Raw genomic sequence first — 144,179 nt, 5'->3', positions numbered from 1 at the left:
AACTAATTGAAGTCGATGCGTTAGCTGTCATCCATCCGACAACAGCTTCAATTTGGTCCTCCCGCAGCAGTGGGGTACAGCTAGCTCCTACAAAGCTGCGCATAAAGGACTGTTCCCTGGTAAAACTGGGGAATGCTGAGTCACTGGTGCCCGCAGCAGGCACAGAATCCCCACGTCCTCTCCCTGCAGGCACAGAATCCTCACGTCCTCTCCCTGCAGAAACTCCACGCCCACGACCACGACCACATGCCTTTCTCACTGCCTTCTTCATCTTGGTAGACTGATAAAGATAGGCAGAAAAGTACTAAGGGCTTAGTGTGCTTATTCCTGAACAGCTGCTAACAGGTATAAGAAACACTAATTTTATAAAGTGTGGACTAGACTTTAATATGAGCTAATATGGCCTACACAACTGTAAAGTGGAGTGTTTGGTGAACTTTATTTAGGTTTTTTCTGTCACAAAAAGACACTGGATGTGCCCAAAGATGTAATACCGATAGTATCACAATCTTTTTGTTGCTATTACAATGCAGGAAGGTAACCTACAATGCAATAGATGAGGCTACAAAGAATAGGCTAATACTAATCTGGCTGGGGCTGCAGGGCACAATGCTGCAGAAAGGCTCCTCTATCTACTCCTATATAGTGTGTTTGGAACCAATCTAGCTGGATACGGATGGAACCACCACACTAGTAGGATAAATCAGGAAAAAATAGCAATTAATTAGCAAAAAAAGGACAATGTATGAGGCAGTGACGCACGCTGAGCGGACTACAACCAGATGTGGCTGCAGCACACACTACATCGTGAGCTGCACTCACACACAGAGACCTTGCAGACAGCCGTGAACAGTGCAGACACAGAGCACTGTGCACTAACGCTGCAAGGCAAAATAAAACTTCTCTATCTACTCCTGTATAGTGTGTTTGGAGCCAATCTAGCTGGATACGGATGGAACCACCACACTAATAGGAGAAATCAGGAAAAATGATCAATTAGCAAAAAAGGACAATGTATGAGGCAGTGACGCACGCTGAGCGCATTACAACCAGACGTGGCTGAAGCACACACTACAGCATGAGCTGCACTCACACACAGAGACCTCACAGACAGCCGTGAACAGTACAGATGCAGAGCACTGAGAACTAGTGCTGCAAGGCAGAGCGGTTTATAAAGTAGCTTGGGTAAAGCAGAATAGAGCAAATAGGTAGCTAAAACTGTCCCTCAGAACAGCAGCGTCCTATCCTTAACTGAATTCACAGCAGAGTGAGCTCAAAATGGCGGCGGCGGCTTTTTTAGTGCATCATGACATCATTTCAGCAGCCAATCAAAGCCATGCCATTAGTTAACATGCCTACATGCCTAACAGGATGTGCCCACACTTCTTAGGATCCTCATTGGCTGAATAAAATGAAACTGGCTCATTGCATTATGGCAACTTCCGATTCCAGTATCCGATAATCTAAAAGTATCGGAACTAAGTATAGGAATTCCGATACCGCGAATATCGGCCGATACCCGATATTACAGTATCGAAATGCTCGAAACTATTTGTGACTGAACAGACAGGGAGACACTATTACTGTTTTTTTTTACGTAAAACAGGCCAAAAGCTGGATAATACAGAGATTTGAACCGTGGAACTGCAAATCCACAGTTCTAATTTAATGGCATATACCAGACTTTTTAAAATAGATATATTTTTGGGCTGAACAGTCAGCGACACACTCAAACTGTTTTTTTTATGTAAAAAAGACCCAAAAGTGGATAATACAGGTATTTGACCCGTGGAACTGCAAAACCACAGTTATAGTTATGTGGCGAACACCAGAATCTTTCAAACAGATATATTTGTGTCTGAACAGTCAAGGAGACACTATTACAGTTTTTTTTACGGCAAAAAATGCCAAAAGCAGGATAATACAGAAATTTGACCGGTGGAACTGCAAAACCACAGTTCTAGTTATCTGGCCTAAACCAGACTCTTTTAACCAGATATATTGATGTCTGACCAGTCCGGGAGGCACTATTACATTTTTTTTTTACGGCAAAAAATGCCAAAAACAGGATAATACAGAGATTGACCCGTGGAACTGCAAAACCACAGTTATAGTTATGTGGCATACACCAGAATCTTTTAAACAGATATAATGGTGTCTGACCAGTCAGGGAGACACTATTACAGTTTTTTTTTACGGCAAAAAATGACAAAAACAGGATAATGCAGAGATTTGACCCGTGGAACTGCAAAACCACAGTTATAGTTATGTGGCGTACACCAGACTCTTTTAAACAGATATATTGGTGTCTGACCAGTCAAGGAGACACTATTACTGTTTTTTTTACGGCAAAAAAAGCCAAAAGCAGGATAATACAGAGATTTGACCCGTGGTACTGCAAAACCACAGTTCTATTTTTCTGGCCTACACCAGACTCTTTTAAACAGATATATTGGTGTCTGAACAGTCAGGGAGACACTATTACTGTTTTTTTTACGGCAAACAATGCCAAAAGCAGGATAATACAGAGATTTGTCCCGTGGAACTGAAAAACCACACTTATAGTTATGTGGTGTACACCAGTCTCTTTTAAACAGATATATTGGTGTCTGAACAGTCAGGGAGACACTATTACAATTTTTTTTATGGCAAAAATTGCCAAAAGCAGGATAATACAGAGATTTGACCCGTGGAACTGCAAAACCACAGTTATAGGTATGTGGCATACACCAGAATCTTTTAAACAGATATATTGGTGTCTCATCTGTCAGGGAGACACTATTACAGTTTTTTTTACGGCAAAAAATGCCAAAAACAGGATAATACAGAGATTTGACCCGTGGAACTGCAAAACCACAGTTATAGGTATGTGGCGTACACCAGAATCTTTTAAACAGATATATTGGTGTCTGATCAGTCAGGGAACCACTATTACAGTTTTTTTATGGCAAAAAATGCCAAAAGCAGGATAATACAGAGATTTGACCCGTGGTACTGCAAAACCACAGTTCTATTTTTCTGGCCTACATCAGACTCTTTTAAACAGATATATTGGTGTCTGACCAGTCAGGGAGACACAATTGCAGTTTTTTTTTAAGGCAAAAAATGCCAAAAACAGGATAATACAGAGATTTGTCCAGTGGAACTGCAAAATCACAGTTCTATTTTTCTGGCCTACACCAGACTCTTTTAAACAGATATATTTGTGTCTGAACAGTCAGGGAGACACTATTACTGTTTTTTTTTACGGCAAAAAATGCAAAAAGCAGGATAATACAGAGATTTGACCCGTGGAACTGCAAAACCACAGTTATAGCTATGTGGCGTACACCAGAATCTTTTAAACAGATATATTGGTGTCTGACCAGTCAGGGAGACACTATTACAGTTTTTTTTTTATGGCAAAAAATGCCAAAAACAGGTTAATACAGAGATTTGACCCGTGGAACTTCAAAACCACAGTTCTATTTTTCTGGCCTACACCAGACTCTTTTAAACAGATATATTGGTGTCTGACCAGTCACAGACACACTCAATTTTTTTTGAAGGGGGGGGGAATACCAAAAGGTTTATAAGACGCGTATTTGGACAGTCTGACTGAGGGAAAAAAAAATACAGGATTTAGATTAAAAAAAAAAAAAATTCCTGGCCCCTGAGACCGGGGTGATAAGTCTAGCAATTTGACCAACAGGAGCACACAGGACTGTAATGCAGCGTTTGCTGGTATAACAACTGCGTCTCCTATACAGCCTGCCTGCCGGCCTGATATCTGGGATGGATATTAGTCCTGAGAAGGACTGTTTGTTTGATTTGGCAGGCTTTAGGGACCCTACACTACCTATTTCACACTATATATCTCTCCCTAACTCAGCAGCACTGACCTTACACTGGCTGAACCAGAGTGACTGTGTCCAAGATGGTGGCGCCCGGTTTTAAATACTCGAGGTGACGCTGTGCGGCCAGCCAATCACTGTAATGCCCACAAACAACATGGCTGCGGCATTACAGTGACTGGCTGGCAATCCCTGCATGTTCATTGGCTGTGTAAAGAGCGCCAAATGTGCAGGGCGGAGACCCGAGCTCCAGCCCGAGTAACCCGGAAATGCTCGGTGCTCGCCGAACATCCCGAGTAGCTAATAGTCATCAACATTAACAGAAATAAACACTTGAAATAGATCACTCTGTTTGTAATGACTCTATATAATAGATGAGTTTCACTTTTCGTACTGAAGAACTGAAATAAATTAACTTTTTGATGATATTCTAATTTAGTGAGATGCACCTGTAAGTTGGGGACATGGATTGTGGCACTTAGTAATTTATTAATCTTACCGGTTCTCCTCCTCCTTTTTACACAGCTCTCCTGCTCACTAAATTGCTGTTGGTGGAAGAGCATATGACCGGACCTGTCCATCAGTCTCTACCAATTGAAAAACTCTCCACAGTTTTTCCTTTTCAAAGTTGATTTGGAAGAAACTGATGGGACCACACCTAAACCAAACAGTTGCTCAGTTCTCGTCATCAATGAAGATGTCAGCTGCCTGATCCCTATTGATCAGAAATTGGTGGACAATATCTTGGGGCATTTGTGTGACCATATTGCAACCCAAAGTCTTGCTGTTTATAGACAGTAGCATAGACTCCTATGATGTTACTCGTCTGTGTAATTAGATCATTCCTCGGATTGAGACTTGTGGCCATAATACAAGAGCATAAATGCAAACACATGTGTAACTGGCCTAAAGCATCAGAGTGGACTATATTCCGTCAAGAGCAAACCATGTAGAGCACATGTTGAGATGAAGGCAATAAAAACACCTGGTGGAAAGCCTGCTGCCGTGTGCAAGAGAACTTTAGTACGATATCACAACAGTAACCCTAAATATAAAGCTAAAAGTGCAAAGCAATGCACAATAGAGGCACATCATTCTGTGTACACGCTTATCTACAACCGTCTTTTCTGCAATAGGGTACACAGTGAAATTATTGCAAAAAAAAAAAAAATTATAATAATAATGTAAATCCTAGAGGAAAACTATCCGCTGTCTGCAAGAGAATTGCAACTTAACACAATAATAATACCAAATATAAAGCCAAAAGTGCACAATAAAGCATAGAAGCAGAGAATTTCTTAAAACCAGCCAGGATAGTGGTCTAGGATGATCAACTCCAAACCTCAACTGAGAATTTGAGCTTGTATGGGAAGTTTTCTGCGCATTCACAGCACATTTTGGATTTGACAAATCTTAAAAAGTTTTCAAAGAAAAACAGTGGAAGCAGCAATGTGCACAAAAAACTGTAATTCATACGAAATAATTCAAAAGGGGTGGATACTGAATATTTTCTTCCATTGTAGGTGCAATTGAGCCCTATCCAAGTTTTTAGTAAATTAATTCACTACAAGCTTTAACTACCTTCTTACCTGAACACTGTAGGTAAAGCAGGAGAAAAAGGGTAATTTTCCATATAGTGCAACTGTAATTGATGACATTGAAAGCCTGAGTGAAAAATCCATGACAGAATCCCATGATGGAGACGGCAGCGTATATATCCTTCTTGCTGTGTGATGCAGAACCTTCAATAGAGCCATTTATGAAAGTCCATATCTGTGTATCTCCAGTGCTGCATATATTGGCGGTGTGTCACGTTACGTTGTCCCATATAATGTATGGAATGAGGAGATACCCCGAGGCCGGCATACAAGTATCTATAAGTTCATTGGGACAAGTTGAAACATAAGAAACTGTTAAATGTCAGTTAAACACTGAAACTTTCTACTTAATTTCTACTTAATAACGGGAGATGATAAAACCTGAGATATACTTTCATTATAATTGCCGTATATGACGGCTTCTTGTTATCTAAACTATCTGGTAGACTAGAACAGCAGGGCAGGTAGAGAAAAAGCTCATAGCCAAAAGGAAGGGAAGAATGGCATCAGCATGTGTGTCACCCAGGGGGAATATAGGGGACTTGGTACCCGGGCCTTTTACCTTGTTTAGGAGGTCACGGCAGTCGGCTCCCGGGCCCGTACTCTGGGTCTCTCTTTAAAAAGGGGTTTCAGTGTACAGTTTGCCTCGTGACGCCACCTGTGGTTTCCGGTAATGGTTACCAGCGCTGCTGCAAATCTCCAGGGGGTGATGGGATGGTAGCTGGGATGTTTCTGCTCCCCACAGGCGGAGCGGGCCCCCCGGGGCAGTGTAGGTGCAAATGGTGGTGATGCTGGGGCTTGCAGTGCAGGAGAGATGGCGCAGCAGGAGTAACTGACAGAGACAGAGGATTCACTTCAGTACCTTTACTGGTGCAGATGTCAGGTACGGTCCAGGGTACTCGATAGGAAGGGTGCACTTCAGGACTTCTCCCCAGTGAGCGGGTATAAGGCCTCCTGGTCCTTGTCTCCCTCTCTCTAAGCTCCTGGCCAGCATGCAACTGGGCCTAGCTTCTGTGTCGTGCTGTTCCTTCACCTGTCGCTTGGTAGTAGGACCTTTTTCTGGCAACCACTATCCCTGGACGCCAGGGCCTTGTTGGTTCCTAGTCCTGTCAAGGGTTTAGCTTCAGGTCGACCAGGGACTTGTAGTCCTCCTGGTATGCCGGTGATCCCTACTGGGTATAAAGGACCCTGTAGGCGCGGACCCAGTGTCCGGCTTGTGTCTTGGGGTGAGCCTATGATGCTCCTCTGCCCCCTCAACTCCTCTCTCCTCTCCTTACTGCCTCCGGCCACACTCGGGGCCCTCAATTCAGCAGCAGACGTGCTGCATCTTCACTGCTCTCAGTGGCAGCACACTCTCTGACTAAACAACTCCCTGAACAGCCTGGCTCCACCCTCCATATATATATCCCTTTCCGGGCTCCCTCTGGTGGTATGAGGTGGAAGGGTGGAGGTGTTTGTTTGCAGTGAGGGCCTCTTGTGGAGAAATCCATCCTTGCACCCTTTTGGGTCCTGTGGTACCTGTGAACAGCAGGGTGCCACACATGGATATCTATTAGATGTGTTGGTCATTAGCACAACTCATGTTGTGTTTTTGGAATTTTCCAGAAGACTGGAGGTCAATCTACTGAATGATTTAAACTCAATGGATTGATATGATTGTACACAAACCAGTTAAAGGGTTTCTTTTGACTTCAGCTTAATGACTTCTTATAAAAGACCATGAATTTTTGATTGATTGAGGTCTGATCACAGGAGCTCCCAACATTCTACATAGTGAAGGGTCCATGATACTTATTCAAGTGCTATGACCCTTACATGGGCTTATGGGAAAAGCTTAACTGCTGTGATAACCACTCATAAGATAGATGTCTTTGTGAAAAATGATCGAGGTATGGTGCATTTGCACAAGCACGCAGAGCACTTTACTACAATGAGACATTACCCCAAAGGTCAGACCTACACTGATTAAATGTTGGTCAATTGTCAGAGATGTAACTAGAAGATCCAGAGTTCCCTTGCTCATCATCAGAGGGACATCCTGCAGTTATACCCACTCCAACACCTTGTGAACTCACAGAACTTGCAGTAATGCAGGAGGGCTCCTGGTGATGGACATGGGAAGTATCAGGGCTGGCACCACCTGAGGAGGGCCCACTGGTGATGGAAAGGGGAAGTGTAAGGGCTGGCAACACCAGCGGAGGGCCCACTGGTGATGGAAAGGGGAAGTGTAAGGGCTGGCAACACCGGAGGAGGGCACACTGGTGATGGAAAGGGGAAGTGTAAGGGCTGGCAACACCGGAGGAGGGCCCATTGGTGATGGAAAAGGGAAGTGTAAGGGCTGGCAACACCAGAGCAGGGCCTACTGATGATGGAAAGGGGAAGTGTTAGAATGGGAGGCACTGCAGGAGGAACCACTGATGATGGACAGTGGGAGTGTTAGAGTGGGCGCACTGCAGGAGGGCCTGCTGGTGATAGACAAGAGGAGGGTTAGAGTGAGAGGCACTGCAGGAGGGCCCACTGATGATGAACAGTGGGAGTGTTAGAGTGGGAGGCACTGCAGGAGGGCCTACTGATGATGGACAGTGGGAGTGTTAGAGTTGGAGCACTGCAGGAGGGCCTGCTGGTGATAGACAAGAGGAGGGTTAGAGTGAGAGGCACTGCAGGAGGGCCCACTAATGATGAACAGTGGGAGTGTTAGAGTGGGGGGCACTGCAGGAGGGCCCACTGGTGATAGACAAGAGGAGGGTTAGAGTGGGGGGCACTGCAGGAAGGCTTACTGGTGATGGACAATGGAGTGTTAGAGTGGGAGGCATTACAGGATGGCCCGCTGGTGATTGACAATGCAATAATAGAGTGAGAGGCACTGCAGTGCAGGAGATCCACATTGTGATGGACTAGGTAGTGTTAGAATGGGAGCCTAGTTGTGAAGTGTGTACATTTTTTCTTCTCATCCCAAACCCCTGTGATCGTGGGTCCACAGCTATTTTAGTTACCCCTCTGTTAGCCAAAATGGCACAAAAGCATGGGCCTCCCTGATAAAAACTTTCTAAATGAGGAAATGTCACAAAAATCTGTCCATCAGTGCGGAGAGAGACTGATGTGAAGGGCAAGGCAGAGCGCAATTTGTTTTGTGTCATCATGGCTAATAGTCTTGTAGTTGTAATAATCACTGTTCTAAAATAACTTTTTCATGTTGTAGGACGTGTGTCTGTTTTGTCAGTGACAGGAAGGAAGGAGTTAATGATCACAAGAACGTTCCCAGGGGGCAGCATTCGTGTTCTGCCTGATACTGTTCTACATATTGGAGTTACTGTTATTGTTTCCAAAAGGTTTCATGTAGATTACATAGCATACGCAGCTGCCATCCTCATCCTGAAGCTCAACGGCCATTTAAAAACGACTTGTTTTTGTAATCTTAGAGCTGCTGAAGAAACACAACTTGCAGACTCATAGTTTACAAGACTTTTATGATACAGTAGGGTATTCCCCATGCAATAACAGCATATAATGAGTTAACTTTACTTCTGTTACAGAACTAAATCTTACCTGTTATTTCATGTATCTTTTCAGAATAAGGCGCCCTGTGTCTTCATGAGGACTAACACCACTTCAGCCCATTATACACAGGCTCTTAAACGCAGCTTTACAAGTTCCATTTCTAATTTTAAGTTGTCTCTAAGAAAATGGATGAAGGCTAGCTCCCATACCTAACACACACAGACATGAGGAAATTCCACCCTCCTGTGTGTAATTAGTACATTTTCAGTAGCAGGATCAGTACGGAGGACATTATTCAGCAATACTGAGCAATGTAGCCGTGAATCCAGCAAAAGTGAGATAAAATCACTTGCTAGAAGTTGCTGCATGATCTGTGTCAGTGCCTCACACTTGCTCCTCCATCTTTCTCCCCCTCACTACACCATAAATATTAATAGGAGCTGTAACCTGATACTTCAGTGAGCAATGCATCTGTTTTGATATTACCAAGACATATTTGAGCTGTTTTTCAGACTGAACAATGAAGATGATCAGGAGGCAGGAGGAAAGGAAAAAGTTGTTCTAAGTGGAACAATAAGATAATTTCTCTAATAAAGTATTAGAAAGTTTCCTATATTCACATGTAGTATTGGCTTGTGAAAAGATTGTTGAAAATACTACAACTCACTTCAGTTTGTCATCAACTTAAAACACATGATGTTAAAGTCTGAAAACAACTTTTAGTTGAAGAAGTTTTCCAATATATTGATGTCAGACTACTGTTTAAAAGACTGGAAGAGACCATGAGAATTTCCATAGCAGAGACTATAAGAGACCACAAAAACTTCAGTACTGGAGCTTATGTAAATTTATAGGAGTATTCCAGTCTTGTACATTGACATCATATCCACAGTATATTCCATAAATGTATAGTTTAATCTCACCAATGGGACCCACATCTATCTCAAGAACTGGGTCATGTTGTGTACTGCTTTCAGTGTAGTGTTGGTTGGAATTTCTTATCAAATAGTTGGAAATTTTGACCAACTCTCCACCAACAGCACCTCACACTAGAGCTTTATTGTAAGGGTATATTCACACTAGGCGTTTCTTCAGCATTTTTTTCTGCAGCAAAACTTAATCTCTTAATCAGGAAAGAAGTTGTGGCAAAAATGCAGGCTTTGGTGCGTTTTGGGTGCGATTTTAAGGATCTCAAAGTTCAGTTTTGCATCAACCACAGAAGCATGAACACAGGTCACCAATGGCAGTGCATTGAGTTTGTAGGACACTGTTTAACTTTCACAATTTGGTCTGCCATTGAGTTTTACAGGCATTGTTCACAGGCCCTAATCTCTACACCAAGTAATGAACTCTTCATCTCTCCCTCCATCCTCCCCATTCATCTCACCTCCTCCTCAGAGCTATTCCTCAATATTCACTCCTGTGTCTCCAAACACAGACAGCCACTTCATGCCCTCTCCTGCTCCCACCTACTAACACTTTCTCTGCTACTTCTGACTGCAGGCAATATCTCTCCAAATCCTGGTCCTCCTCGCCACATCCACAAAGTCACTTCTACCTCCTATCCGCAATCTGCCCAAAACTCTCGCAACCTTTCTAACCTTATACCCATCCGCCCAGCCCCTGCTTCTCCAGCCCCACTAACAGGAGCTCTATGGAACGCTCGCTCCGTCTGCAACAAACTTTCCTAAATGCACGATCTTTTCATTTCTAACAAACTCCCCTTCCTCTGCATCACCGAATCCTGGCTCACCCCCTCTGACACGGCCTCCCCAGCTGCACTTTCGTACGGTGGATTCCATCTTTCTTACACCCCTCGCTCCAATGGCAAGCATGGTAAAGGAGTAGGTTTTCTCCTGTCAGGCAGCTGCTCCTTCTCCCATATCCCATTGCCACCCTCCACTACTCTCCCCTCTTTTGAAGTGCACTGTGTGCGCATCTACTCCCCATCCAACCTCCAACTGGCCATTGTTTACCACCCCCCAGGACCAGCCACCACCTTCTTTGACCACTTCACCACCTGGATGCTTCATTTCCTTTCCCCTGACATCCCCACTATCATCATGGGTGACTTCAACATCCCCATTGACAATTCCCTCTCATCTGTCTCCAAGCTTCTATCCCTCACTTCCTCCTTCAGCCTTGCTCAGTGGTCTTCTGCCCACACTCACAAAGATGGCTGGTGCACCCCCTGGGACCGTGGGGCACTCGATAGTCGGGCCGTGGTCATGGGCGGTCAATTAAATTAAAGAAAAGGGGAATAAAGTTTTTGGGGATAATGTTCGTGACACCACCCATGGTATGCGGCTATATGGGGCCGCCGCTGCTATTCAGATCCACTGGGGCTGATGGTGACGCAGCAGAGTTGGTTCAGCTCTCCACGGGCAGGGCTAAGCTCCAGGGCAGTATAGATGAGTTTATGAGGTAGATGTTGTCGGTGCAGTGTAGTGCAAGGCTGGTGACACAGTAATGAGTCAAGGACACAGTGGGGTGCAGTCTTCAGGCTTTACTCACAGTTCTTGGGCAGTTCCAGGTTACCGCTGCAGCCAGTTATAACCGCCCACGTCATTTTGTGTCCTCCGTGGAAGTGATCCAGCAAACTCTCAGGTATCTCAGGAGCACTTGAACGGGATCCCGTTCTGTGTACCTCTCCAGGTCATCTCACTGTGCTGGCTCTCGCCCTCCTGCCCTGCGCCTCACACCCAATTTTCCAAGCCAGTGGCCGCGGGCCTTATGGGGCGACGTCCTCTCTGTGCCCTTGGTCCTATGTGGCTGCCTTTTCGGCGATTGAGTGTGGAGTGTGGCTACAGCACATGAAATGCTGCAACCTCCGGTTTGCTAGCTGAGACCTAAAGTACTCCACTAGGCTGGGGCTTGTCCCCTACTGCGGCCTGATCCATCCACTTCAGCGTGAATTCAGGCGCATGGGTGGCATCCCGCACTCGCCATGCCCCTGGGATCCCTTCTGTCTCTCCGGAGCCTTTTCAACTCCTTCTGTCTTCTCTCCTCACTTTCTCCTGGGCCTCTTTGAGTGGGCCCGACTCCTCTCACAACTCCTTCCTTGCTCCCCCAGAGCAGAACTCCTCTTGAGCTCCCAACTCCCAACTAACTCCTTCTAGAACTTTCTACCCTTCTTTTTATACTCCTACTCTCTGTGCTCCACTGAACTGATTCCTTCACCTACATCCACTACATGGTTCCCTCTCTTTTGGTCCCCCCCCCTGCCAGCTAGGGACAGGGCTCAACAGTGACCAAGTGCATCTTGCCCCGCCTGCTGGTCTGAAGTGGTGTAGTGTTGGATGTAGGTGTGTGGGTCCCGGGTAGTACTCCCTCCTTACCTGAGAGTGGGGTACCACATCTCTGGGTGAGATTCAGTACCTCTGTGGCAACTGGATCCGCAGGGGCGCCACAATGGCTACACACTGGACCTCATTTTCACCTGCCTCTGTTCCCTATCTAACCTGTCTAGGTCAACTTTCCCTCTTTCTGACCACAACCTACTCACATTCTCTTCCCTCTCCTCTCCAGGTGCTCAAGCCCCATTCCACAAACTTGTACACCCTTGCAGAAATCTCAAACACCTTGACCTACAATCACTCTCTGAATCCCTTCTCCCTCTCACAGGCATAAGCTTATTACATGATGCAAATGCTGTTGCCACTATATATAACACCACAACAGCTGCAGCTCTCAATTCGGTCGCCCGCCTCACACATTCCACAGCTCGCACACTCAACAGGCAATCCTGGCACACCAACCTGACTAAAGAACTGTGAAGGGCCTCCAGAATTGCTGAGCGGAAATGGAAAAGGTCCCACTCCAACGAGCACTTCTTCGCATTCAAACAGTCCCTCACTACCTTCAAGTCCACACTTATAGCAGCAAAACAAACATACTGCTCATTTCTCATATCTTCCCTGTCACACAACCCTAACCCTTCCTCTCCTCTCATCTCAGCCGAAGACTTTGCCTCATTCCTTAAGCAGAAGATTGACACCATCAGACAAAGCTTTTGCCTAAAGTCCCCACAAGGCCTCCTCTTAACTACTCAACTGTCCTCCTCCAAAAGCAGCTTCTCCACCATTATGGATGGCCAACTCTTTTCTTTACTCTCCAAATCACACCTCACCATCTGCGAACTTGACCGAATCCCATCCCACCTCATGTCTAACCTCACCACAGTCTTCATCCCAACCATAACCCACCTTTTCAACCTGTCACTAATAACTGGTGTCTTCCCCTCATGCTTCAAACATGCCTCAATCACACCAATTATCAAAAAGCCCTCCCTTGACCCATCCTCTCTGTCTAGCTATCGCCCCATAGCACTTCTCCCTTATGCCTCAAAACTACTGGAACAACACGTCCATTCTGAACTGTCCTCCCACCTCTCCCCCTGCTTCCTCTTTGCCTGCCTCCAATATGGCTTCCGACCGCACCACTCTACTGAAACTGCCCTGACTAAAGTCACCAATGACCTACTAACTGCCAAATCCAAGCGACACTACTCTTTCCTCCTCCTCCTAGACCTGTCATCTGCCTTTGACACAGTGAACCATTCCCTCTTGCTACAGACTCTTTCATCTCTTGACATCAAAGTTTTGGCCCTATCTTGGATCTCCTCATATTTAACAGACAGGACATTCAGTGTCTCCCACTCACACACCACCTCCTCATCTCATCCCCTATCTGTCAGTGTCCCCCAAGGTTCAGTCCTAGGACCCCTGCTCTTCTCCATCTACACCTTCTGCATGGAACAGCTCATAGAGTCTCACGGCTTTCAGTATCACCTCTATGCTGATGACACACAGATCTACCTCTCTGGACCCGATATCTCCTCCCTACTAACCAAAATCCCACAATGTCTGCCCGCTATCTCATCCTTCTTCTCTGACAGATTTCTAAAACTTAACATGGATATAACTGAATTCATCATCTTTCCACCGTCTCACTCAACCCCCCCAACTGATCTATTCATCAAAGTCAATGGCTGCCCACTCTCCCCATTCCCGCAAGCCCACTGCCTCGGGGTAACCCTGGACTCTAATCTCTCTTTCAAACAACATATCCAAACACTTTCCACTTCCTGCTGACTCCAACTCAATAATATTTCCCGGATCCGCACATTCCTCAACCAGGAATTTGCAAAAACACTAGTGCACGCCCTCATCATCTCCCTCCTCGACTACTGCAACCTCCTACTCTCTCGCCTCCCTTCTACCACACTCACACCCCTTCAATCTATCCTAAACTCCGCTCCCTGACTAATCCACCTGCCCCCTCGCTATTCCCCGGCCTCTCCTCTCTGTCAATCCCTTCACTGGCTCCCCATTGGCCCAGAGACTCCAGTTCAAAACCCTAGCCACGGCATGCAAAGCCATCCACAACCTGTCTCCCCCCGATACATCTGTGACCTAGTCTCCCGGTGCTTACCTGCACGCAACCTCCGATCCTCACAAGATCTCCTTCTCTACTCCCCTCTTATCTCCTTTTCCCACAATTGTATACAAGATTTCTCCCGTTCATCCCCCCTACTCTGGAAATCTCTATCCCAACACATCAGACTCTCACTTACCGTGGAAACCTTCAAATGGAACCTGAACACCCACCTCTTCCGACAAGCCTACAACCTGCAGTAACCATCGCTCCACCATACCGCTGTATGACCAGCTCTACCTTCACCTACTGTATTCGCACCCATCCCCTGTAGAATGTGAGCCCTCGCGGGCTGGGTTCTCGCTCCTCCTGTACAAGTCGCCAACTTGTATTGTTCAAAATGTATTGTAATTGTTTTTGCTATGCATATTCTTTTCAAATGTAAAGCACCATGGAATAAATGGCGCTATAATAATAAATAATAATAATTGTTAAATTTCACACCTTTGTCAGCCACAGGTTGGATTAGTGTGGTTTAATTAAATTTTTGGTGCATACAAAGTAAACACTGCCTGACCAAAGTGTGAGATTGAACAATACATGGTCAGCCAATGTTTACTTTTTTATGAATCACTAATAGTGTTGAGCGATACCTTCCGATATCGGGAAATATCGGATCGGATTGGATCGGACCGATACCAAAAAAGTATTGGACATCGCCGATTCCGATACCGGAAACCAATGCAAGTCAATAGGACAGAAATATCAGAATGAAAATAAACCCTTTCTTTCCTTGTAGGTTAATTCTACATGAAGGAAAACAACTAAGAATAATGTAGAATGTATTGGGGGAGGTGGGGGAGACAATAAAGGCATAGAGGTTTAGCCCAATCAAATGGAATAGCAGGAATTAATATTTTTTTTAAGATGTTCTGAGTTACGGAAATATTGACTATGTTAAGTATTTTTATATTTTGTCAGATATTTATGTTTCACTAATTCCATGCTCTTCACCTTCTTTTTTACTTCTCCCACACTTTCTAATTCATCATCCTCAGCATCAGCATCTTTTTCATCAACTTCTTCTTCACCTTCTTCATCTTCTTCTTCTTCACCGTCTTCGTATTAGTCTTTTTTTTTACATTCTTCATATTCTTCTTATTCAACTATTATTCTTCTTCATATTCTACTTCTTCGTCTTCTTCATATTCTTCTTCTTCATCATATTCTTATTTGTGACAGGCATTCCTGTAGTTGTTATCTATAAAAGTTTGAACATTACACCTTTCATTCTGCCCGTCACAAAAGATTTACAACAGGATTTGTCCGCGTTCAGTTTGGCCTGCAGCAGCAGGTCTTTTCCAGGGGCACCACGAGGAGGAACGGACTCACCCCCATACACTGCTTAGTCATGTTCTGCTTATAATTTAGATATTATCTTTTGCTCTGATTTTTAGTCTTATGCTTAATGTTCTTCCGCTTTTTGTTCTGCAGCTTCTTGTACTTCTGCTTCTTGGTTTTCTGTCTCTTGTTCTTCTGTATCTTGGTGGTTGTCTTCTCTTTTTTGTCCTCTTGGTCAACTTCTTCAGGGTCATCTTCTTGGTCTTCTTCGGGGTGGTCTTCAGGGTCGTCGTCTTCGGGGTCCTCGTCTTCAGGGTCGTCATCTTTGGGGTCCTCGTCTTCTTCGGGGTGGTCTTCAGGGTCCTCGTGTTCAGGGTCGTCGTCTTCAGGGTCCTCGTCTTCTTCGGGGTGGTCTTCAGGGTCCTCGTCTTCAGGGTCGTCATCTTCGGGGTCCTCATCTTCTTCGGGTTGGTCTTCAGGGTCCTCGTCTTCAGGGTCCTCGTCTTCGGGGTCCTCGTCTTCCTCGGGTTGGTCTTCAGGGTCCTCGTCTTCAGGGTCCTCATCTTCGGGGTCCTCGTCTTCTTCGGGTTGGTCTTCAGGGTCCTCGGCTTCAGGGTCCTCGTCTTCGGGGTCCTTGTCTTCTTCGGGGTGGTCTTCAGGGTCCTCGTCTTCACGGTCCTCGTCAGGGAGATCCAGAGTGATTACCAAGAACCATTTCAAAAAGCTTGAACTTGGAAATGTAGCAGAAGGTACAAGAAGGCTGAGGAACTACCGAGGACCAGCTGACGGTACTGGAACCCGGATGGGTAGCAGAAGGGACAAGAGCCAATGGAACTACCGAGGACCAGCAGACGGTACAGGAACTCGGTTACTAAGCAGGAGGTACCTGTGCCAGAAAGCACTACCAAGGACCAGCAGACGTTGGTGGAACTTGGATACAGAGAAGGAGGCACCTAAGCCAAAGGCACTGCCGAGAACCAGCTGACGGTACTGGAACCCGGATGGGTAGCAGAAGGTACCCATGTAAAAAAAAGTTTCAAGGCCGCGAGCCGGCCGCAGTTACCAAAACCCACAGTCCTACAGGGGGTGCTTGTCCAATTGGCACTATGTAACCAGCCTTCATTGCCAGATCCCAAAGCCCACATAGGAGTCAGCTAAACTGCAGGCACCATAGAGTCGGCTAACCCGACCACAACACGACAGGACAACGCATTGGAGGCAAAGTGACGTTGACACTACCCGAAAACAGCTGGCGTGCTGGAACCAGGCTGGGCAGGAGGGAGTACCCGTGCCAAAGACACTGCCGAGAACCAGCTGACGGTACTGGAACCCGGATGGGTTGCAGAAGGTACAAGAGCCAATGGAACTACCGAAGACCAGCTGACGGTACTGGAACTTGGTTACTAAGCAGGAGGCACCTGTGCCAGAAAGCACTACCAAGGACCAGCAGACGTTGGTGGAACTTGGATACCGAGAAGGAGGCACCTAAGCCAAAGGCACTGCCGAGAACCAGCTGACGGTACTGGAACCCGGATGGGTAGCAGAAGGTACCCATGTAAAAAAAAGTTTCAAGGCCGCGAGCCGGCCGCAGTTACCAAAACCCACAGTCCTACAGGGGGTGCTTGTCCTATTGGCACTATGGAGCCAGCCTTCATTGCCAGATCCCGCAGCCCACATAGGAGTCAACTATACTGCAGGCACCATAGAGTCGGCTAACCCGACCGCAACACGACAGGACAACGCATTGGAGACAAAGTGACGTTGACACTACCCGGAAACAGCTGGCATGCTGGAACCAGGCAGGGCAGGAGGGAGTACCCGTGCCAAAGACACTGCTGGGAAACAGCTGGCGGTGCTTGAACCCAGGGTAAATACTAAAAACAGAGTGGAGCCAGAGGCGTAATTGGAGCAACTTTAAAATCTGTATTAGTGTGATTGTGGACAGAGCAGGAGAAATTGCCGGACACACAGCTGGGGATCAGCTGATGTTACTGAACCCCAATAACACTGGAGCAAGAGTTGACTGTGCAGACGGCACTTCTGAGCAGCAACTAGCGGTATTGGAGCCCAGGGTAAATACTAAAAACAGAGGAACCAGAGGTGTAATTGGAGCAAGTTTTAAATCAGTAGTATAGTGGATGTGGACAAAGCAGGAGAATTTGCCGGACACACAGCTGGGGATCAGCTGACGTTACAGAACCCCAATAACACTGGAGCAAGCGTTGACTGTGCAGACGGCACTTCTGAGCAGCTACTAACGGTATTGGAGCTCAGGGTAAATACTAAAAACAGAGGAGCCAGAGGTGTAATTGGAGCAAGTTTTAAATCAGTAGTACAGTGGATGTGGACAAAGCAGGAGAATTTGCCGGACACACAGCTGGGGATCAGCTGACGTTACTGAACCCCAATAACACGGCATCAAGTGTTGACTGTGCAGAAGGCACTTCCGAGCGCCAACTGGCGATGTTGGAGCTCAGGGATAATACTGAAAACAGAGGAGCCAGAGGTGTAATTGGAGCAACTTTAAAATCTGTAGTAGTGAGAATGTGGACAGAGCAGGAGAAATTGCCGTCCGCACAGCAGGGGAACAGCTGACGTTACTGAACCCCAATAACACGGCAGCAAGTGTTGACTGTGCAGACGGCTCTTCTGAGCGCCAACTGGCGGTGTTGGAGCTCAGGGATAATACTGAAAACAGAGGAGCCAGAGGTGTAATTGGAGCAACTTTAAAATCTGTAGTAGTGTGAAGGGGACAGAGCAGGAGAAATTGCCGTCCGCACAGCAGGGGAACAGCTGACGTTACTGAACCCCAATAACACGGCAGCAAGTGTTAACTGTGCAGACGGCACTTCTGAGCGCCAACTGGCGGTGTTGGAGCTCAGGGATAATACTGAAAACAGAGGAGCCAGAGATGTAATTGGAGCAACATTAAAATCTGTAGTAGTGTGAATGAGGACAGAGCAGGAGAAATTGCCGTCCGCACAGCAGGGGAACAGCTGACGTTACTGAACCCCAATAACACGGCAGCAAGTGTTGACTGTGCAGACGGCACTTCCGAGCACCAACTGGCGGTGTTGGAGCTCAAGGATAATACTGAAAACAGAGGAGCCAGAGGTGTAATTTGAGCAACTTTAAAATCTGTAGTAGTGTGAATGAGGACAGAGCAGGAGAAATTGCCGTCCGCAAAGCAGGGGAACAGCTGACGTTACTGAACCCCAATAACACGGCAGCAAGCGTTGACTGTGCAGACGGCACTTCCGAGCACCAACTGGTGGTGTTGGAGCTCAGGGATAATACTGAAAACAGAGGAGCCTGAGGTGTAATTGGAGCAACATTAAAATCTGTAGTAGTGTGAATGAGGACAGAGCAGGAGAAATTGCTGTCCGCACAGCAAGGGAACAGCTGACGTTACTGAACCCCAATAACATGGCAGCAAGTGTTGACTGTGCAGACGGCACTTCTGAAAGCCAACTGGCGGTGTTGGAGCTGAGGGATAATAGTGAAAACAGAGGAGCCAGAGGTGTAATTGGAGCAACTTTAAAATCTGTACTAGTGTGAATGAGGACAGAGCAGGAGAAATTGCCGTCCGCACAGCAGGGGAACAGCTGACGTTACTGAACCCCAATAACACGGCAGCAAGTGTTGACTGTGCATACAGCACTTCTGAGCACCAAATGGCGGTGTTGGAGCTCAGGGATTACAGTTCATGTGGTAGAAACATGAACACAACAGGAGACCTGGATACTGTTGCCAACCAATTATTTATTCTGGAAGAGGACTGGCAAATTCATGAGAGATCCAGGCCTTGTTCATTTTGAGAAAAGTAAGCCGGTCAACGTTATCGGAGGATAGTCGCATGCGACGGTCTGTTAGTACACCACCTGCGGCACTAAAGACGCGTACCGATAATACACTAGCAGCAGGGCAAGCTAGCACCTCCAAAGCATAGTGACTAAGCTCTGGCCATGTATCTAGCTTACAGACCCAAAACTTGAAGGGAGAAGAGCCGTCTGGGAGTACACTAAGAGGGCAAGACATGTAGTCTGTCACCATCTGACGGAAACGTTGCCTCCTGCTGACTGGAGCCGTCTGTGATGGTGTAGACATTTGTGGCGGCGGGGACACAAAACTTTGCCACATTTCAGCCATACTGGTCTTGCCTTGTGCTGAGGTGCTGCTTCTGCTCCCTCTTTGTGCAGAGCTTCCTCCACTGCCTCGACACACTGAGCTGCTTTGTAAAGCACTAGCAGCACTGCTCTCGGTTGGAATGGAGAACATGATGGAATGCACCAGTGCGTCTTGGTACTCCCGCATTTTACACTCCCGGTTCAATGGTGTTATGAGGCTTTGTAAGTTGTCCCGGTAGCGAGGATCTAGGAGCGTGGACACCCAATAATCAGCCGTGTTGAGAATGTGGGCGATGCGGCGGTCGTTTCTCAGGCACTGCAGCATGAAATCAACCATGTGCTGCAGACTGCCAACTGGCCAAGAAACGCTGTCCCCTGCTTGAGGCGTGATCTCTGCCTGCTCTGCATCACCCCACCCTCGCTCTAGATACTGACTACTAGAGCATTGTGTACCTCCCTCCTCTGGACAGATGTCTTCCTCATCCATTGACTCCTCCTCATCCTCCTCACAAAGTGTCCCCTGCCTAGGCCTTTGTGAGGAACCACGTTGCGCAGACTGTACAGAAGCAGATGGCATTTGTGACTCCTCATCCTCCACTTCTTCCGAAACCTCGTCCCTTAGTGCTTGCAGTGTTTTTTCAAGCAGGCAGATAAGGGAGATAGTCATGCTGACTAGTGCATCATCTGCACTCGCCATCCGCGTGGAATAATAGAAGGCACGCAAAACGTGGCAAATGTCCTTCATAGAGGCCCACTCAGTGTTGGTGAAGTGTGAACGGCGCACACTGCGACTTGTTTGCGCCTGCTGCAGCAGGTACTCCATTACTGCTGCCTGCTGCTCACACATCCTCTCCAACATATGTAACGTTGAATTTCACCTGGTGGGTAGGTCACATATGATGCGATGTTCCAGAAGACGTAATCGGCGCTGCAGAGCTGCAATGCGTGATCTTGCGTTGCTGGAACACCGCAAGTGAGCGCACTCTATGCGGACCATGTGAAGCAGTGCATCAAGATCCAGATAGTCCCTCAAAAAACTCTGCACGACCAAGTTGAGCACATGTGCCAGACATGGGATGTGAGTGAGGTTGCCTAGGCCCAGAGCTGCCACCAGATTTCGGCCATTGTCACACACTACCATGCCTGACTGGAGATTCGCTGGCACAAACCACACGTCGCTCTGCTGCTTGATGGCATTCCAGAGCTCCTGCGCTGTGTGGCTTCGATTCCCCAAAGATATTTATTTTAATACGGCCTGTTGACGTTTGGCCACGGCTGTGCTCATATTGGTCATCATAACAGGCAACCGTTCACGGGTCGATGTGGAGGTAGACCGTGACGGCTTCTGCTGCGCTGATTCAGAGGAACTGGAGTATGAGGAGGAGTCAATGTGTACAGACTGGATTCCTGCAATCCTTGGAGTTGGCAGAACACGTACAGCACCACTCTCAAGATCTATACCCGGCTCCACAACATTTACCCAATGGGCAGTGAGGGAAAGGTATCATCCCTGTCCATGCTTACTGGTCCACGCATCGGTGGTCAGGTGGACCTTGCTACTGACGGCGTTTTGTAGCGCATGTTTAATTTTTCCATCCACATGATGTTGCAGGGCAGGGACGGCTTGCCTGCTGGGCACGTTGTATTGTGGGACTGCCAATGCCATAAAGTTACGGAAGGTGTCAGTCTCCACCAGCCTGAATGATAGCATTTCAATGGCCAGTAGTTTAGCAATGCCAGCATTCAGAGCCTGTGCTCGGGGATGGTTTGCTGAGTATGGGCACCTTTTCTCCCATACCTTTGCTATTGATGGCTGTAGACTGGCCTGGGAGTGTGAGGATGACTGGGAAAGAGGTGCTGTGGGTGGAATTACACTGTGTCTCTGTACAACAGTGCCAGAGATTCTTCCATGGTGATCCTGTGAGGAAGCCGAACCAGCTGTGTGTGTGCTGGAGGAAGAGGCTACAACACGAGCTGAAGAGGTGGTAGGTGGCGCTGTAGGTTGGCCTAGGTCTTCAGTGTGTTTTTGTAACTCCACCACGTGCTTGGTCCGCACATGTTTCCACATATTTGTGGTATTGAGGTTGCTGACACTTTTCCCTCTTTTCACCTTCTGATTACACAGCTTGCATTTGACAAAGCAAATGTCATCTGCAACTCTGTCATAAAAGGACCAGGCACTGAAAGTCTTGGGAGCGCCCGCTTTGGATTTTGGAAGAGCCATGCTCCTAACGGGTGCTGAAGTGGAGGCTACAGGCAACCAAGTCTGCCCCCTCCCCCTCTCTCCTTTTTGGGCTGTTCAGGGAATCTCTTCCTCAGAGCTGCTCCCACCACCTTGCTGTCCCTCACGCCATGATGGGTCAAGGACCTCATCATCTACTCCACCCTCTTCAAACAACTGCTTCTCCTGGGTAGTCTCGACAGCACAGTACGCACCAGAAAGTGGCACCTGAGTCTCATCATCAGATACGTACTGAGGTGTGCTGCTGACCATAGGCACTGGCCCACCCGCCTCTTCAGATTCAGAGAGACAAAACGGTTGCGCATCACTGCATATTACCTCTTCTTCAAATTCTCGCATTCTGCTTGGCTGGCCCCCTCTTTCCAAGCCTAGAGATTCAGAGAACAGAAGTAGAGATGGCTCCTATCCCGGGCTCTCTGACTGCCTGGGCAATTTGGCAGGTGGTGAATAGACAGATGGGTGCTCTTCAGTGCTCAGGACCTGAGAGCATCTGGAACTAATTGAAGTCGATGCGTTAGCTGCCATCCATCCGACAACGGCTTCAATTTGGTCCTCCCGCAGCAGTGGGGTACGGCTAGCTCCTAAAAAGCTGCGCATAAAGGACTGTTCCCTGGTAAAACTGGGGGATGCTGAGTCACTGGTGCCCGCAGCAGGCACAGAATCTCCACGTCCTCTCCCTGCAGGCACAGAATCCTCACATCCTCTCCCTGCAGAAACTCCACGCCCACGCCCACGACCACGACCACATGCCTTACTCCCTGCCTTCTTCATATTGGTAGACTGATAAAGATAGGCAGAAAAGTACTAAGGGCTTAGTGTGCTTATTCCTGAACAGCTGCTAACAGGTATAAGAAACACTAATTTTATAAAGTGTGGACTAGACTTTAATATGAGCTAATGAGGCCTACACAACTGTAAAGTGGAGTGTTTGGTGAACTTTATTTAGTTTTTTATTGTCACAAAAAGACACTGGATGTGCCCAAAGATGTAATACCGATAGTATCACAAACTTTTTGTTGGCTATTACAATGTAGGAAGGTAACCTACAATGCAATAGATGAGGCTACAAAAAATAGGCTAATACTAATCTGGCTGGGGCTGCAGGGCACAATGCTGCAGAAAGGCTCCTCTAACTACTCCTATATAGTGTGTTTGGAACCAATTTATCTGAATACGGATGGAACCACCACACTAATAGGAGATATCAGGAAAAATTATGAATTGGCAAAAAGGACAATGTATGAGGCAGTGACACACACTGAGTGCACTACAACCAGACGTGGCTGAAGCACACACTACAGGGTGAGCTGCACTCACAGACACAGACCTTGCAGACAGCGGTGAACAGTGCAGATGCAGAGCACTCTGCACTAGCGCTGCAAGACAAAAAAAAAATCTCTATCTACTCCTATATAGTGTGTTTGGAACCAATTTAGCTGAATCCGGATGGAACCACCACACTAATAGGAGATATCAGGAAAAATTATGAATTGGCAAAAAAGGACAATGTATGAGGCAGTGACACACACTGAGTGCACTACAACCAGACGTGGCTGAAGCACGCACTACAGGGTGAGCTGCACTCACACACACAGACTTTGCAGACAGCGGTGAACTGCACAGAGAACTGTGCACTAGCGCTGCAAGGCACAGCGATTTATAAAGTAGCTTGGGTAAAGCAGAATAGACCAAATAGGTAGCTAAAACTGTCCCTCAGAACAACAGCGTGCTATCCCTAACTGAATTCACAGCAGAGTGAGCTCAAAATGGCGGCACCGGCTTTTATAGTGCATCATGACATAATTTCAGCAGCCAATCACAGCCATGCCATTAGTTAAGATGCCTACATGCCTAACAGGATGTGCTCACATTTCTTAGAATCCTCATTGGCTGAATAAAATGAAACTGGCTCATTGCATTATGGGAACTTCCAATTCCGGTATACGATATTGCAAAAGTATCGGAATTAAGTATCGGAATTCCGATACCGCGAATATCGGCCGATACCCGATATTTCAGTATCGGAATGCTCAACACTAGTCACTAATTTAATTAAACTGTACTAATCCGAACCGCCATCTCTTGTGATCAAGTCAAGGTGGTAAACATGGGAAAATCGCAAAAGTAAATGAGTTTCACATACTTCTGTATTTGCTTTTCTTCACTAAAAATGCAGCAAAACCTTATAGCTATGTTCACACTAGGCATTTTTTCAGTGTTTTTTCACCACCCATTACTTTCATTGGGTGAAAAATGCTGAAAAAACGCTGAAAGAAGTGACATGCTCTATTGTGCAAAAAATCATGCAAAGCAAAAAATAATGATGACACAAAAACCAATGTGTGTGCATGAGATTTCTGAAATCTCATAGACTTTGCTAATACTGTAAATCGCAGCTGAAATTTTTCATAAGAAAACGCTGAAAAAACGCCTAGTGTGAACATACCCTAAAGGTAAAGATAAATGCAGGTCCTATTGGTGGGATCCACATCAACTATATATTTATAGCATATTCTGTGAGTTATTATTTATTTTTAAAACAACATTGGTTCCATGATCCTGTACATGTGAAAATGGTTTACATATGAAATACATATATACAATACAGTGAACAAGCAGTGACAAACTGGAACAGAGCAGGAGTAGGTCCTGACCTCATGGGCTTACAATCATGGGCTTTGGAGGAGACAGTAGGTTGGCAGGTTGCTGCAGGTCTGGTAGTGGTGAGATGTACGCAAGATTGTTGCAGGCTGTAGATTTTCTTGAAGGAGAAAGTTTTCAGGTTACATCTAAAAGTTCTGAATGTGTTGGAAAATCGGATATGTTGGGGCACAGAATTCCAGAGGATAGGGGAGAAGTCTTGAAGGCAATACGAGAGTGGAAGAGAGGAGCAGGTCTTGGGAAGACAGATTATGGACAGCTTTATAAGTTAGTGTAAGCAGTTTGAACTGGATTCATTGAGATACTGGAAGCTAATGAAGAGATTTGCAGAGGATCAAGGTAGAAGAGTAGCGATGAGAGAGGTGGGCAGCAGATTTAAGGATGGACAGGTGCGAGTATGTTAGCTGGAAAGCCCCAGATAAGGATATTGCAGTAGTCAAGGCAGGAGATGATGAGGGTCTGTAATAACATTTTAGTAGATTCAGGGTTGAAGAGCGGAAGAAATTTGGAAATGTTTTTGAGATGGAGGCAGCAAGAGATGGTGAGGGCTTGTATGTCTGGTTTGAATGACAGGGCAGAGCCAAGGGTTACATTGAGGCAGAGGACTTGTGAAACAGCGGAAAGTGGATATGCCACAAATATAGAGAAAGTGGTATAGTCATCCCCAACAGTTGGTTATATTTTTTTCTTTTTTTTTATGAGTTAACGCTCACAATTTTTTAAGACTTAGATGTGCCTTTAAGGTTTTCCTAAAAGAAAACTAAAAAAAAAAAGTACTAACAATAAAAATATTTCTTTTTTACTTTTACACTAATTTTACAATTTGTAAACTTTTTCTTCTGCAAATGTAACAACATAAAAAAAAAATAGAATTTACAAATATTTCTAATAATTAAAAAAAAACTATTTTATACATTTTACAATAAAGTTCTCTGTTGTTGGATAATTTGATAAATAATTTTAGAAGTATATTGAATTTCTTAAAAATGTACAAAATTTACACAATTGATGGAAATATTCAGATTTCAAATATTTGTAGGACATTGGCATATTTCATCAGTTTCTAAATACATAACTAATTTTTGTAAATCATTGACTAACGTGAATATTTCCAAAGCTGTATATTTTACCCAGATGTTTTTGGAAATTATGGAGACCTGAGAACATGTAATATGCATTCAGCCAAGATGATTTTGTTAACATTATTTTGATTGACTACTTTATTATGTTTATTTTTGTATACCAGTAGGAATTTGTAAGTTGGGAGAGATGATCCTCATCACCATTTCTCTTTCTCTGTTGGACCTGTCCTGTCCTTTATGTTACAGAAAACACATTGCTTTGAACGGGTACTGTGTATTTCTTCATTTCTCCTTTGGTGTAATTGTATGGAAATTGAACACCAGGTTTCCTGTCAGATCACACCCAATCACTTTGGTTCTCAGCAGATGGACAACATATGTTCATCTTATTTTCAACAATGTCTTTTAACCAGTTGGAGTTAGCCAAAACAGGGAATTTTTTTAAGATAAAAGTAAGTAATAAAAAAGGAATATCACACATAGACAGCAGCTAATTGACTTCCTATCAGTGATGTCGTTTTTCATAGTCAGTAAGTTTATGTTATCAACTTTTTGGGTTTTCTTTATAAGTACCAAGACATTTTGAGATATTGTCCTCTAGACAGTTGTGGTAATCACATAGTTGAAGGATAATGATGGCAGACTGCTTTATTCAAACATGTTCTCCACAGTTACAAGTCTCCTAAATAATGTCCCCAGAGGCGGAGATAAGGCAAAATTCCCAACTAATTCTCCTAGTTCAAAAAGCCAAGAAAAAACAACTTCTGATCATCAAAAGATTATTGAGATTCACCCTCACAACTGCCTTCCGTGAGAGCACCAGGCATATGATACAGCCATTATTTTTTGTAATGGATTTTCCATGCATCTTCCTTCTCTTGGATGGAAAGATGGTGGTGAGTCTAGAGAAACCTCTTGATGTAAATCCTATAAATTAGTCGGTTTTCATAGCAGTCACATGATCTGTTCATTCATCTCCTCTAGACTATCCAATACAATGAAAGCTGAGTGGCAACTTTTTAATCAAACTTTACCAAACAACTTACAACTCCTCGGCCAAGTATTCTAGTAGGACACTTTTCCTTCAATAGTTATGTTTCGAACATCGTGTTACATCATCATTATCACTTTTATCCTTCATAGATGGTTCTGGGAATCCACTTAATTCATAAAGTCACTTAAACTTTTATTTAAAATCTTGAGTTTTCATAATTTTCATGGATGAGTCGATTGCTTTGCCGATCATGGCCCATTTACTACATAGACATGTCTACTGTTGGCTTCTCTTCGTGCATGTATTGCCTGAAATAGAAAATATAGTGACTATCCAACATATAAAGAGTATAGACATAGGATTTTCTAACCTGATAAACCTACATGCCTCTTTGCCACCTGTATTTGGATTCTGAACATACTGGACAGCTCACTGATGGATGGTCTGAAAATCTAACATTAAATAATTTTTTTGCTTGCTTCTAGATTATCTGAAATAATATTCTCAATAATATAGGGTCCTCAAACCCAAAGCGTCTTCATTTCAGCTTAACGAGTAACCCTCCTTTTAATTTTTTGGGGTACATGTGAAAATAAGAAATTCTGTATTATATCTTATTAGAGCAATCCGCCTTTTTCTCCCCCTGGACTGACCTTTCAGTCTCAAAATTCTCTATTTATGGGTAAAATCTGTATTCAGTGAACATAGATTTCCCCATTACTGAGAGGAGATGACCGTTGGTGCTCATAAAGTATTATGGAACTTATAGTAGAATGTCTGTGTGTTCCTCTAGCTCCTCCTACTTCTCCCTCTAATAGAATTCTAAAAACATCAACTGCCATCTCCTATCTCAGTAATGAAAAATCTGTCTTCATGGAATACAGAATTTATAGATTTTATCCATGAACTGAGAGTAAAAGATCAGTCCAGGAGGAGAAAGAAGTGTATTTCTCTCATAGGAGACTATTATTTAATCTATATACTGCAATACAGTTGAATTACAATATATTGAACAAATGATCGAACAATGGAAGATTCAAGTTCCCTAAGGGAGCTAAAAAAAATAAAATGCAAACAAAAAAAAAGGAACTAAAAAAATCCACCCACTATCAGTGCAAACAGTTGCACTAGATGACTAGAACCGAAAACATAACAACCCAAAAACATAAGGTTTTATGACAAAATCTTCTGTAAAAAAAATAGTTTAAAAAATACAGTAAAACCTAATTTCATGAAATATTCAAAACTATAATTGGATATCTTAGAAAAAATAATATTTATATATATATATATATATATATATATATATACACGTATATACACACATATCTTGAAAAAGTATTCATATACTGTGACATTTTTTCATATTCCACCCACACAGTTAAATTAAATGTATTTAAATTGGGATTGTATGTGATACCAACACAAAGTAGCAAGTGTTTGTGAAGTGTAAAGGAAATGATTTATGGTTTTCTAATATTTAAAAAATATAAATCTGAAAATTATTAGGTGCGTTTGTATTCAGCCCCCTTAGTCAATACTTTGTATCTTTCACAGTAATTACTGCCTCCAGTCTTTTGTGCTATGTCTCTACCTGCTTTGTACATCTAGAGGTGATATTGTCGCCCCTTCTTCTTTGAACACTCGCTCTCGCTCAGTGAGATTGGATGGAGACTTCTGTGAACAGCAATTTTCAAGTCTTGTCACAGATTCACAATGGCATTTAGGTCTGGACTGTGACTGCGCCGTTCACACACAGAAATATGCTTTGATCTAAACCATATATTGTAGCTATGGCAGAATGTTTAGGGTCATTGTCCTGCTGGAAGGAAAACCTACACCCCAGTCTCATGTCTTTTGCTGCCACTAACAGGTTTTCCTACAGGATTGCCCTGTATATAGCTCCATCCATCTTCCCATCAAGTCTGATGCGCTTCCCTGTCCCTGCTGAAAAAAGTCTCCCCACAGCATGATGCTGCCACCACCATGTGTGACAGTGGGGATGGTGTTTTCAGGGTGATGTCCAGTGTTAATTTTCCACCACATGTAGCATTTAGCTTAAAAAGTTTGACTTTGGTCTCATCTGACCAGGACACCTTCTTCCACATGCTCACTGTGTCTCCTAAATGGATTTTTGCAAACTGCAAACGGGGCTTCTTATGACTTGATTTAAAAATGGCTTTCTTCTTGCCACTCTTCCATAAAGGCCAGATTTGTGGAGTTTATGACTAATAGTTGTCTTGTGGACAGATTCTCCCACCTCAATTGTGGATCTCTGCAGCTCCTTCACAGTGACCATGGGCCACTTGGCTGCTTCTCTAATTAGTGCTCTCCTTGCGTGGAATGTCAGTTTAGGTGGACGGCCATGACTTGGTAGGTTTGTAGTTGTGTTATACTCCTTCCATTTTTGGATGATGGTGCTCCGTGAGATGTTCAGAGCTTGGGCTATTTTTTTATAAACCTTAGACCTAACCCTACTTTACTCTTCTCTTCAACTTTATCCCTGACCTGTCTGGTGGGTTCTTTGGTTTTCATGATGCTGTTTGATCATTCATGTTCTCAAACCAACCTCTGAGGCCTTCACAGAACAGCTGTAGTTATATTGAGAATAAATTATGCACAGACGGACTCAATTTACAAATTATGTGACTTCTTGAGGCAATTGGTCACTCAGGATTTTTACTTAGGGGTATCAGACTACAGGGGGCTGAATGCAATTGTCACAATTTTCAGATTTATGTTTGTAAAATAATTAGAAAACCATGTGTTATTTCATTTACACTTCACAAATATTTTCTACTTATTGTTGGTATATCACATATAATCCTGATAAAATACATTTAAGTTTGTGGGTGTGATGTGAAAAAAATGAGGAAAAGTTCAAGAGGTGTGAAAACTTTTTCAAGGAATTCGATGTATATATACATATTCTGGCCATGAACTAGTTACTCCTCTCAAACTGAAGCTATTAATAAATGTTAATGTAATTACTATTTTCACCATTAGGTGGCAGTGCAAAGTAGTAGATGTTGCCATTGTCTGAACATGTTACTACTAGAAACAGTAACAAATTAGAAGAAGCAGTTAAATAGCTTCCAGGTTTAGGATGGGAGAGTTTATACGGAGGGTTTGTGTACACTGTGTACTATTTGCTTTAGGAGGACGCTTGATGAAAAGCCGGCAGTGTTTTTCCTGGAGTGTCTTCTGTGAATATCTTTTTTGCGTAATTTTTACCTGTATATGATCAATTTTTTTTTTCATTTTTTAAGCGCTTATTCAGGCAAGTTCCAGGCGGAAACTACCTGAAAAAGGCATTGTATGCACATACCCTCAGGCTATGTGCCCACGATGCAGAAATGCTGCATATTTTTTCTGCTTCTCCCTGGCAGGAAAACACATGCGTTTTTTACATGCGTTTTTCCCGCCAGGTAGAAGCGTTTGTCTAGCGGTTTTGCAGCATTTCTGCATGCGGGTTATCAAGCGCTTTTCCAAGCGATTTTAGCATCACTTGGAAAAGTGCTTGACAACTTGGTCACACTATATAAATCCATGTAACCGGCATGGATTTACATAGTGTGACCAAGTAATAGTTAAAAAATAAGAATAAGAATGGTTAAAAAAAAAAAAAATTATACTTACCTTCCGATGGCCCCCGGTATTTTCTCCGCCGCGTCCCGTCTATTGTATCAGTTGCGGTGGTGTGAAGGACCTGCGATTACGTCATTGAGTCATGTGACAGGTCACGTGACGCCGATGTCAGCGGTCGCGTGACCTGTCACATGACTAAATGATGTCATGTCAGGTCCTCACACTACCGCAAGCCGTACAAGAGACCGGACGCATCGCTGAGGAGGCCGGGGGCCATCGGAAGGTGAGTATAATCTTTATTTTTTATTTTAATTTTCTTTTTTTAACAGGTTCTATGGTACCAGAGTGTGGAGTAGAGTCTCCTCTTCACCAGATCTGGGTACCATCCGCACATAGAAATGCATATTATCCTGACATTTTTAAGACGTTTTCATCTTTAAAAAAAAACATGAGTGCTTTGCTCTTTGGTTAATTGATTTTAAAAAAAAATGTGAAAAAATTAAATAAAAAAATGTATAAAAGGGATAAAAAAAATGTTTTAGAAAACACCTAAGAATAGTGTTAACAAAACGCTTCGGGACAAATAAAAACCTCCAAGAAAATGTCAACGTTTCTTGTACACATCGTTATTGACCCCCCTGAAAAGAACATTGTGCGAACATGCCCTAAGGGTTAGTAGATTATTGTTAGTGTTAGGCCACGTTCACACCTTCAGTATTTGGTCAGTATTTCACATTAGTATTTGTAAGCCAAAACCAGGAATGGGTGATAAATACAGAAGTGGTGACGAGTTTCTGTTATACTTTTCCTCTGATTGTTCCTCTCCTGGTTCTGGTTTAAAATACTGATGTAAAATACTGACCAAATACTGAACGTGTGAACGTGGCCTTAAGAAAAAAACATAGTGGTCATGAGATTTCTATAAATCCCATGCACTTTGCTAGAACTGGAAGACACAGCATTTTTGATGCAGTGAAAATGCAAACATCAAAACCTCATCGTGGGGACACAGCCTAAAGTTTTGTTCACACGTTGTGTTTTTGCAGTGTTTTACTTTTTTTTTGCCGCATTTCTTTGTGAAAATGAAAAGCTGCTCTGTACAGTAGCAGAAAAAGCTTTGAGATTTCTGAAATCTCTTGCACTCGGTTGGTTTTATATTTCCTAACTGAATTTGACAACCGCAGTGTTTGTGAAATCTGCAGCATGTCAATTCTTTCAGCGTTTTTTGCAGCATTCGTAGAAAGAGCTAAAAACCGCAACAAACGTTTTGTCGTTTGTCATTTTTGAAGGATAAAACTAACCTTAATAAACAGGTACTAGCGCACATGCAATCTGCACCCAAAAAACGTTGCAAAAAAATTCCGCAGCAAAAATGTTGTGAAAGCTCAGAAAAATGGGTGTTTTGAACGCACTGTTTTAACTGCCAAAAGAGCAGGTTTTGGTTGGAGAAAAAAAAGGAGCAAAAAGAATGTGAACATGAGGTTAGTGACTTTGTGTTTGTTGGAAAAAGTAGAGGAGACTCGCCCATTCAAGTCTATGAGTATGAGAAAATAAACGATAACATACAGAACCACAGTTAAGCATTAGTGTTGAGCGAGCACTAAAATTCTCGGGTGCTCGAAGCTCGGGCCGAGCTCGCCGTGATACTCGGGTGCTCGACCCGAGCAACGAGCCCAATGTTAGTCTATGGGAGACCTGAGCATTTTTGCAGCGGCACCCCTGGCAGTCTGTAGAAAGCCTAAAAAGTGCCCAAAACGATAGTGACAGTGCTCAAATGACATGGGGAAAGCATGGGGATCGCACCAGGAAGCATTTCTGACCCCCAGGTCACTGCTGTCAACAACGTGGTCAGAGGTATTAAGCCACTTTTACAGGCTCATAATAAATCGTTCAAAAACAAAAGTGAAACTTTTTTCCTGTGAAATATGTTAAGGAATTTCTTTTCCAGGGTAAAGACTTGTGTATAAGGTAAAATAAATAACTAAAAACAAAAATACTCCTCCACACCTTGGGCTATATTCACAAGTAGCATTTTTTATGCGTTCTTGCACTTTTGTATTGCTTTCAACTGTGACAAATGAATTCACCGGGAAATGTCATTTTAACATTTTCCAACCTTATCTGGCCATGTGCTGTGTGACACATGCATACAGTGCTGAAAAGACATGGGGACAGCATGGGGAAGACCCCGGGAAGCATCTCTGATACCCAGGTCACTGCCTAAAAGTGTGCCACATCTGAAGATGCAGACTTGCAACTATCCCTGTGCAAGTCCTTGTCCCAGGGCAGTGTTCAATTGTACCTCCCCCATTCTTTGCAATACATGTGCAAATATGCAGCCAACCATCCACCCACCCCCAGGCTGCAATACCATACTGCTAGCTTGCACTTGAAATGGGGCCTTTTAGTTTTGAGGAGGCCGAAGCTGGCCACTACCTCATGGCTGCTTCGGTAGCGAGGTATCCATACTCAGTCCCCAGCCGCCCGGCGGCCGGGTGTCCACACTCGGTCCCCAGCCGCCCCGCGGCCAGGTGTCCATAAACGGTCCCCAGCCACACCGATTTCTCCGCAGAACATCCCCACAGACTTTTCTTAGCCCGGCCTACTTTAGGGCTGCATTGGACGAGCCCACCAGAGAACCAGACTCCTCCGGTGGGCCCTGGCTTCTCCATCAGGTGAGTTGAGAGTGCCAATGTGAGGAGCATGATGATGTAGTTAGCATCTGCTTTGTTTTGTTGGAATGCAAGCGTAAGTGTGCAACCTGCAACCCACCCACCCCCTGGCTGCAATACCATACTGCTAGCTTGCTTGCACTTGAAATTGGGCCTTTTAGGCATGTGGAGGCAGACGCCGGCCACAATATCATGGCTGCGTCGGCGGCCCTTTTATCCATACTCAATCCCCAGCCGCCCGGCGGCCGGGTGTCCACACTCGGTCCCAAGCCGCCCCGCGGCCGGGTGTCCACACTCGGTCCCAAGCCACCCCACGGCCGGGTGTCCACACACGGTCCCCAGCCACATGGGGGCGGCCGAGTGTCCATAAACGGTCCCCAGCCGCCCCTATTTCTCCTGTTACCGACTCACACACTTTTCTTAGACTGGCCTCCTTTAGTGCAGCATTGGACGAGCCCACCAGAGAACCAGACTCCTCCGGTGGTCCCTGTCTTCTCAATCAGGGGAGTTGAGAGTGCCAAGGTGAGCAGCATGATGAGGATGATAGAAGTTAGCATCTGCTTTGTTTTCAAGGAATGCAAGCGCATGTATGTAGTAGCGGCTAGGCCTGAGGTGGTCAGCGTTTTGGCGCATATCCTACCTCCTCCGAGCATTGCTGGATGTTTTCCTGCTACTATCCAAGTTCTATGACTCCCGTTAAAACAAAGCTTCAGGTGATAAATGATGGATGAGGTAGTGGCAAAGGAGAAAGAGCAGGAGGAACAGGGACCATTCACATCAATATCAGGCCAGTCAATCACACATGTCTTGTAGGATATGTTTCTGTAACAAAAGGAGCAGTTTGGTTACACAGTTATAGGGCATACAGTGAGTGCAATGCCTACCAAAAATTTTGAGGCACTCCAATGCCCCTTGGAAATGACATGGAGGTCAGAGGGCCTTACCTAAACCTTTTTTTCCATTTATAGCAACTGGGTCTCCTGTGCACTGTTGGTCTAAGCAGTGAATGGAAGGCTTTCCAAAAATTATGGGGAACTGCAATGCCCCTTGAAACAGACGTGGATTACAGCGTACTAAAAACCTTCTACCCATGATTGGGGAGTGTGTCTCCCTTAGTTTTCGCGTTTGCATTGAAAAGCAAAAGCTGGCTAAAATTAAAAGGAAATGCAATGCCCGTTGGAAGAGTCATGGAGATTAGAGGTAAGGTAATTAAAAACAACATTTCAATGCCCCTTGGAAGAGCTGTGGAGTTCAGAGTGGCTTAAGAAGACGAGAGATGAGCGGTGCTGGAATCGAACTGTTCGCCAATCTCAAATTCGAGCTGTTTTGGGCGGTGTTCGAGCCGTTCGACGAACCCGAATGATTTGAGAATAATCCGGCTGTTCGAGGTTATGTTCGATAACTGTTCGTGCACCCAAATTGTAACTGGATTTTTTCACAGTAATGCTGATAATCAATGTTAATACGCAGTTTGAGTGTACAGCGGGGCGGGGGGGAGGGGAGGGGCATGGGATGGATCTCTGCAGAAATAATGAAGATCTCTATTTTTTTTCTCTTTCCCGCATTTACAGTGGGGAGGTGCAGTCTTTCAGCCTATCAGCAGCGCACACACGGAGCAAACTGCTTTTTTTCACACAAGCAAGGGCATTTGTCATTGGCTGTGTATGTCACATGTCCTTGCCCTATAAGACCCAACCATTTTCCCCGTCGCCACCATTTTCTCACTGCTGCAGCTGAGTGTTAGATGGCGCTGCTGCTGTTAGCGCTATATTGTGTAACTGAATTGCAAGCGAATTTTCTCTTAAATACACAGAAAGGTTTAGGAAGTAGGAACTAGTTTGTAATTGCAGCCCTTTTGAGGGCTAGGTTACAGCAGTTCCTGGCACTTTTAGCAGGCAGGTCTGTGCTCTTAAATAGATAGGTTGGGAGTAGTGACTAGTTGTAATTCCAGCCCTTTTGAGGGCTAGGTTACATCAGTTCCTATCACTTTTTGCCAGGCAGGTCTGTTTTAGTGCTGTGCAAGTGTTTTTCACAGCATTTGGCTAAATCTAGCTAAGCAAATCCTTTTGGGCCTCTTGCTGTGTGTGTTAGTCAGTGGAGTAGCCTATCTGTGTTGCAAGCTACACCACCTGTGTATGTAATACAAATTTTTTACTGCACCTAGACAAGTAAAACCTTTTGGGCATAGTAGCAGTGTGTGGTACTCAATCTATTAGGCTATCTATACCAAGCTCCACCAGCTTTGAAATTAATAATAATTTTTAGCTGCATCTTGCCTGTAAAATAATTTTGGGCATATTAGCAGTGTGTGGTACTCATTCTATTAGGCCATCTATACTAAGCTCCACCAGCTTTCAAATTACTAATAATTTTTAGCTGCATCTTGCCTGGAAAATAATTTTGGGCATAGTAGCAGTGTGTGGTACTCATTGTATTAGGCCATCTATATCAAGTTCCACCAGTTTTGAAATTAATAATAATTTTTAGCTGCATCTTGCCTGAAAAATAATTTTGGGCATAGTAGTAGTGTGTGGTACTCATTGTATTAGGCCATCTATACCAAGCTCCACCAGCTTTGAAATTAATAATAATTTTTAGCTGCATCATGCCTGTAAAATAATTTTGGGCATATTAGCAGTGTGTGGTACTCATTCTATTAGGCCATCTATACTAAGCTCCACCAGCTTTCCAATTAATACTAATTTTTACCTGCATCTAGCCCGGAAAATAATTTTTCTTCCCAATAGTGGTAGCAATAGAAATATGGGGCGCGCGCCTGGCTAACAAAAATATACGCTTCATAACAAAAAACACCAGCATAGCGCACTGCATTAATAAGATGGCATCATCGTCTCTCCCAGTGCTAGGCCTACTATGCCGGCTAGCATTCCTGTGCCTAAAACAAAATGTATGGGTCCGCGCTAGCCACGATGCTGAGGGGTCTAAAGCTGCTGCTAACGCTTTATCACAATTCAATTGGCAGATTTTCACAGAGCTCCTCCCCAATGCCCACCCATCGGGCAACAGTTGCCCACCCTCCCTATGGGATCTAGTGGCGAATAGTTGATGCCATTAATCATAGCGTCAGTTGCCCCGTCGACGTGGCAAGCATACGGTAAGGCATGGGAAGACTGGACACGACTAGTAGCAGGCAGACGGGTTGACCAATGTGAACAAGCCAGATTACAAGTCACCATAGAATTTCTCCACCAGCTAATGATGAGGGGCATATCAGGGGCGTCAGCGCAGCGGTGTCTGACCGGAGTAGCATTTCACTTCCAACTACTGAATTGGGGAGATGTGACAAAGAGATTCATCATCAGACAATCCATAAAAGGGTGGAAAAGGGTTTTGCCAAGTCAGGAGTGTAGACGTCCCATCCCGTGTCACTAAAACTGATTTCTCACATCATATCCCTAACACCATTAACATGACACTCACAATTTGAAGCAACACTACTGTCTACTGCATTTGCGATCGCCTTCTTCCGAGCGCTATGCATAAGCGAATTAGTCCCTCAATCCAAAATTATCACCAGTGGAGGCTTATTACACCAGGACGTAGTCATAGCCAATAATGCAATACGTCTATGCATACGCCAATCGAAAACGGTTCCAGCGGGCAGTGGCACTTGGGTACTTCTACAACCCACAAACGGTACACTGAGTCGGGTAACAATAGTAAAAACATATATAACCATCATATCACAAAGTAATTTCTTCCGATAACACATTGATGGAATGCCATTATCAAGATACCAGTTCCAAGCTATATTATATTAATAAATGCATAACATCGGCAGGGAACCACCCCAAAGTTTATGGGACACACTCATTTCGCATAGGCGCGGCCACAGAAGCAGCAAGAGCAGGACTGTCAGAAACGGAAGTTCAGAGGATAGGGAGATGGCGATCTACGTGTTTGGCGAGATACATAAGACCGGACTTGTTATCCTAACGTGGTTTGTTTCTTTTACAGGTGACACTAAGCCAAAAGTGTGGGTAATAGGCCACTCGTATATATATTGGGCAGAAAAAAGGGCGAAAGTCCACCCAGGCGGGAGGAAATTAGAGTTTCATAACACATATTTCAACTGGAGAGGTATTAGAGGCCTGCTATGGCCACAGGTACTAATGGAGGTAATCAAGGTAGGGAGAGAGGCAAGAGGTCCGGTCATCTTAGTTATACAGGCCGGGGAAAATGACCTAGGTCATCACAAGAGCGCATAACTAATGGCAATAATGAAACTAGACACTAAGCGCTTCAGAGAATTTTTCACAAAACTAACTATAGTATGGTCAGAGATTGTGCCGATAGCGGTATGGCAAGGTGCGCAAAGACATCACGGCCATCAAACGGACAAGGCGGGTAACAAATATTCGGATGGCAAAATTTAGAAGAGACAGAGGCGGTGTAGCGATACAACACCGACAACTGGAAGGAGATAAAGCAGGCCTCATACGGCCCGACGGTGTTCACTTAATGGATATTGGACTGGACATATTCCTGTCAGGACTCCAGGACGGAGTACGCAGGATCCTCCGTGGCCTGGAAATAGAAAGGACATGTGGAAGAGTTACACTTATTGGCCAACTTGCCAGTGTGGAGACCCAGGGCATGCTGCAATAAGCTGAATTATTTTCGAAATAAAATGCCTTTCTAATGGAATGAGTATAAAGATTTAATAAAGCTGTGACTGATCCTCACCCATCCAGTTGTAAGAGTTACATTATTGTATTGTCAAGGAAAGGGGGGCGGTAGGGGGGCTGAGCGTCTGGGTTTTGTTGGGGGTCCCCACAGTCTGCCTAGGCTAGATGCATTTAAAAATTCTTATTAGATACACAGGCGGTGCAGCTTGCTTCGCAGCTGCGCTACTACTCCCAAAGTATTGCCTAGGCTAGATGCAGTTAAAAATTCTACGCTGACTAGCAGACACTGAAGCTTTGGAGCAGACCTCTGAGTAAACAGCTCTTCAGACTCAACCATCTGTGTTACCCCAAGCCATAGTGTATGTAGTTTCTTACAGTTAAAAGGGGGGGCGACCCAACCCACCCGGAATTGATGATGCCAACATCACGTAAAACACAGCAAGGGGACTCCAAAAAGAGTCTCCATTTTTTCCAAAAATTGTGGCACAGACACCACTTAAGTGGCATCAATTGCCCCAGAGTTGCTTAAAATGGTTGGTGAGGAGATTTTACCAAATCCTCAAGCTTTTAGTCTCCCCAGGATGACACAGGGGTAGAAAATTCCTTGCGTATCCATGATTTGTTCATCTTTATGAACGTGAGTCTGTCTACATTCTCAGTGGACAGCCGCTTGTGCTTATCTGTCAGCACACCAACAGCAGCGCTGAACACACATTCAGAGAGAACGCTGGCTGCAGGGCATGACAAGATCTCCAAGGCGTGAGTGGTGAGCTCCGGACATTTTTACAGATTGGAATCCCAAAATGAGCAAGGGTCCAGTGACACAGTCATGGCTTCGATGTTCACTTGGAGATACTCCTGTACCATCCTCTCTAAGCGTTGACTATGTGTCAGACTTCTTGTCTCCTGTGGCCTTGCAAAGGATGGTCTAAAAAAGTGGTGAAACGATTCCACAAAATTGCTGTTACCAGCAGATACTGTATTACTGTTACGGTTTGAGTGATGAAGACTCGACAGTCCCACGGTTTGCAAGTTAGAACTGTGAGATTCACTACGTGCACCCCTGGTGTTTTGTGGAAAAGCACATGTAAGATTCTGCAACAGCCTCTGCTGATACTCCTGCATGCGTGAATCCCTTTCTATGGCAGGAATTATTTCGGCAAATTTACTTTTGTACCGGGGATCTAAGAGTGTGGCAACCCAGTAGTCGGGATTACTTCGAATTCTGACAATCCAAGGGTCATGTTGCAGGTAGTGCAGCAAGAAGGCACTCATGTGTCTTGCGCATACAGGAGGACAGGAGGACCAAGTCCTTGTTGTGTTGGTAGTGAGGTAAGAATCATGCTTCCTTCCTCTGCCCTCTCCCCCCAACCTCACACAACAGAAATGTGATCAAGGTCTCCCTCATCTTATGAATCTTACATGACCATCGCCAGTTCATCCTCCACTTCTTCTTCGGCTCCTGCACCTTCCTCAACAGTTTGGCTGCTACCATGTGCCCTGGTTAATCCTTCTCCCCCACCCTCCCATGGCTGCTGCCTTGGTGCTGCCGACTGTCTGGAACTTGGAGATGTTATCCCTTCCACTTACGACTCCTCCTCTACTTCCTCCACCTCCTCTTGTCCCACCACCTGACTCTGAATTCTGTTTAACGTGTGCTCCAGCATGTAAATCACCGGAATAGTCATGCTGATAATGGCATCGTCGTCAGCACTAAACATCTTTGTCGCCATTTCAAAACTGTGCAGAAGAGTGTGTGATGCCCCTGAGGGTTCAGTCACCCAGAGGTGTGGTATCTCACCCTCAGGTAAGGAAGGAGTATGGCTCGGGACCCTAACACCTGCATCCAACACATACCCGCAGTGGGGTTAGGCGAGATTGCTCCTAAGGGAGAGCACAGTCCCAGGTCCCTAGCTGGCGAGAGGGTCCTATGTAGTGGGTGTGGGTGGAGAAAGCAGCTTAGGGGAGAACATGACAGGGAGAGTATAAATAGGAAGCCATCTTAGAAAGAGCAAGCCAGTCAGAGGAGGAGAAGTGACAGGAGCAGAGGCTCTGCATGAGCTCTGCTCCGTAGGCGGGCCTAGTCTGGGAGGCCCAGGAATGAAGGAGAGAAGAGAGGAGTGGGAGCAGGAAGGCTCCAGGAACCGAAGGGACCCTAGGGGTATGGGCCGTGCAGAAGGCCACCCGTATGCCCGCTGATTCCAGGAGGTAGAGGGGTCAGGCCAGATAAGGGGTACCGGTCCCTTAAATAGCAGAGAAACAGCAAGGCTCAACTAGAAACCGGAGGCTGCAGCATTTCATGTACTGCAGGCCAAAGTCCACACCAGTCTCACTAAGAAGGTAGCCACATAGGACCCAGGGGACGGAACACAAGTTGCCCGCCAAGGCCCGAGGATACCGGATAGAAGTGTCACTGGGTGTGAGGTGCAGGGAGAAGGCCAGAGAAAGGACACACAGAAGGGGGTCCTGCTAAGTAGAGATGAGCGGTGTTCGACTCGAACTGTTCGCCAATCTCAAATTCGAGCTGTTTTGGGCGGTGTTCGAGCCATTCGGCGAACACGAACAATTTGAAAAAAATTCGGCTGTTCGAGGTTATGTTCGATAACTGTTCGTGCACCAAAATCATAACTGGATTTTTTCTCAGTAATGCTGAAAATTAATGTTAATACGCAGTTTGAGTGTACAGCGGGGCAGGGGGAGGGGCAGGGGATGGATCTCTGCAGAAATAATGAAGATCTCCATTTTTTTTCTCTTTCCCGCATTTACATTGGGGAGGTGCAATCTGTTAGCCTATCAGCAGCGCACACACAGAGCGAACTTCTTTTTTTCACACAAGCAAGGGCATGTGTCATTGGCAGTGTATGTCACATGTCCTTGCCCTATAAGACCCAGCCATTATCCCCGTCGCCACCATTTTCTCACTGCTGCAGCGGCGTGTTAGACGGCACCGCTGTTGCTGTGTGCGCTATACTTTGTTAATTTCAAGCCAATTTTCGCACAAATCTACAGATAGCTTGGGAGTAGGGAATAGTTGTGATTGCAGTCCTTTTAAGGACTAGGTTACAGCATTTCCTACGACTTTTATCAGGCAGGTCTGTGCTCTTAAATAGATAGGTTGGGAGTAAAGACTAATTGTAATTGCAGTCCTTTTCAGGGCTAGGTTACATCAGTTCCTATCACTTTTATCAGGCAGGTCTGTGCTTTTAAATAGATAGGTTGGGAGTAAAGACTAATTGTAATTGCAGTCCTTTTGAGGGCTAGGTTACATCAGTTCCTATCACTTTTTGCCAGGCAGGTCTGTGCCCGTGCAGTGCAAGTTTTTTTCACAGCATTTGGCTAAATCTAGCAAAGCAACTCCTTTTTGTCCTCTTGCAGTGTGTGTTAGTCAGTGGAGAAGCCTATCTGTGTTGCAAGCTACACCACCTGTGTATAGAATACAAACTTTTTTACTGCACCCAGTGAAGTAAAACATTTTGGGCATAGCATCAATCTATTAGTCCATCTATACTAACCTCCACCAGGTTGCAAATTCAATATAATTTTTTTCTGCATCTAGCTCTGAAAAAATATTTCGGCTTGTAGCAGTGTGTGGGACTTGTTCTATTAGTCCATCTATACTAACCTCCACCAGGTTGCAAATTCAATATAATTTTTTTCTGCATCTAGCTCTGAAAAAATATTTCGGCTTGTAGCAGTGTGTGGGACTTGTTCTATTAGTCCATCTATACTAACCTCCACCAGGTTGCAAATTCAATATATTTTTTTCTGCATCTAGCTCTGAAAAAATATTTCGGCTTGTAGCAGTGTGTGGGACTTGCTCTATTAGTCCATCTGTACTAACCTCCACCAGGTTGCAAATTCAATATAATTTTTTTCTGCATCTAGCTCTGAAAAAATATTTCGGCTTGTAGCAGTGTGTGGGACTTGTTCTATTAGTCCATGTATACTAACCTCCACCAGGTTGCAAATTCAATATAATTTTTTTCTGCATCTAGCTCTGAAAAAATATTTCGGCTTGTAGCAGTGTGTTGGACTTGTTCTATTAGTCCATCTATACTAACCTCCACCAGGTTGCAAATTCAATATAATTTTTATCTGCATCAAACGCAGCCAATACTTTTGGGCTAATACCACAGTTTGGCCACTCAGCTCTGCTCGGTTCCCATCCATTGTTTTTTGTGCAAACAACTCCAGAGTTGTGAATTAGTTAACCACCAAAATGAGTGGAAAAAGGCCTGCTGCTGGTGGAAAGGGGAATAGGTGTGTTGGGAAGGGGAAAAAAGGTTGTGTCCGTGGGGTAGGTGTTAAAGCAACAGTAACATCTGCAGAAGAAAGACCATCTTCCAGCCAAACTAAGATGTCTACTTCTTTTAGCGGACAATGTGATAAGATCCCTTTCTTACGGCTACGCCAATCGCTACAAATTCCAGATGAGGCACAAAAACAGCAGGTGCTTCAACGGATATCAAGTGCTCCTTTAAGTGGGCTCATCTCCACCTCAACTTCAACATCACAAATACTCCAGTCCTCAGAGGTGTCACCCAAATCGCACTTGCTTCCTCACAGCTCCCAAGTCTCCAGCTGCCCGTCTGAGTATGGGGTAGAACAGATGGTTGAGTCTGCAGAGCTGTTTACTCATACTATAGCCTGGGAATCAGAGGGCGGATCCAGAGCTTCTGTGAATCCAGACGAGGAAATGATCTGCACTGATGCCCAGAATCTTTATGAGTCGGATCCATGACCAGACGCAGAAGGTTCTGACCATAATGCAGACCCTCGTTCCCAAACTGTAACTCCTGTTGGTGGAGACAATGAGGAAGACGATGATGAGACTCAAATACCTGATTGGAGCGACAACTTTAGTTTTTTGTCAGGGCAGGAAGAGGTTGGCTCTGAGGATGACGGGTGTGATAACACACAGGGTGATGGTGACGAGGTTGGAGATCCCACTTACTGTCAACCCACAGTCAGATAGTCGATGAGGTCAACAGAGGAGGTGGAGGAGGATGCTAGTGACGACGAGGTCAGGTTGCGCCTTCCTGGACAGAGACGTAGTACTGGAAGCACGTCAACAACTTCACCCTCAAACACAACTCTGCCTCTGACCACAAGTCGTGGTGACTCTTCAGGTCGCATGGGTGCTAAGCCTTGCATAGCCTGGGCATTTTTTCAGATCGATAAAGATGACCCAACTCGTGTTATCTGTAACATTTGTCAGCAAAAGCTAAGTAGAGGCCAAAAAATACATAGTTTGAGTACTTCATGCATGAACCGGGACATGGATATGAAGCATAAGTTGCAGTGGGAAGCTCACTGTGCTACAATGCGGCCTAGCCGGCCGGGCCAACCGCCGTCTGCCACATTTTGTGCATCCGCGGCCTCTTCATCCTCTGTGACTGGGGGGACAGCAGTCACACCTGTTTTGGGACGCAGACCTGCCACCTCTTTACCCCCAACAGCCAGCGTGATTGGCAGGTCATCATTTTCTTTGGAGGTGGAAACACCAGCTAGTGTTGAGCGCTGTCCGACATCGATAGCACCACCTTTGGATCAAGGCAACCTAACATGTCCGCCTGCATCTTCCTCACAGACTGGCAGTTTGCCGGGGACACCCTTCTCAACCCCGTCTAAGCTCAACAGCCAGCCCTCGGTCCCTCAGATCTGGACAAGTAATAGACCATTTCCTCCTAGCCTGTCACGGGTGTGTTGCCACGAAGATCATCACGAGTACACAGCCTGACTTCTCGCAGCTGACTTGTTGGTGCTTTGTGTTTTTTCGGCAGTGAAGGAGTTAATTCTCTCTCTCTCTGGGCTAGCTGAGGTCCAGCCTCGCCCAGCTGCAATCAATGCTTCTTTAGTGAGACTCCTTCATATCCCTGCAGGTCTGTTTGGGAGGTGTCGGTGAAAGCTTTTCATTCAGACTTACAGAGCGGATCGTGGTGTTTGGAGTTGCTGAGATAAGTGTATTTGGAAGTGTTTTTTCCCTTTCCTCGCTTTATCATTTATCTCCTTTCCCGTTGGTGTTCCCTCTGTTGTAGTTGTGTAGTTTTTGTATGCAAGGTGGTTTTGGTTTTTCCCTTGTACTGTCTCGTTCGTCTAAATACTGTGTGTGGGCATATTATTTCTGGTTCCCAATTGTTGTGATCGGGGTCCTTCTCAGGACTAGATTACTGAGGTGCAGGGATCCTCAGGAGGTAGGGGTTACGCTGGCGGCCTGGACCTCTGTACCTTTAACAGTACCTCCAGGTTGAGGGATTAGTCAGGGCCCCAGCTTAGGGTCAGCTTAGGCCCCCTACCTCCAGTATTCTGTGACAGTGTGACATAGCCATAAAAAAGCTAAGAGGTTGAATTTAACCGACTGCAAGCTCTTGGCTACAGAAATACTGCCTTTCCGCCTGGTGGACACAGAGGATTTTCGAGACCTTATGTCCGTCGCAGTGCCCCAGTACCAGATGCCCAGTCGGCACTACTTCTCAAAGAAAGGTGCGCCTGCGCTCCACCAGCATGTCGCACACTACATCACCGCTTGTTTGAGAAACTCTGTGTGTGACAGGGTGCATTTCACCACAGACACTTGGCGAGTAGGCATGGACAGGGGCGTTACATGTCGCTGACTGGGCACTGGGTAACTATGGTGACAGCAGGACAAGGGGCTGCTGTCCAAGTCTTGCCATCCCCACGAGTTGTGCGTCAATCCTCTTTATCTCAAAGTTCCTCCACTGCTTCTGCCTCCTCAACCTCCTCTCGGTCCTCCACCTGCACCCAAAGCCTGTTTGGTCATCCCACAAGCTTTCTAACTGTGCAGAAGGGATCCTGCACACCTCCTTACTATGCTGGCTGCAGGGCTCAACGTCATCAGGCGGTTTTTACTTTGAAATGTCTGGGAAATGTGAGTCACACAGCTGAGGAGTTGTGGTCAGCTCTGAAGAACCAGTTTCATGAATGGTTGTCTCCACTGAAACCAGGGAAGTCCGTGTGCGACAATGCTGCAAACCTCGGTGCGGCCATGCGCCGGGGCAATGTCACACACGTGCCTTGTATGGCTCACGTGTTGAACCTGGTTGTCCAGCAATTTTTAGCCCACTATCCCAGACTAGATGGCCTTCTGCAGAGGGCACGGTCGCTGTGTGCTCACTTCCGCCATTCGCATCCCGCAGCTCAGCGACTTACATCTCTACAGAAGTCGTTGGGCCTGCCACTTCACAGGCTAAAATGCGATGTGCCTACCCGGTGGAATTCAACTCTGCACATGTTGCAGCGACTGTGGTAGCGCCGACAAGCCCTGGTGCAATACGTTGTGACGTATAGCCTGGGCCAACGAGATCCAGAGGTGGGGCAAATCACGCTGGAGGAGTGGTCTCAGATCAGGGACCTATGCACCCTTCTGAACAGTTTTGAAATGGCGACGAAGATGTTTAGTGCTGACGATGCCATTATCAGCATGACTATTCCAGTGATCTACATGCTGGAGCACATGTTAAACAGAATTCGGAGTCAGGTGGTGGCACAAGAGGAGGTGGAGGAAGTAGAGGAGGAGTAGTTGTATGCGGAAGGGCTAAAATCTGCAAGGTCCAGACGGTCGGCAGCACCAAGGCGGCAGGCATGTGAGGGTGGGGGAGATGGTTTTACCAGGGTGCATGGTAGCAGCCAAACTAGTGAGGAAGGTGCAGGAGCCCAGGAAGAAGTGGAGGACGAACTGATGGAAGACTCATCAGATGAGGGAGACCTTGATCACATTTCTGTTGTGCGAGGTTGGGGGGAGAGGGCAGAGTAAGGAAGCGTGATTGTTACCTCGCCACCAACACAACAGGGACTTGGTGCTCCTGGATGCGCAAGACATATGAGTGCCTTCTTGCTGCACTACCTGCAACATGACACTTGAATTGTGAGAATTAGAAATAATCCTGACTACTGGGTTGCCACACTGTTAGATCCCCGGTACAAAAGTAAATTTGCAGAAATTATTCCTGCCATAGAAAGAGATGCATGCATGCAGGAGTATCAGCAGAAACTGCTGCAGAATCTTACATGTGCTTTTCCCCAAAACACTAGTGGTGCAAGTAGTGAATCTCACAGTTCCAACTTGCCAACCGTGGGACCGTCGAGTGTTCAGCACTCAAAACGTAACAGAAACACAGTATCTGCTGGTAACATCAATTTTGCGGAATCATTTCACCACTTTTTTAGCCCATCCTTTCAAGGCCACAGGAGACAAGAAGTCTGACACATAGTCAACGCCTAGAGACGATGGTACAGGAGTATCTCCAAGTAAACATTGAAGCCATGACTGTGTCACTGGACCCTTGCTCTTTTTGGGCTTCCAATCTGGATAAATGGCCGGAGCTCGCCACTTACGCTTTGGAGATCTTGTCATGCCCCGCAGCCAGCGTTCTGTCTGAACGTGTGTTCAGCGCTGCTGGTGGTGTGCTGACAGATAAGTGCACGCGGCTCTCCACTGATAATGTAGACAGACTCACGTTCATAAAGAGGAACAAATCATGGATCCGAAACGACTTTTCTACCCCTGTGTCATCCTGGGGAGAGTAAAAGCTTGATGATTTGCTAAAATTACCTCACCAACCGTTTTAAGCTATCAAATTACTAATCATGTTTATCTGTATCTTGGCTGGAAAATAATTTGGGCCTTGTAGCAGTGTGCAGTACTGATTCTATTAGGCCATCTATACTAAACTCCACCAGATTTAAAATTACTAATCATGTTTATCTGTATCTTGGCTGGAAAATAATTTGGGCCTTGTAGCAGTGTGCAGTACTGATTCTATTAGGCCATCTATACTAAACTCCACCATATTTAAAATAACTAATCATGTTTATCTGTATCTTGGCTGGAAAATAATTTGGGCTTTGTAGCAGTTTGCAGTACTGATTCTATTAGGCCATCTATACTAAGCTCCACCAGCTTTCAAATTAATAATAATTTTTAGCTGCATCTAGTCCGGAAAATAATTTTGGGACTCCTAGATGCGCAAGACACATGAGTGCCTTCTAGCTGCACTACCTGCAACATGACCCTCAGATTGTCAGAATTCGAAATAATCCTGACTACTGGGTTACCACACTCTTAGATCCCCCAAACTTTTCGATCAACCTTTTCATTTTAATAAAGACCAAAAAAATGGTCATTTTTGAAATTATAAGCATTAGCAGGTTGTCAGAAACTGAAATCAAACAGTTTTCAACTCAAAACTTTATTCTAGGTGATGTTACATTTTCACATAGGACCCCTTGTTCGAAAGGAGCTTCTGAACTCTCTCGTCCATTGAATTTGTCAGGTTTTGGATGGTTTCTGCTTCAATTGTTTTGCATGAGGACAGAATACCCTCCCAGAGCTGTTGCTTAGATGTGAACTGCCTCCCGCCATCCTAGACACTCCTTTTGATGATGCTCCAGAGGTTCTCAATGGGGTTGAGGTCAGGGGAGCATGGGGGTCACACCATAAGTTTGTCCCCTTTTATGCCCATATCAGCCAGAGATGCAGATGTGTTATGTGCAGCATGAGACGGTGCATTATCATGCATGAAAATGATCTTGCTGCGGAATACACGGTTCTTCTTCTTGAACCATGGCAGGAAGTGCTGTTTGAGAAACTCCACATACATTATGGAGTTCATCTTTACCCCTTCAGGGATCCTAAAGGGGCCGACAATCTCTCTCCCCATGATTCCAGCCCAAAACATTACTCCACCTCCTCCTTGTTGGTGCCGTAGCCGTGTTTGCGTGGGGTGTCCATCAACCAGCCATCCTTCACTTCATCCATCTGGACCATCGAGCGTTGCACGGCACTCATCGGTGAACAAAACAGTTTTGAAGTCAATCTTCATGTATTGTTTGGCCCACTGGAGCCGTTTCTGCTTGTGTACAGTGGATAGAGGAGGTCTACAGGATGGCTTACGCACAGCTGCAAACCTCTGAAGGACCCTGCATCTTGTTGTTCGGGGGACGTTGGAGGCACCAGCAGCTTCAAAAACTTGTCTGCCGCTATGACAAGGCTTTTTTGCCGCTGCTCTTTTAACCTGACATAATTGCCTGTAGGAAAGAGTCCTTAATTTTCCCTTATCAGCACGCACACGTGTACTGTGAATCAGCTACATACTTCTTGATTGTGCGATGATCAGGATGAAGTGTCTTGGCAATGTTGATTGTAGTCATGCCTTGACCTAAACACTCCACAATTTGTTGCTTCTCAGCAGCCGACACATCCTTTTTCTTTCCCATTTTGGCAGAAAATGTAGGCTGCTTAATAATGTGGGCAGCCTTCTTAAGTAGTCTTGCCTTTCATTGGACATACCTGCCAAACTAATTAGCACAGGTGTCTGCAATTGCTTACAGTGATATAAAGAGCCCTGACACACATCACCATCAATGAGTTTAACTGACAAACAATAAAATTCTTACCTTATCACTCCTAAACACTTTTTGCATAATAATATGGAACACAGTGTACATGTGCTTTTCCACAAAACACCAGTGGTTCACGTAGTGAATCTTACAGTTCTAACTTGCCAACCGTGGTCTGTATGGAGTTGTTCAATAAAGGGCCCAAAATTAAGATAACATAGACGGGAGAGGTCTCTATGAATACGAATTCCTAAGTATTTGATACCCTGTGAGGGCCAGGCAAAGGGAAAGTTGAACTGGATGGAATCCTGTATGGATTTGGGGAGGGAGACATCGAGGGCCTCAGACTTCGCTGCATTGATTTTAAAATTTGACCATGTAACAAAGTGATCTATTTCAGCCATAACAGCAGGGATGGATATATGTGATTGAGTGATATATACTAGGACATCATCAGCAAATGCAGAGCACTTGTACTCGGTGCCTCCCACCTCAATCCACCTAATATTGGGGTTATGGCGAATTGATGAGAGCAGGTGCTCCGTCTCTAGGATATATAAGAGAGGGGACAGAGGACATCCCTGCCTTGTCCCATTGGTGATTATGAAAGGTGGTGAAAATGTTCCATTTATCTTAAGCCTAGGTGACGTATTGCGATACAGAGCCATGATTTTGGCTATAAAAGGGTCCCGAGACCCGTACCCCAAGCTTTTTCAGAGAATAAAATATGGCTTGCCAGGAGACTCTATGGAATGCTTTCTCAGCATCCAACGAGAGTATCTAATTACAAATTTTTAACTGCATCTAGCCCAGGAAATACTTTGTGCCTAGTAGCAGTGTCTGCTAGTGAGCGGATTATCCCAGCTGTTAAGCAAGCTACACCACCTGCAGTTTGGACACTTAATTTTTTCAAAGGAAATGCTTCGGGCCCCCGGGACACTCAGTGAAGAGAATCGGGAGGCACCCCAAGGCACAGGGGCTGGGACTGGCGATAGGACACCTTGTGGTGGACCGCCAAGCTCGATCCTTATAAAAGCTTTTTAACTACAGCAGCTTTAGTGGACTCTACTGGAGCTGGAATTCCCGCAGCTGCTGGCATCAGACTTGCCCTCCAATGGATCCTTGTAAAAGGATTTAAAGTGTACTCATTCAAATTAGAGAGACAATTTCAATTAAAAAGATTAGACCAGCCTCCACCGCAGGGGGGCTCGCTCGACCCACCAGCGGACAGGCACCAGTATTGGGAGAGGGGGGCTGGCCGTCAGGGTCCACTGCAGCTCTGGCACAAACCCGGCGACACGGAGGTCGCACGGACAGGAACAGACCGGCCGTGTCGGCTTCGCACTTTTTTAGTTTTAGAAGGGCATGACATGCCTATATCTGTGTCTCCCCGTCCTTTTACTCCTCCACCTCTTTTCTTTTCGCGTGGCTATATGTACTTGTCACTTTTCCATGTGTTAGTTGTGTCTTCTGAGCAGTTTTTGGACACCTTTGAAGGTGTTTTCTATGTGTTTCTATGTGTTTTGTTTGCCTGCCATTGGTTTTAATGGTGTTCGAAGGTGTTCGACGAACAGTTCGACGAACAGTTCGGCGAACATACGGGTGTTGGACGAACCGAACCGAACTCGAACACTGCGGGGGTGGCTCAACACTAATGCTGAGTACTCCGGAGCTATCTGGGGGTGGACTGAGCCCCTCACTGAGTATGCACAGCACGACGGGGGAGATTGCTCTGGTACCTGTAATCTGGACTGCAACAACTGTGAGTAAAGATCTTTGGACTGCATCACACGAACTCTGTGTTCATTACTGACTCCTTGCACTACAACCACCATCATCTACCCACACTGCCCTGAAGCTACACTCTTCCTGTGGGGAGTAATAATACCATTGCTGCAAAACCACCAGCTTCAGAGGACTGTTCCGCCACAGCGGCCCCTTTGGCTGCACTCCACAGGTGGCGTAGTCGGACATTATAAAACCCATATATACAAATTACCCTTGGATTGACCGCCCTGGGTCACAGACCGGGTCACCGCCACAGTGACTACAACCCCCAGCTTCTACCAGCCAGGCTCCGGGTACCCCACGGCACAGGGGGCACGTCAACTTCATGGGTCCCTGATCTGGGACCACTCCTGTAGCGTGATTTGCCCCACCTCTGGATCTCGTTTGCCCAGGTTATACGTCAGAACGTATTGCATCAGGGCTTGTCGGTGCTGCCACAGTCGCTGCAACATGTGCAGAGTTGAATTCCACCGTGTCGGCACATCGCATTTCAGCTGGTGAACTGGCAGGCCCAATGACTTCTGTAGAGATGTAAGTCGTTGAGCTGTGGGATGCGAACGGCGGAAATGAGCACACAGCGACCGTTACCTCTGCAGAAGGCCATCTAGTCCGGGAGAGTGGGCTAAAAATTGCTGGACAACCAGGTTCAAAGGTTCAACACGTGAGCCATACAAGGCAAATGTGTCACATTGCCCCGGCGAAGGGCCGCACCCAGGATTTCAGCATTGTCGCTCACGGCCTTCCCTGGTTGCAGGTCCAGTGGAGACAACCATTCATGAAACTGGGTCTCCAGAGCTGACCACAACTCCTCAGCTGTGTGACTCACATTTCCCAGACATTTCAAAGTAAACACCGCCCTGCAGCCAGCATAGTAAGGAGGTGTGCAGGATTCTTTCTGCGCAGTTAGAAAGCGGGTGGCATTACCAGACAGGCTTTGGGTGCAGGTGGAGGACCGAGAGGAGGTTGAGGAGGCAGAAACAGTGGAGGAACTACTAGATAAAGAGGATTGATGTACAACTCGTGGGGATGGCAAGACTTGGACAGCAGCCCCTTGTCCTGCTGTCACCATAGTTACCCAGTGCCCAGTCAGCGACATGTAACGCCCCTGTCCATGCCTACTTGGCCAAGTGTCTCTGGTGAAATGCACCCTGTCACACACAGAGTTTCTCAAAGAAGCGGTGATGTTGTGTGCGACATGCTGGTGGAGAGCAGGCACACCTTTATTTGAGAAGTAGTGCCGACTGGGCATCTGGTACTGGGGCACTGCGACCGACATAAGGTCTCGAAAATCCTCTGTGTCCACCAGGCGGAAAGGCAACATTTCTGTAGCCAACAGCTTGCAGATGGTGAAATTCAACCTCTTAACTTTGTCATGGCTTGGAGGAAATGGTCTTTTACTTGTCCACATCTGAGGGACCGAGGGCTGGCTGTTGAGCTTAGACAGGGTTGAGTAGGGTGTCCCCGGCAAACTGCCGGTCTGTGAGGAAGATGCAGGCGGAAAAGTTAGGTTGCCTTGATCCAAAGGTGGTGCTCTCGATGTCGGAGAGCGCTCAACACCAGCTGGTGTTTCCACTTCCAAATGAAATGATGACCTGCCAATCACACTGGCTGTTGCGGGTAAAGATGTGGCAGGTCTGCGTCCAAAAACATGTGTGACTGCTGTCCCCCAAGTCACAGAGAATGAAGAGGCCGCGGATGCACAAGATGGGGCAGATTGTGGTTGGCCCGGCCCGCTAGGCCACATTGTAGCACAGTGAGCTTCCCACTGCAACTTATGCTTCATATCCATGTGACGGTTCATGCATGAAGTACTCAAACTATGGATTTTTTGGCCTCTACTTAGCTTTTGGTGACAAATATTACAGATAACACGAGTTGGGCCATCCTTATCGATCTGAAAAAATGCCCAGGCTATGCAAGGCTTAGAGCCCATGCGACCTGAAGAGCCATTACGACTTGTTGTTAGAGGCAGAGTTTTGGTTGAGGATACAGTTGTTGACGTGCTTCCAGTACTCCGTCTCTGTCCAGGAAGATGCAACCTAATCTCGTCATCAATAGCATCTGTGACGTCCAGCTGCGCTTGGTATCACAGATCCTAGAAGAGTGCATTGATGGAATCCTCCACAAGAGGCCCACATAAACATTCACACATCTCCACCTTCCACTTCAGACCAGCAGATGGAGCCCGTTAGGGATATAAATAGGGAAGGTGGAGCTAGGCAGTTCAGTTCCTCTGAAGAGTTCCTGCAGTAGAGAAGCCTAACAGAGGTCAGTCTGCAGTGGAGTTCAGTCTAGTTTAGAGAACTCCGTTAATAGTTCAGCAGTGGAGCACGAGGCTCCTGCTAGCTAGATTCAGGGAGCCCAGTTAGAGCTTAAGGTGTGCCGGCGCCATAAGATCAGTGAAGCGCGGCAAGCTGCCGTTAGTGTGTATAGCCTAGTGAGGGCCCGAGTAGGCTGAAGGCGAGTGGAGATTTAGTACATAGGGGGCAGAGGAGCTTAACCAGCTCACCCTGAAGTATTTACTGGACACCGGATCCAAGCTTACCGGGATCTCTGTGACCCAGTAAGGCATAACCGGAATTCCTGGAGAACTAGAAGTCCCAGGATCGCTAAGGTGCTGATACGTAACAGAGCCAGGAGACGCTTAGGCCCAACATACTGGGAGCGTGAATTCCAAGACAAGGCCCTACCAGCAGGTCAGAAATTTACTATAGGCAAGAAACAGGAGGCCCTACACCCGCTCATTGGGGAGGATCCTGATATGCACCCTTCACCCTACAGTGCTCCGGGATTTGCCTGAATTTCCACCAGTAAAAGGTACTGAAGTGACTACCGTGTCCGTTCCCGTTCTTGCTCTGACCCAGCTGGGTCTCGCCTGTCCTGCATTCCCCCTGCATATGCTTTCCTGAGGCCTATCTCCACCTGTGGGGAGCTATACCATCGAGCTGCCTTATCACCGGCCTCAGTGGACTGCTGCAGCGCTGGTGCTTTTCACCAGATACCACAGGTGGCGTCACGAACTCTTATAAAATTATCAATTATCCACCCTTTTAAAGAGTGACATCAGGGTACAGGCCCGGGAGCCGACCACCGCGACATCCCCAATGCCTGGCAAAGGCCCGGGTACCGAGTCATCCCCATCCCCTGGGCTAGTCACATCCTCCTCCACCTCCTCTGCTGACCTCATCGACTGGCTGACTGTGGGTTGACAGTAAGTGGGATCTCCAACCTCGTCATCATCAACCTATGTGTTCTCACACCCGTCGTCCTCAGAGCCAACCTCTTCCTGCCCTGACCGAAAAGTCAAGTTGTCGATCAAATCAGGTATTTGAGTCTCATCATCGTCTTCATCATTGTCTCCACCAACAGGAGTTACAGTTTGGGAACGAGGGTCTACATTATGCTCAGAACCTTCTTCATCTGGGCCTGGATCCGACTCATAAAGATTCTGGGCATCAGTGCAGATCATTTCCTCTTCTGGATTAACAGAAGCTCTGGAGCAGACCTCCGTTTCCCTGGCTATAGTATGAGTAAACAGCTGTGCAGACTCAACCATCTGTGTTACCCCTTACTCAGACGGGTAGCTGGAGACTTGGGAGCAGTGAGGAAGCAAGTGCGATAGGGGTGACACCTCTGAGAACTGGAGTATTTGTGATGTTGAAGTTGAGGTGGAGGAGAGCCAACTTGAAGTAGCACTTGTTATCCGTTGAAGCACCTGCTGTTTTTGTGCCTCATCTGGAATTTGTAGCGATGGGCGTGTCCGTAAGAAAGGGATCGTATCACATTGTCCACGAAAAGAAGTAGACATCTTAGTTTGGCTGGAAGATGGTCTTTCTTCTGCAGATGTTACTCCCCCCCCATCGCGGGGGGGCTCGACCCACCAGCGGACAGGCACCAGTATTGGGAGAGGGGGGCTGGCCGTCAGGGTCCACCGTGGCTCTGGCACAAACCCGGCAGCACGGAGGTCGCATGGGCAGGAACGGACTGGCCGTGTCGGCTTCGCACTCCAGCGTAGTCCCTCTGCCCGCTCGTGCCCATAATCTCAAAGGGATGCTCAAGCGGCTTTTCTTCCCAGGGCTGTTCCCCGCCCAGCAGGAACGTGGGGGAGCTCAGGTCGGCCTTCCACTGAACTCCCTTGCCTCCCTCGCCCTCTTTCCTTCTTCCATTCTCCATCTAACCCCTCGGCTCTGTGGTGTCCACTCTCTCTCCAGCTCTCTCCTTCTCACAGGTGGACTACCGCGTGTATTCACACTGTGGCGAATCTTTTGGGCCCAGGCATAAGAAGTTGTCGAGGTAATGGATAATATGTGCCCCCTTAGAAACGTCCATTACAACCCATTCGAGGAAGAAACTAAACGCCTCAAATAGTGAGCAGGATCTAAAGCACCCCATGGGCAAACAGCAATCTATATAATATGCTCCTTCCCAGAAGCAGCCCAATAGGTGGACACTATTCGGAGGCACAGGTAGTAAGTAACCGGAATGCCGCATCAATGTCTGTTTTGGCCATTAGGGTGACCCTTCCCAACTTCTTGATCCACCTGATTGCCTTGTCAAAGGATGTGACGCACCCCTGGGCCGGTGTCGCGCAGCGTTGCGCACGCGGGAGCTTACCCGGAGCCGGATCTGTTGAGGGTTGTAGTCTCGTGGCGGTGACCCGGTCCGTGCCCAGGGAGTCAGACTAAGTGGCGCTGTATTAGTGGTAGATGTTGTACGACTACGCCACCCGTTGAATGCAGCAAAGGAGCTGCCGCTGCAGGGCAGACCGCTGAGGCCGGTGGTAGGATTGTGCAGCGTGATAGTATCACCCCCAACGGGAGGGGTATGGCCTCAGGGCAGCCGACGTGGATGATGGGGGTAGCAGGAACCACTCGGAGACGGTACGGTGTAGTTCAGGGTCTTTACTGGTGACAAAGATGGACCCTCCCGGAGTACTGGCTAGCGATTGGGGCCTGGTCAGTCCTTGAGCAGATGGGATCTCCCCTAGCCAGGCGGAGTTGTAGGCCTCCCAAACTAACTGTACTCTTCTGGCTACCTTGCTAGAGGCGGGTATAAGTAGCCCACATCCCTGAGTGCACCGTGTGGTGCTCACCCGTATGGCCGGTGACTCGGGGCCTTCTAGTAGCTTCCGCTCCACGATGGCGGTGCTGGTCCCACGCGTGTGACCGTGCCTTCGGGTTTCTTGGCCAGAGGACCTGAAATCCCCTGCCGGTCGGTTTCTGCTGCTGGATAGGAGTTAGTCCCCACAGCCTCGGACTCCGGGTCCGGTGATAGCTTCTCAGTCAGGGCGAGCTCTGCAGCTGCCAGCCCCTGACTCTTTGTAGTACTGCTCCCACAGAGCTCCTGTTGTTTCTTCCTATGCTGCTTCTCTTCTCTGTCTCTACTTCTTCTCTACTCACTAACCCTGCCTCAGCCCTAGGTTTATATAGGGGAAGTTCTTCCCCTCCCAGGACTGGGCAGGAGGTGTGGCATGCACAGGATCCCTGACCAAGAGACCTCCCACCTGCTCTCAGACATAACATTGCCGTTACTGTGGAAACCAGACCCCTGGGGTGCCACATTCCCCCCTAGTGAAATTTAGTACTCCGGGACTAAACATATTTTTAGAAAAACATAACAAGGTATAAACAATAATAATACAATAAGAAAAACACATAAAGATGGTTACGGCGTGTCCGCAACCGGGTGCAGTCTTTGAAGAAAAGCAAGGTGTCCATTTCACCAAAACAGGGAGACGTAACCAGGTAGGGGTCTGTCCTGCCCCGAGTCCTTAACAGTCTTTAGTCCATTCCTAGGTTACGCTCCAACCATGTACAAGGATTCCCGGTAAATCCACCAAGGACTCCTATAAATAACTAGAAACACATAATTATACACAAGCAACAAGAAAAACAGGTAACCACAAATAAAACAATTTATACACTTCAAATCCTCCAACGTGCGGGTAACTGGCCTCTAGTGGCCCTAGTGGACCTACGGAGCTGACTGTCTAGCCCCGAACTACAGGGTGTAGGAGCTGTCAAGGGTAAATTGGGCAGCTGTCTACCGGCTCTTTGGCTCACTAGGGGTACGGCAGGCTCACTATAAGCAGAGGGTTGATCCTCCTGTTCTGCTTGTGTGGAGTCTTCTGCCTACTGGACCGGCTGCTCTTCCAGCTCTACCTGTTGCTCCGTAGGCACTTGGGATGCTGGTTGGAGGAACGTGAGGATGGGTACCACAACTGCACCATTGACTTGAGTCCAGGACCGAGGGAAGTCTCCGAGCACAGTACTAACCATATCCTCCCTTTCCTCTACGGGTCGATGATCTTCTTGTTCCTCTTCAGGGTTCCGTAGCTGTTCAGGACACTTCTTCAGGTGATCCCGGGATACAATGGCTATGGTCTCCCCTCCGTCTTTACTGATGGTACAGACTTTCGGGTTCTCGTGGCTTGAGGGCAGTACGGTGTACGGGTCCTTCTCCCACTGGTCGTCCAACTTGTGGAGCCGTCTTTTCCTCTTCAAGACCTGCTCTCCGGGTACCAGGGGAACAGCGGGAGCATACTGGTTGTAAGTTTTCTCTTGTCTTTCCCTAGCCTGACAGAGACTTCGCTCCACGCTCTCCTGTACTTTCCGCTACTGCTGCTGCCTCTCTGTGTCCCAGTCTGCTTCTGGTGAAGTGTCCTCGGGTGTCAGGACTCCCATTTCCAGGTCAACAGGTAACTTACCAGGTCTCGCCCTCATTAGGTAAGCCGGGGTACAGTTGGTGGAACCTACCGGGATGTGGTTGTATAGGTACACCAGATCGGGCAGCTTCTCAGGCCACAGACTGCGTTCTTCCAGGGGCAACGTTTTCAGGAGATCCATTACCACCTGGTTCATTTTCTCACAAAGTCCATTAGTTTGCGGATGATAGGGTGTCGTCCTTATCTTCCGGCAGCCATACAGATTGCAGAATTCCTGGAAGACCTCCGCTTCAAAGGCAGGTCCCTGGTCCGTCAGCACTTGGTCCGGGTACCCGTGTGGACGGCAGAAGTGCTACTGGAAGGCTCTAGCTGCTGTTTGAGCCGTTAAGTCCTTAACGGGGACGACAACCAAGAACCGGGAGTAATGATCCACAATGGTTAACGCGTAGACGTAGCCACTTCTGCTTGGGGTCAGTTTTACATGATCCAAGGCTACCAGTTCCAACGGCTGCCGGGTGACGATGGACTGCAGGGGAGTCTTCTGGCTGGCACGGTCCTTCCTTCTTAGGTTGCACGGGCCACAGTCTCTGCACCACCTCTCGATGGTTCCCCTCATGCCTACGCAGCAGGAACTCCAGCTTCTTCCTTCCGAAGTGTCCAGCCCCGTCGTGGTATGCCTCCATCACCATGGCTGCGTCTCTCCGTGGCACCACTACTTGCCAGATTAGTTCATGTGTCCGGGAGTTAACCATTCTGCGGCACAACTTCCCCTTGTAAAGGAACAGTCGACTCTTCTCAGCCCACAGTTGCTTGGCTTCCTCCGGAGCGTCTGGGTCAAGGCGAGCCTCTGGCCGAGTCAGCATCTCCTTCACCAGCCGGACGGCAGGATCACTGTCTTGCGTTTCCTCCCAGTTGTAGTGAGGCAAGGGGTTAAACGTAGCGGCTTGCTTACTCCTTACCCGATGGGAATACTGGATAGTCCCATGACGGTGGAACGCGGGGAGTTCGACTTCTTCCAGTCCCTCTGGATCTTCTCCTACGTCCGGTAGGTTTGGCATCCTGGACAGGGCGTCCGCGTTGGTATTGGAGCGTCCTGCCCGGTATTTGATTGTGAACTTGTAGTTGGACAGACGGGCCATCCATCTCTGCTCTAGGGCACCGAGTCTTGCCGTGTCCAGGTGTGTCAACGGGTTGTTATCCGTGTACACGGTGAACCGGGAAGAAGCGAGGTAGTGCTTAAAGCGTTCGGTGACTGCCCACACCACTGCCTGGAACTCTAGCTTAAATGAGCTGTAATTCTCGGGGTTTCTTTCAGTGGGTCGCAGTTTTCGGCTAGCGTAAGCGATTACTCGTTCTTTCCCCTGCTGGATCTGGGACAGTACGGCTCCTAGCCCGATGTTACTTGCGTCGGTGTAGAGGATAAAGGGCTGGCTGTAATCAGGGTACGCCAGGATTTCATCCCCCGTGAGGGCCATCTTCAGCTGGCGGAAGGACTCTTCTTCTAACTTCTCCCATTTGAAGGGCGGCTTCTGGTTCTTGGCCTTCCGGGACTGGCCTATCAGGAGGTCCTGCATAGGAGCTGCCTTTTTGGTGAAACCGGGGATGAATCTGCGGTAATAGCCTACCAACCCGAGGAACTGCCGCACTTCCTTTACACTGGAGGGACTTGGCCATTCCTTAATTGCGGTGATCTTATCAGGGTCGGGAGCCACTCCGTCAGCGCTCACCACGTGTCCCAGGTACTGCACCTTTGGTTTCAAGAGGTGACACTTGGAGGGTTTTACCTTTAAGCCGTAGCTTACAAGAGCTTCGAACACTTCCGCCAGGTGTTTCAGGTGGTCCTCATAAGTCTTGGAATATACGATGACATCGTCCAGGTACAACAGGACCGTCTCGAAGTTTCTGTGGCCCAGACAGCACTCCATTAATCGTTGGAAGGTTCCCGGTGCGTTGCAGAGTCCGAACGGCATACAGGTAAACTCGCTAAGTCCCATCGGGGTGGTGAATGCGGTCTTCTCCCGGTCCGCCTCTGCTACAGGAACCTGCCAGTACCCGCTAGTGAGATCCAAGGTAGAGAAGAAGTTAGCAGATCTTAAAGCAGCCAAAGACTCCTCTATCCTTGGTAAGGGGTACGCATCCTTGTGTGTGATACGGTTAATTTTCCGGTAATCTACACACATCCTCATGGTGTTGTCTTTCTTTTTGACTAAGACTAGTGGAGCTGCCCAGGGGCTACAGCTATCCCTGATCACCCCAGCCTCCTTCATGTCCCTAAGCATCCCCTTGGCGTGTTGGTAGTGTGCAGGGGGTACGGGTCGATACCTCTCTTTTATGGGAAGATGGTCTCCCGTGGGGATGTGGTGTTCTACCCCCTTGACTCGCCCGAAGTCTAACGGGTGTTTACTAAACACTCTCTCGTACTCTTGAACCACCCGATAGACTCCCTGTTTCTAGTGTGAGGGAGTGGAGTCAGTACCCAAATGTAGTTGCTGACACCAGTCCTCCATTGTTTCTTTAGAGCCGTTAACTTCCTCCGGGGAAGATGGAGGCAAGGGTTCTACGGACTGTATGGAATTTTGATTGATGGTATACAATTTGGCTAGCGTGGCATACCGGGGCAGGTACACTTCCCTCTTCCCGATATTTATTATGCGAACGGGCACCCTCCCATGGCGTACATTGACCACCCCCCGTGCTGTCAAAATGGTGGGCCTACTGTCTGAGTAAACTGGTTCTACCATTGCCTGGTAATCTCTACCTCTCAGACCAATAGCTGCCCGGCACCAAATCATCATTTCACTTTTTGGGGGCATGGCAATAGGGAAAGGGTCACACATTCTTACGCTACCAATCTCACCACCGGAGAGTTCTATCTGTTGCCGTCGCATCAGTGCCCGGATCTCTTTCTGGAGCACTCGCTGCTGGCCGGAGCTGGCGTTCTTGGCAACCTGTTGTAAAAGGAAAATCACCTCTGCAAGACAATTTTCAATTACATTAGTTCCTAGAGTTATCTTTGGGTGACTCTCGTGTTTGTCAATGTCTACAATGATCAGTCCCTGTGCTGCCAGTTCGACTCTACCGATTTTAATGGTCACCTCTTTAAATCCAATCTGTGGCACGGGATGACCATTGCTGGCGATGATACTCAAGTCGTCGTCAGGGTAGCGGGTGATATCCGAGTCATTCCAGTACTGCTTGAAGAGCACGTACGGGATAGTGGTGACCTGTGACTCATAGGGATGCCATCCAGTACCACAGGCAAGACTGGACGTCCTCCCACATATCTGTCGCGCCAGTTCGATGGGCCTGATGATCTTTTTCCTGGGGTTTGGCCCTCTACCCCAGGTTGTGCCAGTTTAAAGGACAGTACCTTGCCATATGTCCGGGTTGATTGCAGCGGCGGCAGATGGGTTGTCCGTCCTCGTTGTATCGGTCGCTGGGTCTTCCTCTGGCCGGTGGGGTCCTCCTTGGTCGACGCCACGGGATGTCCTCCGGTCCGGATGCCAGCTGGATCTTCCCTGGAGTGGAAACCTGTGAAGACTGCACAGTTCGGGTTAGCGCGGCAACGCTTTTAGCTAGCTCTTGGACCTGATGGTGCAGGTCTGGAGCCGGGTCATTGTTCAAAGCCTGCGCATCAGCTCCCACAGGCCCTGCCGACAAGGGCGCCGCCTCCTGGTGGTAAGTGGTAGTGGGGCGTCTGTGGGTCACAACGCCACCTGGTGCCGGTTCTCGGAGCACCCGGATGGCTCTGTCCTTGAACTGTGCAAATCCCAGATGCGGGTCCTGTAAGGCCATTGCCCGCAACTGGGTTCGGTGGGCATTGCAATATAAACCCTCTATAAATTGTTCAGTCAACAGCCTGTCCTCGTCTCCCACGCCGTCAGGGTCGGTCTGCTTAATGGCTCTCAGGGCCTCTTGTAGGTTCAGGGCATAGTCCCTTATACTCTCATGTGCCCGCTGTTTGCACCCGTAGAATCTAAGCTTGATCTCGGCTGAGGTGCGGGTATCAAAGGTGTCCCTCAGCCGGGTTAGTATCTCTGCGACAGTCCTCCTCCCAGGTGGCCAGGACTTTACCTCCCTTTGGGCTGCCCCGGTTAATTGGGCCACCAGGATGCTCACTTTTTGCTCCTCTGTGAGGGGACACACCTGGAAGAGGCTATCCAGCTTTTATCTAAAGTCATGCAGGGTATGTGACTCCCCTGAGTACTGGGGTAGCCAGGCTGCCCCCGGGATATAGGGCATGGTGAAAGGCATGACCGCAAAGGCGGTGGCGCTGGCGGGGGTTGAAGCGGTGAAGCTCTCCTCCGTATCCGACATCCTTCTCCCCCCTAGTGGACCGTGGCCTACCTTGCGATGATCCTCTTCTGTAGGCCGCGGCTCCGCAGTGGATCGTCAGGGTTGAGGACCTTCCGTCGCGCTCCTGTGACGTCAGCGTCCGCTGGGCTCCTTCCAGGACCTTACGCGACGTCTGGACGTGAGGCGGGGCTTCAGTTCTCGCGCGCTTTTGGAGTCCACGCCCCTCTTCTTCCCGCGCGGCGTCTTCAAGATGGCGTCCAACGGCAGGAAAACTCCACGGAAGGCGGGAAGAAGGCTGAAAATGGCGCCGGATGGCGGGAATCTTCACCGATGGCAGGAAGAAGGCTGAAGATGGCGCCGGATGGCGGGAATCTTCACCACTGGTAAGTTTGAACAGTCTTTTTCAGGCACGCAGTACCCGGTGGTTGCGGGCACGAAATCCTGCCGACTACGCCAAAAGTTGACGCACCCCTGGGCCGGTGTCGCGCAGCGTTGCGCACGTGGGAGCTTACCCGGAGCCGGATCTGTTGAGGGTTGTAGTCTCGTGGCGGTGACCCGGTCCGTGCCCAGGGAGTCAGACTAAGTGGCGCTGTATTAGTGGTAGATGTTGTACGACTACGCCACCCGTTGAATGCAGCGAAGGAGCTGCCGCTGCAGGGCAGACCGCTGAGGCCGGTGGTAGGATTGTGCAGCGTGATAGTATCACCCCCAACGGGAGGGGTATGGCCTCAGGGCAGCCAACGTGGATGATGGGGGTAGCAGGAACCACTCGGAGACGGTACGGTGTAGTTCAGGGTCTTTACTGGTGACAAAGATGGACCCTCCCAGAGTACTGGCTAGCGATTGGGGCCTGGTCAGTCCTTGAGCAGATGGGATCTCCCCTAGCCAGGCGGAGTTGTAGGCCTCCCAAACTAACTGTACTCTTCTGGCTACCTTGCTAGAGGCGGGTATAAGTAGCCCACGTCCCTGAGTGTACCGTGTGGTGCTCACCGGTATGGCCGGTGACTCGGGGCCTTCTAGTAGCTTCCGCTCCACGACGGCGGTGCTGGTCCCACGCGTGTGACCGTGCCTTCGGGTTTCTTGGCCAGAGGACCTGAAATCCCCTGCCGGTCGGTTTCTGCTGCTGGATAGGAGTTAGTCCCCACAGCCTCGGACTCCGGGTCCGGTGATAGCTTCTCAGTCAGGGCGAGCTCTGCAGCTGCCAGCCCCTGACTCTTTGTAGTACTGCTCCCACAGAGCTCCTGTTGTTTCTTCCTATGCTGCTTCTCTTCTCTGTCTCTACTTCTTCTCTACTCACTAACCCTGCCTCAGCCCTAGGTTTATATAGGGGAAGTTCTTCCCCTCCCAGGACTGGGCAGGAGGTGTGGCATGCACAGGATCCCTGACCAAGAGACCTCCCACCTGCTCTCAGACATAACATTGCCGTTACTGTGGAAACCAGACCCCTGGGGTGCCACAGATGTACAGTATATACTACTGTACTTGGTTCCGCATTGATATTGTCGTTTATGGACCTGCCCCTTGGATATGACAAATGGTGGATTAGTCCGAATGTATTGGGTTCCGTTTTGGCACAACTCACAACGGGGATACCACTATGTCTTGTAAGGAAAGTGTTCTGAATGGAACCGCCATTCTACCTAAAGATATTTATTTTTTAAATTTTCTTGTCATGACGTCTGGGTGTTGGTAGGCTGATTTTAGATTTTTACTCCAGCCTTTCTTGATTTTAGAAGGGCATGACATGCCTATATCTGTGTCTCCCCCTCCTTTTACTCCTCCACCTCTTTTCTTTTCGCATGATTATATGTACTTGTCACTTTTCCATGTGTTAGTTGTGTCTTCTGAGCAGTTTTTCAGCTTTTGGACACCTTTGAAGTGTTTTCTATGTGTTTTCTATGTGTTTCTATGTGTTTTTGTTTGCCTGCCATTGGTTTTAACGGTGTTCGAAGTAGAGATGAGCATTGTTCTACTCGAACTGTTCGCCAATCTCAAATTCGAGCTGTTTTGGGCGGTGTTCGAACCGTTCGGCGAACACGAACAATTTGAGAAAAATTCGGCTGTTCGAGGTTATGTTCGATAACTGTTCGTGCACCAAAATCATAACTGTATTTTTTCTCAGTAATGATGAAAATTAATGTTAATACGCAGTTTGAGTGTACAGCGGGGTGGGGGGAGGGGCAGGGGATGGATCTCTGCAGGAACAATGAAAATCTCCATTTTTTTTCCTCTTTCCCGCATTTACAGTGGGGAGGTGCAATCTGTCAGCCTATCAGCAGCGCACACACGGAGCGAAGTGCTTTTTTTCACACAAGCAAGGGCATGTGTCATTGGCAGTGTATGTCACATGTCCTTGCCCTATAAGACCAAGCCATTTTCCCCGTCGCCACCATTTTCTCACTGCTGCAGCTGCGTGTTAGACGGCACCGCTGTTGCTGTGTGCGCTATACCTTGTTAATTTCAAGCCAATTTTCGCACAAATCTACAGATAGCTTGGGAGTAGGGAATAGTTGTGATTGCAGTCCTTTTAAGGACTAGGTTACAGCATTTCCTACGACTTTTATCAGGCAGGTCTGTGCTCTTAAATAGATAGATTGTGGGAGTAAAGACTAATTGTAATTGGAGTCCTTTTCAGGACTAGGTTACATCAGTTCCTATCAGTTTTTGCCAGGCAGGTCTGTGCCAGTGCTGTGCAAGTTTTTTTCACAGCATTTGGCTGAATCCAGCAAAGCTAATCCTTTTTGGCCTATTGCAGAGTGTGTTAGTCAGTGGAGTAGCCTATCTGTGTTGCAAGATATACCACCTGTGTATAGAATACCAATTTTTTTACTGCACCTAGTGAAGTAAAATCTTTTGGGCATAGCATCATTCTATTAGTCCATCTATACTGACCTCCATCAGGTTGCAAATTGAATATAATTTTTTTCTGCATCTAGCTCTGAAAAAATATTGGGCTTCTAGCTGTGTGTGGGACTTGTTGTATTAGTCCATCTATACTGACCTCCATCAGGTTGCAAACTGCATATATTTTTTTCTTCATCTACCTCTGAAAAAATATTGGGCTTCTAGCTGTGTGTGGGACTTGTTCTATTAATCCATCTATACAGACCTCCATCAGGTTGCAAACTGAATATATTTTTTTCTGCATCTACCTCTGAAAAAATATTGGGCTTCTAGCTGTGTGTGGGACTTGTTCTATTAATCCATCTATACAGACCTCCATCAGGATGCAAACTAAATATATTTTTTTCTGCATCTACCTCTGAAAAAATATTGGGCTTCTAGCTGTGTGTGGGACTTGTTCTATTAATCCATCTATACAGATCTCCATCAGGTTGCAAACTGAATATATTTTTTTCTGCATCTACCTCTGAAAAAATATTGGGCTTCTAGCTGTGTGTGGGACTTGTTGTATTAGTCCATCTATACTGACCTCCATCAGGTTGCAAACTGAATATATTTTTTTCTGCATCTACCTCTGAAAAAATATTGGGCTTCTAGCTGTGTGTGGGACTTGTTCTATTAATCCATCTATACAGACCTCCATCAGGTTGCAAACTGAATATATTTTTTTCTGCATCTACCTCTGAAAAAATATTGGGCTTCTAGCTGTGTGTGGGACTTGTTGTATTAGTCCATCTATACTGACCTCCATCAGGTTGCAAACTGAATATATTTTTTTCTGCATCTACCTCTGAAAAAATATTGGGCTTCTAGCTGTGTGTGGGACTTGTTGTATTAGTCCATCTATACAGACCTCCATCAGGTTGCAAACTGAATATATTTTTTTCTGCATCTACCTCTGAAAAAATATTGGGCTTCTAGCTGTGTGTGGGACTTGTTGTATTAGTCCATCTATACTGACCGCCATCAGGTTGCAAACTAAATATATTTTTTTCTGCATCTACCTCTGAAAAAATATTGGGCTTCTAGCTGTGTGTGGGACTTGTTCTATTAATCCATCTATACAGACCTCCATCAGGTTGCAAACTGAATATATTTTTTTCTGCATCTACCCCTGAAAAAATATTGGGCTTCTAGCTGTGTGTGGGACTTGTTGTATTATTCCATCTATACTGACCTCCATCAGGTTGCAAACTGAATATATTTTTTTCTGCATCTACCTCTGAAAAAATATTGGGCTTCTAGCTGTGTGTGGGACTTGTTCTATTAATCCATCTATACAGACCTCCATCAGGTTGCAAACTGAATATATTTTTTTCTGCATCTAGCTCTGAAAAAATATTTGGCCTTCTAGCAGTGTGTAGTACTTTCTCTCTTAGTCCATCTATACTGACCTCCATCAGGTTGCAAATTGAATATAATTTTTTTCTGCATCTAACCCAGCCAATAGTTTTGGCCTAATACCACAGTTTGGCCACTCAGCTCTGCTCGGTTCCCATCCATTGTTTTTTTGTGCAAACAACTCCAGAGTTGTTAATTAGTTAACCACCAAAATGAGTGGAAAAAGGCCTGCTGCTGGTGGAAAGGGGAATAGGCGTGTTGGGAAGGGGAAAAAAGGTTGTGTCCGTGGGGTAGGTGTTAAAGCAACAGTAACATCTGCAAAAGAAAGACCATCTTCCAGCCAAACTAAAATGTCTACTTCTTTTAGCGGACAATGTGATAAGATCCCTTTCTTACGGCCACGCCAATCGCTACAAATTCCAAATGAGGCACAAAAACAGCAGGTGCTTCAACGGATATCAAGTGCTCCTTTAAGTGGGCTCTCCTCCACATCAACTTCAACATCACAAATACTCCAGTCCTCAAAGGTGTCACCCCAATCGCACTTGCTTCCTCACAGCTCCCAAATCTCCAGCTGCCCGTCTGAGTATGAGGTAGAACAGATGGTTCAGTCTGCAGAGCTGTTTACTCATACTATAGCCTGGGAATCAGAGGTCGACTCCAGCGCTTCTGTGAATCCAGACGAGGAAATGATCTGCACTGATGCCCAGAATCTTTATGAGTCGGATCCAGGACCAGACGCAGAAGGTTCTGACCATAATATAGACCCTCATTCCCAAACTGTAACTCCTGTTGGTGGAGACAATGAGGAAGACGATGATAAGACTCAAATACCTGATTGGAGCGACAACTTTAGTTTTTTGTCAGGGCAGGAACAGGTTGGCTCTGAGGACGACGGGTGTGATAACGCACAGGGTGATGATGATGAGGTTGGAGATCCCACTTACTGTCAACCCACAGTCAGCCAAGAGATGAGGTCAGCAGAGGAGGTGGAGGAAGATGCTAGTGACGACGAGGTCAGGTTGCACCTTCCTGGACAGAGACGTAGTACTGGAAGCACGTCAACAACTGCATCCTCAAACACAACTCTGCCTCTCACCACAAGTCGTGGTGGCTCTTCAGGTCGCATGGGTGCTAAGCCTTGCATAGCCTGGGCATTTTTTCAGATCGATAAAGATGACCCAACTCGTGTTATCTGTAACATTTGTCAGCAAAAGCTAAGTAGAGGCCAAAAAATACATAGTTTGAGTACTTCATGCATGAACCAGCACATGGACATGAAGCATAAGTTGCAGTGGGAAGCTCAGTGTGCTACAATGCGGCCTAGCCGGCCGGGCCAACCACCGTCTGCCATATCTTGTGCATCCGCGGCCTCTTCATCCTCTGTGACTGGGGGGACAGCAGTCACACCTGTTTTGGGGCGCAGACCTGCCACCTCTTTACCCGCAACAGCCAGCGTGATTGGCAGGTCATCATTTTCTTTGGAGGTGGTAACACCAGCTGGTGTTGAGCGCTGTCCGACATCGATAGCACCACCTTTGGATCAAGGCAACCTAACATGTCCGCCTGCATCTTCCTCACAGACCGGCAGTTTGCCGGGGACACCCTTATCAACCCCGTCTAAGCACAATAGCCAGCCCTCGGTCCCTCAGATGTGGACAAGTAAAAGACCATTTCCTCCTAGCCATGAGAAAGCTAAGAGGTTGAATTTCACCATCTGCAAGTTCTTGGCTACAGAAATGCTGCCTTTCCGCCTGGTGGACACAGAGGATTTTCGAGACCTTATGTCCGTCGCAGTGCCCCAGTACCAGATGCCCAGTCGGCACTACTTCTCAAAGAAAGGTGTGCCTGCGCTCCACCAGCATGTCGCACACAACATCACCGCTTCTTTGAGAAACTCTGTGTGTGACAGGGTGCATTTCACCACAGACACTTGGACGAGTAGGCATGGACGGGGGCGTTACATGTCGCTAACTGGGCACTGGGTAACTATGGTGACAGCAGGACAAGGGGCTGCTGTCCAAGTCTTGCCGTCCCCACGAGTTGTGCGTCAATCCTCTTTATGTCAAAGTTCCTCCACTGCTTCTGCCTCCTCAACCTCCTCTCGGTCTTCCATCTGCACCCAAAGCCTGTCTGGTCATGCCACAAGCTTTCTAACTGCGCAGAAGGGATCCTGCACACCTCCTTACTATGCTGGCAGTAGGGCTCAACGTCATCAGGCGGTTTTTACATTGAAATGTCTGGGAAATGTGAGTCACACAGCTGAGGAGTTGTGTTCAGCTCTGGAGAACCAATTTCATGAATGGTTGTCTCCACTGGACCTGAAACCAGGGAAGGTCGTGTGCGACAATGCTGCAAACCTGGGTGCGGCCCTTCGCCGGGGCAATGTCACACACGTGCCTTGTATGGCTCACGTGTTGAACCTGGTTGTCCAGCAATTTTTAGCCCACTATCCCAGACTAGATGGCCTTCTGCAGAGGGCACGGTCGCTGTGTGCTCACTTCCGCCGTTCGCATCCCGCAGCTCAGCGACTTACATCTCTACAGAAGTCGTTGGGCCTGCCACTTCACCGGCTAAAATGCGATGTGCCTACTCGGTGGAATTCAACTCTGCACATGTTGCAGCGACTGTGGCAGCACCGACAAGCCCTGGTGCAATACGTTGTGACGTATAGCCTGGGCCAACGAGATCCAGAGGTGGGGCAAATCACGCTGGAGGAGTGGTCTCAGATCAGGGACCTATGCACCCTTCTGCACAGTTTTGAAATGGCGACGAAGATGTTTAGTGCTGACGATGCCATTATCAGCATGACTATTCCGGTGATTTACATGCTGGAGCACATGTTAAACAGAATTCGGAGTCAGGTGGTGGCACAAGAGGAGGTGGAGGAAGTAGAGGAGGAGGAGTTGTATGCGGAAGGGCTAACATCTGCAAGGTCCAGACGGTCGGCAGCACCAAGGCGGCAGGCATGTGAGGGTGGGGGAGATGGTTTTACCAGGGCGCATGGTAGCAGCCAAACTAGTGAGGAAGGTGCAGGAGCCCAGGAAGAAGTGGAGGACGAACTGATGGAAGACTCATCAGATGAGGGAGACCTTGATCACATTTCTGTTGTGCGAGGTTGGGGGGAGAGGACAGAGGAAGGAAGCATGATTGTTACCTCGCCACCAACACAACAGGGACTTGGTGCTCCTGGACGCGCAACACACATGAGTGCCTTCTTGCTGCACTACCTGCAACATGACCCTCGAATTGTGAGAATTAGAAATAATCCTGACTACTGGGTTGCCACACTGTTAGATCCCCGGTACAAAAGTAAATTTGCAGAAATTATTCCTGCCATAGAAAGGGATGCACGCATGCAGGAGTATCAGCAGAGACTGTTGCAGAATCTTACATGTGCTTTTCCACAAAATACCAGTGGTGCACGTAGTGAATCTCACAGTTCCAACTTGCCAACCGTGGGACCGTCAAGTGTTCAGCACTCAAACCGTAACAGAACCACAGTATCTGCTGGTAACATCAATTTTGCGGAATCATTTCACCACTTTTTTAGCCCATCCTTTGCAAGGCCACAGGAGACAAGAGGTCTGACACATAGTCAACGCCTAGAGACGATGGTACAGGAGTATCTCCAAGTAAACATTGAAGCCACGACTGTGTCACTGGACCCTTGCTCTTTTTGGGCTTCCAATCTGGATAAATGGCCGGAGCTAGCCACTTACGCCTTGGAGATCTTGTCATGCCCCGCAGCCAGCGTTCTGTCTGAACGTGTGTTCAGCGCTGCTGGTGGTGTGCTGACAGATAAGCGCACGCGGCTCTCCACTGATAATGTAGACAGACTCACGTTCATAAAGATGAACAAATCATGGATCCGAAATGACTTTTCTACCCCTGTGTCATCCTGGGGAGAGTAAAAGCTTGATGATTGGTTAAAATCACCTTACCAACCGTTTTAAGCTTTCAAATTACTAATCATGTTTATCTGTATCTTGGCTGGAAAATAATTTGGGCTTTGTAGCAGTGTGCAGCACTGATTCTATTAGGCCATCTATAATAAGCTCCACCAGATTTAAAATTACTAATCATGTTTATCTGTATCTTGACTGGAAAATAATTTGGGCTTTGTAGCAGTGTGCAGCACTGATCCTATTAGGCCATCTATACTAAAGCTTCACCAGATTTAAAATTAATAATAATTTTTAGCTGCATCTAGCCCGGAAAATAATTTTGGGGCTCCGAGATGCGCAAGACACATAAGTGCCTTCTTGCTGCACTACCTGCAGCATGACCCTCATATTGTCAGAATTCGAAGTAATCATGACTACTGGGTTGCCACACTCTTAGATCCCCTAAACTTTTCGATCAACCTTTTCATTTTAATAAAGACCAAAAAAATGGTCATTTTTGAAATTATAAGCATTAGCAGGTTGTTAGAAACTGAAATCAACCAGTTTTCAACTCAAAACTTTATTCTAGGTGATGTTACATTTTCACATAGGACCCCTTGTTCGAAAGGAGCTTCTGAACTCTCTCGTCCATTGAATTTGTCAGGTTTTGGATGGTTTCTGCTTCAATTGTTTTGCATGAGGACAGAATACCCTCCCAGAGCTGTTGCTTAGATGTGAACTGCCTCCCGCCATCATATACACTCCTTTTAATGATGCTCCAAAGGTTCTGAATGGGGTAGAGGTCAGGGGAGCATGGGGGTCACACCATAAGTTTGTCCCCTTTTATGCCCATATCAGCCAGAGATGCAGATGTTTTATGTGCAGCATGAGATGGTGCATTATCATGCAGAAAAATGATCTTGCTGTGAAATACACGGTTCTTCTTCTTGAACCATGGCAGGAAGTGCTGTTTGAGAAAATCCACATACATTATGGAGTTCATCTTTAGCGCCTTCAGGGATCCTAAAGGGGCCGACAATCTCTCTCCGTATGATTCCAGCCCAAAACATTACTCCACCTCCTCCTTGTTGGCGCTGTAGCCGTGTTTGCGTGGGGTGTCCATCAACCAGCCATCCTCCACTCCATCCATCTGGACCATCGAGCGCTGCACGGCACTCATCCGTGAACAAAACAGTTTTGAAATCAGTCTTCATGTAATGTTTGGCCCACTGGAGCCGTTTCTGCTTGTGTGAAGTGGATAGAGGAGGTCGACAGGATGGCGTATGCACAGCTGCAAACCTCTGAAGGACCCTGCATCTTGTTGTTCGGGGGACGTTGGAGGCACAAGCAGCTTCAAAAACTTGTCTGCTGCTATGACAAGGCTTTTTTGCCGCTGCTCTTTCAACCTGACGTAATTGCCTGTAGGAAAGAGTCCTCAATTTGCCCTTATCAGCACGCACACGTGTGTACTGTGAATCAGCTACATACTTCTTGATTGCCAAGACACTTCATCCTGATCATCGCACAATGTTGATTGTAGTCATGCCTTGACCTAAACACTCCACAATTTGTTGCTTCTCAGCAGCCGACACATCCTTTTTCTTTCCCATTTTGGCAGAAAATGTAGGCTGCGTAATAATGTGAGACAGCCTTCTTAAGTAGTCTTGCCTTTCATTGGACACACCTGCCAAACTAATTAGCACAGGTGTCTGCAATTGCTTACAGTGATATAAAGAGCCCTGACACACATCACCATCAATGAGTTTAACTGACAAACAAACAAATTCTTCCCTTATCACTCCTAAACACTTTTTGCATAATAATTTGGAACACAGTGTACATGTGCTTTTCCACAAAACACCAGTGGTTCACGTAGTGAATCTTACAGTTCTAACTTGCCAACCGTGGTCTGTATGGAGTTGTTCAATAAAGGGCCCAAAATTAAGATAACATAGATGGGAGAGGTCTCTATGTTAGGAATTCCTAAGTATTTGATACCCTGTGAGGGCCAGGCAAAGGGAAAGTTGGACTGGATGGAATCCTATATGGATTTGGGGAGGGAGACATCGAGGGCCTCAGACTTCGCTGCATTGATTTTAAAATTTGACCATGTAACAAAGTGATCTATTTCAGCCATAACAGCATGGATGGATATATGTGATTGAGTGATATATACTAGGACATCATCAGCAAATAGAGAGCACTTGTACTCGGTGCCTCCCACCTCAATCCACCTAATACTGGGGTTATGGCGAATTGATGAGAGCAGGTGCTCCGTCACTAGGATGTATAGGAGAGGGGACAGAGAACATCCCTGCCTTGTCCCATTGGTGATTGTGAAAGGTGATGAAAATGTTCTGACGCGCCCCCTGGGCCTTGGGACACCCGGAGCCGGACCCTTTTTGGTGGATGCTGGTGGTTGTAGTCTCCGTGGCGGCAACCCGGTTCCGTGGCTCAGGGCGGTCAAACCAGTGGTGGAACTATTTATGTGGTTTTGATGTTTAAATGTCCGACTACGCCACCCGTGGATTGCGGTCAGAGTGAACCGCCGCTCCAGGGCAGACCGCTGAGGCTGGTGTTGTGGGTGCAGCAGAGCATAGCATAACTCCCCACGGGAGGAGTATAGCCTCAGGGCAGTGTATGCGGAGGATGGGGGTGATGGTGCAGGGCAGCAGCAGTAATGACACGGAGTCAGTGATGCAGTCCAGGGCCTTTACTCACAGTTCTTATTATCCAGACCACGTCTGCAGGTAACGGCTGCCCACGTCGTACTGTGCTCACCAGGTGAGGGGCTCAGACAACTCCCAGATAACTTTGGAGTGCTTCACAGGACCCCCTTTGTGTGTCCTTTGTCTGGCCTTTCTTACCAACCCTTCTGTCCGGCTGCCTCGGGCCTCCTCTTGGTAAACTTGGCGCCAGTTTCCATGACCCTATGTGGTGCCTTCCTAGAGGGTGTAGCGAGGGGCTGCGCCACATAAAATGTCACAGCCTCCGGTTTCTAGCTGAGGGTAGTTTCCTGCCTCCACTAGTTTCGGGGACCGTTCTCCCCCTTTGGCCTGACCCCTCCACGCAGGTGGATTCGGGCATGCGGTGGCGACTCGCCCGTCCGCACCCCTGAGATCCCTTCGTTCCTCATTCCTGGAGCCTTCTCCGCTCCTCTTCCTTCCTTCTCCCTCTTCCAGGCCTGGGCCTCTGTTACTAGGCCCGCCTCCGGAGCAGAGCTCATGCAGAGCCCCTGCTCCCTGCCACTTCTGCTCAGACTTCTCTGCACTGAACTAAGATGGTGCCCACCTTTTATACTCCCTTCTCAATGCACCCAGGAACTGCTTCCTCCCTGCTCCTGCACTACAGGGTTCCCCTTCCTCAGTGTTCCCTCCCCCCACTCCAGCCAGGGACAGGGACTGTCGTGCCCATCTCAGGGGCATATTGGTCGCCCTGCCCCACGGCAATGTGGTGTAATGCATGCAGGTGTCGGGTCCTGATCCACACTACATCCTTACCTGAGAGTGAGATATCACACCTCTGGGTGAGGTGCAATACCTCTGTAGCAACCGAGCCCTCAGGGTGCTACAGTTCCATTTATCTTCAGCCTAGGTGACGTATTGCGATACAGGGCCGTGATTTTGGCTATAAAAGGGTCCCTTAGACCCCTACCCCAAGCTTTTTAAGAGAATCATATATGGCGTGCCAGGAGACTCTATGGAATGCTTTCTCAGCATCCAACGAGAGTATCTAATTACAAATTTTTAACTGCATCTAGCCCAGGAAATACTTTGTGCCTAGTAGCAGTGTCTGCTAGTCAGCGGATTATCCCGGCTGTTAAGCAAGCTACACCACCTGTAATTTGGACACTTCATTTTTTCAAAGGAAATGCTTCGGGACCACGGGATACTCAGTGAAGAGCATCAGGAGGCACCCCAAGGCATAGGGGCTCGGACTGGCAGTAGGATGCCTTGCGGTGGACAGCCGAGCTCGATCCTTATAAAAGCTTTTTAACTGCAGCAGCTTTAGTGGACGCTACTGGAGCTGGAATTACGCGGCTGCTGGCATGAGACTTGCCCTCCAATAGATCCTTGTAAATGGATTTAAAGTGTATTTATTCAAATTAGAGAGACAATTTAAATTAAAAAGCTTAGAGCTGCCTCCACCACAGGGGGGCTCGCTCGACCCACCAGCGGACAGGCACCAGTATTGGGAGAGGGGGGCTGGCAGTCAGGGTTCACCGCGGCTCTGGCACAAACCCGGCGACACGGAGGTGGCACGGGCAGGAGCGGACTGAACGTGTCGGCTTCTCACTTTTTGGATTTTAGAAGGGCATGACATGCCTATATCTGTGTCTCCCCCTCCTTTTACTCCTCCACCTCTTTTCTTTTCGCATGACTATATGTACTTGTCACTTTTCCATGTGTTAGTTGTGTCTTCTGAGCAGTTTGTCAGCTTTTGGACACCTTTGAAGGTGTTTTCTATGTGTTTCTATGTGTTTTTGTTTGCCTGCCATTGGTTTTAATGGTGTTCGAAGGTGTTCGACGAACAGTTCGACGAACAGTTCGGCGAACACACGGGTGTTCGACGAACCGAACCGAACTCGAACACTACGGGGGTGGCTCAACACTAGTTCGAAGGTATTCGACGAACAGTTCGACGAACAGATCGGCGAACATACGGGTGTTCGACGAACCGAACTGAACTCAAACACTACTGGGGTGGCTCAACACTAAAGAAGACGCTTTTAATGCCCCTTGGAAGAGTCGTGGAGGTCACGGTAGCTTAGCAAGACGATTTTAATGCCCCTTAGAAGAGCTGTGGAGTTCAGAGTGGTTTAACAAGACGGTGTTAATGCCCCTTGGAAGAGACATGGAGGTCACAGTAGCTTAACAAGACGGTTTTAATGCCCCTTGGAAGAGTGGTGGAGGTCGCAGTGGAATAAAAAGACAATATCAATGCACCGTGGAAGAGACATGGAGTTCACAGTAGCTTAACAAGATGGTTTTAATGCCCCTTGGAGGAGTGGTGGAGGTTGTAGTGGAATAAAAAGACAATATTAATGCCCCGTGGAAGAGACATGGAGGTCACAGTAGCTTAACAAGATGGTTTTAATGACCCTTGGAAGAACTGTGGAGTTCACAGTGGTTTAACAAGACAGTTTTAATGCCCCTTGGAAGAGTCGTGGAGGTCACAGTAGCTTAACAAGACGGTTTTAATGCCCCTTACAAGAGCCATACAGTACAGCATATTACAAATATTAGTCCCATTATTGGGGAGTGGGTCTCCCATAGTATTTGCTTATGCCTTCCAAGCAAAAGCTTCCAAAAATTAGGATGGAGCAACTTGCAATGCCCCTTACAAGAGCCATGCAGTTCAGCATCTTAAAAACAATATTCCCATTATTGGGGAGTGGGTCTCCCATAGTATTTGCTTATGCCTTCCAAGCAAAAGCTTCCAAAAATTAGGACGGACAAACTTGCAATGCCTCTTACAAGAGCCATGCAGTACAGCATATTACAAACATTAGTCCCATTATTGGGGAGTGGGTCTCCCATAGAATTTGCTTATGCCTTCCAAGCAAAAGCTTCCAAATATTAGGACGGAGCAACTTGCAATGCCCCTTACAAGAGCCATGCAGTACAGCATATTACAAACATTATTCCCATTATTGGGGAGTGGGTCTCCCATAGTATTTGCTTATGCCTTCAAAGCAAAAGCTTCCAAAAATTAGGACCGAGCAACTTGCAATGCCCCTTACAAGAGCCATGCAGTACAGCATATTACAAACATAAGTCCCATTATTGGGGAGTGGGTCTCCCATAGTATTTGCTTATGCCTTCCAACCAAAAGCTTCCAAACATTAGGACGGAGCAACTTGCAATGCCCCTTACAAGAGCCATGCAGTACAGCATCTTAGAAACATTATTCCCATTATTGGGGAGTCGGTCTCCCATAGTATCTGCTTATGCCTTCCAAGAAAAAGCTTCCAAAAATTAGGACGGAGCAACTTGCAATGCCTTTTACAAGAGGCATGCACTACAGCATATTACAAACAGTAGTCCCATTATAGGGGAGTGGGTCTCCCATAGTATTTGCTTATGCCTTCCAAGCAAAAGCTTCCAAAAATTAGGATGGATCAACTTGCAATGCCCCTTACAAGAGCCATGCAGCACAGCATATTACAAACATTAGTCCCATTATTGGGGAGTGGGTCTCCCATAGTATTTGCTTATGCCTTCCAAGCAAAAGCTTCAAAAAATTAGGATGAAGCGACTTGCAATGTATCTTACAAGAGCTATGCAGTACAGCATACTACAAACATTAGTCCCATTATTGGGGAGTGAGTCTCCCATAGTATTTGCTTATGCCTTCCAAGCAAAAGCTTCCAAAAATTAGGATGGAGCAACTTGTAATGCCCCTTACAAGAGCCATGCAGTACAGCATATTACAAACATAAGTCCCATTATTGGGGAGTGGGTCTCCCATAGTATTTGTTTATGCCTTCCAAGCAAAAGCTTCCAAAAATTAGGAAGGAACAACTTGCAATGCCCCTTTCAAGAGCCATGCAGGACAGCATAATACAAACATTAGTCCCATTATTGGGGAGTGGGTCTCCCATAGTATTTGCTTATGCCTTCCAAGCAAAATCTTCCAAAAATTAGGACGGAGCAACTTGCAATGCCCCTTACAAGAGCCATGCAGTACAGAATCTTAAAAACATTATTCCCATCATTGGGGAGTGGGTCTCCCATAGTATTTGCTTATGGTTTCCAAGCAAAAGCTTCCAAAAATTAGGATGGAGCAACTTGCAATGCCTCTTACAAGAGCCATGCAGTACAGCATAATACAAACATTAGTTCCATTATTGGGGAGTGGGTTTCCCATAGTATTTGCTTATGCTTTCCAAACAAAAGCTTCCAAACATTAGGACGGAGCAATTTGCAATGCCCCTTACAAGAGCCATGCAGTACAGCATATTACAAACATTATTCCCATTATTGGGGAGTGGGTGTCCCATAGTATTTGTTTTTTCCTTCAAAGCAAAAGGTTCCAAAAATTTGGATGGAGCTACTTGCAATGCCCCTTACAAGAGCCATGCAGAACAGCATATTACAAACATAAGTCCCATTAATGGGGAGTGGGTCTCCCATAGTATTTGCTTATGCCTTCCAAGCAAAAGCTAACAAAAATTAGGACGGAGCAACTTGCAATGCCCCTTACAAGAGCCATGCAGTACAGCATATTACAAACATTAGTCCCATTATTGGGGAGTCGGTCTCCCATAGTATTTGCTTATGCCTTCCAAGCAAAAGCTTCCAAAAAATACGACGGAGCAGCTTGCAATGCTCCTTACAAGAGCCATACAGTGCAGCATCTTAAAAACATTATTACCATCATTGGGGAGTGGGTGTCGCATAGTATCTGCTTATGCCTTCAAAGCAAAAGCTTCCAAAAATTAGGACGGAGCAACTTGCAATGCCCCTTACAAGAGCCATGCAGTACTGCATATTACAATCATTAGTCCCATTATTGGGGAGTGGATCTCCCATAGTATTTGCTTTTGCCTTCCAAGCAAAAGCTTCCAAAAATTTGGACGGAGCAACTTGCAATGCACCTTACAAGAGCCATAGAGTACAGCATCTTAAAAACATTATTCCAATTATTGGGGAGTCGGTCTCCCATAGTACTGGCTTATGCCTTCCAAGCAAAAGCTTCCAAAAATTAGGACGGAGCAACTTGCAATGCCCCTTACAAGAGCAATGCAGTACAGCATATTACAAACATTAGTCCCTTTATTTGGGAGTGGGTCTCCCATAGTATCTGCTTATGCCTTCCAATCAAAAGCTTCCAAAAATTAGGACGGAGCAACTTGCAATGCCTCTTACAAGAGCCATGCAGCACAGCATATTACAAACATTAGTCCCATTATTGGGGAGTGGGTCTCTCATAGTATTTGCTTATGCCTTCCAAGCAAAAGCTTCCAAAAATTAGGATGGAGCAACTTGAAATGCGTCTCACAAGAGACATGCAGTACAGCATATTACAAACTGTTATGCACACGCCCGGACTGACTGGCGTGTGCGGGTGTTATGGTTCCACTGGACCATGGACCGGAGAGTGCCTGGAGGGGCGTGACTAAGTATCTGGCCGATCCGACCAAGGTGGCACGACGGCATACGACGCCAGTGCACCAGGGAGAAACCGGGCAGAGGGACCAGGTGCTACTCCAGGTCAAACTCCGGACACGGGGGTTGACCCACACTGGGATTACTGGAACAGGCAGGTTAGGCTGGCACAGACTGGTGGATGTAAGCAAACACGGCAGGTATGCAGATGGGTGGATACAGGCGAGTATGCAGGCAGGGAGGTACTGGCCGAAAGGACGGGCTGGAGCACAGAGAGGTTAAGACCAAGTACAGACTGGGTCACAGAACCGCAGATGCGGTAGACAACCACAGCAGAGAGGGAACGCCCGAAGCGATGGGCAAGAACAGAGCAGGACGGGGCTGCAGGAGCAGCGAGCACAAGCAGGGCAGGACAGGACTGCCGGAGCAGCGGGCAGAAGCAGGGCAGGGCGGAAACCGCAGAAGCAGTAAGCAAGATAAGAGCAGAGCAGAAACCGCAAGAGCGGCAAGCTAAGCAGGAGCAGAGCGGACACCGCAGAGCGGTAAACAAGGCAGGAGCAGAGCAGAAACCGCAAGAGCGGCAAGCTAAGCAGGAGCAGAGCGGACACCGCAGAGCGGTAAACAAGGCAGGAGCAGAGCAGACACCGCAAGAGCAGCAAGCTAAGCAGGAGCAGAGCGGACACCGCAGAGCGGTAAACAAGGCAGGAGCAGAGCAGAAACCGCAAGAGCGGCAAGCTAAGCAGGAGCAGAGCGGACACCGCAGAGCGGTAAACAAGGCAGGAGCAGAGCAGAAACCGCAAGAGCGGCAAGCTAAGCAGGAGCAGAGCGGACACCACAGAGCGGTAAACAAGGCAGGAGCAGAGCAGAAACCGCAAGAGCGGCAAGCTAAGCAGGAGCAGAGCGGACACCGCAGAGCAGTAAACAAGGCAAGGGGATAGGACTCTGTTCACAAAGAACAGACGGAGAAGGAAAGGCAGAACCAGAAGCACGCACAGTACTTACATAGAAGTAGCGAGCGTACACTAAATTCACAACAGAGGTACAGAGACGACGAGAAGGAATTTAGGAGCGGGTTCAGACTCTGCAGAAAGACGCAGAAAACAGACATAGAGGGAAAAGGGAGACAAGGTTAAAGTAGAAACGAGGCACAGACAACAGGGAACAGAGGAACGGGAACAGAGACAGCAAGGCAGGAACACAAACAGGACTCTGTTCAGACGGGAACAGATACCGCAAGGCAGGAACACAAACAGGACTCTGTTCAGACGGGAACAGATACCGCAAGGCAGGAACACAAACAGGACTCTGTTCAGACGGGAACAGATACCGCAAGGCAGGAACACAAACAGGACTCTGTTCAGACGGGAACAGATACCGCAAGGCAGGGACACAAACAGGACTCTGTTCAGACGGGAACAGATACCGCAAGGCAGAGACACAAACAGGACTCTGTTCAGACGGGAACAGATTCCGCAAGGCACAGACAGGTAGATCTAGGAATACGGCCCCTAGAAGGCGAAAGAACAGGCAAGAAGCGTGTTCACAAGAACAGACCACAGTTCAGACACAGAACTGGAAAACAGGCAGGAAAACAGGATAGGACCTGGCATGTCAGAGACAAAAAGCCAACTGACAAGAAACAATGCTCAGGCGCCATCTTGAGGAAGAAGGTGGTATAAATACCCAAAGATGGACAGCAATAGGCTGAAGGTGCAACAGGGGCGTGTCCGCAGCAGGTACAAGAAACAGGAAGTTCAGCGGGCATCGCCCTATGCAGCCAAAACAGACAAACAGACAGCAAGGAGGGAAGCCAGAGAGACATTCTGGACAGGAGATCAAGTGCGCGCTCTTGCACAGTGGGAGATGGACCACTATGCAAGGACGCCGCCAGGTATGTTACAGTACCCCCCCCCTTACGCCCCCTCTTCTTCAGGCCTGCCAGAATCTTCCGCAGGGAATTCGAGGGCCAATTCTTCACTTCGAAGAGATCACTTCCACTGTCCACCGGAAAAACTGGTCTCCTCTGGGTAGCTAGGATGCTACCTCCCATCCAGCCACCCTTAGCAACAGACGAAACGGGTGGAGTACCAGGAACAGCACACAAGGAAGTCTCTCTCCACATATTTTCAGGTGGCACCCCAGAGGGTACAGGAGACAACTGGAAGTCCTCCACCGGGTTGGAGGGGGACAGAGACTTGGGGGTAATCTCTGCTTCGAGGTACATCTTGTCAAGCTCACAGGAAGAAATAGACGGTTTATCAGGTACATAATGAGGAAAAGTCACTGTCTCTTTGTTATCTGGTGGTACCCCGGAGGATTCAGGAAACAACTGGAGGTCCTCCGCCGGGTCAGAAGAGTGCCGAGGCTCAGAGAAAATATCTGCTTCAGAGTACACCAGGTCGGACTCACTGGACGAAGCAAGCGAGGTATCAGATCCAGGATATAGGAAAGTCTCTGTCCATTCACCACCAGGTGGCACCCCGAAGGGTTCTGGAGACAACTGGAGGTCCTCCGCCTGGTCAGAGGGGTGTAGAGACTCGGGAGTAACCACTGCTTCGGAGTACACTAGGTTGGACTCAGTGGACGAAGCGAGCGAGGTATCAGGTACAGAGTATAGGAGAGTCTCTGTCCTTTCGCTACCAGGTAGCACCCCGAAGGGTTCTGGAGACAACTGGAGGTCCTCCGCCTGGTCAGAGGGGTGTAGAGACTCGGGAGTAACCTCTGCTTCGGAGTACACTAGGTTGGACTCACTGGACGAAGCGAGCGAGGTATCAGGTACAGAGTATAGGAGAGTCTCTGTCCTTTCGCTACCAGGTAGCACCCCGAAGGGTTCAGGAGACAACTGGAGGTCCTCCGCCTGGTCGGAGGGGTGTAGAGACTCGGGGGTAACTACCACTTTGGGGTACCCATTGTCAGGCTCACAGGACGAAGCGGACAAAGTATCGAGTACCGGGTGTAGAGAAGTCTCTCTCCATTTGTCATCGAGTGGTATCCCGGAGGATTCAGGAGGCAACAGGGGGTCCTCCGCCAGGTAGTAGAGGTGCACAGACTCTGAGGTAACCACAGCTTTGGAGCATCCTTGGACATGCACACCGGTTAAAGTGGGTGAAGCATCTGATGCCGGGTGCAGGAAGTTCTCCTGTGTGGAGTCTGGATGGGCAGAAGTCTCTTCGGGCAGGAGAACTGGTGCACTACCCAAGCACATTACCTGTTGGGGCTTCTCCGGGATACAGGGAGATGAAGCTTCAGTAGGGACTTCAAGGTTGGGGTCAGGAGGTCTCAGGGAGGACAGACCCTGGCGTGACGGCTTGCCTCTACGTCTAGCACATCTGGACTGCCTCTTGAGGTTGGGAGAAGTATTCCTGAAAGCTTAGTCACCCTGTGAGGATTCTGGGTGGGCAGTAGTCTCATTGGGCTGGAGGACTATTGCGCTACCCACACACATTACCCATTGGGGCTGCTCCGGGATATTAGGAAGTGAAGCTTCAGCAGGAGCCTCCGGGTTAGGATCATCGAAGACCATTAGAAAGGCCACCAGGAAGGCCATTAGGTCCAGGAGGATCGGATCCTGTGTTTCATATAGGGGGTTGATCCATTCCAAGGCATCACCCGCCAGGTAAGACATAATGAATGCCACCTTAACCCGATCGGTGGGAAAGCATAGAGGGTAGAACTTGAAGTGTAGCATGCATTGCTCCACAAATGCACGACTTTGTCTTGGATCCCCATAATAACGTAGCGGATCCGCAGGAACGAGAGCAGATAGATCCATCTGGACGGGTGCGTAATTCGCCTGGAACTCAGCTAAAGGAAAAAAAAAATGTATTTATTTATTTTAATGCATGTATTCGCTGGAAAACTTCTCAGAGAGCGAAGGCCGTGGGGCTCAACGGGAACCATGGCCTGAGCATGCTGTTATGCACACGCCCGGACTGACTGGCGTGTGCGGGTGTTGTGGTTCCACTGGACCATGGACCGGAGAGTGCCTGGAGGGGCGTGACTAAGTATCTGGCCAATCCGACCAAGGTGGCACGACGGCATACGACGCCAGTGCACCAGGGAGAAACCGGGCAGAGGGACCAGGTGCTACTCCAGGTCAAACTCCGGACACGGGGGTTGACCCACACTGGGATTACTGGAACAGGCAGGTTAGGCTGGCACAGACTGGTGGATGTAAGCAAACATGGCAGGTATGCAGATGGGTGGATACAGGCGAGTATGCAGGCAGGGAGGTACTGGCCGAAAGGACGGGCTGGAGCACAGAGAGGTTAAGACCCAGTACAGACTGGGTCACAGAACCGCAGATGCGGTAGACAACCACAGCAGAGAGGGAACGCCCGAAGCGATGGGCAAGAACAGAGCAGGACGGGGCTGCAGGAGCAGCGAGCACAAGCAGGGCAGGACAGGACTGCCGGAGCAGCGGGCAGAAGCAGGGCAGGGCGGAAACCGCAGAAGCAGTAAGCAAGATAAGAGCAGAGCAGAAACCGCAGGAGCGGCAAGCAAGGCAGGAGCAGAGCGGACACCGCAGAGCGGTAAACAAGGCAGGAGCAGAGCAGAAACCGCAAGAGCGGCAAGCTAAGCTGGAGCAGAGCGGACTCCGCAGAGCGGTAAACAAAGCAGGAGCAGAGCAGAAACCGCAAGAGCGGCAAGCTAAGCAGGAGCAGAGCGGACACCGCAGAGCGGTAAACAAGGCAGGAGCAGAGCAGAAACCGCAAGAGCGGCAAGCTAAGCAGGAGCAGAGCGGACACCGCAGAGCGGTAAACAAGGCAGGAGCAGAGCAGAAACCGCAAGAGCGGCAAGCTAAGCAGGAGCAGAGCGGACACCGCAGAGCGGTAAACAAGGCAAGGGGATAGGACTCTGTTCACAAAGAACAGACGGAGAAGGAAAGGCAGAACCAGAAGCATGCACAGTACTTACATAGAAGTAGCGAGCGTACACTAAATTCACAACAGAGGTACAGAGACGACGAGAAGGAATTTAGGAGCGGGTTCAGACTCTGCAGAAAGACGCAGAAAACAGACATAGAGGGAAAAGGGAGACAAGGTTAAAGTAGAAACGAGGCACAGACAACAGGGAACAGAGGAACGGGAACAGAGACAGCAAGGCAGGAACACAAACAGGACTCTGTTCAGACGGGAACAGATACCGCAAGGCAGGAACACAAACAGGACTCTGTTCAGACGGGAACAGATACCGCAAGGCAGGAACACAAACAGGACTCTGTTCAGACGGGAACAGATACCGCAAGGCAGGAACACAAACAGGACTCTGTTCAGACGGGAACAGATACCGCAAGGCAGGGACACAAACAGGACTCTGTTCAGACGGGAACAGATACCGCAAGGCAGAGACACAAACAGGACTCTGTTCAGACGGGAACAGATACCGCAAGGCACAGACAGGCAGATCTAGGAATACGGCCCCTAGAAGGCGAAAGAACAGGCAAGAAGCGTGTTCACAAGAACAGACCACAGTTCAGACACAGAACTGGAAAACAGGCAGGAAAACAGGATAGGACCTGGCATGTCTGAGACAAAAAGCCAACTGACAAGAAACAATGCTCAGGCGCCATCTTGAGGTAGAAGGTGGTATAAATACCCAAAGATGGACAGCAATAGGCTGAAGGTGCAACAGGGGCGTGTCCGCAGCAGGTACAAGAAACAGGAAGTTCAGCGGGCGTCGCCCTATGCAGCCAAAACAGACAAACAGACAGCAAGGAGGGAAGCCAGAGAGACATTCTGGACAGGAGATCAAGTGCGCGCTCTTGCACAGTGGGAGATGGACCACTATGCCAGGACGCCGCCAGGTATGTTACACAAACATTAGTCCCATTATTTTGGAGTGGGACTCCCATAGTATTTGCTTATGCCTTCTAAGCAAAAGTTTCCAAAAATTAGGACGAAGCAACTTGCAATGCCCCTTACAAGAGCCATTCAGTACAGCATATTACAAACATTAGTCCCATTATTGTGGAGGGGGTCTCCCATAGTATTTGCTTATGCCTTCCAAGCAAAAGCTTCCAAAAATTAGGACGGAGCAACTCGCAATGCCTCTTACAAGAGCCATGCTGTACAGCATATTACAACCATTAGTCCCATTATTGGGGAGTGGGTCTCCCATAGTATTTGCTTATGCCTTCAAAGCAAAAGCTTCCAAAAATTAGGACGGAGAAACTTGCAATGCCTCTTACAAGAGCTATGCAGTACAGCATATTACAAACATTAGTCTCCCCATTATTGGGGAGTGGGTCTCCCATAGTATTTGCTTTTGCCTTTCAAGCAAAAGCTTCCAAAAATTTGGACGTAGCTACTTGCAATGCCCCTTACAAGAGCCATGCAGTACAGCATATTACAAACATAAGTCCCATTATTGGGGAGTGGGTCTCCCATAGTATTTGCTTATGCCTTCAAAGCAAAAGCTTCCAAAAATTAGGATGGAGCAACTTGCAATGCCCCTTACAAGAGCCATGCAGTACAGCATATTACAAACATTAATCCCATTACTGGAGAGTGGGTTTCCCATAGTATTTGATTATGCCTTCCAAGCAAAATCTTCCAAAAAATAGGACGGAGCAATTTGCAATGCCCTTTTCAAGAGCCATACAGTACAGCATCTTAAAAACATTATTACCATTATTGGGGAGTGGGTCTCCCATAGTATTTGCTTATTCCTTCCAAGCAAAAGCTTCCAAAAATTAGGACGGAGCAACTTGCAATGCCTCTTACAAAAGCCATGCAGTAAAGCATATTACAAAAATTAGTCCCATTATTGGGGAGTGCGTCTCCCGTAGTATCTGCTTATGCCTTCCAATCAAAAGCTTCCAAAAATTAGAACAGAGCAACTTGCAATGCCTCTTACAAGAGCCATGCAGTACAGCATATTACAAACATTAGTCCCATTAATGGGGAGTGGGTCTCCCATAGTATTTGCTTATGCCTTCAAAGCAAAAGCTTCCAAAAATTAGTATCGAGCAACTTGCAATGCCCCTTACAAGAGCCATGCAGTACAGCATATTACAATCATTAGTCCCATTATTGGGGAGTGGGTCTCCCATAGTATTTGCTTATGCCTTCCAAGCAAAAGCTTCCAAAAATTAGGACGGAGCAACTTGCAATGCCTCTTACAAGAGCCATGCAGAACAGCATATTAAAAACATTAGTCCCATTATTGGGGAGTGGGTCTCCCTTAGTATTTGTTTATGCCTTCCAAACAAAATCTTCCAAAAATTAGGACGGAGAAACATGCAATGCCCCTTACAAGAGCCATGCAGTACAGCATATTAAAAACATTAGTCCCATCATTGGGGAGTGGGTGTCGCATAGTATCTGCTTATGACTTCCGATCAAAAGCTTCCAAAAATTAGAACGGAGCAACTTGCAATGCCCCTTACAAGAGCCATGCAGTACAGCATATTACAAACATTAGTCCCATTATTGGGGAGTGGGTTTCCCATAGTATTTGTGACGCGCCCCCTGGGACATATTCCTTTTTGAGGGGAATACCCGGCACCGGATCAGATGGGGGGGGTTGTAGTCTCCGAGCGGCTGTGACCCGGCCCGTGCCCAGGGCGTCAAACTCAGTGTTATGTGGCAGTCCTACAGATGTTATTAAGAGTTCTTTTGTGTCGACTACGCCACCCGTTGTGATGCGGTCACTGTGGCCGCCGCTGCAGCAGGGTCCGCTGAGGCTGATGATGGGTGCGCAGCTTGGTGGGATAACCCCCAACGGGAGGGGTATAGCCTCAGAGGGGACAGGTGCAGAGGATGGGGGTTGTGGTGGTGCAGTGCAGACGGCAGTGAAGACAGAGTCGGGTTGTGCAGTTAAGGGTGTTTACTTACTGCAGATGTTGTACTGGTCACTCCAGCTTCGAGTGACCACCCGAGCCGTGCTGCGTCCACCAGGTCCTGGATCCAGCCAACCCCCAAACAAGTCCGGAGCGTGGCCCTGAGCTCTCCTTCTGTCCCGTTCTCTGGCCGTCCCCACCAGTGATCCACCTAGGTCCAGCTCCCTCGGGCCTTCTGTTGGGACACCCTTGGCCTAGGGTTCCCTGACCCTTCATGTGGTGTGCCTTCGGGGTGGATGTGGTGGGTGACCGTGGCAAACGCTGCCCACGGCCTCCGGTCTCTGGCTGGGGAATGTTTTTACCCCCACCAGCTTGGGTTCCGGTACCCTGATGCCGACTCTTCACCCGGGGATTTAAGTTGGGATCTTGGAGTCCTTTTCTGCTGTTTCCCTCTCTGGGTCTCTCTCTTCTCCTCTCTCACTCTGGGTCTTTCTCCTCCTCTGCTCCTGACTTTCTCTCTGCATCTGACTCTGTTCTTAGTTGGTGCCCACCTTATATACACCCTCTATGTGTGAGCTCAGGTGACCAGCACCCAATGAGCTCCTAACTTTACCCAGGCTGCTCCCCCTATCTGCCCCTACACTACTTGGGATGTACCACCCCCCTCCCACTCCAGCCAGGAACAGACTCGGTCGTACCTGCACATTTCTAAGTGGGAGTACCGTCGGTCTGCTCCTCGGAAATGGGATGTGTGTAGTGCATGCAGCCTACCGAGCTCAGATCCACACTCCTTCCTTACCCGGGAGTGGAATATCACACCTCTGGGTTGAGGTGCAATACCCCTGTAGCAGCCGAATCCTCAGGGTGCTACATTCCCCCCTGGTAAATCACAGCACGTCCTCGGGCTGTAAGACAAAACACCAAAACATACAAAATTTTTCATAAACATATAAAACATATAAAAACATTATATATATATAAAACATTCTCGTCGCCTCTGGCTCCTCCTCCGGTCACTGTGCAACGTGTGACCGGGTAAAGTGCGACAGTCTCTCTGGAAAACTGGTTTTCCTATAAAACCGGTAGGGGGCGCTTTAGGAAGCGCAACTATATACAGGGGATATGGCCGCTCTCAGTCCTCGGCCAGTTAAGGAGGGAAAGGGAATGGCTGCTCACAGTCCTCAGCCTGTGGGATTAAGGGTAAACGGGTAAACAGTTCAATCAGCTGGTCCCAACGGGGACTATATTTGCAGTAACAGTTTCTTTGGTACCCGGTCGGGTAACTATTTACATCTACTGCTCTGCCGCACTTAACGGCGTCTTCCTCCTGCTCTTTGCTTGTAGCTGGTTGTAACTTCAGACCCGTCCGGGTCCTCTTGCTCTTCCTCCTCACATCGCAGCTCCTCCTCTGTCAGGCGATGCACATGGAGGGCGTAAGGTCCTTTGGCACACTTGTGCCGGGTAAAGGTGACCTCGTCCCCGATATAAAGGTCACGACCTCTGTGCCCCTCCGGCAGATGGGACTCCACATCTCTGCGCGTGACAAAGACGTCGCCGGGGGTGTTGTTGTCTCTGATGAAGCCCCACCCATGCTGCAGGTTAAACTTTATTACAGTCCCGGTGGTACGGGGACTGTGCGCTGCACGGGGGTCCCTCCTGGTTCGGCTCTTCTGCTCGGCGCTCCGTACTTGGGCCTGTTGCTCCCGGACCCGCCTCTCTCTCCGCTCCCTCGCAAACTCTTCGAGCTGCTGTCGGCAACACTCAGCACGCTCCGCTGCAGCTGCCCTGGTTTCCTGAGTGAACCCCATTAGGTCTTCTCCGGTGGGGTCCCACTCAAATTGGGCTTCTTCCAGAGGAGGCGAGACCCGTGCCACGGGCTTCGGAGCCGGAATCAGGGGCTCACACAAGGGCCCTAGTCTCTGCTGCCGTTCCAGCTCATGGAATTCTTCGGGCCAGATGAAGGGCCGCCCGTCCGGCCATGTGAGCTGGCTGAACAAGTCCTCCCCCAGGTGTGGCACCCTTGGTTTTACGGGCGCGGGCGCGGTGGTGGTGGCGCCCGGATTGCCCAGGCCTTGCGGCCAGGCCTGGGGCACCTGGAAGGTGAAGGGCACCGTTAATACGGCGGCGCCCTGGGCTACCTGGCCTTGCGACCAGGCCGGAGGCTCCGCGGAGGTAGGGGGCGCTGTTGGTGATGCGGCGCCCGGGGGTACTAGGCCTTGCGACCAGGCTGGTGGTATTTCCTGCTTTGTCACGCTGCAGGTCGAGGCGTGTGACGTCACAGGGGTCGCGGCGGCGGCTTCCGGTTGGGGCCTAGTCTGCGTCGGTGACATGGCGTTTTCGGGCACAGCAGGGGGACTTTCGGGCTCTGCGACGGGGAGCTGGGGCAGGTAAGCGGTGTCCCGGCTTGGGGTATAGACGTCCCCTTTACCTGCCTCCATGCGTTCGGCTCCCTTCTCGGCGCCGTCTCCGGCCTTGGGTCCTCCCGCGCCATCCTCAGAGGCGGTCTGTCTCCTCATCTTGGCTGGCGTGCTCCGGGTCTTGGTTTGCTGGGCCATCTCCCGGCTCCATTCCGCCAATATCTCGCGCTGTACCCGGGCCATCCTCCGTGCGAGGCCCTCCAGGGCAGTCTGTGCACACTCCCGGTCTCGGGGGAGCTGTGCAAGGACCTCCACTAGGCCTAGTGGGGTCGTGGTGTCTAGCAGGCTCCTGACCAACGGGTCGGTGCTGCTCTGCTCTTCTTCCAGCAGGCTCCTGGCCAGCGGGCCGGTGCTGCTCCGCTCTCCTTCCTCGGTCTCTAGCAGACTCCTGGCCAGCGGGCCGGTGCTGTTCTGCTTTCTCTCCATCTCCGGGTAAGCTCCTCCGCTACTCCTCTCCAGGCTTCTTGCCCCCGGGTGCGCCCGCTCCAGACTGCTCCAGGCGGCACCCATCTTTGTTCTTTTCTTTCGTCTCCTCCCACTTCGAGGGCGGTCCCGGGGCAACTCGGTGACTGTCAGCTCCAGGGGTAGTTCTTTCACGCTGACAGACACCTCCAGCATCACAGTCTCTGTTGGTGGGGGCGGTTTCCACTTTTGGTGCCATTTTCTGTCCTGGCCCACGATGGGAGGCGGCCTCTTGCCCTCCTTTGGCACGCCCATAATGGCGTCCGCTGCTCTTCCAAGGCGGGAAATCTTCGGATTTGGCGGGAAGCGTCGCCCAGTGGCGGGAAACTCTGCAGATGGCGGGAACAAGCTGGAAATGGCGGACAATCGGCGGGAAACGACCTGTGATGGGGTCCGATGGCGTGGACCCTCCGGAACCGGCGGGAGACTTCTTTCTGAGGTAAACTTGCACTTTTCTTCAGGCACGCAGTACCCGGTTGTTGTGGGCACGTAATCCTGCCGACTACGCCAAAGTTGACGCGCCCCCTGGGACATATTCCTTTTTGAGGGGAATACCCGGCACCGGATCAGATGGGGGGGGTTGTAGTCTCCGAGCGGCTGTGACCCGGCCCGTGCCCAGGGCGTCAAACTCAGTGTTATGTGGCAGTCCTACAGATGTTATTAAGAGTTCTTTTGTGTCGACTACGCCACCCGTTGTGATGCGGTCACTGTGGCCGCCGCTGCAGCAGGGTCCGCTGAGGCTGATGATGGGTGCGCAGCTTGGTGGGATAACCCCCAACGGGAGGGGTATAGCCTCAGAGGGGACAGGTGCAGAGGATGGGGGTTGTGGTGGTGCAGTGCAGACGGCAGTGAAGACAGAGTCGGGTTGTGCAGTTAAGGGTGTTTACTTACTGCAGATGTTGTACTGGTCACTCCAGCTTCGAGTGACCACCCGAGCCGTGCTGCGTCCACCAGGTCCTGGATCCAGCCAACCCCCAAACAAGTCCGGAGCGTGGCCCTGAGCTCTCCTTCTGTCCCGTTCTCTGGCCGTCCCCACCAGTGATCCACCTAGGTCCAGCTCCCTCGGGCCTTCTGTTGGGACACCCTTGGCCTTGGGTTCCCTGACCCTTCATGTGGTGTGCCTTCGGGGTGGATGTGGTGGGTGACCGTGGCAAACGCTGCCCACGGCCTCCGGTCTCTGGCTGGGGAATGTTTTTACCCCCACCAGCTTGGGTTCCGGTACCCTGATGCCGACTCTTCACCCGGGGATTTAAGTTGGGATCTTGGAGTCCTTTTCTGCTGTTTCCCTCTCTGGGTCTCTCTCTTCTCCTCTCTCACTCTGGGTCTTTCTCCTCCTCTGCTCCTGACTTTCTCTCTGCATCTGACTCTGTTCTTAGTTGGTGCCCACCTTATATACACCCTCTATGTGTGAGCTCAGGTGACCAGCACCCAATGAGCTCCTAACTTTACCCAGGCTGCTCCCCCTATCTGCCCCTACACTACTTAGGATGTACCACCCCCCTCCCACTCCAGCCAGGAACAGACTCGGTCGTACCTGCACATTTCTAAGTGGGAGTACCGTCGGTCTGCTCCTCGGAAATGGGATGTGTGTAGTGCATGCAGCCTACCGAGCTCAGATCCACACTCCTTCCTTACCCGGGAGTGGAATATCACACCTCTGGGTTGAGGTGCAATACCCCTGTAGCAGCCGAATCCTCAGGGTGCTACATTTGCTTATGCTTTCCAAGCAAAAGCTTCCAAAAATTAGGACGGAGCAACTTGCAATGCCCCTTACAAGAGCCATGCAGTTCAGCATATTACAAACATTATTCCCATTATTGGGGAGTGGGTCTCCCATAGTATTTGCTTATGCCTTCCAAGCAAAAGCTTCCAAAAATGAGGACGGAGCAACTTGCAATGCCCATTACAAGAGCCATGCAGTACTGCATATTACAAACATTAGTCCCATTATTGGGGAGTGGGTTTCCCCAAGGATTTGCATATGCCTTCCAAGCAAAAGCTTCCAAAATATAGGACGGAGCAACTTGCAATGCCCCTTACAAGAGCCATACAGTACAGCATATTACAAACATGAGTCCCATTATTGGGGAGTGGGTCTCCCATAGTATTTGCTTATGCCTTCAAAGCAAAAGCTTCCAAAAATTAGGATGCAGCAACTTGCAATGCCCCTTACAAGAGCCATGCAGTACAGCATATTACAATCATTAGTCCAATTATTGGGGAGTGGGTCTCCCATAGTATTTGCTTTTGCCTTCCAAGCAAAAGCTTCCAAAAATTTGGACGGAGCTACTTGCAATGCCCCTTACAAGAGCCATGCAGTACAGCATATTACAAACATAAGTCCCATTATTTGGGAGTGGGTCTCCCATAGTATTTTCTTATGACTTCAAAGCAAAAGCTTCCAAAAATTAGGACGGAGCAACTTGCAATGCCTCTTACAAGAGCCATGCAGTACAGCATATTACAAACATTAGTCCCTTTATTTGGGAGTGGGTCTCCCATAGTATCTGCTTATGCCTTCCAATCAAAAGCATCCAAAAATTAGGACGGAGCAACTTGCAATGCCTCTTACAAGAGCTATGTAGTACAGCATATTACAAACATTAGTACCATTATTGGGGAGTGGGTCTCCCAAATCATTTGCTTATGCCTTTCAAGCAAAAGCTTCCAAAAATTAGGACGGAGCAACACGCTATGCCTCTTACAAGAGCCATGCAGTACAGCATATTACAAACATTATTCCCATTATTGGCGAGTGGGTCTCCCATAGTATTTGCTTATGCCTTCAAAGCAAAAGCTTCCAAAAATTAGGAAGGAGCAACTTGCAATGCACCTTACAAGAGCCATAGAGTACAGCATCTTAAAAACATTATTCCAATTATTGGGGAGTCGGTCTCCCATAGTATTTGCTTATGCCTTCCAAGCAAAAGCTTCCAAAAATTAGGACCGAGCAACTTGCAATGCCCCTTACAAGAGCAATGCAGTACAGCATATTACAAACATTAGTCCCTTTATTTGGGAGTGGGTCTCCCATAGTATCTGCTTATGCCTTCCAAGCAAAAGCTTCCAAAAATTAGGACGGAGCAACATGCAATGCCTCTTACAAGAGCCATGCAGCACAGCATATTACAAACATTAGTCCCATTATTGGGGAGTGGGTCTCTCATAGTATTTGCTTATGCCTTCCAAGCAAAAGCTTCCAAAAATTAGGATGGAGCAACTTGAAATGCGTCTCACAAGAGCCATGCAGTACAACATATTACAAACATTAGTCGCATTATTGGGGAGTGGGTCTCCCATAGTATTTGCTTATGCCTTCCAAGCAAAAGCTTCCAAAAATAAGGACGAAGCAACTTGCAATGCCCCTTACAAGAGCCATTCATATTACAAACATTAGTCCCATTATTGGGGAGTGGGACTCTCATAGTATTTGCTTATGCCTTCTAAGCAAAAGTTTCCAAAAATTAGGACGAAGCAACTTGCAATGCCCCTTACAAGAGCCATTCAGTACAGCATATTACAAACATTAGTCCCATTATTGTGGAGTGGGTCTCCCATAGTATTTGCTTATGCCTTCCAAGCAAAAGCTTCCAAAAATTAGGACGGAGCAAATCGCAATGCCTCTTACAAGAGCCATGCGGTACAGCATATTACAATCATTAGTCCCATTATTGGGGAGTGGGTTTCTCATAGTATTTGCTTATGCTTTCCAAGCAAAAGCTTCCAAAAATTAGGACGGAGCAACTTGCAATGCCCCTTACAAGAGCCATGCAGTTCAGCATATTACAAACATTATTCCCATTATTGGGGAGTGGGTCTCCCATAGTATTTGCTTTTGCCTTTCAAGTAAAAGCTTCCAAAAATTTGGACGGAGCTACTTGCAATGCCCCATACAAGAGCCATGCAGTATAGCATATTACAAACATAAGTCCCATTATTGGGGAGTGGGTCTCCAATAGTATTTGCTTATGCCTTCAAAGCAACAGCTTCCAAAAATTAGGACGGAGCAACTTGCAATGCCCCTTACAAGAGCCATGCAGTACAGCATATTACAAACATTAATCCCATTATTTTGGAGTGGGTTTCCCATAGTATTTGATTATGCCTTCCAAGCAAAATCTTCCAAAAAATAGGACGGAACAATTTGCAATGCCCTTTTCAAGAGCCATACAGTACAGCATCTTAAAAACATTATTACCATTATTGGGGAGTGGGTCTCCCATAGTATTTGATTATTCCTTCCAAGCAAAAGCTTCCAAAAATTAGGACGGAGCAACTTGCAATGCCTCTTACAAGAGCCATGCAGTAAAGCATATTACAAAAATTATTCCCATTATTGGGGAGTGCGTCTCACGTAGTATCTGCTTATGCCTTCCAATAAAAAGCTTCCAAAAATTAGAACGGAGCAACTTGCAATGCCTCTTACAAGAGCCATGCAGTACAGCATATTACAAACATTAGTCCCATTAATGGGTAGTGGGTCTCCCATAGTATTTGCTTATGCCTTCAAAGCAAAAGCTTCCAAAAATTAGGATCGAGCAACTTGCAATGCCCCTTACAAGAGCCATGCAGTACAGCATATTACAATCATTAGTCACATTATTGGGGAGTGGGTCTCCCTTAGTATTTGCTTATGCCTTCCAAGCAAAAGCTTCCAAGAATTAGGACGGAGCAACTTGCAATGCCTCTTACAAGAGCCATGCAGAACAGCATATTAAAAACATTATTCCCATTATTGGGGAGTGGGTCTCCCTTAGTATTTGCTTATGCCTTCCAAGCAAAATCTTCCAAAAATTAGGACGGAGAAACATGCAATGCCCCTTACAAGAGCCATGCAGTACAGCATATTACAAACATTATTCCCATTATTGGGGAGTGGGTCTCCCATAGTATTTGCTTATGCCTTCAAAGCAAAAGCTTCCAAAAATTAGGACGGAGCAACTTGCAATGCCCCTTACAAGAGCCACACAGTACAGCATCTTAAAAACATTATTCCCATTATTGGGGAGTGGGTCTCCCTTAGTATTTGCTTATGCCTTCCAAGCAAAATCTTCCAAAAATTAGGACGGAGAAACATGCAATGCCCCTTACAAGAGCCATGCAGTACAGCATATTACAAACATTAGTCCCATTATTGGAGAGTGGGTCTCCCATAGTATTTGCTTATGCCTTCCAAGCAAAGGCTTCCAAAAATTAGGACGGAGCAACTTGCAATGCCCCTTACAAGAGCCATGGAGTACAGCATATTACAAACATTTGTCCCATTATTGGGGAGTGGGTCTCCCATAGCATTTGCTTATGCCTTCCAAGCAAAAGCTTCCAAAAATTAGGACGGAGCAGCTTGCAATGCCCCTTACAAGAGGCATGCAGTACAGCATATTACAAACATTAGTCCCATTATTGGGGAATGGGCCTCCCATAGTATTTGCTTATGCCTTCCAAGCAAAAGCTTCCAAAAATTAGGACGGAGCAGCTCGCAATGCCTCTTACAAGAGCCTTGCGGTACAGCATATTACAAACATTAGTCCCATTATTGGGGAGTGGGTCTCCCAGAGTATTTGCTTATAACTTCAAAGCAAAAGCTTCCAAAAATTAGTACGGAGCAACTCGCAATGCCTCTTACAAGAGCCTTGCGGTACAGCATATTACAAACATTAGTCCCATTATTTGGGAGTGGGTCTCCCATAGTATTTGCTTATGCCTTCAAAGCAAAAGCTTCCAAAAATTAGGACGGAGCAACATGCAATGCCCCTTACAAGAGCCATGCAGTAAAGCATATTCCAAACATTATTCCCATTATTGGGGAGTGGGTCTCCCATAGTATTTGCTTATGCCTTCAAAGCAAAAGCTTCCAAAAATTAGGACGGAGCAACTTGCAATGCCCCTTACAAGAGCAATGCAGTACAGCATATTACAAACATTAGTCCCTTTATTTCGGAGTGGGTCTCCCATAGTATCTGCTTATGCCTTCCAATCAAAAGCTTCCAAAAATTAGGACGGAGCATCTTGCAATGCCTCTTACAAGAGCCATGCAGTACAGCATATTACAAACATTAGTCCCATTATTGGGGAGTGGGTCTCCCAAAGCATTTGCTTATGCCTTCCAAGCAAAAGTTTCCAAAAAATAGGACGGAGCAACTCGCTATGCCTCTTACAAGAGCCATGCAGTACAGCATATTACAAACATTATTCCCATTATTGGGGAGTGGGTCTCCCATAGTATTTGCTTATGCCTTCAAAGCAAAAGCTTCCAAAAATTAGGATGGAGCAACTTGCAATGCACCTTACAAAAGCCATGCAGCACCGCATATTACAAACATTAGTCCCATTATTGTGGAGTGGGTCTCCCATAATATTTGCTTATGCCTTCCAAGCAAAAGCTTCCAAAAATTAGGATGGAGCAACTTGAAATGCCTCTCACAAGAGCCATGCAGTACAGCATATTACAAACATTAGTCCCATTATTGGGGAGTGGGTCTCCAATAGTATTTGCTTATGCCTTCCAAGCAAAAGCTTCCAAAAATTAGGATGAAGCAACTTGCAATGTCCCTTACAAGAGCCATTCAGTACACCATATTACAAACATTAGTCCCATTATTGGGGAGTGGGTCTCCTGTAGTATTTGCTTATGCCTTCCAAGCAAAAGCTTCCAAAAATTAGGACGAAGCAACTTGCAATGGCCCTTACAAGAGCCATTCAGTACAGCATATTACAAACATTAGCCCCATTATTGGGGAGTGGGTCTCCCATAGTATTTGCTTATGCCTTCCAAGCAAAAGCTTCCAAAAATTTGGACGGAGCAACTTCCAATGCCTCTTACAAGAGCCATGCGGTACAGCATATTACAATCATTAGTCCCATTATTGGGGAGTGGGTCTCCCATAGTATTTGCTTATGCCTTCAAAGCGAAAGCTTCCAAAAATTAGGATGGAGCAACTTGCAATGCCTCTTACAAGAGCCATGCAGTACAGCATATTACAAACATTAGTCCCATTATTGGGGAGTGGGTCTCCCATAGCATTTTCTTATGCCTTCCAACCAAAATCTTCCAAAAATTAGGACGGAGCAACATGTAATGCCCCTTACAATAGCCATGCAGTACAGCATATTACAAACATTATTCCCATTATTGGGGAGTCGGTCTCCCATATTATTTGCTTATGCCTTCCAAGCAAAAGCTTCCAAAAATTAGGACGGAGCAACTTGCAATGCCTCCTACAAGAGCCATGCAGTACAGCATATTACAAACATTAGTCCCATTATTGGGGAGTGGGTTTCCCATAGTATTTGCTTATGCTTTCCAAGCAAAAGCTTCCAAAAATTAGGATGGAGCAACTTGCAATGCCCCTTACAAGAGCCATGCAGTTCAGCATATTACAAACATTATTCCCATTATTGGGGAGTGGGTCTCCCATAGTATTTGCTTTTTCCTTCCAAGCAAAAGCTTCCAAAAATTTGGACGGAGCTACTTGCAATGCTCCTTACAAGAGCCATGCAGTACAACATATTACAAACATAAGTACCATTATTGGGGCGTGGGTCTCCCATAGTATTTGCTTATTCCTTCAAAGCAAAAGCTTCCAAAAATTAGGACGGAGCAACTTGCAATGCCCCTTACAAGAGCCATGCAGTACAGCATATTACAAACATTAGTCCCAATATTGGGGAGTGGGTTTCCCATAGTATTTGCTTATGCCTTCCAAGCAAAATCTTACAAAAAATAGGACGTAGCAATTTGCAATGCCCCTTACAAGAGCCATACAGTACAGCATCTTAAGAACATTATTACCATTATTGGGGAGTTTGTCTCCCATAGTATTTTCTCATTCCTTCCAAGCAAAAGCTTCCAAAAATTAGGACGGAGCAACTTGCAATGCCTCTTACAAGAGCCATGCAGTACAGCCTATTACAAAAATTAGTCCCATTATTGGGGAGTGCGTCTCCCGCAGTATCTGCTTATGCCTTCCGATCAAAAGCTTCCAAAAATTAGAACGGAGAAACTTGCAATGCCTATTACAAGAGCCATGCAGTACAGCATATTAAAAACATTAGTCCCATTATTGGGGAGTGGGTCTCCCATAGTATTTGCTTATGCCTTCAAAGCAAAAGCTTCCAAAAAGTAGGATCAAGCAACTTGCAATGACTAGTGTTGAGCCACCCCCATAGTGTTCGAGTTCGGTTCGGTTCGTCGAACACCCGTGTGTTCGCCGAACTGTTCGTCGAACTGTTCGTCGAACACCTTCGAACACCGTTAAAACCAATGGCAGGCAAACAAAAACACATAGAAACACATAGAAAACACCTTCAAAGGTGTCCAAAAGCTGACAAACTGCTCAGAAGACACAACTAACACATGGAAAAGTGACAAGTACATATAGTCATGCGAAAAGAAAAGAGGTGGAGGAGTAAAAGGAAGGGGAGACACAGATATAGGCATGTCATGCCCTTCTAAAATCCAAAAAGTGAGAAGCCGACACGTTCAGTCCGCTCCTGCCCGTGCCACCTCCGTGTCGCCGGGTTTGTGCCAGAGCCGCGGTGAACCCTGACGGCCAGCCCCCCTCTCCCAATTCTGGTGCCTGTCCGCTGGTGGGTCGAGCTAGCCCCCCTGTGGTGGAGGCAGCTCTAAGCTTTTTAATTTAAATTGTCTCTCTAATTTGAATAAATACACTTTAAATCCATTTACAAGGATCTATTGGAGGGCAAGTCTCATGCCAGCAGCCGCGTAATTCCAGCTCCAGTAGCGTCCACTAAAGCTGCTGCAGTTAAAAAGCTTTTATAAGGATCGAGCTCGGCTGTCCACCGCAAGGCATCCTACTGCCAGTCCGAGCCCCTATGCCTTGGGGTGCCTCCTGATGCTCTTCACTGAGTATCCCGTGGTCCCGAAGCATTTCCTTTGAAAAAATGAAGTGTCCAAACTACAGGTGGTGTAGCTTGCTTAACAGCCGGGATAATCCGCTGACTAGCAGACCCTGCTACTAGGCACAAAGTATTTCCTGGGCTAGATGCAGTTAAAAATTTGTAATTAGATACTCTCGTTGGATGCTGAGAAAGCATTCCATAGAGTCTCCTGGCACGCCATATATGATTCTCTTAAAAAGCTTGGGGTAGGGGTCTAGGGGACCCTTTTATAGCCAAAATCACGGCCCTGTATCGCAATACGTCACCTAGGCTGAAGATAAATGGAACTGTAGCACCCTGAGGGCTCGGTTGCTACAGAGGTATTGCACCTCACCCAGAGGTGTGATATCTCACTCTCAGGTAAGGATGTAGTGTGGATCAGGACCCGACACCTGCATGCATTACACCACATTGCCGTGGGGCAGGGCGACCAATATGCCCCTGAGATGGGCACGACAGTCCCTGCCCCTTTCTGGAGTGGGGGGAGGGAACACTGAGGAAGGGGAACCCTGTAGTGCAGGAGCAGGGAGGAAGCAGTTCCTGGGTGCATTGAGAAGGGAGTATAAAAGGTGGGCACCATCTTAGTTCAGTGCAGAGAAGTCTGAGCAGAAGTGGCAGGGAGCAGGGGCTCTGCATGAGCTCTGCTCCGGAGGCGGGCCTAGTAACAGAGACCCAGGCCTGGAAGAGGGAGAAGAAAGGAAGAGGAGCGGAGAAGGCTCCAGGAACGAGGAACGAAGGGATCTCAGGGGTGCGGACGGGCGAGTCGCCACCGCACGCCCGAATCCACCTGCGTGGAGGGGTCAAGCCAAAGGGGGAGACCGGTCCCCGAAACTAGTGGAGGCAGGAAACGACCCTCAGCTAGAAACAGGAGGCTGTGACATTTTATGTGGCGCAGCCCCTCGCTACACCCGCTAGGAAGGCACCACATAGGGTCAGGGAAACTGGCGCCAAGTTTACCAAGAGGAGGCCCGAGGCAGCCGGACAGAAGGGTTGGTAAGAAAGGCCAGACAAGGACACACACAGGGGGTCCTGTGAAGCACTCCAAAGTTATCTGGGAGTTGTCTGAGCCCCTCACCTGGTGAGCACAGTACGACGTGGGCAGCCGTTACCTGCAGACGTGGTCTGGATAATAAGAACTGTGAGTAAAGGCCCTGGACTGCATCACTGACTCCGTGTCATTACTGCTGCTGCCCTGCACCATCACCCCCATCGTCCGCATACACTGCCCTGAGGCTATACTCCTCCCGTGGGGAGTTATGCTACGCTCTGCTGCACCCACAACACCAGCCTCAGCGGTCTGCCCTGGAGCGGCGGTTCACTCTGACCGCAATCCACGGGTGGCGTAGTCGGACATTTAAACATCAAAACCACATAAATAGTTCCGCCACTGGTTTGACCGCCCTGAGCCACGGAACCGGGTTGCCGCCACGGAGACTACAACCACCAGCATCCACCAAAAAGGGTCCGGCTCCGGGTGTCCCAAGGCCCAGGGGGCGCGTCAGGACATTTTCATCACCTTTCACAATCACCAATGGGACAAGGCAGGGATGTTCTCTGTCCCCTCTCTTATACATCCTAGTGACGGAGCACCTGCTCTCATCAATTCGCCATAACCCCAATATTAGGTGGATTGAGGTGGGAGGCACCGAGTACAAGTGCTCTCTATTTGCTGATGATGTCCTAGTATATATCACTCAATCACATATATCCATCCATGCTGTTATGGCTGAAATAGATCACTTTGTTACATGGTCAAATTTTAAAATCAATGCAGCGAAGTCTGAGGCCCTCGATGTCTCCCTCCCCAAATCCATATAGGATTCCATCCAGTCCAACTTTCCCTTTGCCTGGCCCTCACAGGGTATCAAATACTTAGGAATTCCTATTCATAGAGACCTCTCCCATCTATGTTATCTTAATTTTGGGCCCTTTATTGAACAACTCCATACAGACCACGGTTGGCAAGTTAGAACTGTAAGATTCACTACGTGAACCACTGGTGTTTTGTGGAAAAGCACATGTACACTGTGTTCCAAATTATTATGCAAAAAGTGTTTAGGAGTGATAAGGGAAGAATTTGTTTGTTTGTCAGTTAAACTCATTGATGGTGATGTGTGTCAGGGCTCTTTATATCACTGTAAGCAATTGCAGACACCTGTGCTAATTAGTTTGGCAGGTGTGTCCAATGAAAGGCAAGACTACTTAAGAAGGCTGTCTCACATTATTAAGCAGCCTACATTTTCTGCCAAAATGGGAAAGAAAAAGGATGTGTCGGCTGCTGAGAAGCAACAAATTGTGGAGTGTTTAGGTCAAGGCATGACTACAATCAACATTGTGCGATGATCAGGATGAAGTGTCTTGGCAACCAAGAAGTATGTAGCTGATTCACAGTACACACGTGTGCGTGCTGATAAGGGCAAATTGAGGACTCTTTCCTACAGGCAATTACGTCAGGTTGAAAGAGCAGCGGCAAAAAAGCCTTGTCATAGCAGCAGACAAGTTTTTGAAGCTGCTTGTGCCTCCAACGTCCCCCGAACAACAAGATGCAGGGTCCTTCAGAGGTTTGCAGCTGTGCATACGCCATCCTGTCGACCTCCTCTATCCACTTCACACAAGCAGAAACGGCTCCAGTGGGCCAAACATTACATGAAGACTGATTTCAAAACTGTTTTGTTCACGGATGAGTGCCGTGCAGCGCTCGATGGTCCAGATGGATGGAGTAGAGGATGGCTGGTTGATGGACACCCCACGCAAACACGGCTACAGCGCCAACAAGGAGGAGGTGGAGTAATGTTTTGGGCTGGAATCATGGGGAGAGAGATTGTCGGCCCCTTTAGGATCCCTGAAGGCGCTAAAGATGAACTCCATAATGTATGTGGATTTTCTCAAACAGCACTTCCTGCCATGGTTCAAGAAGAAGAACCGTGTATTTCACAGCAAGATCATTTTTCTGCATGATAATGCACCATCTCATGCTGCACATAAAACATCTGCATCTCTGGCTGATATGGGCATAAAAGGGGACAAACTTATGGTGTGACCCCCATGCTCCCCTGACCTCTACCCCATTCAGAACCTTTGGAGCATCATTAAAAGGAGTGTCTATGATGGCGGGAGGCAGTTCACATCTAAGCAACAGCTCTGGGAGGGTATTCTGTCCTCATGCAAAACAATTGAAGCAGAAACCATCCAAAACCTGACAAATTCAATGGACGAGAGAGTTCAGAAGCTCCTTTCGAACAAGGGGTCCTATGTGAAAATGTAACATCACCTAGAATAAAGTTTTGAGTTGAAAACTGTTTGATTTCAGTTTCTAACAACCTGCTAATGCTTATAATTTCAAAAATGACCATTTTTTTGGTCTTTATTAAAATGAAAAGGTTGATCGAAAAGTTTGGGGGATCTAAGAGTGTGGCAACCCAGTAGTCATGATTACTTCGAATTCTGACAATATGAGGGTCATGCTGCAGGTAGTGCAGCAAGAAGGCACTTATGTGTCTTGCGCATCTCGGAGCCCCAAAATTATTTTCCGGGCTAGATGCAGCTAAAAATTATTATTAATTTTAAATCTGGTGAAGCTTTAGTATAGATGGCCTAATAGGATCAGTGCTGCACACTGCTACAAAGCCCAAATTATTTTCCAGTCAAGATACAGATAAACATGATTAGTAATTTTAAATCTGGTGGAGCTTATTATGGATGGCCTAATAGAATCAGTGCTGCACACTGCTACAAAGCCCAAATTATTTTCCAGCCAAGATACAGATAAACATGATTAGTAATTTGAAAGCTTAAAACGGTTGGTAGGGTGATTTTAACCAATCATCAAGCTTTTACTCTCCCCAGGATGACACAGGGGTAGAAAAGTCATTTCGGATCCATGATTTGTTCATCTTTATGAACGTGAGTCTGTCTACATTATCAGTGGAGAGCCGCGTGCGCTTATCTGTCAGCACACCACCAGCAGCGCTGAACACACGTTCAGACAGAACGCTGGCTGCGGGGCATGACAAGATCTCCAAGGCGTAAGTGGCTAGCTCCGGCCATTTATCCAGATTGGAAGCCCAAAAAGAGCAAGGGTCCAGTGACACAGTCGTGGCTTCAATGTTTACTTGGAGATACTCCTGTACCATCCTTTCCAGGCGTTGACTATGTGTCAGACTTCTTGTCTCCTGTGGCCTTGCAAAGGATGGGCTAAAAAAGTGGTGAAATGATTCCGCAAAATTGATGTTACCAGCAGATACTCTGGTTCTGTTACGGTTTGAGTGCTGAACACTTGACGGTCCCACGGTTGGCAAGTAGTGTTTAGCCACCCCCGTAGTGTTCGAGTTCGGTTCGTCGAACACCCGTGTGTTCGCCGGACTGTTCGTCGAACTGTTCGTCGAACACCTTCGAACACCGTTAAAACCAATGGCAGGCAAACAAAAACACATAGAAACACATAGAAAACACCTTCAAAGGTGTCCAAAAGCTGACAAACTGCTCAGAAGACACAACTAACACATGGAAAAGTGACAAGTACATATAGTCATGCGAAAAGAAAAGAGGTGGAGGAGTAAAAGGAGGGGGAGACACAGATATAGGCATGTCATGCCCTTCTAAAATCCAAAAAGTGAGAAACCGACACGTTCAGTCCGCTCCTGCCCGTGCCACCTCCGTGTCGCCGGGTTTGTGCCAGAGCCGCGGTGAACCCTGACGGCCAGCCCCCCTCTCCCAATACTGGTGCCTGTCCGCTGGTGGGTCGAGCGAGCCCCCCTGTGGTGGAGGCAGCTCTAAGCTTTTTAATTTAAATTGTCTCTCTAATTTGAATAAATACACTTTAAATCCATTTACAAGGATCTATTGGAGGGCAAGTCTCATGCCAGCAGCCGCGTAATTCCAGCTCCAGTAGCGTCCACTAAAGCTGCTGCAGTTAAAAAGCTTTTATAAGGATCGAGCTCGGCTGTCCACCGCAAGGCATCCTACTGCCAGTCCGAGCCCCTATGCCTTGGGGTGCCTCCTGATGCTCTTCACTGAGTATCCCGTGGTCCCGAAGCATTTCCTTTGAAAAAATGAACTGTCCAAACTACAGGTGGTGTAGCTTGCTTAACAGCCGGGATAATCCGCTGACTAGCAGACCCTGCTACTAGGCACAAAGTATTTCCTGGGCTAGATGCAGTTAAAAATTTGTAATTAGATACTCTCGTTGGATGCTGAGAAAGCATTCCATAGAGTCTCCTGGCACGCCATATATGATTCTCTTAAAAAGCTTGGGGTAGGGGTCTAGGGGACCCTTTTATAGCCAAAATCACGGCCCTGTATTGCAATATGTCACCTAGGATGAAGATAAATGGAACTGTAGCACCCTGAGGGCTCGGTTGCTACAGAGGTATTGCACCTCACCCAGAGGTGTGATATCTCACTCTCAGGTAAGGATGTAGTGTGGATCAGGACCCGACACCTGCATGCATTACACCACATTGCCGTGGGGCAGGGCGACCAATATGCCCCTGAGATGGGCACGACAGTCCCTGTCCCTGGCTGGAGTGGGGGGAGGGAACACTGAGGAAGGGGAACCCTGTAGTGCAGGAGCAGGGAGGAAGCAGTTCCTGGGTGCATTGAGAAGGGAGTATAAAAGGTGGGCACCATATTAGTTCAGTGCAGAGAAGTCTGAGCAGAAGTGGCAGGGAGCAGGGGCTCTGCATGAGCTCTGCTCCGGAGGCGGGCCTATTAACAGAGGCCCAGGCCTGGAAGAGGGAGAAGGAAGGAAGAGGAGCGGAGAAGGCTCCAGGAACGAGGAACGAAGGGATCTCAGGGGTGCGGACGGGCGAGTCGCCACCGAACGCCCGAATCCACCTGCGTGGAGGGGTCAGGCCAAAGGGGGAGACCGGTCCCCGAAACTAGTGGAGGCAGGAAACGACCCTCAGCTAGAAACAGGAGGCTGTGACATTTTATGTGGCGCAGCCCCTCGCTACACCCGCTAGGAAGGCACCACATAGGGTCAGGGAAACTGGCGCCAAGTTTACCAAGAGGAGTCCCGAGGCAGCCGGACAGAAGGGTTGGTAAGAAAGGCCAGACAAAGGACACACAAAGGGGGTCCTGTGAAGCACTCCAAAGTTATCTGGGAGTTGTCTGAGCCCCTCACCTGGTGAGCACAGTACGACGTGGGCAGCCGTTACCTGCAGACGTGGTCTGGATAATAAGAACTGTGAGTAAAGGCCCTGGACTGCATCACTGACTCCGTGTCATTACTGCTGCTGCCCTGCACCATCACCCCCATCCTCCGTATACACTGCCCTGAGGCTATACTCCTCCCGTGGGGAGTTATGCTACGCTCTGCTGCACCCACAACACCAGCCTCAGCGGTCTGCCCTGGAGCGGCGGTTCACTCTGACCGCAATCCACGGGTGGCGTAGTCGGACATTTAAACATCAAAACCACATAAATAGTTCCGCCACTGGTTTGACCGCCCTGAGCCACGGAACCGGGTCGCCGCCACGGAGACTACAACCACCAGCATCCACCAAAAAGGGTCCGGCTCCGGGTGTCCCAAGGCCCAGGGGGCGCGTCAGAACATTTTCATCACCTTTCACAATCACCAATGGGACAAGGCAGGGATGTTCTCTGTCCCCTCTCTTATACATCCTAGTGACGGAGCACCTGCTCTCATCAATTCGCCATAACCCCAATATTAGGTGGATTGAGGTGGAAGGCACCGAGTACAAGTGCTCTCTATTTGCTGATGATGTCCTAGTATATATCACTCAATCACATATATCCATCCATGCTGTTATGGCTGAAATAGATCACTTTGTTACATGGTCAAATTTTAAAATCAATGCAGCGAAGTCTGAGGCCCTCGATGTCTCCCTCCCCAAATCCATATTGGATTCCATCCAGTCCAACTTTCCCTTTGCCTGGCCCTCACAGGGTATCAAATACTTAGGAATTCCTATTCATAGAGACCTCTCCCATCTATGTTATCTTAATTTTGGGCCCTTTATTGAACAACTCCATACAGACCACGGTTGGCAAGTTAGAACTGTAAGATTCACTACGTGAACCACTGGTGTTTTGTGGAAAAGCACATGTACACTGTGTTCCAAATTATTATGCAAAAAGTGTTTAGGAGTGATAAGGGAAGAATTTGTTTGTTTGTCAGTTAAACTCATTGATGGTGATGTGTGTCAGAGCTCTTTATATCACTGTAAGCAATTGCAGACACCTGTGCTAATTAGTTTGGCAAGTGTGTCCAATGAAAGGCAAGACTACTTAAGAAGGCTGTCTCACATTATTAAGCAGCCTACATTTTCTGCCAAAATGGGAAAGAAAAAGGATGTGTCGGCTGCTGAGAAGCAACAAATTGTGGAGTGTTTAGGTCAAGGCATGACTACAATCAACATTGTGCGAAGAACAGGATGAAGTGTCTTGGCAATCAAGAAGTATGTAGCTGATTCACAGTACACATGTGTGCGTGCTGATAAGGGCAAATTGAGGACTCTTTCCTACAGGCAATTACGTCAGGTTGAAAGAGCAGCGGCAAAAAAGCCTTGTCATAGCAGCAGACAAGTTTTTGAAGCTGCTTGTGCCTCCAACGTCCCCCGAACAACAAGATGCAGGGTCCTTCAGAGGTTTGCAGCTGTGCATACGCCATCCTGTCGACCTCCTCTATCCACTTCACACAAGCAGAAACGGCTCCAGTGGGCCAAACATGACATGAAGACTGATTTCAAAACTGTTTTGTTCACGGATGAGTGCCGTGCAGCGCTCGATGGTCCAGATGGATGGAGTGGAGGATGGCTGGTTGATGGACACCCCACGCAAACACGGCTACAGCGCCAACAAGGAGGAGGTGGAGTAATGTTTTGGGCTGGAATCATGGGGAGAGAGATTGTCGGCCCCTTTAGGATCCCTGAAGGCGCTAAAGATGAACTCCATAATGTATGTGGATTTTCTCAAACAGCACTTCCTGCCATGGTTCAAGAAGAAGAACCGTGTATTTCACAGCAAGATCATTTTTCTGCATGATAATGCACCATCTCATGCTGCACATAAAACATCTGCATCTCTGGCTGATATGGGCATAAAAGGGGACAAACTTATGGTGTGACCCCCATGCTCCCCTGACCTCTACCCCATTCAGAACCTTTGGAGCATCATTAAAAGGAGTGTCTATGATGGCGGGAGGCAGTTCACATCTAAGCAACAGCTCTGGGAGGGTATTCTGTCCTCATGCAAAACAATTGAAGCAGAAACCATCCAAAACCTGACAAATTCAATGGACGAGAGAGTTCAGAAGCTCCTTTCGAACAAGGGGTCCTATGTGAAAATGTAACATCACCTAGAATAAAGTTTTGAGTTGAAAACTGTTTGATTTCAGTTTCTAACAACCTGCTAATGCTTATAATTTCAAAAATGACCATTTTTTTGGTCTTTATTAAAATGAAAAGGTTGATCGAAAAGTTTGGGGGATCTAAGAGTGTGGCAACCCAGTAGTCATGATTACTTCGAATTCTGACAATATGAGGGTCATACTGCAGGTAGTGCAGCAAGAAGGCACTTATGTGTCTTGCGCATCTCGGAGCCCCAAAATTATTTTCCGGGCTAGATGCAGCTAAAAATTATTATTAATTTTAAATCTGGTGAAGCTTTAGTATAGATGGCCTAATAGGATCAGTGCTGCACACTGCTACAAAGCCCAAATTATTTTCCAGTCAAGATACAGATAAACATGATTAGTAATTTTAAATCTGGTGGAGCTTATTATAGATGGCCTAATAGAATCAGTGCTGCACACTGCTACAAAGCCCAAATTATTTTCCAGCCAAGATACAGATAAACATGATTAGTAATTTGAAAGCTTAAAACGGTTGGTAGGGTGATTTTAACCAATCATCAAGCTTTTACTCCCCAGGATGACACAGGGGTAGAAAAGTCGTTTCGGATCCATGATTTGTTCATCTTTATGAACGTGAGTCTGTCTACATTATCAGTGGAGAGCCGCGTGCGCTTATCTGTCAGCACACCACCAGCAGCGCTGAACACACGTTCAGACAGAACGCTGGCTGCGGGGCATGACAAGATCTCCAAGGCGTAAGTGGCTAGCTCCGGCCATTTATCCAGATTAGAAGCCCAAAAAGAGCAAGGGTCCAGTGACACAGTCGTGGCTTCAATGTTCATCGTCTCTAGGCGTCGACTATGTGTCAGACTTCTTGTCTCCTGTGGCCTTGCAAAGGATGGGCTAAAAAAGTGGTGAAATGATTCCGCAAAATTGATGTTACCAGCAGATACTCTGGTTCTGTTACGGTTTGAGTGCTGAACACTTGACGGTCCCACGGTTGGCAAGTTGGAACTGTGAGATTCACTATCTGCACCACTGGTATTTTGTGGAAAAGCACATGTAAGATTCTGCAACAGTCTCTGCTGATACTCCTGCATGCGTGCATCCCTTTCTATGGCAGGAATAATTTCTGCAAATTTACTTTTGTACCGGGGATCTAACAGTGTGGCAACCCAGTAGTCAGGATTATTTCTAATTCTCACAATTCGAGGGTCATGTTGCAGGTAGTGCAGCAAGAAGGCACTCATGTGTGTTGCGCATCCAGGAGCACCAAGTCCCTGTTGTGTTGGTGGCGAGGTAACAATCATGCTTCCTTCCTCTGTCCTCTCCCCCCAACCTCGTACAACAGAAATGTGATCAAGGTCTCCCTCATCTGATGAGTCTTCCAACAGTTCGTCCTCCACTTCTTCCTGGGCTCCTGCACCTTCCTCACTAGTTTGGCTGCTACAATGCGCCCTGGTAAAACCATCTCCCCCACCCTCACATGCCTGCCGCCTTGGTGCTGCCGACCGTCTGGACCTTGCAGATGTTAGCCCTTCCGCATACAACTCCTCCTCCTCTACTTCCTCCACCTCCTCTTGTGCCACCACCTGACTCCGAATTCTGTTTAACATGTGCTCCAGCATGTAAATCACCGGAATAGTCATGCTGATAATGGCATCGTCAGCACTAAACATCTTCGTCGCCATTTCAAAACTGTGCAGAAGGGTGCATAGGTCCCTGATCTGAGACCACTCCTCCAGCGTGATTTGCCCCACCTCTGGATCTCGTTGGCCCAGGCTATACGTCAGAACGTATTGCACCAGGGCTTGTCGGTGCTGCCACAGTCGCTGCAACATGTGCAGAGTTGAATTTCACCGGGTAGGCACATCGCATTTTAGCCGGTGAAGTGGCAGGCCCAACGACTTCTGTAGAGATGTAAGTCGCTGAGCTGCGGGATGCGAACGGCGAAAGTGAGCACACAGCGACCATGCCCTCTGCAGAAGGCCATCTAGTCTGGGATAGTGGGCTAAAAATTGCTGGACAACGAGGTTCAACACGTGAGCCATACAAGGCACGTGTGTGACATTGCCCCGGCGAAGGGCCGCACCCAGGTTTGCAGCATTGTCGCACACGACCTTCCCTGGTTTCAGGTCCAGTGGAGACAACCATTCATGAAATTGGTTCTCCAGAGCTGACCACAACTCCTCAGCTGTGTGACTCACATTTCCCAGACAATTCAATGTAAAAACCGCCTGATGACGTTGAGCCCTACTGCCAGCATAGTAAGGAGGTGTGCAGGATCCCTTCTGCGCAGTTAGAAAGCTTGTGGCATGACCAGACAGGCTTTGGGTGCAGGTGGAAGACCGAGAGGAGGTTGAGGAGGCAGAAGCAGTGGAGGAACTTTGAGATAAAGAGGATTGACGCACAACTCGTGGGGACGGCAAGACTTGGACAGCAGCCCCTTGTCCTGCTGTCACCATAGTTACCCAGTGCCCAGTCAGCGACATGTAACGCCCCTGTCCATGCCTACTCGTCCAAGTGTCTGTGGTGAAATGCACCCTGTCACACACAGAGTTTCTCAAAGAAGCGGTGATGTTGTGTGCGACATGCTGGTGGAGCGCAGGCACACCTTTCTTTGAGAAGTACTGCCGACTGGGCATCTGGTACTGGGGCACTGCGACGGACATAAGGTCTCGAAAATCCTCTGTGTCCACCAGGCGGAAAGGCAGCATTTCTCTAGCCAAGAACTTTCAGATGGTGAAATTCAACCTCTTAGCTTTCTCATGGCTAGGAGGAAATGGTCTTTTACTTGTCCACATCTGAGGGACCGAGGGCTGGCTATTGTGCTTAGACGGGGTTGATAAGGGTGTTCCCGGCAAACTGCCGGTCTGTGAGAAAGATGCAGGCGGACATGTTAGGTTGCCTTGATCCAAAGGTGGTGCTATCGATGTCGGACAGCGCTCAACACCAGCTGGTGTTACCACCTCCAAAGAAAATGATGACCTGCCAATCACGCTGGCTGTTGCGGGTAAAGAGGTGGCAGGTCTGCGCCCCAAAACAGGTGTGACTGCTGTCCCCCCAGTCACAGAGGATGAAGAGGCCGCGGATGCACAAGATATGGCAGACGGTGGTTGGCCCGGCCGGCTAGGCCGCATTGTAGCACACTGAGCTTCCCACTGCAACTTATGCTTCATGTCCATGTGCCGGTTTATGCATGAAGTACTCAAACTATGTATTTTTTGGCCTCTACTTAGCTTTTGCTGACAAATGTTACAGATAACACGAGTTGGGTCATCTTTATCGATCTGAAAAAATGCCCAGGCTATGCAAGGCTTAGCACCCATGCGACCTGAAGAGCCACCACGACTTGTGGTGAGAGGCAGAGTTGTGTTTGAGGATGCAGTTGTTGACGTGCTTCCAGTACTACGTCTCTGTCCAGGAAGGCGCAACCTGACCTCGTCGTCACTAGCATCTTCCTCCACCTCCTCTGCTGACCTCATCTCTTGGCTGACTGTGGGTTGACAGTAAGTGGGATCTCCAACCTCATCATCATCACCCTGTGCGTTATCACACCCGTCGTCCTCAGAGCCAACCTGTTCCTGCCCTGACAAAAAACTAAAGTTGTCGCTCCAATCAGGTATTTGAGTCTTATCATCGTCTTCCTCATTGTCTCCACCAACAGGAGTTACAGTTTGGGAATGAGGGTCTACATTATGGTCAGAACCTTCTACGTCTGGTCCTGGATCCGACTCATAAAGATTCTGGGCATCAGTGCAGATCATTTCCTCGTCTGGATTCACAGAAGCGCTGGAGTCGACCTCTGATTCCCAGGCTATAGTATGAGTAAACAGCTCTGCAGACTCAACCATCTGTTCTACCTCATACTCAGACGGGCAGCTGGAGATTTGGGAGCTGTGAGGAAGCAAGTGCGATTGGGGTGACACCTTTGAGGACTGGAGTATTTGTGATGTTGAAGTTGATGTGGAGGAGAGCCCACTTAAAGGAGCACTTGATATCCGTTGAAGCACCTGCTGTTTTTGTGCTTCATCTGGAATTTGTAGCGATTGGCGTGGCCGTAAGAAAGGGATCTTATCACATTGTCCGCTAAAAGAAGTAGACATTTTAGTTTGGCTGGAAGATGGTCTTTCTTCTGCAGATGTTACTGTTGCTTTAACACCTACCCCACGGACACAACCTTTTTTCCCCTTCCCAACACGCCTATTCCCCTTTCCACCAGCAGCAGGCCTTTTTCCACTCATTTTGGTGGTTAACTAATTAACAACTCTGGAGTTGTTTGCACAAAAAAACAATGCATGGGAACCGAGCAGAGCTGAGTGGCCAAACTGTGGTATTAGGCCAAAACTATTGGCTGGGTTAGATGCAGAAAAAAATTATATTCAATTTGCAACCTGATGGAGGTCAGTATAGATGGACTAATAGAGAAAGTCCCACACACTGCTAGAAGGCCAAATATTTTTTCAGAGCTAGATGCAGAAAAAAATATATTCAGTTTGCAACCTGATGGAGGTCTGTATAGATGGATTAATAGAACAAGTCCCACACACAGCTAGAAGCCCAATATTTTTTCAGAGGTAGATGCAGAAAAAAATATATTCAGTTTGCAACCTGATGGAGGTCAGTATAGATGGACTAATACAACAAGTCCCACACACAGCTAGAAGCCCAATATTTTTTCAGGGGTAGATGCAGAAAAAAATATATTCAGTTTGCAACCTGATGGAGGTCTGTATAGATGGATTAATAGAACAAGTCCCACACACAGCTAGAAGCCCAATATTTTTTCAGAGGTAGATGCAGAAAAAAATATATTCAGTTTGCAACCTGATGGAGGTCAGTATAGATGGACTAATACAACAAGTCCCACACACAGCTAGAAGCCCAATATTTTTTCAGAGGAAGATGCAGAAAAAAATATATTCAGTTTGCAACCTGATGGAGGTCTGTATAGATGGATTAATAGAACAAGTCCCACACACAGCTAGAAGCCCAATATTTTTTCAGAGGTAGATGCAGAAAAAAATATATTCAGTTTGCAACCTGATGGAGGTCAGTATAGATGGACTAATACAACAAGTCCCACACACAGCTAGAAGCCCAATATTTTTTCAGAGGTAGATGTAGAAAAAAATATATTCAGTTTGCAACCAGATGGAGGTCTGTATAGATGGATTAATAGAACAATTCCCACACACAGCTAGAAGCCCAATATTTTTTCAGAGGTAGATGCAGAAAAAAATATATTCAGTTTGCAACCTGATGGAGGTCAGTATAGATGGACTAATACAACAAGTCCCACACACAGCTAGAAGCCCAATATTTTTTCAGAGGTAGATGCAGAAAAAAATATATTCAGTTTGCAACCTGATGGAGGTCTGTATAGATGGATTTATAGAACAAGTCCCACACACAGCTAGAAGCCCAATATTTTTTCAGAGGTAGATGCAGAAAAAAATATATTCAGTTTGCAACCTGATGGAGGTCAGTATAGATGGACTAATACAACAAGTCCCACACACAGCTAGAAGCCCAATATTTTTTCAGAGGTAGATGCAGAAAAAAATATATTCAGTTTGCAACCTGATGGAGGTCTGTATAGATGGATTAATAGAACAAGTCCCACACACAGCTAGAAGCCCAATATTTTTTCAGAGGTAGATGCAGAAAAAAATATATTCAGTTTGCAACCTGATGGAGGTCAGTATAGATGGACTAATACAACAAGTCCCACACACAGCTAGAAGCCCAATATTTTTTCAGAGATGGATGCAGAAAAAAATTATATTCAATTTGCAACCTGATGGAGGTCAGTATAGATGGACTAATAGAATGATGCTATGCCCAAAAGATTTTACTTCACTAGGTGCAGTAAAAAAATTGGTATTCTATACACAGGTGGTATATCTTCAAACACAGATAGGCTACTCCACTGACTAACACACTCTGCAATAGGCCAAAAAGGATTAGCTTTGCTAGATTCAGCCAAATGCTGTGAAAAAAACTTGCACAGCACTGGCACAGACCTGCCTGGCAAAAACTGATAGGAACTGATGTAACCTAGTCCTGAAAAGGACTCCAATTACAATTAGTCTTTACTCCCACAATCTATCTATTTAAGAGCACAGACCTGCCTGATAAAAGTCGTAGGAAATGCTGTAACCTAGTCCTTAAAAGGACTGCAATCACAACTATTCCCTACTCCCAAGCTATCTGTAGATTTGTGCGAAAATTGGCTTGAAATTAACAAGGTATAGCGCACACAGCAACAGCGGTGCCGTCTAACACGCAGCTGCAGCAGTGAGAAAATGGTGGCGACGGGGAAAATGGCTTGGTCTTATAGGGCAAGTACATGTGACATACACTGCCAATGACACATGCCCTTGCTTGTGTGAAAAAAAGCACTTCGCTCCGTGTGTGCGCTGCTGATAGGCTGACAGATTGCACCTCCCCACTGTAAATGCGGGAAAGAGAAAAAAAAAATGGAGATCTTCATTGTTCCTGCAGAGATCCATCCCCTGCCCCTCCCCCCACCCAGCTGTACACTCAAACTGCGTATTAACATTAATTTTCATCATTACTGAGAAAAAATCCAGTTATGATTTTGGTGCACGAACAGTTATCGAACATAACCTCGAACAGCCGAATTTTTCTCAAATTGTTCGTGTTCGCCGAACGGCTCGAACACCGCCCAAAACAGCTCGAATTTGAGATTGGCGAACAGTTTGAGTAGAACAACGCTCATCTCTAGCAATGACCCTTACAAGAGCCATGCAGTACAGCATATTACAATCATTAGTCCCATTATTCGGGAGTGGGTCTCCCATAGTATTTGCTTATGCCTTCCAAGCAAAAGCTTCCAAAAATTAGGATGGAGCAACTTGCAATGCCTCCTACTAGAGCAATGCAGTACAGCATATTACAAACATTAGTCCCATTATTGGGTTGTGGGTCTCCCAAAGCATTTGCTTATGCCTTCCAAGCAAAAGCTTCCAAAAATTAGGACGGAGCAACATGCAATGCCCCTTACAAGAGCCATACAGTACAGCATCTTAAAAACATTATTCCCATTATTGGGGAGTGGGTCTCCCATAGTATTTGCTTATGACTTCCAAGCAAAAGCTTCCAAAAATTAGGACAGGGCAACTTCCAATGCCTCTCACAAGAGCCATGCAGTACAGCATATTACAAACATTTGTCCCATTACTGGGGAGTGGGTCTCCCATAGCATTTGCTTATGCCTTCCAAGCAAAAGCTTCCAAAAATTAGGACGGAGCAGCTTGCAATGCCCCTTACAAAAGGCATGCAGTACAGCATATTACAAACATTCGTCCCATTATTGGGGAATGGGCCTCCCATAGTATTTGCTTATGCCTACCAAGCAAAAGCTTCCAAAAATTCGGACGGAGCAACTCGCAATGCCTCTTACAAGGGCCTTGCGGTACATCGTATTACAAACATTAGTCCCATTATTGGGGAGTGGGTCTCCCATGGTATTTGCTTATGCCTTCAAAGCAAAAGCTTCCAAAAATAGGACGGAGCAACTTGCAATGCCTCTTACAAGAGCCTTGCGGTACAGCATATTACAAACATTAGTCCCATTAATTGGGAGTGGGTCTCCCATAGTATTTGCTTATGCCTTCAAAGCAAAAGATTCCAAAAATTAGGACGGAGCAACTTGCAATGCCTCTTACAAGAGCCATGCAGTAAAGCATATTACAAACATTAGTCCCATTATTGGGGAGTGGGTCTCCCATGGTATTTGCTTATGCCTTCAAAGCAAAATCTTCCAAAAATAGGACGGAGCAACTTGCAATGCCTCTTACAAGAGCCTTGCGGTACAGCATATTACAAACATTAGTCCCATTATTGGGGAGTGGGTCTCCCATGGTATTTGCTTATGCCTTCAAAGCAAAAGCTTCCAAAAATAGGACGGAGCAACTTGCAATGCCTCCTACAAGAGCCATGCAGTACAGCATTTATCAAACATCAGTCCCATTATTGGGGAGTGGGTCTCCCATAGTATTTGCTTATGCCTTCCAAGCAAAAGCTTCCAAAAATTAGGACGAAGCAACTTCCAATGCCTCTCACAAGAGCCATGCAGTACAGCATATTACAAACATTAGTCCCATTATTGGGGAGTGGGTCTCCCATAGTATTTGCTTATGCCTTCCAAGCAAAAGCTTCCAAAAATTAGGACGGAGCAACTTGCAATGCTCCTTACAAGAGCCATTCAGTACAGCATATTACAAACATTAGTCCCATTATTGGGGAGTGGGTCTCCCATAATATTTGCTTATGCCTTCCAAGCAAAAGCTTCCAAAAATTAGGACGGAGCAACTTGCAATGCCTCTTACAAGAGCCATGCAGTACAGCATATTACAAACATTAGTCCCATTATAGGGGAGTGGGTCTCCCATACTATTTGCTTACGCCTTCCAAGCAAAAGCTTCCAAAAATTAGGACGGAGCAACTCGCAATGCCTCTTACAAGAGATATGCGGTACAGCATATTACAAACATTAGTCCCATTATTGGGGAGTGGGTCTCCCATAGTATTTGCTTTTGCCTTCTAAGCAAAAGCTTCCAAAAATTAGCACGGAGCAACTTGCAATGCCCCTTACAAGAGCCATGCACTTCAGCATATTACAAACATTAGTCCCATTATTGGGGAGTGGGTCTCCCATAGTATTTGCTTATGCCTTCCAAGCAAAAGCTTCCAAAAATTAGGACGGAGCAACTTGCAATGCCCCTTACAAGAGCCATGCAGTACAGCATATTACAAACATAAGTCCCATTATTGGGGAGTGGATCTCCCATAGTATTTTCTTATGCATTCCAAGCAAAAGCTTCCAAAAATTATGAGGAAATGCAATGCCCGTTCGAAGAGTCGTGGAGGTCCCAGTAGCTTAACAAGACGCTTTTAATGCCCCTCAGAAGAGATGTGGAGCTCAGAGTGGTATAACAAGACGCTTTTAATGCCCCTCAGAAGAGACGTGGAGGTCAGAGTGGTATAACAAGATGGTTTTAATGCCCCTTGGAAGAGAAGTGGAGGTCAGAGTGGTATAACAAGATGCTTTTAATGCCCCGCAGAAGAGACTTGGAGGTCAGGGTGGTATAGCAAGACGCTTTTAATGCCCCTCAGGAGAGACGTGGAGGTCAGAGTGGTATAACAAGACGGTTTTAATGCCCCTTACAAAAGACGTGGAGGTCAGAGTGTTATAACAAGATGGTTTTAATGCTCCTCACAAGAGACGTGGAGGTCAGAGTGGTATAACAAGATGGTTTTAATGCCCCTTACAAGAGCCATGCAGTACAGCATATTACAAACATTAGTCCCATTATTGGCGAGGGGGTCTCCCATAGTATTTGCTTATGCCTTCCAAGCAAAAGCTTATAAAAATTAGGACGGAGCAACTTGCAATGCCCCTTACAAGAGCCATGCAGTACAGCATATAACAAACATTAATCCCATTATTGGGGAGTGGGTCTCCCATAATATCTGCTTATGCCTTCCAAGCAAAAGCTTCCAAAATTTAGGATGGAGCAACTTGCAATGCCTTTTACAAGAGCCATGCAGTACAGCATATTACAAACATTAGTCCCATTATAGGGGAGTGGGTATCCCAGAGTATTTGCTTTTTAATCCAAGCAAAAGCTTCCAAAAATTTGGACGGAGCTACTTGCAATGCCCCTTACAAAAGCCATGCAGTACAGCATATTACAAACATAAGTACCATTATTGGGGCGTGGGTCTCCCATAGTATTTGCTTATTCCTTCAAAGCAAAAGCTTCCAAAAATTAGGACGGAGCAACTTGCAATGCCCCTTACAAGAGCCATGCAGTACAGCATATTACAAACATTAGTCCCAATATTGAGGAGTGGGTTTCCCATAGAATTTGCTTATGCCTTCCAAGCAAAATCTTCCAAAAAATAGGACGTAGCAATTTGCAATGCCCCTTACAAGAGCCATACAGTACAGCATCTTAAAAACATTATTACCATTATTGGGGAGTTTGTCTCCCATAGTATTTTCTCATTCCTTCCAAGCAAAAGCTTCCAAAAATTAGGACGGAGCAACTTGCAATGCCTCTTACAAGAGCCATGCAGTACAGCATATTACAAAAATTAGTCCCATTATTGGGGAGTGCGTCTCAAGCAGTATCTGCTTATGCCTTCCAATCAAAAGCTTCCAAAAATTAGAACGGAGCAACTTGCAATGCCTATTACAAGAGCCATGCAGTACAGCATATTACAAACATTAGACCCATTATTGGGGAGTGGGTCTCCCATAGTATTTGCTTATGCCTTCAAAGTAAAAGCTTCCAAAAATTAGGATCAAGCAACTTGCAATGACCCTTACAAGAGCCATGCAGTACAGCATATTACAATCATTAGTCCCATAATTGGGGAGTGGGTCTCCCATAGTATTTGCTTATGCCTTCCAAGCAAAAACTTCCAAAAATTAGGATGGAGCAACTTGCAATGCCTCCTGCTAGAGCCATGCAGTACAGCATATTACAAACATTAGTCCCATTATTGGGTTGTGGGTCTGCCAAAGCATTTGCTTATGCCTTCCAAGCAAAAGCTTCCAAAAATTAGGACGGAGCAACATGCAATGCCCCTTACAAGAGCCATACAGTACAGCATCTTAAAAACATTATTCCCATTATTGGGGAGTGGGTCTCCCATAGTATTTGCTTATGCCTTCCAAGCAAAAGCTTCCAAAAATTAGGACGGAGCAACTTCCAATGCCTCTCACAAGAGCCATGCAGTACAGCATATTACAAACATTTGTCCCATTACTGGGGAGTGGGTCTCCCATAGCATTTGCTTATGCCTTCCAAGCAAAAGCTTCCAAAAATTAGGACGGAGCAGCTTGCAATGCCCCTTACAAAAGGCATGCAGTACAGCATATTACAAACATTAGTCCCATTATTGGGGAATGGGCCTCCCATAGTATTTGCTTATGCCTTCCAAGCAAAAGCTTCCAAAAATTAGGACGGAGCAACTTGCAATGCCTCTTACAAGGGCCTTGCGGTACAGCATATTACAAACATTAGTCCCATTATTGGGGAGTCGGTCTCCCATGGTATTTGCTTATGCCTTCAAAGCAAAATCTTCCAAAAATAGGACGGAGCAACTTGCAATGCCTCTTACAAGAGCCTTGCGGTACAGCATATTACAAACATTAGTCCCATTATTGGGGAGTGGGTCTCCCATGGTATTTGATAATGCCTTCAAAGCAAAAGCTTCCAAACATAGGACGGAGCAACTTGCAATGCCTCCTACAAGAGCCATGCAGTACAGCATTTATCAAACATCAGTCCCATTATTGGGGAGTGGGTCTCCCATAGTATTTGCTTATGCCTTCCAAGCAAAAGCTTCCAAAAATTAGGACGGAGCAACTTGCAATGCCCCTTACAAGAGCCATTCAGTACAGCATATTACAAACATTAGTCCCATTATTGGGGAGTGGGTCTCCCATAGTATTTGCTTACGCCTTCCAAGCAAAAGCTTCCAAAAATTAGGACGGAGCAACTCGCAATGCCTCTTACAAGAGATATGCGGTACAGCATATTACAAACATTAGTCCCATTATTGGGGAGTGGGTCTCCCATAGTATTTGCTTTTGCCTTCTAAGCAAAAGCTTCCAAAAATTAGCACGGAGCAACTTGCAATGCCCCTTACAAGAGCCATGCAGTACAGCATATTACAAACATAAGTCCCATTAATGGGGAGTGGATCTCCCATAGTATTTTCTTATGCCTTCCAAGCAAAAGCTTCCAAAAATTATGAGGAAATGCAATGCCCGATCGAAGAGTCGTGGAGGTCCCAGTAGCTTAACAAGACGCTTTTAATGCCCCTCAGAAGAGACGTGGAGCTCAGAGTGGTATAACAAGATGCTTTAATGCCTCTCAGAAGAGACATTGAGGTCAGAGTCGTTTAACAACACGGTTTTAATGACACTTGGAAGAGACGTGGAGGTCAGAGTGGTATAACAAGATGCTTTTAATGCCCCGCAGAAGAGAATTGGAGGTCAGGGTGGTATAACAAGACGCTTTTAATGCCCCTCAGGAGAGACGTGGAGGTCAGAGTGGTATAACAAGACGGTTTTAATGCCACTTACAAATGACATGGAGGTCAGAGTGTTATAATAAGGCGGTTTTAATGCCCCTCGCAAGAGACATGGAGGTCAGAGTGGTGTAACAAGATGGTTTTAATGCCCCTTACAAGAGCCATACAGTACAGCATATTACAAACATTAGTCCCATTATTGGGGAGTGGGTCTCCCATAGTATTTGCTTATGCCTTCCAAGCAAAAGCTTCCAAAAATTAGAACGGAGCAACTTGCAATGCCCCTTACAAGATCCATTCAGTACAGCATATTACAAACATTAGTCCCATTATTGGGGAGTGGGTCTCCCATAGTATTTGCTTATGCCTTCCAAGCAAAAGCTTCCAAAAATTAGGACGGAGCAACTTGCAATGCCTCTTACAAGAGCCATGCAGTACAGCATATTACAAACATTAGTCCCATTATAGGGGAGTGGGTCTCCCATACTATTTGCTTATGCCTTCCAAGCAAAAGCTTTTAAAAATTAGGACGGAGCAACTCGCAATGCCTCTTACAAGAGATATGCAGTACAGCATATTACAAACATTAGTCCCATTATTGGGGAGTGAGTCTCCCATAGTATTTGCTTATGCCCTCAAAGCAAAAGCTTCCAAAAATTAGGACGGAGCAACTTGCAATGCCTTTTACAAGAGCCATGCAGTAAAGCATATTACAAACATTAGTCCCATTATTGGGGAGTGGGTCTCCTATGGTATTTGCTTATGCCTTCAAAGCAAAAGCTTCCAAAAATTAGGACCGAGCAACTTGCAATGCCCATTACAAGAGCCATACAGTACAGCATGTTAAAAACTTTATTCCCATTATTGGGGAGTGGGTCTCCCATAGTATTTGCTTATGCCTTCCAAGCAAAAGCTTTCAGAAATTAGGACGGATCAACTTGCAATGCCTCCTACAAGAGCCATGCAGTACAGCATTTATCAAACATCAGTCCCATTATTGGGCAGTGGGTCTCCCATAGTATTTGCTTATGCCTTACAAGCAAGAGCTTCCAAAAATTAGGAAGGAGCAACTTGCAATGCCCCTTACAAGAGCAATGCAGTACAGCATATTACAAACATTAGTCCCTTTATTTGGGAGTGGGTCTCCCATATTATCTGCTTATGCCTTCCAATCAAAAGCTTCCAAAAATTAGGACGGAGCAACTTGCAATGCCTCTTATAAGAGCCATGCAGTACCAGCATATTACAAACATTAGTCCCATTATTGGGGAGTGGGTCTGCCATAGCATTTGCTTAAGCCTTCCAAGCAAAAGCTTCCAAAAATTAGGACGGAGCAACTTGTAAAGCCCCTTACAAGAGCAATGCAGTACAGCATATTACAAACATGAGTCACATTATTGGGGAGTGGGTCTCCCATAGTATTTGCTTATGCCTTCCAAGCAAAAGCTTCCAAAAATTAGGACGGAGCAACTTGCAATGCCCCTTACAAGAGCCATTCATTAAAGCATATTACAAACATTAGTCCCATTATAGGAGAGTGGGTCTCCCATACTATTTGCTTTTGCGTTCCAAGCAAAAGCTTCCAAAAATTAGGACGGAGCAACTCGCAATGCCTCTTACAAGAGATATGCGGTACAGCATATTACAAACATTAGTCCCATTATTGGGGAGTGGTTCTCCCATCGTATTTGCTTTTGCCTTCTAAGCAAAAGCTTCCAAAAATTAGGATGGAGCAACTTGCATTGCCCCTTACAAGAGCCATGCACTTCAGCATATTACAAACATTAGTCCCATTATTGGGGAGTGGGTCTCCCATAGTATTTGCTTATGCCTTCCAAGCAAAAGCTTCCAAAAATTAGGACGGAGCAACTTGCAATGCCCCTTACAAGAGCCATGCAGTACAGCATATTACAAACATAAGTCCCATTATTGGGGAGTGGGTCTCCCATAGTATTTTCTTATACATTCCAAGCAAAAGCTTCCAAAAATTATGAGGAAATGCAATGCCCGTTCGAAGAGTCGTGGAGGTCCCAGTAGCTTAACAAGACGCTTTTAATGCCCCTCAGAAGAGACGTGGAGCTCAGAGTGGTAAAACAAGACGCTTTTAATGCCCCTCAGTAGAGACGTGGAGGTCAGAGTGGTATAACAAGACGGTTTTAATGCCCCTTGGAAGAGAAGTGGAGGTCAGAGTGGTATAACAAGATGCTTTTAATGCCCCGCAGAAGAGACTTGGAGGTCAGGGTGGTATAGCAAGACGCTTTTAATGCCGCTCAGGAGAGACGTGGAGGTCAGAGTCGTATAACAAGACGGTTTTAATGCCCGTTACAAAAGACGTGGAGGTCAAAGTGTTATAACAATACGGTTTTAATGCTCCTAACAAGAGACGTGGAGGTCAGAGTGGTATAACAAGATGGTTTTAATGCCCCTTACAAGAGCCATGCAGTACAGCATATTACAAACATTAGTCCCATTATTGGGGAGTGCGTCTCCCATAGTATTTGCTTATGCCTTCCAAGCAAAAGCTTCCAAAAATTAGGACGGAGCAACTTGCAATGCCCCTTACAAGAGCCATGCAGTACATCATATAACAAACATTAATCCCATTATAGGGGAGTGGGTGTCTCATAGTATTTGCTTATGCCTTCCAAGCAAAAGCTTCCAAAAATTATGACGGAGCAACTTGCAATGCCTCTTACAAGAGTCATGCAGTACAGCATAGTATAAACATTAGTCCCATTATTGGGGAGTGGGTCTCCCATAGTATTTGCTTATGCCTTCCAAGCAAAAGCTTCCAAAAATTAGGACGCAGCAACTTGCAATGCCCCTTACAAGAGCCATGCACTTCAGCATATTACAAACATTAGTCCCATTATTGGGGAGTGGGTCTCCCATAGTATTTGCTTATGCCTTCCAAGCAAAAGCTTCCAAAAATTAGGACGGAGCAACTTGCAATGCCCCTTACAAGAGCCATGCAGTACATCATATAACAAACATTAATCCCATTATTGGGGAGTGGGTCTCCCATAATATCTGCTTATGCTTTCCAAGCAAAATCTTCCAAAAATTAGGACGGAGCAACTTGCAATGCCTTTTACAAGAGCCATGCAGTACAGCATATTACAAACATAAGTCCCATTATTGGGGAGTGGGTCTCCCATACTATTTTCTTATGCCTTCCAAGCAAAAGCTTCCAAAAATTATGAGGAAATGCAATGCCCGTTCGAAGAGTCGTGGAGGTCCCAGTAGCTTAACAAGACCCTTTTAATGCCCCTCAGAAGAGACGGGGAGCTCAGAGTGGTATAACAAGACGCTTTAATGCCTCTCAGAAGAGACGTGGAGGTCAAAGTGGTTTAACAAGACGGTCTTAATGACCCTTGGAAGAGACGTGGAGGTCAGAGTGGTATAGCAAGATGCTTTTAATGCCCCGCAGAAGAGACTTGGAGGTCAGGGTGGTATAACAAGACGCATTTAATGCCCCTCAGGAGAGACGTGGAGGTCAGAGTGGTATAACAAGACGGTTTTAATGCCCCTTACAAATGACGTGGAGGTCATAGTGTTATAATAAGGCGGTTTTAATGCCCCTCGCAAGAGACGTGGAGGTCAGAGTGGTGTAACAAGATGGTTATAATGCCCCTTACAAGAGCCATACAGTACAGCATATTACAAACATTAGTCCCATTATTGGGGAATGGGTCTCCCATGGTATTTGCTTATGCCTTCCAGGCAAAACCTTCCAAAAATTAGGACGGAGCAACTTGCAATGCCTCTTACAAGAGCCATGCAGTACAGCATATTACAAACATTAGTCCCATTATTGGGGAGTGGGTCTCCCATAGTATGTGCTTATGCCTTCCCAGCCAAAAGCTTCCAAAAATTAGGACGGAGCAACTTGCAATGCCCCTTACAAGAGCCATGCAGTACAGCATATAACAAACATTAATCCCATTATTGGGGAGTGGGTCTCCCATAGTATCTGCTTATGCCTTCCAAGCAAAAGCTTCCAAAAATTAGGACGGAGCAACTTGCAATGCCTCTTACAAGAGCCATGCAGTACAGCATATTACTAACATTAGTCCCATTACAGGGGAGTGGGTATCCCAGAGTATTTGCTTATGCCTTCCAAGCAAAAGCTTCCAAAAATTAGGACGGACCAACGCGCAGTGCCACTTACAAGAGCCATGCGGTACAGCGTATTACAAACATTAGTCCTATTATTGGGTAGTGGGTCTCCCATAGTATTTGCTTATGCCTTCCAAGCAAAAGCTTCCCAAAATTAGGACGGAGCAACTTGCAATGCCCCTTACAAGAGCATTGCAGTAAAGCATATTACAAAAATTAGTCCATTTATTTGGGAGTGGGTATTGCATAGTATCTGCTTATACCTTCCAATCAAAAGCTTCCAAAAATTAGGACGGAGCAACTTGCAATGCCTCTTACAAGAGCCATGCAGTACAGCATATTACAAACATTAGTCCCATTATTGGGGAGTGGGTCTCCCATAGCATTTGCTTATGCCTTCCAAGCAAAAGCTTCCAAAAATTAGGACGGAGCAACTTGCAATGCCCTTAACAAGAGCCATGCAGTATAGCATATTACAAACATAAGTCCCATTATTGGGGAGTGGGTCTCCCATAGTATTTGCTTATGCCTTTCAAGCAACAGCTTCCAAAAATTAGGACGGAGCAACTTTCGATGACTCTCACAAGATCCATGCAGTACAGCATATTACAAACATTAGTCCCATTATTGGGGAGTGGGTCTCCCATTATATTTGCTTATGCCTTCCAAGCAAAAGCTTCCAAAAATTAGGACGGAGCAACTTGCAATGCCCCTTACAAGTGCCATTCAGTACAGCATATTACAAACATTTGTCCCATTATTGGGGAGTGGGTCTCCCATAGTATTTGCTCATGCCTTCCAAGCAAAAGCTTCCAAAAATAAGAATGGAGCAACTTGCAATGCCTCTTACAAAAGCCATGCAGTACAGCATATTACAAACATTAGTCCCACTATAGAGGAGTGGGTCTCCCATAGTTTTTGCCTATGCCTTCCAAGCAAAAGCTTCCAAAAATTAGGACGGAGCAACTCGCAATGCCTCTTACAAGAGCCATGCGGTACAGCATATTACAAACATTAGTTCCATTATTGGGGAGTGGGTCTCCCGTAGTGTTTGCTTATGCCTTCCAAGCAAAAGCTTACAAAAATTAGGACGGAGCAACTTGCAATGCCCCTTACAAGAGCCATGCACTATAGCATATTACAAACATAAGTCCCATTATTGGGGAGTGGGTCCCCATAGTATTTTCTTATGCCTTCCAAGCAAAAGCTTCCAAAAATTATGAGGAAATGCAATGCCCGTTTGAAGAGTCGTGGAGGTCCCAGTAGCTTAACAAGACGTTTTTAATGCCCCTCAGAAGAGACGTGGAGCTCAGAGTGGTATAACAAGACGCTTTTAATGCCCCTCAGAAGAGACGTGGAGGTCAGAGTGGTATAAGAAGACCATTTTAATGCCCCTTGGAAGAGACGTGGAGGTCAGAGTGGTATAACAAGATGCTTTAAATGCCCCTCAGAAGAGACTTGGAGGTCAGGGTGGTATAACAAGACAATTTAATGCCCCTTACAAGAGACTTGGAGGTCAGAGTGGTATAACAAGACGCTTTTAATGCCCCTCAGGAGAGACGTGGAGGTCAGAGTGGTATAAGAAGACGGTTTTAATGCCCCTTACAAGAGACGTGGAGGTCAGAGAGGTATAACAAGACGGTTTTAATGCCCCTTACAAGAGACGTGGAGGTCAGAGTGGTATAACAAGACGGTTTTAATGCCCCTTACTAGAGACGTGGAGGTCAGAGCGGTATAACAAGACCGTTTTAAAGCCCCTTACAAGAGACGTGGAGGTCAGAGTGGTATAACAAGACACTTTTAATGCCCCTCAGAGGAGACGTGGAGGTCAGAGTGGTATAACAAGACGCTTTTAATGCCCATTACAAGAGACGTGGAGGTCAGAGTGGTATAACAAGACGCTTTTAATGCCCCTCAGAAGAGACGTGGAGGTCAGAGTGGTATAAAAAGACGCTTTTAATGCCCGTTGTAAGAGCCATACAGTACAGCATCTTAAAAATATTTTTCCCATTATTGGGGAGTGGGTCTCCCACAGTCTTTGCTTATGCCTTCCAAGCAAAAGCTTACAAAAATCAGGATGGAGGAACTTGCAATAATGGCAACACGGGCCACAGTCGACCTGGTGGGATATTGGTGGTGGAGGCTGATGATAAGGAGAAGAACATAAAACAGCCGAAATGAGGAAGCGTATACCCATGTGTGGGTGTGAAGTGGTGCATGTGAATACACCTCCCGAAATAACACAGTGGATTTGACTTTATGTTACTCTGCTGTCATTTGGTCGTGATGAGAAGCCTGGCCCAATCCAACCCTTGTTCATTTTGATAAGGGTCAGCTTGTCAGCATTGTCAGTTGACAGGCGAGTGCGCTTATCAGTTATAATTCCCCCAGTGGCACTAAAGACACACTCCAATAACACGCTAGCGGCAGGGCAGGCCAGGACCTCCAAGGCGTACAGAGCGAGTTCATTCCAAGTGTCCAGCTTGGATACCCAATAATTAAAAGGCACAGAGGAATCACGGAGGACACTGGTCTGGTCGGCAAGGTACTCCCTCAGCATCTTTTGAAACTTTCCACTCCTTGTGAGAGTACCCTGCGCCTCAGGGTCGGTCCGAAGGGAGGGTCTGAGAAATCTGTCCCAGAACGTTGACAGTGTTCCCGTGCCTCTGCTTGATTGGAGTTGCGTCTCTCTCGCATGTACGCCTTGGTTGGGCAACGAACTGTGACCTCTGCCGCTAGCGTGTTCAGATGGGAATTTTTTTTATCAGTTCTGCAGCAAGGGCCTTTTGGCACAGCCCCATTTTTGCAGACCTCTCCACCTCAGGAATTAGAGAGTGAAAGTTCTCCTTGTAGCGGGGGTCTACAAGTGTCACCAACCAGTAATGAGTGACTGTCACCCAACATTTTGACAACGCGAGGGTCACGGTTAAGGCAGCGTAACATAAAGTTAGCCATGCGTGCCAGACTGGTAACGGGCAAGATTTCCTTGTCCTCACCAAGATGACAACTGACCATGCTCTCCTCCTCCTCCTCCTCCCCCCTGTCCTCAGGCCACCCACGATGAACCAACGGTATGACATTTGTAAAGGTACTATCGTCTACAGCGCATGATACCAGCTCCTGTTCATCCTCCTCCTCCTCCTCCTCTCCCTCATGGTCCCCCAATGCACGTTGGGATGAGATGAGGCTGGGCTGTGTGTAATCGCCAGCTATGGCTTCTTGATCCATCTCATCATACTCTGGCTGCAATGCCTCCTCTTTAGTTCTCTGCAGAGAGCGCTGCAAAAGACAGACAAGTGGGATGCTGACACTAATGATAGCGTCATCGCCACTCACCATCTTGGTGGCCTCCTCAAAGTTTGTCAGGATGGTACATATGTCAGACATCCAGGTCCACTCCTGAGGTCTTATGTGTGGAGTCTGACCTGAATATCGACATCCTTGTTGCAGCTGGTACTCCACAACTGCTCTCTTCTGCTCACAAATCCTTAGCAACATGTGGAGGGTAGAGTTCCAATGTGTGGGGACATCACACACCAGTCGGTGTGCCGGAAGCTGCAAACGCTGCTGCAACACAGCAAGGGCGGCGGAAGCTGTAGCAGACTTGCGAAAATGAGCTGACAGGTGGCGTACTTTCACGAGCAGATCTGGCAACTCGGGGTACGATTTAAGAAACCGCTGAACCACGAGGTTAAGCACATGAGCCAGGCATGGTACGTGTGTGATCTCACCTCGCCTCAGAGCCGCCACCAGGTTACGGCCATTGTCACACACGACCATGCCTGGATGTAGGTTCAGTGGTCTCAGCCACAGATCTGCCTGCTCTTTCACAGCTGTCCACAACTCACAAGCAGTGTGATGTTTATCACCTAAGCTTATGAGTTTCAGCACAGCCTGTTGCCGCTTGGCGGAGGCAGTACTGCAGTGCTTCCAGCTTGTAACTGATGTGGTGATATCTGAGATGGAGGCTGAACATGAGGAGGAGGAGGATGATGCGCAGGAGCTGTACACTGTGGGGGCAACTCTGACTGACATAGGGCCCGCAATCCTCGGTGTGGGGAGGATGTGTTCCGTCCCAAGGTCCGACTGGGTCCCGGCTTCCACTATGTTTACCCAGTGTGCCATCAGGGAGATGTACCGTCCCTGGCCACAAGCACTTGTCCACATGTCCGTTGTCAGGTGGACTCTCCCAGTAACTGTGTTGTTGAGGGCACGGCAGATGTTTTGGGCCACTTGCTTGTGTAGTGCGGCGATGGCACACCATGTGAAATAGTGTCGGCTGGGGACCGAGTACCGAGGGACGGCCACCGCCATAAGGTTGCGGAAGGATTCCGTCTCCACCAGCCTAAAAGGCAGCATTTACAACGCAAGCAGTCGTGAAATGTGCGAATTTAGGTCCGTGGCCTGTGGAGCGTTAGCTGCGAATTTCCGCTTTCGTTCAAAGGTCTGGGATATGGACAATTGAATCCTGGGGTGGGACGTGGACATGAACGTTGATGCTGTTTCTTTAGAAACTGCCATAACAAGTGAAGACTGAGAGGAGGGGGCATCTTTACATGCAGTATGGACAGGGGATTGCCTTGCACACACAACAGGGGGTTCTATTGCACGCACAACAGCGGAAGAAGCAGTGGTGACACCCGCTGACACTGGTCGTGGACCCTGGGGTTCACCCCACAAAGTCGGGTGCTTTGCTGCCATGTGCCTGATCATGCTGGTGGTGGTCAGGCTGGTAGTTTTGTCACCCCTGCTGATGCTGGCATGGCAGGTGGTACAAATGGCCTTTTTGGGGTTATCAGCATAGTCTTTAAAAAAATTCCAGACTCTGGAAGACCTAACGGTTGTACTTGCAACGTCCCTCATGTTGGTGTTACGGGGAACGGTTGCCTGCCTTCTGTCTGCGGCCACCACACTGCTTCTTCCTGCCTGTTGGGGTACTCTGCCTCCCTCCCCCTGTGTGCTGCTAGCCTCACTCTGCATGTCCTCCTGCCACGTTGGGTCAGTTACTAGATCATCCACCACTGCCTCCTCTTCCACTTGCGCACCACGATGCTCCTCATCACTTCCTGGCAATTGTGTCTCATCATCGTCCACCTCTTGTGACAAATTGCCAGCGTCGACTTCCTGTGGCCGTGGCTGTTCAAATATTTGGGCATCGCTACATGGGTTCTCCTCTTCCACCACTTCAAGCGGAGCAGGTGAGGGGCACAAATGTGGAAATGGACCAGTGAACAGCTCTTCAGAGTGTCCAAGTGTGGGATCAGTTGCTGTCTGACGACACTCGGCATAGTGGGAGGAAGGAGCATCAAGGTGAGAAGGAGTATGCGGTCGAGACTCACGGCTACTAAGAGTTGACCTTGTGGAAGACAGACCGGAGATTGTGGTGCCCAGGTAACTGGAAGTATGATCCGCTATCCAATTAATAACCTGTTCACACTGATCAGTTCGCAATACTGTTGTTGTTCTATGCTTCCCTAGTAATTCGGTCAAGAAGTGGGAGCGAGAAGATGTGGCTGTTGGTTGTGGCACATTTTCACCTTGGCCACGGCCCCGTCCTCTGCACGCACCATCACCAGAACATCCACTTCCACGTCCCTTGCCACGCGCCTTTCCCATTGTAAAGGAAGTAAAATAGCTTACACTCGCACTATCAATGGAAAAAGGGTAATAAAAAGTAGATTAGAACCGTGGAAGAGGAAAACCACAGTTCTATTTCTCTGACCTACACCCGACTCTTTTAAACAATCAGAACAATCAGGGAGAAACTATTACTGTTTTTCTTTACGGAAAAAATACCAAAACCTGAATAATAGAGATTTTTTTTTACCGTGGAATGGCAAAACCACAGTTATTGTTTACTGGGGTATACCATAAAATTTTAAATATATATATTTGTGGCTGAACAGTCAGCGACACACTCAAATTGTTTTTTTTAGATACTAACGTCCCAAAACTGGATAATACAGAGATTTGACCCGTGGAACTGCAAAACCACACTTGGATTTGTCGGGCCTACAACAGACTATTTTCAACAGATATATTTTTGTGTCAGAACAGTCAGGAGACACTACTGGGTTTTTTTTTAAGGCAAAAAATGCGAAAAACAGGATAATAGAGATTTTTTACCGAGGAACAGCAAAACCACAGTTTTAATTTACTGGTGTATACCAGACTTTTTTAAAAATATAGATTTGCGGCTGAACAGTGAGCGACACACTCAAACTGTTTTTTTTTAGATACCAAAGGCCCAAAACTGGATACTACAGAGATTTGACCCATGGAACAACATGGCTGCGGCATTACAGTGACTGGCTGGCAATCCCTGCATGTTCATTGACTCTGTTAAGAGCGCCAAACGTGCAGGGCGGAGACTCGAGCTTCGCCCGAGTAACCCGGAAATGCTCGGTGCTCGCTGAACATCCCGAGTAGCGTGAGGCTCGGGCGAGTACTGAGTAGTGTCAAGCATGCTCGCTCAACACTATTAAGCATCTGATTTTTATGGATACATTGCAATTCTGTAACATAGGAAACTTTAAATGTTCTTGTACATATTTAATAGCTGCTGAGTAAAAAAACGGATGACAAGTAAGAACAAAATGGTTCAACTTTTCCGGAGGCAACTCTGAACTATTTTTTATACTGTCAATTGATCCTAGCCTTAGGCTGAGTACAGATGAGAGTATCTTCTCTCATCCGAGAGAATTGGGTCTATTATGCAAATGACACTCTGATCAGTGTTTAATCAGAGTATGATCAGGGTGTCCTCTGCTTCTCTTGGATGTGAAGATGAAGAAAAAAAATGTCTCCATCTTCTCCATTGTGTCAGTCTGTGAAAATCGGACAGCACTCAGATGACATCCAAATGCAATCCGATGTTTTCCATGGACTCATTGACTTGCATGGCCGAATGCGATCCGATTCGGATCAAACTTGGACATGCAGTGATTTTTTTTCCCATGACTGGCTCTGTCCGAAGAAAAAAATCAGACTCAGCACAATCCCATAGACTAACATTGGTCCAAGTGCGATCTGATGTTTTGTTGGATTAGACTTGGACCGATAATATGGTCATGTGCACGAGCCCTAGGAATAAGGGATTAAAGGGATAGTGTTTAGTAGGTTAGATACTGTAGGTATATCAACTTTCACCAAGAATGTTCTAGATATCAGGAGGAGCTGCAGTGTGAATCAGTTGCTGATTAGTAGTTTTTGCTATAATTTCTTAAAAAGAACATTGTCCACAAAACCTACCGCAAAAGCAAGAGCCGAAAATAAAAATGCTCCTGTAGCAACTCCCACACCGGTAAGAATGATGTGTCCAAAGGGTTCATCAATAGATTCACTTATCACTAGAATACACAAAAGAGAATGTAAATATCTTTATCAATGTCTGGACTGTGTCATAAAATGCAAACATAAAAAAATCCTCTAAAAAAGTTTCATTTTACAAAAATTTGGAAATTTAGATTTGACAGTAGTTAGACGGGTCAATGGATTTAAAGGGTTACTCTCAACATGAAGTTATCAACTACTGGTATCTACAGGCTAGGGACCACACATGGACCACTGGGACAACACCTATCCTAAAAATAGGGATTTGAGATGCCTGTGTTGAATGAAGCAGCAGCCATGCATGCACCCAACAGCTCCATTCACTCTCTTAAAATTCCTAAGAAGCTACAGATGGGTCAGCTCAGTGCCACATTTTTGGGATTGATGAGGGACCAAGCAATCGGATTCCCCGCCGATCACAAAGTTCTCACTTATCATGTGAATAGAAATATAATTCAGTGTTGAGAATAATACAAGTCTCTTCCATATGTTCCTTTAGCTTTGACCCTCCAACTTTTAGAGTGGCTCTCCAACTGGAGGACCTTAGTCATCTATTTATGACCTGGTCAGTCCATTTCAATACATTATTACGTGATGATAAAAGCTGCCCATAAAACCCATTCCACACTTTCAGAGAGTCCTGTTGCTCAAACTGCCTTTAACTCTAATGTGAATAATTTATTATTTTTTTGGTCCTCCCATTGGAGAACTTTGTGGTTAACTATGATTATGTTTGGCTGGTTTTAGAATAGGATTTAATACATTCACTTTTTACTTCTAAACTTCTAAAAATATCTGCTTTCACACCCTCTAAATGGCTGTAAATGTAGACATAGAAGATGCAGGGACCCCAGTCACACAGCCATGAACGACAATTCTCTCATGTACTACTGAAGTTATAAGGATTCACATGGAATAATAATTTATTTTTGCATGCTGTCTCTGTGTGTCTTTTGGCTAAAGCACTGTTTAAAAGTTTAAATAATAAAAATTAACATTTTTTGTATAAATTATGATAAAATGAGAACTTACCTGACGGTTTTGTTGCCTCTAATGTTTTGCCGATTGACGTTGCGGTGGTCGTAACATTTGGTTTTCTACAAGGAGTTGTCATTGTGTCATTCTTACTTGTGACTGTTTCAGGTCCCTTTGCACTTGGAGTTACTTCTTTGGTCTTATTGGTCACTATTTGTGGTATTGTAGTTCTGTTCATGGAAGGTGTTGTAGCCTCAGTGACATTTACAGCTCTTCTCGTAGTTGCTTTAGTAGTTGTCATACTTATAGTTGTCTCTCTTGTAGGTTTAGCTTCTTGGGATGTCATTTTCTTTGTAGGTTCCTTAGTACTTTTGGATGTCTGTACTTTCTCCACCATAGATATTGTAGCTGTAGATGATGATGTAGATGACCTCATAGATGATGCAGATGGTGAAGGAGTGGATTGTGCTGCTCCTTCCATCGTTGTTTGTACCATTGAAACTTTTGTTGAAGCTACTTTGGACATTGCTATGACTGGTCGTGATGTTTGTTGTTTTGTTGATATATCTGATGTCCTTGTAGTTGACCCTATGAGAGCTTTTAAAGTTGTCATTGTCCTTGATGTCACAGGACCAGACAGTGAAGTTCCTGTAGACAAACTGCTTGATGAAGTTGTATCAGTCGACCTTAACGTTGTTCCTTTTGACTTTGCTGTCTCTGCACTGACAGATTTAAAAGGTGTTGTTACTAGTTTAGTTATTAATGTGTCATACTTTCCAGTTGTGTGGTTTTCACTAAACCCCACTGGAGCTCCTACAGTTGTTCTTCTTACGACTTGGTCAGTTGTGGTGCTTACACTTTTTGGTACTACTGTTGTTGATGGATAAACTGTTTGTTTACTGGATCCCCCAATCCCAAAACCAGTGGTAGCATCACTTTTTACATTGGTAGAGGTTACTTTACTTCTCGTTGGCCCATCTAAAGACAGTGTAGAACCTTTTATACCTGTTGCATCAGTAATAGATGTACTTTTAGAGAATGTTGATGTAAGTTTAGAAATAGTTGTGGACAGTAAGGGAGAACCCTTAGTGACTGCCCTAGATGAGATATCTCCATATACTACTGTACTGCCATCCCTTGTAGTTCTTACATTTGAGGCAGATGATGCCTTAATTATAGTTGCCAGGGAAGTTGTTTTAGAAGTTGTGGTTACAAGTTTATCAGTAGTGGTTTTGCTTATTGTAGTTTCCATTTTAGATATTTTGGTTGTTTTTACATCTTCTGGAGTTGTTTGATCAATATATTTAGCAGTTACTCTACTTGTGAGTTCCAATGGTTGTTCAACTGTTGTAGCCATGGTGGAGGTTTCTAAAGTACTAACTGTTCGCTTAGCCTCTGTTTGTGTCCCAGTGGGAAGTTTGGTTGATTCTGCAAATTTATGTGATCCAGTAGTTGTATGGTCTGAATTGGCTTTTGTGTCTAAAGATCTTGTAAACTTTGTAATTGATGTAACTTGTCCAATTGTCTCCTTGGGGGTTTTTGACGTAGCTAAAGCTGGTCCTATTGTAGTTAGCGTTGTAACCTCAATAGATTTTGGTGTACTTTTTGAAGTTGCTCCAGATGTTGAGAATAATTTGGGAACCACAGACGATGTTGTTTTTTTTGCTTCTTTACTGGTAGGGGATATTGTAGATTTTACTGAATCTGCAGCTGTAACTATAGCCGCTCTTGATGTAGGTAGCGTAGTAACCTCAATGGATGTTGGTGGACTTTTTGAATTTGTATTAGCTGATGAGAGTTTTGTCAGAGCTGCTGTAGATGTTGCTGTTTTTTTTGCAACTGTTTCCATTGTAGTTGTTACTGAATCTGTAGATATAACCATAGCCAGTCCCGTGGTAAGTAGTGTTGCAGCGTCAATGGACGTTGGTGGACTTTTTGTAATTGTTCCAGCTGTTGAGAATAATTTATGATCCACAGATGGTGTTGTTCCTTTTGCCTCCTTTCTGGTTGTGGATATTGTAGGTTTTATTGAATCTGCAGCCGTAACTGTAGCCGCTCTCGATGTAGTTAGTGTAGTAACCTCCATTGATATTGGTGGACTTTTTGAAGTTGTTTTAGCTGTTGACAGTTTTGTAGGAACTGTAGACCTTGTGGTCTCTTTTACAGCTTTTTCAGTTATAGATGTAGTTGTTACTGAGTCTGTAGCTGTAACTACAACCGATCCTAATGTAGGAAGTGTTGTAGCCTCAATGGATATTGGTGGAATTTTTGTAGTTGTTCTAGCTGTTGAGAATATTGTAGGATTTATGGATGTTGCTGTTCCTTCTGCCGCTGTTCTAGTAGTAGGTTTTATTGAATCTGTAGCTGTAACTATAGCTGATTTTGTTGTATGTGGTGTTATAACCTCAATGGACGTATGTGGACTCTTTAAAATATTTCCAGCTGTTGATAATTTTGTTGGTTCTATGGATGTTGTTGTCCCTTCTGCCACTGTTCCAGATATAGCTTTAGTTACCACTGAATCTGTAGCTGTTATTACAGCTGATCTGGTTGTAGGTAGCGTTGTCGCTTTAATGGATGTTGCTAGAATTTTTGGAGTTATTTTAGCTGTTGATAATATTGTAGGATTTATAATTGTTGTTGTTCCTTCTGTCATTGTTCTGACTGTTGTTGCAGGTTTTACTGAAACTGTAGCTGTAATTATAGCAGGTCCTGTTGTATGTAGTGTAGTAGACTCAGTGGACATTGATGGACTTTTTGAAGCTGTTCCAGCTGTTGAGAATACTTGGGGATCTACAGATGTTGTTCCTTCTGCCTCTGTTCTGACTGTAATCATTGTAGATTTTACTGAATCTGAAATAGTAACTGTAGCCGATCTTGTTGTAGCGACCTCAGTGGATGTTGGTGAAATATTTGAAGCTACTACAGTTGTTGAGAATATTTTGGGACCTAATTCAGTTGTTGTTCCTTCTGCCACTGTTTTGGTTGTGGTTATTGAAGGTTTTACTGAATCTATAGCCTCTTTTCTTGTAGGTAGTGTAGTAACTTCAACAAATGGTGGCTTTTTTGAAGTTGTTTTAGTTGTTGAGAGTGTTGTAGGATCCATATATTTTGTTGCATCTTTAGAAGCTGTTTTAGTTACTACTGAATCTGTAGTTGTAATTATAGTTGATCTTGCTGTAGGTAGTGTTGTAACTTCAATGGAAGTTGGTGGACTTTTCGAAGTTATTTCAGCTGTTGAGAGTTTTGTTGGAGCCATAGATGCTGTTGTCTCTTTTGCATCTGTTTCAGTTACAGTGGTCACTAAATTTGTAGCTGTAGCTACAGCAGGTCCTGTTCTAAGTCGTGTTGTAGCTTCAATGGATGTCAGTGGAATCTTTGAAGTTGTTCCAGCTGGTGAGAATATTGTAGGATTTATAGATGTTGCTGTTCTTTCTGATGTTGTGCTGGTTGCTGTAGGTTTTACTGAAGCTGTAACTATTGCTGATGTTGTTGTAGGTACTGTTGTAACCTCCATGGATTTTGATGGACTTTTTGAAGCTGTTTTAGCTATTGGCAGTGTTGTAGTATCCATTGATGACATTGTCTGTTTTTCATCTGCTTTAGCTGTAGTTATATTTACTACTAAATGTGTAGCTGTAACTATATGTGAGCCTGTTGTAAGTGGTGTTGTAGCAAAAATGGACGTCAGTGGAATATTTGAAGTTGATACAGTTGTTGAGAATATTTTGGGACCTACTGATGTTGCTGTTCTTTCTGCCTCTGTTTTTGGTGTGGTTATGGTAGGCTTTACTGAATCTCTAACTGTAACTGTAGCCACTTTTGTTATAGGTAATGTAGTAGCCTCAATAGACCTTGGTGGACTTTTTGAAGCTGTTGTAACTGTTGAGAGTTTTGTAGAAACCATAGATGTTGTTGTCTCTTTTGTATCTGTTTCAGTTGAAGTTGTTACTAAATTTGTAGTTGTAACTATTGCGAGTCCTGTGGTATGAGGTGTTGTAGCCTTGATGGATGTTGGTGGAATTTTTGATGCTGCTACAGTTGTTGAGAATATTTTTGGACCTACTGATGTTGTTTCTCCTTCTGCCTCTGTTTTGGTTCTAGTTATTGTAGGTTTTACTGAATCCGCAGATGTAAATAAACACACTTTTGTTGTAGTTAGTTTAGTATCCTCAACAGATGTGGATGGACTTTTTGAAGTTGTTTTAGTTGTTGAGAGTGTTGTATGATAGATATGTGTTGTTTTCTCTTTTGCAACTGTTGTAGTTACCATTGAATCTCTTGCTGTAATTATAGTTGATCTTTTTGTGGGTAGAGTTGTAACTTCAATGTATGTTGGTGGACTTTTAGAAGTTGAAAATATTTGTCTTGTACTAACCATAGACGCTGTTGTCTCTTTTTCCTCTGTTTTAGATGCAGTTGTTACTAACTTTGTAGCTGTAACTATAGCAGGTCCGGTTGTTTGTAGTGTTGTAGCCTCAATGGAAGTTGGTAGAATTGTTGAAGTTGTTCCAGCTGCTGACAATATTTTAGAACTTATTGATGCTGCTGTTCTAGGTTTTGTAGGTTTTACTGAATATGTAACTATAGTTGATCTTGATGTGGGTGGTTTTGTAACCTCAACGGATGTTGATGGACTTTGTGAAGCTATTTTAGCTGTTGAGAGTGTTGTAGTCTCTGTTACTGATGTTGTCCGTTTCGTAGCTGCTTCAGATGTAATTGTAGTTACTATTGAATCTGTAGTTGTAACTAAAGGTGAGCCTGTTATAAGTGGTGTTGTAGCCTCAATGGACGTCAGTGGAATTTTTGAAGTTGCTACAGTTGTTGAGAATATTTTGGGACCTATTGATGTTGTTGCTCCTTCTACCTCTGTTTTGGTTGTAGTTATTGGTGGTTTTACTGAATCTGTAGCTTTAAATAGAGCCGCTTTAGTTGTAGATACTGTAGTAACCTCAATGGATGTTGGTGGACTTTTTGAAGTTGTTTTAGCTGTTGTGAGCATTGTAGTATCTAAAGATGTTGGCTCTTTTGCAGCTGTTGTAGCTTCCACTGAATCTGTAACTCTAACTGTAGCTGATCCTGTTTTAGGTAGAGTTGTGGCCCCCATTAACGTTGGGGGAATTTTTGAAGTTGTTCCAGCTGTTGATAATATTGCAGGATTTATAGATGTTGCTGTTTCTTCTTTTGCTATTCTGGTTGTTATTGTTTGTTTCATAGAATCTGTTGCTGTAACTATAGCGGATTGGGTTATAGATCGTGTTGTAAACTCAATTAGCGTTGATGGACTGTTTAAATTTGTTCCAGCTGTTGAGAATATTGTAGGATCCATAGTTGTTGTTGATCCTTCTGCCATCATTCTGGTTGTTATTGTTGTAGGATTTACTGAATCGGCAGCTGTATCAGTAGTTGATTTTGTTGTAGGTAGTGTTGTAGCTTCAATGGAAGATGGTGACCTTTTTGCAGTTATTGCAGTTGTTGAGAATATTATGGAAGCTTTTTCGGTCGTGGATTTTGCTGATATTTCTGGAGCGGTTCTTGTGCTGGAGTGACCTGACGATACAGTAGTAGGTACAGTTATTTGTGATATTGCGGTTGTAGCCAACTGTTGTATGGTGGGAGGACCAATAACTTTTGCTGTTGTGGAAAACATTGCACTTCCTTGTGCTTCAACTGTTGTAGATGTTCCAGAGCTTTGTGTTTCCACTTCTCTTTTTCCCGTTGATATTTTCACGTCATCTGTAGCAGTTATCTCTTTTTTACTCTTTGCAGACATTGTTGTGAATGCTTGTTGGTCACAGATATTTGAAAGATTGAAAAAAATGAAGATACAGTGAATATAGGTTAGCTAGACCTTATAAAGAATCTGTCAGTAGGATCAACTCTCCTAAGTCATCTATATAGGCATATAGGTCACAGAAAGCTGAATAAAATGATACCTTGATATCTGTGATCATATGTCTTGTTGTAGACAAATCCACATTTTTATTAATATGTAAATGAGCTGTTAAGATCTATGGGCTGGACATAGATCTCCCCGAGAATCTGCATCCAGAGTTTATTTTAAATGAGAGGAGGCATTACCAGTGTGAGACATGTAATGACTGACAGTCTGCTCTCCTATTCTACATTTATCACACTGGTAATGTCTCCTTTCATTTAAAAGAAGCACAGAAGCCAGATTCTAATGGACATTTATGACCGGCCAATAGATCTTAACAGTTCATTTACATATTAAGAACAACATGGATTTCCCTGGAATAAGACATTGAATCACAGATATCAAGGTATCATTGTATTCAACTTTCTATGACATATATGTTCGTATAGATGACTTAGGAGGATTGATCCTACTGACAGATTCCCTTTAAGAAGTTTTCCACTTATACATTTTTATCACGTGTCCATTTGTGGGATCCATAAGATCCTCTTTTTAATGGAGAAATACTATACATGTACAACTGAATCTACTCCGATATTGTGACCATCTCATTCTTTGGATAAGAGAAGGCCTCGGTGGCTAAAAGTTGAAAAAAGGTTTTGAAGGATCAGTTTCATCTACGGGATAAGTGATAACTTGATGGCAATCCGATTATCATTTCCAAGAATGGTGAGTTGAAATGTCACTTTGTCATGAAGACAAGGAATGGGACATGGGTGACCACGAGCAACCAGATATATTCAAATGGGCCATTTCGGAGTCTAATTTTCATGATTGGAAGGGAATCCAGCAATTGGATCCCGATGATTAGCGCTGTATTTACATTGTGTAAGTGAACCAGTCATATAAATGTAGCAAGGACTCTGGAGTCAGTTATCACCTTTGGTAATGTGATCATAGTGTACATGCCATAAAATATTCTTACCTAAAAATTTGGTAAAGATTTCTCCCTATAAAATAAAAACGAAAGTTAGAACATTAATAAAATAATCATGGCTTGTGACTGGAATGCACTACTTCTCATCAGAATACGCTTTTTTTTTTTTTAAATCTAAGTACAAAGGTTTGTACTGATTGTCTTCTCACATTATTTCTATAACAATCGGCACAGTTATCTAATATCTCCAAATCTCCTGCATAGGACTCAATAACAATTCTGTATGCCATAAACTTTTATGCTTCCCCTAATGATGGCTGCAAGCAGCTACAAAGATTCCACTATACGAATGTTGGAAACGAAGCAGAGGATTTGAAAATCTGTATCAGAAAAACTGACCTCCAAATTTTAGTAAGGTTCCTAAAGCGGCTTCGCTTGGAAAAACTCATTGTGTGTACATGTCCTTGAGGTGTGTTCACACAGAGTTTTTTTGCTGAGTCTTTGGAGCAGAAACTGAGCATAAACTCTCAAAATCCTTCAAATCTCAAAACTCCTAAAAAAAACTAGTCTTTGATCTATTTCTGCTCTGAAAACTCAGCAAAAAGACTTTGTGTGCACATTGCCTTAAAGTATGCCGGCATAGAGGGTTTTTTTTAGGATAGATCCAGTCTAACATACATTCAATGTAAACTAAATTTCGCGGCCAAATTTCCATACTATACCTTGACATTCATAGAGTCAGAAGCCAGTAGAACAGTCAAAGAGTGAAGAGAAGATCGGAGCTGAAGCTGATACCTTATGGAGTGAGAGAAAATCTGGGGATGGACTGGTGGCAGGAATAAGTGAAGGGTGAGATGAATTTGATATTTCATTGTGCTTTAACCAATTTCAGACCAATTATATCAAGCAAAATGGTTTCCGACTGGCTGCCATTTAGCTGGATTCGCACACACCGATTCCCTCCAAAATGAATTTGCTAGAATCTCTAAATTTTGGGAAATTCTAAATGGATGTGATTATTTTAGAATTGATTTTCTCATCTTTAATTGCTATCAATAACACATATACTTTGATGGATTATTACCTGTATACCTTCCAGACGTCCTAAGTCAATATCTGTATAAGATAAAAAAATGATTTATATATCAATAATGCACAAAAAAATGTAGTTGAATGAATATGAGAAACAAAATGTACCTTTTGTTTTGGGTGTTGGTGTTGTAAATCTTGGGTGTTCACTTTTTGGGGTTCCACTTCCTTTTCCAAGGTCTGTAGGTATTGGAGTTGGTGTAGTGACCGCGGTTGTAACTTTTCCTGATGGCGTCATAACTTCCGGTAAGGTTGAGACTTGCTTAGCTGTTACTCCAAAAGAAGTCTCTTTCCATTGAGTTCCAACTGTTAATGCCTCTGTAGATATTATTTTCAAGGCTTTCGTAACTGTTGGTAAAGGTTTTGTAGATGACGTTGCACGTGATATTGCATTGTCCATAGTTGTTTTCATGGCTTCAGTTGTTTTTCTAGTTGTTTTCAGCAAAGTAGTAGACATTACAGATGGAAAAGTCACAACTTGTGTTGTTTCCAGTTGTTTTTCAGCAGTTGTATGCTTGGGCTGGATTTTGACAGTAGTTGTCAATGGAGACAATTCTACAGAAACAGTTGTTGGTATATGGGAGGATCTGCTTTGTACAGTAGAACTTGTTGAGGTTGATATGCGTTCTGTAGATGGCTCTCTAGCTGTAACATCCTCAGTTTTCATTCTAGAGATTACATAAAGACTTTCCGTTGGTAAAATGTGAGCAGATGTTTCCATGTCTTCTGTTATTACTGGCGTATTGGTAGTAAATGTACCAGTTGTTCTCGTTGCTGTCCTTGTAGATATTAGAGGCCCTGGCGTAGATGATGGTGCACCATCTATGGATGTTGTTAGTGCATCTTTTCCAGATACCTGACTACTCTTTAGACCTGTAAATGTTATTGCAGTTGTTTCAGTGGTCCTTGCAGACATTGGCAATCCTGCAGTAGATCGTTCTGCAATAGATGATTTTGGACCATCTCTGGATGTTGCTAGTCCCTCTTCTGCTGCTCCTGTAGAAGTTTCTACACCAGAAGATGTTATTGCAATTGTTGCAGAATCTGATCTTGGTTTGGGTGTCATTGTAGACAATGGTGGAGCTGTACTAGATTTTTCTGTAGTAAGCATTGTACCATCCATGGATGTTGTTAGTGCATCCTTTGCTGGTACACTAAAAGTTGTTGCACTTATTACAGCTGGTACCATTCTTGATATTGGTGTAATTGTAGACATCAGTGGAGCTGTAGTAGACTCTTTTGTAGGAGATGATGTTGTACCATATTTGGATGTTGTTAGTGTATGTTTTGTGATTACTTCAGTTGTCCTAGGACTTGTAGATGTTGCTGCAGTTGTTGGGACAGTTCTTGTTACAACATTTGTAGACATTGGAGGTCTTGTTGTCCATCCTTCTTTTATAGATAACGTTGCACTATCTCTAGATGTTGCTACCACATCTATATCTGTAGATGTCATTTGAGATAACGTTGTCCTTGTTGTTGATGATGTAGACATTAGTGGACCTGTAGGTGATTTTTCTATTATTGGTGATGTTGTTCCATGTTTGGTTGTGGTTAGTGCATCTTTTGCTGCACTTGTTACAGGTGCAACTGTTGTTGATATTGGTGTGATTGTAGACACTGATGGAGTTGTAGTTGACTCTTCTGTAGTAGATGATATACCATCTGTGGATGTTGTTTGCACTTGTGCTGTTACTTCTTCTTTTGCTCCAAGTCCTGCAGATGTTATAGCACTTGCTAGACTTGCACTTATTGCTGTATCTGTAGACATTACTGGATCTGCTGTAGATTTTTTTCTACCTGTAGATGTTGCAATTGTCCCTGTGGTTGTGGACATTGATAGACCTGCAGTAGATTCTGCTATTGTGGAAGTTGTTAAACCAGAATATATTAATGAAATTGTTGCAGTTGTCTTATCTGGAAAGGTTTCAGGACTTGCAGTAGATTCTGTTATTGGAGATGATATTTGATGATCTATGGATGTTGTTAGTGCCTCTGCTGGTGCTTCTGTAGTTGGTCCTACACCAGAAGATGTTATTGCACTTGTTGCTGAAACTATTGTAATAGACTTTTCTGTAGGAAATGAGATTGAACCATCTGTTGTTTCTTCACTTGTTTCAGGACCTGTGGATGTTACTTCAGTTATTGGACTTGTACTTGATGCTGTGCTTGCAGACATTAGTGGTCCTACTGTAGATCTTTCTATGCCTGCAGATGTTATTGCAGTTGTTCTTGTGGACGTGGATGGACCTGCAATTGATTCTGCTGTTGTGGTGGTTGTAAATCTTGACGATATTAATGAACTTGTTGTAATTGTCTTTACTGGAGATGTTTCTGGATGGGCAGTAAGCTCTGCTATTGTAAATGATGTTGCACCATCTATAGATGCTGTTAATGTATCTTTTGCTTTACTTGTAGCTGTTTCTACACTAGAAGATGTTATTTCAGTTGTTACAGCTGGAACCATTCTTGATATTGATGTAGTTGTAGACACTGGTGGAGCTGTAGTAGACCCTTCTGTAGTAGATGGAGTTGTATCATCTGTGGATGTTGTTAGCACATGTGTTGTTACTACTTCAGTCATCCCAAGACCCGTAGATGTTACTACAGATGTTGGACCTGTACTTGTTACTGTTCCTGTAGACATTGGTGATCCTGCTGTAGATTCTTCTTTATATGTTATTGCAGCTGTTGCAGTTGTTCCTGAGGCTGTACTTATTGATATGGATGGACATATAGTAGATTCTGGTATTGTGAAGGTTGTCAGACCCGAAGATGTTAGTGAAATTGTTGCAGTTGTCTTTACTTGTGATGGTTCAGGACTTGCAGTAGATTTTGCTATATTAGATGAGGTTGGATGATTTATAGATGTCGTTAGTGCACCTGTTTCTACTCCTGTAGTTGTTCCTACACCAAAAAATGCTATTGCACTTGTTTCTGGAACTGCTCTTGATATTGGTGTAGCTGTAGACACTGGTGAAACTGAAGCAGACTCTTGTGTAGTAGATGATGTTGAAACTGTAGTTTCTTCTCCAATTGTTCTAGGACTTAAAGATGTTACAGCAGTTGTTGGACTTGTACTTGTTACTGTGCTTGTAGACATTACGGGTCCTGCTGTAAATACTTCTATACTTATAATTGTTCCTGCAGTTGTTGCACTTGATCGTGTTGCTGTACTTGTGGACATGGATGGACCTGCAATAGATTCTGGAGATGTTTCTGGACTTGCAGTAGATTCTGCTATTGTAGATGAGCCTGTATGATCTCTAGATGTCGTTAGTGCCTCTGTTGCTGCTCCTTTAGCTGTTCCAATAACAGAAGATGTTATTGCACTTCTTCCTGGAACTGTTTGTGATATTGGAGTATTTGTAGGCATTGATGAAGCTGGTGGAGCTGCAGTAGACTCTTCTGTAGGAGATGATGTTGTACCATATGTGGATGTTGTTAGCTCATGTCTAGTTATTACTTCACTTGTACCAGGACGTTTTGATGTTACTGCAGTTGTTGATCTTGTGGTTGTTAAAGGACCGGTAGACATTACTGGTTCAGCTGTAGATCCTTCTTTTGTAGATGATGTTGCTCCATCCATGGATGTTGTTAGTGCAGATGTTATTGTAGTTGTGAGTGTTGTTGGCACTGCAGACATTGATGAACCTCCAGTAGCTTCTTCTATGGTAGACGATGTTGCGTCTCTTGCTGTCATTTGACCTGTTACTAAACCAGTAGATGTTATTGCAGCTGGACTTGTTGCTGTAGACATTGATGGATCCGCTATAGATGTTGTTATAGCGGATGTTGTTTCTTCATTCACGGATGTCGTTGGTGCATCTTCTGTTGTTACTTGATTTATTCCTATACTTGAAGACGTTCTTCCAGTAGTTGTCATTGTTGTTGTACTTGTGTACACTGATGGACTCGCAGTAGATACTGCCTTTTTGGATGTTGTTGAACTATCAATTGTACTTTTTATAGTTGTTTTTCTTGCAGTCATGGTAGATATTGAATGACCCACAGTAGATGCAGCCACTGTAGATAGAGCTGTACCATCTGTGGAAGTTGTGAGTGCAACATTTTCTGCTATTGTAGATACATCTGTACCTGTAGATGTTACTGCTGGTGTTGGACTTGTACTTGTTACTGTACTTGTAGATATTAGTGATCCTGCTGTAGATCTTTGGAAACTTGTAGATGTTACTGCTGGTGTTGCAGTTGTCCTTGTGATTGTACTGGTTGACATGGATGGACCTGGAGTAGATTCTGCAATTGTGGAGGTTGTCAGACCTGAAGATATTATTGAACCTGTTGCTGTTGTCTTTACTGGAGAGGTTTCTGGATGGGCAGTAGATGTTACTATTGTAGGTGCAGTTGGATAATTTATAGATGTCATTAGTGCATCTGTTGCTGCTCCTGTAGTTGTTCCTATACCGGAAGATTTTATTGCTGGAACTGTTCTTGATATCGGTGCAGTTGTAGACACTGTTGAAAATGAAGTTAACTCGTCTATGGTTGATGATGTTGTACCATCTGTGATTATTACTTCAGTTGTTTCAGGATGTGTAGATGCTACTAGAGTTGTTGGATTTATACTTGTAGACATGGATGGACCTGCAGTCATTTTTGCTATTGGGGAGGTTGTCAGACCTAAAGATATTAATGAACTTGCTGCAGATGGCTTTATTGCTGTTACTGGAGATGTTTCTGGACTGGAAGTAGATTTTGAAATTGTAGATGATGTTGCACCATTTGTGGTTGTTGTAAATGTATCTTTTGCTATTTCTGTAGTTGAACCTACACCAGATGATGTTGATGCACTTGATGTTGAAACCGCTCCTGATATTGGATTAGTTGTAGACACTGGTGGAGCTGTGGTAGACTCTTTTGTAGTAAATGATGTTGTGCCATCTGTGAATGTCATTGCCGCATATGATGTTGCATTTTCACTTGTTACACTAATTGTAGATGTTATTGAGGTTGTTAGTCTTCTACTTATTGCTGTACCTGTTGATATGCCTGGTCCTGCTGTAGATCCCGCTATACCTGTAGATGTTGGAGTTGTCCTTCTGGTTGTACTTGTGAACATGGATGGACCTGCAGTAGATTCTGCTATTAAGGAAGTTGTCAAACCTGATGATATTATGGAAGATGTTGCTGTTGTATTTACTGGGGATGTTTCTGGATGGACAGTGGATTTTGCAATAGTAGAAGAAGTTGGATGCTTTATAGATGTCGTTAGTACATCTGTTGCTGCTCCTGTACTTGTTCCTACACCAGAAGACGTTATTGCATTTGATGATGGAACTGTTTTTGGTATTGGTGTAGTTGTAGACATTGATGGAGGTGTAGTAGACTCTTCTGTAGTTAATAATTTTGTGCCATCTGTGGTTACTGCTTCAGTTGTTCCAGTACCTGTACATTCTGCAATTTTAAATGTTGCTGATGTATGAATTATACTTGAATCCGCAGTAGATGTTGCTGTTGTAGATATAGTTGTGCCATCTGTGGAGGTCAATAGTGCATAATTTTCTTTTACGGTAGATGCTCCAATATCTAAAGATGTTATTGAAGTTGTTGCAATTGTTTGTTTTTCTGTACTTATTCCAGGACCTGTAGCTGTTACTGTCATTATTGAGCTTGTACTTGTTACTGTACCTGTAGACATTACTGGTCCTGCTGTAGATTCTTCTATTCCTGTAGCTGTTAATGCAGTTGAACCTGTAGCTGTAGTTGTGGACGTGGATGGACCTGCAGTAGATTCTATTGTGGAGATTGTCAAACCTGATGATGGTAGTAAACTTGCAGTTGTTTTTACTGCTGTTACTGGAGATGTTTCTGGTCGAGCCGTAGATTCCACTATTGTAGATGATATTCTACCATCCATCGATGTTGTTAGAGCATCTGTTGCTTTTCCTGTAGTAGTTCCTATACTAGAATATGTTATTGAACTTGTTGCTGGAACTTTTCTTGATATTGGTATAGTTGTAGACACTGGTGTAGTAGTCTCTTCTTTAGTAGATGATGATGTACCATCTGTAGATGTTGTTAGCACTTGTGTTTTTACTACTTCACTTGTTTCAGAACCTGTAGGTGTTTCTGCAGGTGTTGCACTTGTGCTTTTTATTGTACCTGTAGATATTACTGCAGATGTTGTAGTTGTCCCTATGGCTGTAGTTGAGGACATGGATGGACCTGCAGTAGATTCTGCTGTTTTGGAAGTTGTTAAATCAGAAGATGTTAATGAACTTGTTACAGTTGTATTTACTGCTGTTACTGAAGATGTTTCAGGATGGGCGGTAGATTCTGCTACTGCAGATGAAGTTGAACTAACTATGGAAGTCGTCAGTGCATCTATTGCTTTTTCTGTAGTTGTTCTTACACCAGAAGATGTTATTGTATTTGTTGCTGCAACTGTTCTTGGTATTCGTTTAGTTGTAGGCACAGTTGGAGCTGTAGTAGACTCTTCTGTAGGAAATAATGTTGTACCATCTGTGGTTACCAATTCAGTTATTCTAGAACCTGTAGATGTTACTTCAGTTGTTGGACTTGTTACTGTACCTGTAGACATTAGTGGTCTTGCTGTAGATCCTTCTACAGCTCTAGATATTATTGCAGTTTCCCCTGTGGCTGTAATTGTGTACATGGATGGAAGTACAGTAGGAGATAATATTGTACCATCTGTGGACGTTGTTGGCACATGCGTTGCTACTACTTCAGTTGTTCCACGACTTGTAGATATTACTGCAGTTGTTGGATTTGTACCTGTGGACATGGATGGACCTGAAGTAGATTCTTCTATTGTGGAGGTTTTTAAATCATATGATGTTAATGTATTTGCTGCAGTTGTTTTTACTTTTGTTACTGGAGATGTTTCTGGATGGGAGGTAGA

At 46.2% G+C, this 144,179-nt stretch overlaps 1 protein-coding gene across 1 annotated transcript; it reads right to left on the bottom strand.

Moving 5' to 3' along the window:
• Positions 1-24,677: 24,677 nt before the first annotated feature.
• On the bottom strand, positions 24,678-142,919 carry LOC141155581 (uncharacterized). The gene is made up of 6 exons (XM_073642451.1): positions 137,405-142,919; positions 137,292-137,323; positions 136,256-136,280; positions 129,450-135,176; positions 128,337-128,434; positions 24,678-27,060 (listed from the first exon to the last, which is right to left on the bottom strand). Exons 1-6 carry the CDS (start codon positions 142,917-142,919, stop codon positions 27,001-27,003), a joined length of 11,457 nt encoding a protein of 3,818 aa, XP_073498552.1. The 3' UTR covers positions 24,678-27,000.
• Positions 142,920-144,179: the final 1,260 nt, after the last annotated feature.

Source organism: Phyllobates terribilis, unplaced genomic scaffold (assembly GCF_046119375.1).
Source record: "Phyllobates terribilis strain yellow unplaced genomic scaffold, ASM4611937v1 Scaffold_7__3_contigs__length_470593459, whole genome shotgun sequence".
NCBI classification, from domain to species: Eukaryota; Metazoa; Chordata; class Amphibia; order Anura; family Dendrobatidae; genus Phyllobates; species Phyllobates terribilis.
The sequence above is the reverse complement of the archived record's forward strand: the minus strand, read 5'-3'. Positions and strand labels throughout refer to the sequence as shown.

Coding starts and splice junctions, on each gene's coding strand:
- LOC141155581 (XM_073642451.1), bottom strand. CDS start 142,919: ATGACAGTAACAGCTACAGGTCCTGGAATAAGTACAGAAAAACAAACA. Junction 136,281..137,291: donor GACGTCTGGAAGGTATACAG/GTAATAATCCAT, acceptor TTTATTTTATAG/GGAGAAATCTTTACCAAATT. Junction 27,061..128,336: donor TTTCGGCTCTTGCTTTTGCG/GTAGGTTTTGTG, acceptor TTTCTATTTCAG/GCAATACATGCACGAAGAGA.